Here is a 144,179-nt window from a genome sequence, read left to right as displayed (position 1 = left end):
AGTCAAATAGAACATTTATCGTGAGTGATCGAGAGGTGAGTAAGTACACAAAATTCCGCAACGGTAACACTTCGGCAGTTATGGATGGTTATAAAGGCAGCATGGCTCAGTCTTCGTGCAGAGGACTGCAATCGAATAGAGTTTCTGCACAACGCCAGGTAAAAGGAGGTCCGACACGGTATTACGAAGCGCCCTGTAACTTTTGCCACCTCTGTTTAGGGCCAATAAACCGTTCAAAATCCAAATACACGCTATAACTCAATGCCCTCGTAACACAAAACACACAAGCTATACAGAAAACAAATAATATCGTCTCCAAAAGTTCAATAACGGTCTGCAGCTGAGCCGTTATTCACGTATAGCAAACTTATGTACTGATATTAATCGTATATGATAGTTATGTGCCAGCAACTGAAAGATGTTATGTTATGTTAACCGGGAACCTAGAAACGATGGAGAGGCTCCGTCCCCGCCGCAGCCGCAGAGTCCACAACCCCACGACGACTACCGCAGTCCGCTTCACCACTCCGCCGCCCCACACCGAACCCAGGGTTACTGTGCGGTTCGGCCAGCGGTGGACCCCAGAGGGAACGTCTCACACCAGACGAGTGTAACCCCTACGTTTACGTGGTAGAGTAATGGTGGTGTACGCGTACGTGTAGAACTTGTGTGCGCAGCAATCACCGACATAGTGTAGCTGAGCCGGAATAAGGAGAACCAGCCCGCATTCGCCGAGGCAGATGGAAAACCGCCTAAAAACCATCCACAGACTGGCCGGCTCACCGGACCTCGCCACAAATCCGCCGGGCGGATTCGTGCCGGGGACCAGGCGCTCCTTACCGCCCGGAAAGCCGTGCGTTAGACAGCACGGCCAACCAACTGAAAGATGCTTTAAGTCAGTTTATTTAGTGATAATTGAGATATCTAAAGTGAATTTGTATGTTTAAATTGGGAAAATGTTAATTGATGTACCCTCTGTTGTTCCGGCCCACTCGTATAATATGGAGTGCCAAAGAAACCTGCTTTCTCTGATCGCAGTTCAAGCAAATCGTATTAATGACATTTTTTTTTTACAGTAAGACAAACTTTGGGGATGTACAATGGTGTGTCGCAAGGAATTGGAGACAGTCAAATAGTAAGTCTCTTCAGGAAATGGAACAATACAGTTCATAAGCCACTGCTGTCGCGTTCGTAGAACGGCTAGTCTTTAACTGGGCTTCGGCCAGGAGGGGCTGTGCTAATGTTCTCTTTGCCTAGAGGCCAGTGCTCCCTCGGTGTCGTCATAGAGCGGGTTCGATCAGCGTACTACTGCCTGACGTCATGTCACAGCCCTCTCTCCTCGAACGTTCTTGACCGACGTGCCGGCGCTTGGGATTACGATGGAACATTCCTCCCCCTCCCCTCCCCCCCCCCCCCGAAAGCGACGGGCCGTCGTCATATAAGGAGCTCGGCAACGGCGGGGGAGGCAGGCGTGTGGATGCTGCGCTGGACCGGAAGCTGCTACTGCAGGGGACGTGCGGACGTCACGGTTCCGGTCGTACTCCGCCACACGGCCTCCACTCTGGCGGAAACGTCCCCCGGAAAACGACCAGAAGGGTACGTGTCCACCTCCTGAGGTCCATAGCACGATGTCGAAGACGTCGGCTGCTGCGGCGTGGGCGGATCGAGCTCCATCAGTAGGAAGAGAGGAGGCGAGGGCTCCATCTCCACGGGGTCGTCCTGCGGTGTCGTGATGACACCCTCGGCCGGCCGCTGTGCCACGCTCTCCTCGGAATCCCTGAATCTGGGGAAAGAGACACAAAAGGATCGGCGTGCAAATGACGGTGGCGGATTTGATTGTGATGTCGGCGCTGCAATCCGTGTGCGCCTGAAGTGAGATACACGATGCGCCAAGTCGACGAAGGATTTCCTTTCCCGCCCTCTGTCTGCTGCCGCTAAAAACCCTGTAAAATACAATATCATGCGGCGCGACGCGATACTTGCGGCCTACTTTCGGCGCCGGATGCTGCGGGGGATGGAGCAGGTGGAGCAGTGTCCGATGGCGGCGGCAGTGAAGAAATTCCGCCGGCGATGGTCCATCTCGTGGGTGCGAGCGATACGAGGCGAGAAACAGTTGCAATGCTTGATCCCTTGTGTGTGTTGAGCGAAGTTTGGCTATCTGCTGCTTGACGGTGTAAGTAGGCTGTTTAGGTTTTTATGTTGGTAACGCCGCGTAGCACTCTGTATGAAAATCGCTGACTGTGCTGTGTGCAATCTGTGGCTGGTTGGCATTCTTGGAATATTCGCTATTGTAGTGTTAGGCAGTTGGATGTGAACAACACGTAGCGTTGCGCAGTTGGAGTTGAGCCGCCAGCAGTGGTGGATGTGGGGAGAGAGATGGTGGAGTTTTGAGAGCGGACGATCTGGAAGTGTGTCCGTCAGAAAAAGGAAATTTGTAAGACTGGATATCATGAACTGATATATATGTTATGACTTTTGAACACTATTAAGGTTAATAAATCGTTTGTTCTCTATCAAAATCTTTCATTTGCTAACTATTCCTATCAGTAGTTAGTACCTTCCGTAGTTAGACCCTTTTATTTACCTGGCAGTATTGGCGCACGCTGTATTGCAGTAGTTCGAATAACGAAGATTTTTGTGAGGTAAGTGATTCATGAAAGGTATAGGTTATTGTTAGTCAGGGCCATTATTTTGTAGGGATTATTGAAAGTCAGATTTTCCAGCACTGTCATTTATAATTTTTCTAAGGGGATGTTTCAAAAGTTCTGACAAAACTTTCCGCTTCGCCATTTAAATGTGGATGCAACGGGGCACTAGTTAGATGCTGTATGCCATTGCGTTCACAGAATGTTTTCAATTCATATGACGTGAACTGAGGGCCGTCGTCCGACACTATGACTTTAGGCAAACCTTCGAGGCAAAAAATAGACAACACCAGAATAGTTGTTCGTGACTTAGTCCACTTAATTGGCACAGCGAAAGGAATCTTGCTATACGAATCAACCACCATCAACCAACGAGTGTTCCAAAAAGGTACTGCAAAGTCTATGTGCACACGTTGCCATGGCGATGGCGACGTAGGCCAAGTAGAGAATTTTTGTGGCGGAGCGGGCTGATTTTCCGCACATACGTGACACTATGACGTCATCTGTTCTATTTGGGTGTCCATAAACCGCCAAGTACATTGTCGACGCACGAACTCTTTCGTACGAACAATCCCTCACTGTCCTTGCTGAAATAACTGCAACTCTTCTTTTAGCAAAGCTTTAGGGATCAACACACGTGACTGTCCACTGCCACTTTGAACGAGAATCACACCTTTGTGTATACCGTGGCTATGTCGACGTGAAAAGTATCTTCGCACTTTAGAGTTCTTTCTGCTATGCAAGGAACGAGGCCAAGATGTGCGAATGTATTTTAAGATAATGTTCAGATTTCAATCAGCTTCCGAGCCTGTGCATTTTTTCTATAGTTTAGCAGAAACGATTCAAGCAGTTCAGAATCCTGAGCATCGAAGTGATAATACGATTATAATTTTTGGGTAGTTCGCGCAGGAACCGGCTTCGTTGGATGAATAAAGGACTGCAATGACCTGTGATGCTTTACTAAGTAGAATTTTCTGGCGTACTAATAGTGGTGGAACTTGGTGACACTATACACAATAGCCAGTGCCTCTTTATTTGTGAATAGTGACACTGAGCATTGAACAACGCTTTCGATGCGAAAGTAATAGGCCTTCTCTTTCACCAAATCTGTGCGAAAGCACTGCACCGATTCCGTAAGAACAAGCGTCAACATGGAACACAACCGGTTTGTCAGGATCAAAGTGTACCAAACATAGATCACTAAATAATGCATCCTGAAGTTTTTGAGAAACTTGTTGGCAGTCATATATCCAAACAAAGGGGACATTATTGTGGCGCAAGCGATGCAATGGAGCTGCGATTTCTGCAGCATTCGATACGAACCGAATTTAATAGTTCATTTTCCCTAAAACTGACTGCAATTCTGTGACACTGCGAAGAACTGGCAAATCTCGTATGGCTCACAGATGCCTCTGATGAGGATGTACACCTTGACTGTTCATGACATGGCCAAGATCATGTTACTCAGGTTTAAAAGATCACGCTTGTCCGGTCTACACTTCAGTCCTGCATCAGTTAACACGCAAAACAGAGCACGAAATTTTGCAATGTGTTTTTCAGTTTTACGACCTGCTAACACAATATCGCCGAAATAGTCTGAACAGTTTCGTAGTTGAGCAGTCAGTTGTTCCACATACCGTTGGAAAATGGCGGGTAAAGAAGCACTACCAAAAAGCAAAGGTAAGTATATAAACGAGCCTAAATGAGTGTTCACAACACATACTTTACCAGATTCTTCATCTAGTTGTATTTGAAGATATGGCTCGCCCAAATCAATTTTGAAAAGTAGTGATCAGCGCCTAATCCGTCCATAAGATCCACTGGGCTTAGCAATGGATATGTATCAATCACAGTTTGTGGGTTGATGGTAGACTTAGTCAACACAGAGGCAAATGCGACCTGATGGTTTGTGGACCAAAACCAGTGGACTTGCGAACTGACTAGCTTCTATGGCGCAATAGCTCTTCTATCTTGCATTTCCTTAAGCTCTGCAACGACTTTGTCCCATAATGCAAAGGGAACAGATCTGGCTCAATAAAATTTCAGGTAAGCATCGTCTTTCAGAGTAATATGCGCAGCAAAATTGTTAGCATTGCCTAAACCCTTAGAAAACAGTTCCAGGAATTCTTTCGGCAAGCTAGCTACACTTTTGAATTGAATGCAGAAACTGACAACACATTGTCCTGAATTTGAAAATCAAACATATCAAATGAATCAAGGCCAAATATGTTCTCACAAACGCGTGATTTTAAAACAGTGTAAGTTACTGGTTCAAATGGCTCTGAGCACTATAGGACTTAACATCTGAGGTCATCAGTCCCCTAGAACTTAGAACTACTTAAACCTAACTAACCTAAGGACATCACACACATCCATGCCCAAGACAGGATTCGAACCTGCGGCCGTAGCGGTCGCGCGGTTCCAGACTGAACCGCCTAAAACCGCATGGCCACACCGGCCGGCTGTAAGTTAGTGTTCGTGCATACGAATGATAGATGGCAGGCAAAGTACATTTTATGAGAACGGGAATGTCTTGTCCATTATAACCTGTCACATACGTGCTACTTTAAGACAGGCCTGGGAAGCCTAACAGTTCATATGTGGTACGATTCAGCAATGTAACAGAGGCACCAGTGTACTACTGAAATTTCTCATGTTTTCCGCAAAGAAGTAAATGTGTGTAAATTTTGTTGGACTGCCATAGCAGTGAAGAAACTGTTCGCTTGCTAGCTCTGCTAATGCCTGTAGCAGGCCTGGAATACATGGCACTGTTTACATGGTCATCATGACTAGATGTTTGTGAGTAGGCAAAATTCTTATGTTTGTTCCATTGCAAACACACGGATTGTACATGACCTTTCTTACCACAAGCGTCACACCGTGCTTGTCTGGACGGGCAGTCTTGGCGTTTGTGTCGTGAATAGCACCGAGGACAGACTTAATTCTGTTTGCCCCTGCAGCCGCCTGCGTAGAGAACTGTTGACGCGGCTTGTTGCGAGGAAGCTGTTTACACAGTATGGCGCACCCAAGCTGCTGTTGTCTAACGGGGTGGTTGCAAGCAAGAGGCGACTCGACCCAGCAAATTGCTCCCTGTTAAGCTTATCGGCTGACAAGGCAACTGATTCTTACTGATGTAGTATTTGAAATATGTGCTGAAATGACGGATCAGACTGTTTCAAAATCTTTTCTCTAAGTTTGACATCAGTTATATTGTATACGATCGCATCACACAACATGACATCTGAATATAAAACACCACAAGCACATTTGAATTTGCATTTCGTCGTCATACTCTGCAAATCTTTTACCCACTCATGATAAGTTTATAGTGACCGTTTTTCTTGCAACCAAAGAACTGATACCTAGCTGCCACCGTATTCACTTGTTGGTCATAATAGTTAGTTAGCGAATCTACAACCTGATCATAGCAAAGTTCACTCAGAGTCGCGTTAGGAATTAACTTCTGAATGAGTCGAAAGAATGAAATTCCTACAGTTGAGAGAAAGTAACAGCTTTTCACAGTACCTGGTATGTTGTGAGTTACATTGCCATTTTTACTTTATATATATATATATATATATATATATATATATATATATACTCCTGGAAATTGAAATAAGAACACCGTGAATTCATTGTCCCAGGAAGGGGAAACTTTATTGACACATTCCTGGGGTCAGATACATCACATGATCACACTGACAAAACCACAGGCACATAGACACAGGCAACAGAGCATGCACAATGTCGGCACTAGTACAGTGTATATCCACCTTTCGCAGCAATGCAGGCTGCTATTCTCCCATGGAGACGATCGTAGAGATGCTGGATGTAGTCCTGTGGAACGGCTTGCCATGCCATTTCCACCTGGCGCCTCAGTTGGACCAGCGTTCGTGCTGGACGTGCAGACCGCGTGAGACGACGCTTCATCCAGTCCCAAACATGCTCAATGGGGGACAGATCCGGAGATCTTGCTGGCCAGGGTAGTTGACTTACACCTTCTAGAGCACGTTGGGTGGCACGGGATACATGCGGACGTGCATTGTCCTGTTGGAACAGCAAGTTCCCTTGCCGGTCTAGGAATGGTAGAACGATGGGTTCGATGACGGTTTGGATGTACCGTGCACTATTCAGTGTCCCCTCGACGATCACCAGTGGTGTACGGCCAGTGTAGGAGATTGCTCCCCACACCATGATGCCGGGTGTTGGCCCTGTGTGCCTCGGTCGTATGCAGTCCTGATTGTGGCGCTCACCTGCACGGCGCCAAACACGCATACGACCATCATTGGCACCAAGGCAGAAGCGACTCTCATCGCTGAAGACGACACGTCTCCATTCGTCCCTCCATTCACGCCTGTCGCGACACCACTGGAGGCGGGCTGCACGATGTTGGGGCGCGAGCGGAAGACGGCCTAACGGTGTGCGGGACCGTAGCCCAGCTTCATGGAGACGGTTGCGAATGGTCCTCGCCGATACCCCAGGAGTAACAGTGTCCCTAATTTGCTGGGAAGTGGCCGTGCGGTCCCCTACGGCACTGCGTAGGATCCTACGGTCTTGGCGTGCATCCGTGCGTCGCTGCGGTCCGGTCCCAGGTCGACGGGCACGTGCACCTTCCGCCGACCACTGGCGACAACATCGATGTACTGTGGAGACCTCACGCCCCACGTGTTGAGCAATTCGGCGGTACGTCCACCCGGCCTCCCGCATGCCCACTATACGCCCTCGCTCAAAGTCCGTCAACTGCACATACGGTTCACGTCCACGCTGTTGCGGCATGCTACCAGTGTTAAAGACTGCGATGGAGCTCCGTATGCCACGGCAAACTGGCTGACACTGACGGCGGCGGTGCACAAATGCTGCGCAGCTAGCGCCATTCGACGGCCAACACCGCGGTTCCTGGTGTGTCCGCTGTGCCGTGCGTGTGATCATTGCTTGTACAGCCCTCTCGCAGTGTCCGGAGCAAGTATGGTGAGTCTGACACATCGGTGACAATGTGTTCTTTTTTCCATTTCCAGGAGTATATATATATATATATATATATATATATATATATATATATATATATATATATATCATGTGAATTTTTCTTTTGTTAGAGCATGATTCTCTCTCTCAGGGATATTATCTTTTCTTATCACTTTTACTTACGTGCATGAGTAAATATGAAACGGGTTCTTGAAGGGCCGCTGTTTTCATGTACCAACTTTAGATTTTGAACGTGACGACTAAAATATATTTGCCGTTAACTGAATCGAGTGTAATTTTCTTAATTTCTATTTATTGATTGCAAAGCAAGGCTCGAGAGAATTTCGATTGTTGCCGTGGAGCGGCCAAGATAAAACTTACTGCAGTCATGGAATCTGTATGATTTAAAAAATGAACTTTAACGTAAATTAATTATCTGTTGCAATTTAAAAATGTTCTTACAACGAAATCCCTCGCATTTACAGTTACTGTTTACACTTTAAAAAATAAATTAATACTTCGGCGCGTAATGGCCGACCAGAGGCTGCATCGGAAGATGAGCTTCCCGCAGCGCAAATTACCGAAAAAAGAATGCTTATTAAAAATAATTAGCAGCTGCGACCATTTGAGGTGACAACTGATACAAAGAAATTCATTTTGTGATAACAATAATTAGTTTATTTTATCATAATAGCGAATAACTTACATAAAATATGTATAGCCGCTCAATGTCTGCCTTCCATATCGCGAAACAAAACAGTGTGTGCACCATGAAGTACGTCCTTCCTCTCGCGTCTCTTTTCGATCCTTTTTTATTTTCATACACATGTTTTAAATAAAGATGCTACTTTTAAATTATCGCTGCATATCAGTTGTTTCAAGAACATTAACTGTATATTTTGTACTAATTATATTCATAAAATACGTCAACTACGGTTTATAACCGATAAAAGAGTCAACATTTATGTGACACACCGTCACAAATTACATGGGCTTCACACTGTTGCAAACACATGAGCCATTCCTCTTCTTGTTCATAAAACTGGCGAAAAGGCTGTATAGCACTTGGAGCTGCTGTAGGCACCTGCTACTGCACTGTCTTCGTTTGATTCGACGGCAGCTGCTGTACTGTATTTAGTAGAGACACGATTTGTCAACTCAGAAACTGAAACATCTGCATTAGCTGCGTTGCATCCATCGCTTGCAGATGCCATGCCTGTGCAGGGATTGCGTAAGGTATGTTGCTCATACCTGGAGAGAGTGATGCAATGAACAGACGAGGTAAGCAAGAAAAGTAAGTACAGAAGCAATGAAAATTTCGGCAACGCCGACCTGAAAACACTGATTAGCAGGAATACAGAAGAGACTGTTAAAGTAAGGAAATGTACCCCTGAAAATAAAAGCAAAGTAGATTTAAGGCGCCAGCAAAACCAGAAGACCCCACGAATTGAAAACAGAGAGACTTGGGTGGCTGTCGCTATCGAATCCGTTGATCTCATAATCGCCAATGTTGTGTACTGCCCAGTCGTCTAATATGGGGTGCCTGGGAAACCTGCGCAATCCGGTTTCGCAGGACAGAGCGGATCAGGTTGTGGAAAAGGGTCAAGTTCAATTACTCTTAGTTATATAAGAAAACATACAACTTAATTCCTCAAACCAATGCACAGTTTTGTCTTTAAAACAATAAAGATCAATTCACGGCTGAGGGCCTAAGTAACTTCTCCAGAATAAATTTAAATGATTGCTATAAAAACTCCAGGATTTAGAGTAACAGCTGAAGGCCTTACTTAAGTAAAATTGCAATTTATAATATTTCATGTCAAGTAAGAAAATGCTTTAAAAGCCAAGCACTTACAAATTCCAGCTAAAGGCCATATTAAGAAAAATTCAAGTTAATTCTTCGGCTGAAAAAACAATAAAAAATTTCTTTACGTAATGGTTCAAATGGATCTGAGCACTTTGGGACTTAACACCTGTGGTTATCAATCCCCTTGAACTTACAACTACTTAAACCTAACTAACCTAAGGACAGCACACACATCCATGGCCGAGGTAGGATTCGAACCTGCGACCGTAGCGGTCACGCGGTTCCAGACTGAAGCGCCTAGAACCGCCTGGCCACACCGGCCAGCCTCTTTACATAATAAACGAGAGGCTTAAAAATAAGCTTTTACACAGTACAACAAAGAAACATCTTAAGAAACTTGAAGTATCTTGTCGGCTGAAGGCCCAAACAATTACTCAAGAATAATCAGAGGCAACCTTAAAGTAAAAATTTACAGAACACGGCAGAAGGCAGTTTCAAAAATTCAAGATAATTAACGAGAAACCTTACATAGAAGGATTTACATGTTAAGGCCACAGATTCCGAAACAAACACGGCGGAATGTCTAAATGTAGAGCAACAGCCGGCCGGAGTGGCCGTGCGGTTCTAGGCGCTACAGTCTGGAGCCGAGCGACCGCTCCGGTCGCAGGTTCGAATCCTGTCTCGGGAATGGATGTGTGTGATGTCCTTAGGTTAGTTAGGTTTAATTTGTTCTAAGTTACCTTAAAAGTGAAGTCGCATAGTTCTCAGAGTTTTTTTTTTTTCAGAGCAACAAGAATTTTAAATGAAACACAGCTGAGGGCCTAATGTTAAAGTTCTTACGAAGTTCGTCTGAAGGCATTGTACTATACATAAAACAGATGATATTAATACACGGCTGAAGAGCAGGCACAGTACCTGCGACCAAATAAAATGCTAATCACAAACAACAGACAGTGCCACTCAGAAGTGTTCCAAGGGTCGGCCTGGAGAGGAATCTCTAACCACAGTTTAGGTGAGAGAGGCAGCCAAGCGTCACACTAAGCAATCGGGTTGCAACAAGACCTAGGGACTGCTGAAGAACCAACCAACGACCTCATACATTCCCTCTGTCGCAACCGACAAAGTGCCTGTTCCAGTTCGGAGACGGCATTCACCTGGTCAGTGGAAATCACAGAAGCTACACACAGTTCCACGTAAACACTCTTACACAAGAACTCGAACAATCGTAAAAGCAATCGGTGTGGAACAACAAGGGCGCTTCAATTCGACACACAGGGAGTTTCCACAAGCGGTCGGCGACCAAATTCACGTCATTCGATGAGACGAGCGACGGAACGGCCAATCCGGGTCTTTCATACTCAAGTTACGTGTGTCGGCAGCGGTCGGGCGAGTCTTGGCCGTCCGACGCTGACTGCAGCTACAACTCGACTCCGCTCCATGTCCGTTCGGAACTCGTAGACACGGCGACGCTGGCACACTGGCTAGGACCCAACCATGTGCCCATTGGCCACGACAGCTCAGCACAAGGAAGGGACCGACCCACGTCCGGCAACATGACCAAGTGACGAGGCCCAGAAACGGCCTAAAGACCAAATACAAGTGGCCCGATGAGACGACCAACCGAACGACCAACCAACGGTCGTCCCGCTCCAATCTCCTTCCGTCGGACAGATCACGTTTGTCGCCAGTGGTCGGCGAGCACTGGCTGTCCGCACCCTCACTGGGGCTCCGTCTCCGACTCTCCATCTTCCCCGACCGCTGCTCCGTGCCCGACTGAGCTCCCAACTGTACTCCAGACAGACGACGATCCTGAAATACTTGAGGTCCCTCAGAGATAGTACGAGAGTGCCCATATCGATAAGCGCTGCGCCGGCCGTGGTTGCCGTGCGGTTCTAGGCGCTGCAGTCCGGAACCGCGGGACTGCTGCGGTCGCAGGTTCGAATCCTGCCTCGGGCATGGATGTGTGTGTTGTCCTTAGGTTAGTTAGCTTTACGTAGTTCTAAGTTCTAGGGGACTTATGACCTCAGCAGTCGAGTCCCATAGTGCTCAGAGCCATTTTTTTGCCTCTGGCATGGCTGTGTGTGATGTCCTTAGGTTAGTTAGGTTTAAGTAGTTCTAAGTTCTAGGGGACTGATGACCTCAGCAGTCGAGTCCCATAGTGCTCAGAGCCATTTGAACCAATTTTGATAAGCGCTGCTGCTACCACTGACGGGAAAGCGAACAAGCAACTTAGTGACGCCAGCAAATCGAATTAAAGAAAAAACGAGGCGACAGAACCACAAAAACAAGGTGACGAACAATAATCACAATGAGCGTGATCCGCGCATTGCTCAACCTGCTTTCTCCGATCGCTAGGCAACAATTCAACCAAATTGTAATAATGACATTTTTTACAGTAAGATAATTTCCAATACTTAACTTTTGAGGATATACAATGACGCGTCGCAAGCAACTGGAGACACTCAAATAAGAAGTGTCTTCAGTGTATACAAGTCCTGATACGAGTGAAACAATACAAATGATAAGTCGTTGCTGTAGCGTTCATATAATTTCTAAACTGGGCTGCGGCAAGGTGGATCGGCGCTTATGTTCTCTTCCCCTAGAGGCCGGTGCTGTCTCGGTGTCGTCTTAGAGAGGGGTCGGTCAGCGTATTACCGGCTGACGTCATCTCACAGCCCTGTCTGCTCTAACGTTCTTGACCGACGTGCCGGCGCTGGAACACCCTCGGCCTCCGCAATTGATAAGAAACTTCACAATATTTCTTTCTTAGTAAATGTATAAATAGATATTCGACTCTCATACCTAAGATTCATTTGAAAAGTATTTAGCACAGACGGACAGAAGAAGATTTACGCTCTCGTTTAATAGTTTTAGTAATAGTTACATTTGGTTTTTCTCATGTCCTGGTAATACGATGTAGAAACGAAGTGCTGTCTAATTTCAAGTGAAATAGTGCGAAATAATGAAAAAAAACTTCTGAATCAATACCATTTTCTCGTTTACGATACCATGGATCCCATGTCGTGTAATCCTGGAAGATTATTATTACTTAATTTCGTATGGAGAATTTAGATGGAGGAGACGAACTTCAAGACGGCGCTGCTTAACAATAGAGGTACGTGACTCTGTTCTCTTCCCTTCCTGGTCGCCAACGCCAATTTCTATATTTAGCTTATATTTTCCTCCACATGCAGAACCTGCATGTCGCGCAAGTCAGATTATTTTCTTTCTCAGATAAATAAATGCATTTGACCTTAATTCCTTTAGCCAGGTCACGGGGAATGATAGTACATAGAACGTACGTACTTCTAGCGATCGTACGTTCGCATGTAACTGTGTACCGACGTAACTATACTTATGACCCATTTCCCTTACACTATTAATTATTAGTTTGAACCTCTTGCTCACGAATGTTCTTACCCTCTTACTTTGTGTAGTCAGTCGGGTGTATTCCTTAAAAACGTAACTATTAAAGTTCAGTGGCTTAGTTTCCACAATTGACCTTTGCCACTGTCGTAACAGCGCATCACGTGAAATACACTACTTGCCATTAAAATTGCTACACCACGAAGATGACGTGCTACAGACGCGAAATTTAACCGACAGCAAGAAGATGCTGTGATATGAAAATGATTAGCTTTTCAGAGCATTCACACAAGGTGGCCGCCGGTGGCTACACCTACAACGTGCTGACATGAGGAAAGTTTCCAACCGATTTCTCATGCACAAACAGCAGTTGACCGGCGTTGCCTGGTGAAACGTTGTTGTGATGCCTCGTGTAAGGAGGAGAAATGCGTACCATCACGTTTCCGACTTTGATAAAAGTCAGATTGTAGCCTATCCCGATTGCGGTATATCGTATCGCGACATTGCTGCTCGCGTTGGTCGAGATCCAATGACTGTTAGCAGAATATGGAATCGGTGGGTTCAGGAGGGTAATACGCAACGCCGTCTCGATCCCAACGGCCTCGTATCACTAGCAGTCGAGATGACAGGCATCTTATCTGCATGGCTGTAACGGATCGTGCAGCCACGTCTCGATCCCTGAGTCAACAGATGGGACGTTTGCAAGACAACAACCATCTGCCCGAACAGTTCGACGACGTTTGCAGCAGCATGGACTATCAGCTCGGAGACCATGGCTGCAGTTACCCTGGACGCTGCATCACAGATAGGAGTGCCTGCGATGGTGGACTCAACGGCGAACCTGGGTGCATGAATGGTAAAACGTCATTTTTTCGGATGAATCCAGGTTCTGTTTACAGCATCATGACGGTCACATCCGTGTTTGGCGACATCGCGGTGAACGCACATTGGAAGCGTGTATTCGTCATCGCCGTACTGGCGCATCACCCGGCTTGATGGTATGGGGTGTCATTGGTTACACGTCTCGGTCACCTCTTGTTCGCATTGACGGCACTTTGAACAGTGGAGGTTACATTTCAGATGTGTTACGGCCCGTGGCTCTACGCTTAATTTAATACCTGCGAAGCCCTACATTTCAGCAGGATAATGCACGACCGCATGTTACAGGTCCTGTACGGGCCTTTCTGGATACAGAAAATGTTCTACTGCTACCCTGGCCATCACATTCTCCAGATCTCTCACCAATTGAAAACGTCTGGTCAATGGTTGCCGAGCAACTGGCTCGTCACAATACGCCAGTCACTACTCTTGATGAACTGTGGTATCGTGTTGAAGCTGCATGGGCAGCTGTACCTGTATACGCCATCCAAGCTATGTTTGACTCAATGCCCAGGCGTATCAAGGCCGTTACTGCTTTCAGAGTTGGTTGCTCTGAGTATTTATTTCTCAGGATGTATGCACCCAAAATGCGTGAAAATGTAATCACCTGTCAGTTCTACTATAATATTTTTGTCCAATGAATACCCGTTCAGCATCTGCATTTGTTATTGGTGAAGCAATTTTAAAGGGCAGTAGTGTATTTCTTACATTCATACTAACTCTCATTTGAAAATTAAGACAACGGCTGATAAGTTTTCAACAAATAAACAGTGCGGTTACAAAATATACTCGTAAATACACCTTGATCAGAGTGGTCAAGTTGCCGTTTTTAAGATTTATAGGTGAGTTTGAAATATGAATCTCTAGGTGTATGTATTAAACTAACGCTGTATATCTGAAGTAATGTAATAACTGTGCTCAAAAATAGTGTTCAAGGAATTTGGTATTTACGATGTTAAAGAAGGATCTCTCAGTTTATTCAAAGTAAATGGTTTAGCAATAATTGACAATAGTAAGCGAATGTAGAAAATAGTTATTCCATCTAAGTCGAACACTTACTGCCGTACGTCAGTGTATAAAAATAGAAACCCCTGCAGAAAGATATGCGTTTGCATCCATGGCCGGAGATGAAAGCTTGGTGAGAGTCAAACTGCAAGCAAGTCTTCGAAGTTAAGACTTAAATTAGTGACCATCATTAAAAATAACTCCAATGTTCCTACAGTTTGCCTCGCGGTTACGGCAGTTCTCACCATACTCGTATATGGGAAGTTGCGGTTGAAGTCGGTGCAGAACCAGTCACTGGCTCTTTACCATAAACTCCCGTGTAAGTTTAGCTTCTCCAGATGTGAGCTCTCGCTTCTGAAACGAAGTCTGCTCAAGGTGGCACCTTGCTGCAATATCTGGTATAGGAGGTGCCCCGCTGAAGAGTAAATTTCTGCAGACTGCTTGCGGCCAGAACTACTGGTTAACGAGTTACGAAAATCGTTGTACTTGGCGCTCCAAAACTCTATCCTCAGTCGCTCTCTGTGTAAGCTTTCGAACGACTAACAGAAGTGGTGAAGACTGTCAGTCTTTTCTGCGACATGAAAGCAGAGTTCACCATTTCCAGCACAGTCGACAGGACCGATTGCTGACCTCTGGTAAAGAGCCGTCTTGGGGGGGGGGGGGGGGGGGGGGTCTCAATCAGAGGCTCAGATGGTTCTGCGAACGTGTAGGCTACAGTTTCCACAACTTGCGTCATAGGGTGGCTCGGTTTCGGCTTCCGCTGAATAGCTTAGGAGTCCAATACACGCAGGAGGCGGCTACACGGGTAGCACGGACTGTGTGGTGTGCACTGGGCGGTTTTTTAGGTCAGAGGGCCTCGGGAAAACACAAAAGGGGCTCCAGTCACAATGGGTACAGACCGAACACAGGAAGAACGTACTTACAGGAACAATCGTTATAACAATGTAAATTGTCATAGCTGTGTTGGGAAAGTACCAGAGCTCTAAGCGCTAATAGAAAGCCCTGGTGCTCAAATCGTTATAGGCACTGAAATCTGGCAAAAACCGGAGATAAGTTCAGCCGACATTTTTGCGAAGAACCTAAGGGTGTTCCGAAAGGATGGGCCAAACACAGTTGGCGGTGTCGTGTTTGCCGCTTGAGCGAAATTGAAGTAGACGGTTACTGTGAGTCAGTATGGGCAGAGGACATTGTTGGCAACCGGAATAATATAATAACTGAATTCTTTTGCCGAACTTTCAATTCTGCCGATACAGTTCAAAGAAAACTTGAGTTTGATTTCAAATACGTACCCGACTCATACAATTATAGCTGATGGTGACTTTAATTTACCCTCAATATGTTGGCGAAAATACATGTTTAACTTCGGAGGTACGCCTAAAACATGATCCTAAATTGTGCTAGACGCATTCTCCGAAAATTATTTCGAGCAGTTAGTTCATGAGTCCAAGCGAACAGTAAACGGTTGTGAAAACACACTTGAACTTTTCGCAAGAAATAATCCCAAGTTAATAACGAGCATCAAAACGGACACAGGGATTCGTGAACACAGAGTTATCGTACCGAGACTGAATACTGTAACCCCCATATGCCTCAAAAACAAACGAAAAGTATACCTATTTAAAAAAGCAGATAAAAATTCACTTAATTCGCTCCTGAGAGACAACCACCACTTCCCCCACTTTTTTCAAAGAAACATTATCGGCAGCTCTTGAGAGATTTATACCAAATAAATTAACAAACGACGGAGCTGATCCTCCTTGGTACACAAAACGAGTCAAAACACTATTTCAGAAACAATGAAAAAAAAACATGCCAAATTTAAACAGACGCAAAATCTCCAAGATTGGCGAGCTTTTACAGAAGCCCGAAATTTAGCGCGGACTTTAATGCGAAATGATCATAGTAGTTTCCACTACGAAACTTTGTCTCGAAACCTGGCACAAAATCCAAAGAGGTTCTGGTCGTATGCGAAGTATGCTAGCGGCAAAACACAGTCAATGCCTTCTCTGCGCGATAGCAATGGAGATACTATCGACGACAGTGCTGCCAAAGCAGAGTTAGTAAACATAGCCTTCCGAAATGCCTTCACAAAAGAAGACGAAGTGAATATTCAAAAATTCTAATCAAGAACCGCTTCCAACATGAGTAACGTAGAAGCAAATATCCTCTGAATAGGGAAGCAACTAAAATCATTTAATAAAAGCAAATCTTCTGGTCCAGACTGTATACCAGTTACGTTCCTTTCAGAGTATGCAGATGCTATAGCTTCATATTTAACAATAATATACAACCTTTCGCTCGATGAAAGATACGTACCCAAAGACTGGAAAGTTGCACAGGCCACACCAATATTCGAGAAAGGTAGTAGCAGTAATCCACTAAATACAGGCCCATATCATTAGCGTCGATATGCAGCAAGGTTTTGGAACATATATTCTGTTCTAATATTGTGAATTACGTCGATGAGAACGGTCTATTGACACACAGTGAACACGGATTTAGAAAACATCGTTCTTATGAAACACAACTAGCTCTTCACTCGGACGTTGTGTTGAGTGCTATCGACAAGCGATTTCAAATTGATTCAGTACTTCCGAATTTCCGCAAGACTTTTGGCACTGTACCACACAAACGTCTTGTAGTGAATTTGTGTGCCTATGGATTATCGTCTCAGCTGTGTTACTGGATTCGTGATTTCCTGTCAGAGAGGTCACGGTTCGTAGTAGCTGACGGAAAGTCATTGAGTGAAACAGAAGTGATTTCTGGCATTCCCCAAAGTACTGTTATAGGTCCTTTGCTTTTCCTTATCTATATAAACGATTTGAAATACAACCTCAGCAACCGTCTTAGGTGGTTTGCAGATGAGGCTGTCGTTTATCGACTAATAACTTCAGCAGAAGATCAAAACAAATTACAAAACTATTTACAAAAGATATCTGAATGGTGCGAAAATTGGCGATTGACTTTCAATAACAAAAAGTCTGAGGTCATCCACGCGAGTGCAAAAAGGAATCTGTTAAACTTCGATTACACCATACATCAGTGAAATCTAAATGCCGTAAATTCAACTAAATACCTAGGCATTACAATTACGATCAAACCTAAATTGAAAAGAACGCACAGAAAATTTTGTGGGGAAGGCTAACAAAAAACTGCGTTTTATTTTCAGGTCAGTGAGGAAATGTATCAGACCTACTAAGGAGACTGCCTACACTACCCATGTCCTTTTAGAATACAGCCGTGCGATGTGGCATTCTTAACAGACAGGATTGACAGAGTACATCGAAAAAGTTCAAACAAGGACAGCACATTTTCTGTTATCGCGAAATAGGGGAGACAGTGTCACTGAACTGATACAGGGTATGGAACGGACATCATTGAAACGAAGGTGTTCTTCGTTGCGGAGGAATCTTCTCACGAATTTCCAATCACCAACTTTCTCCTCCTAATTCGAAAATATTTTGTTGACACCGACCTACATAGAGAGAAAATATCATCGTGAGTAAATATGGGAGTCAGAGCTCGTACGGGAAGATATAGGTGTTCGTTCTTTCCGCCAACTATACGACATTAGAATAATAGGGAATTATGAAGATGGTTCGATGAATCCTCTGCCAGGCACTTGAATGTGATTTGCAGAGTATCAATGTAGATGTAGATACTGGCCAGTAAGGGCGAACCTCCATAAACAAAGTCACGTTTCTTGCTCCTACTTGTAAATTGTTTAGGTTAGCCGACGATAGCTGACATTTTTTTCCCACTAAATAGGGGCCCGAACACAATCCTGCAATCTGCCTTTGTTGTTCCCATTCCACTTTCCCAGACGTAGCCTGTGTATCTCGACAGATTCTACCTGCTGTTTTGTCCACTTTAACTGTTCTTTCGGGCCCAAGCCAAAAGTGCACTCATCGCCAGACCACACAGCTCGCTAAAAGTAGTCTCCGTTGCGCCTGCACAGTTTGTACATACAATCTGGAGTGTGATTATTATTGCGTACGGCATCAAATCGGCGTACTTCATAACGTTGCCTAATCTAACCACTTGGGGAGGACCCCCTCACCTGGCCTTCCGTGAATTCTGTCAGAGCTTTTTCCCTGGCCAGCCCTATTGCCTGCAGCCAGTTCCAAGATTCTTTCAAGGACGCTTCTCATATGGGTGTACGTGTATTCAATATAGGAATTTATAATGTACATATTTAAACACTGACAGTCACTGGTACTGATTCACACTTCATTTATTGGTCGAGATTATTTTATTCCAATTCGACTTGTCAACGGTCGTGTAAAATTTATCTGTGGCGAATGTTCGATTTAACTCTGCCTGGCTAGCAGCAGGCTACAGCCGCACCTTAGTGCCGCACGGGGCAAATGCATGGGCCTACACTGTGCAGAACCTAGACTGCTGCGGCACTCCGCTTGTGGTGGAGGTCGCAAACGCACGCACGCCTGTGGGGCGACGCCCAACTCGAACGCCCACCTTCCGCTATAGGTAGTACGCTGACGACCTGCTAGTGCTGGTTCGTTCCGCCGTTGAAGTCCGAAGCGTACCAAACTGGATCGATCAGTACGGACAGGATCCGGACATTCTTCTGAACATTAACAAGTCAGCGGCGCTGGATATCGGGTTCGCCCCCCTCCCGCCAGTTATTGAACTGGGATATTTGCGAGTCGCGTTTACGAACAGTGTGCTGGGAACGGCCGCAGTATACTATCGACGGTTACTACAGACTGTGGGCGTGATGGTGCGCCAGGACCTGTTCCGGGATTTGAACCAGCTACAACGGGTGGATACCTGAATCGCCACGTGACATCAAAACGCAATCATGTGGTACAGGTCATGCACTTACCAACGGCGATAGGTCACACACTTCAGGCAACCCCGGTTAATTCCTATCCACAGAACACATATTTAAAGTAACAAGTTACGAAAATCGTTGTACTTGGCGCTCCAAAACTATATCCTCTGTTCCGCTCTCTGTGTACGCTTTCGAATGACTAACAGAAGTGGTAAAGGCTGTCAGTCTTTTTTGTGAGATGGCATCAGAGCTCACCATTTCCAGCAAAATCGACAGGACCGATTGCTGACGTATGGTAGGGAGCCGTGTGTGTGTGTGTGTGGGGGGGGGGGGGGGGGTCTCAATCAGTGGCTCAGATGGTTATGCGAACGTGTAGGCTACAGTTTCCACGACTTGCGCCGTAGGGTGGTTCGGTTTCGGGTTCCGCTGAATAGCTTAGGAGTCCACTACGCGCAGCACGCGGCTACACGGGTAGCAAGGACAGTGAGGCGTGAACTGGGCGGTATTTTTGGTTAAAGGGTCTCGGGAAAACACAAAAAAGGCTCCAGTCACAATGGGCACAGACCGAACACCGGAAGAACGTACTTACAGGAACAATCGTTATAACAATGTGAATTGTCGTAGTTGTGTTGGGAAGGTACCAGAGCTCTAAGTGCTAATAGAAAGCCCTGATGCTCAAATCGTTATACGCACTGAAAGCTGGCAAAATCCGGAGATAAGTTCAGCCGATATTTTTGCGAAGAACGTAACGGTGTTCCGAAAGGATGGGCCAAACACAGTTGGCGGTGTCGTGTTAGCTGCTTGTCGCGAAATTGAAGTAGATAGTTATTGTGAGTTAGTATGGCAAGAGGACATTGTTAGCAACCGGAATAATATAATAATTCGATTCTTTTACCGAAATTTCAATTCTGACGATGTAATTGCTGAAAAGTACAAACAATACTTGAGTTTGATTTCAAATACGTACCCGACTCATGCAATTATAGTTGGTGGTGACTTCAATTTACCCTCAATATGTTGGCGAAAATATATGTTTTATTTCGGAGGTACGCATAAAACATGATCCGAAATTGTGCTAGATGCATTCTCTGAAAATTATTTCGAGCAGTTACTTCATGAGTCCAAGCGAACAGTAAACGGTTGTGAAAACACGCTTGACCTTTTAGCAAGAAATAATCCTAAGTTAACAACGAGCATCAACACGGATACAGGGATTCGTGAACACAGAGTTGTCATAGTGAGACTGAATACTATAACCCACATATCCCCCAAAAGTAAACGAAACATATAGCTATTCCAAAAAGCCGATAAAAATTCAATTAATGCCCTCCTGAGAGACAGTCACCACTTCTCCTACTGTCTCCAAAGAAACAGAATCGGCAACAATTGATTTATACCAAATAAAATAACAAACGACGGAGCTGATCTTCTTTGGTACAAAAAACGAGTCAGAACACCATTGTAGAAACAACGAAGGAACACACCAATTTTAAATAGACGCAAATTCTCCAAGATTGGCGACCTTTTACAGAAGCCCGAAATTAGCGCGGACTTTAATGCGAGATGATCATAGTAGTTTCAACTACGAAGCTTTGTCTCGAAACCTGGCACATAGGGATACTATCGACGACACTGCTGCCAAAGCGGAGTTAGTAAACACAGCCTTCCGAAATGTCTTCACAAAAGAAGACGAAGTAAATATTCAAAAGTTCGAATCAAGAACAGCTGCCAACATGAGTAAGGTAGAAGTAAATATCCTCAGAATAGTGAAGCAACTTAAATCATTTAATAAAAGCAAATCTTCTGGTCCAGACTTTATACCAGTTAGGTTCCTTTCAGAGTATGCAGATGTTATAGCTCCATACTTAACAATAACATACAACCTTTCTCTCAACGGAAGATCCGTACCCAAAGACTGTAAAATTGCACAGGTCACACCAATATTAAAGAAAGGTAGTAGGAACAAAAAGGAAATGTGCGTTTGGCGTCTTTGGCCGGGAAGCCCCTTGTGGGGTCAGTCTGGCCGCTTTGGTGCAGATTTTATAACATTCGACGTTACATTGGGCGACCTACGCGCCGGATGAGGATGAAATAATGATGAAGACAGCACAACACCCAGCGGAGAAAATCCCCTACCCAGTCGTGGATCGAACCTTCCCAATGCGTAATGGAGGGCTAGGACATTAATGCCCGAGCACGGGTAGCTGCCCTTTATATGAGCAATATGTGGAAACGACGGACTAGTCTACACGCCTCCCTGACGGGTCACCTACTTGAAGTCCTGATGTTGGCCAGTGTCGGTGGCGCACGTCGTGTCAGATGTGTCGACTTGTATCGACACTGATTCTGTAACACAGCTATGTGGCCTCCGATCTCCCAACAACGCGCCCGCCAATGGCGAAAGATTTGTACACCACCCTTCCACTGGCAGTTGCGTGTAACGTGACAGAAAGCAACCAGCCAACTATCAACTAACCAGGAGTGTGGAAAACGATACGCCACCACCTTCTGCCAACCACCGTGCGTGTGAAGTGGCATCAAGTCACGAACAAAATGTATGCGACGAGACCCCGGTTCACGCCACATGATTAACTGACTCTGCACTTTGCCCGACTGTCGCCTCCTGTACACTGATGAACAACACTTAATGTGTGCGTCGTCGCCACGTCGTAGGGCGACTTACACAGAATATATTAGCTGGTTACCTAAGTGTCTCACCTGACGTGACTGAGCCTCGGTCCCTTCTGTTTAAGAATGACTGTAACTTAACCCTCGCCAAATATGATCCGCTTACGTGGTTCAGGGGACTGACAATCGTTTACACCTTCTGCGAAGGGGAGAATGTGGAACTTCATTACTGGTTGCACGTGCAAAACGCTCACATAGCTCTTCAACGCACACCTATGTACCGTATGCTCTTCGTAAATGATTTACGTAGCATTTCCATAACCCCCACCCCTCCACCTCCGATAGTGGGGAGTGCCATGCACATTGTAATGTACGGCGCAACATTACCGAAGACGGAGTGACCAGTGTTGAAGACAGTGACAAAGGAAAGCGATTAGTTGATTCCCGGAACACTGCATTCATTGACGCCTTAGCAACGCAGCATGAGTTTGTTGTAGGTATTTTACGCTGTATTGGTCCGCATAGGAAACGCTAGTGGCAGTGCATATTCCAGTGGCACAATTTCTTCAATACAGATTCTACTCGCTTAAGTAGAGCAAGCAGTATACAAATCTATTACACTTTATACTTTGAATCAATTTTTATTTTAAGATTTTGTTTCATAGTATTTTCATTTGAAGCTGTCCGCCCCCGGTAGCTGAGTGGTCAACGCGACGGACGATCAATCCTAAATGGCCTGGTTCGCTTCCCGGCTGCGTCGGAGATTTTCTCCGTTCAGGGACTATGTGTTGTGTTGTCCTGATCATCATCATGTCATCCCCATCGACGCGCAAGTCGCCGAAGTGGCGTCAAATCGAGAGACTTGCACCCGGCGAACAGTCTACCCAACGGGAGGCCCTCGTTAGACGCCATTAAATTTGTAGCTGATACTAATTATAATGATGTAATTACAAAAATAAACAAATAAGGAAAGCAAATTGTAGACCCGTGCAACCTACCCGTTCGGATAATTTTTGGGAATAGTTAGAGGCAACGCCTGAAGAGCCATAGTTCATTTCTTTTTTTGTGGTATAGGTAGAGTGTCGGTGCCAAGTAGGGTCACATTTGGTAGCTGTTTCTTTTGTTTTTGGATATTAAAATTTGTTAGATGAGAAGACAGATGCACAGGAAAAAAGGAGGAAAACAAACGTCAGCCGGTTCGAAACCTGGCGGAGGGTGGAATTTTCATTGCCAATATTTGACCTGACAGGGCAGGAGAGGAGGTGGTTTAAACTTTACGACCACCAGTCTTTGCACCAAGGTTCTGGATTAAAATTGAAACCTCTCCGCAGTGTCTTTTAATGTGAGGGCACATGACGCTGTTGGTAGCGATGCGTCCGTCTGGTGGGGACGTTTTGATCGGAGGCCACCTTGCTGCTATTCGAGAGACGTCAGCTACGTACCGGCACAGGGTTTCACGCTCTCCCACCTGTCATCATCTCCAACACTAACACGGCACTGCACTAAACGCACATGATCACAGTCACCTACACTTACCAGCTACACAGCTCGCATACTTCGCGAAGGAAAGTTATCTGCGCCCGTGGAGATAGGTATAACGTTTCCAGTTAGGTGGCCGAACCTGCCCTTTCGGGTGTCCTAGTTATCCTTGCCATACGACTTCGGCTTTTTTAACTGCTGTAGTGAAAGTCACAATTAATTAATTCAGACGGTTCACAAGTTTTTCCGTTTCATCCAGAGTTATTCCAAAAAGACTAAAACAAAACCAAAGTATCTACATAACACGATTTTTTATGCATTTGACAATGATGTTTTTGAAAAACTCGACTATCAAAACGGAAAAAATAGGGAGACTGGATCAAATTTATCCATTCAGTAATAATTTATGTGAGCAATTAAGAGGGAATAATGTGTTACGTTTTTGTGCCCAGCTCGTTACAACTCCCAGCTAGTCATTTGCTAAAGCATTTCAGAGGTACTTATGAACAGCGCTCTAGATTTAACGATGTGACTCTGTTACATATTCTAGAGTTATGTTAAATTACTCTTTGCGAAATATTACCCTTGCTCCACAGCTTGGTTTTATGCTCAGTGTGAGAAACGAAATACCCCTCTTAGTGGTAGAGTGGAGGCGACCACCACACTCAGCGACACTGAAAGTTGGAACCATGTGTGTTTTGATCCACTCCACTAATTTTGGAGCTATATGTGTTTTGCTCCACTGACATAATGTTTAAATTGACGAGAATCTCGCTCGGTAGGTGTCACCTGCCTTCGGAATGGCGCACGGCGAATTCTGTTGGCGAATGAGCAGCAGGTGCGTTTTACTGCGTGTGAAAAGACCGCCCTCGCTGTTGGAACGGAAGCAAGAAGTCGTAAACGGGGTCGTCAGGCGGGCTGTACCTGGCTGTAGCCGGGATCGACGGGAAACACACGTGTTGGTACAGGCATGCTAGTCTAGGTGGGTAACTGGGCGGCACGCTTCTGACGCGTAGAACAAACAGTGTGCACCCCAGAAAGTCTGTCTGCATTGCACCGCGCAAAGCCAACCCACGGTCAGGCAGATTGTTTCCCTGGCGTCCCCTCCCTCGGTGTAGCGCGACGCCATTCTGCCCGACAGGTGCAGACGTGCAGCACAGTGTCTGTTAGTCGCCTCTCGTCCAAGTAGACTAGAACAGGAAGGTGGTACTCTGCAGCAACACCAGTGTTTAGAGGCCATGTGGAAGCGGATTCACAATTCCCCTAACAAAGATATAAAAAATTCCAAGGGAACCAAAATGAAAGATCTGAGGTGAGACAAGGTCGGCCGGCCGGAGTGGCCGTGCGGTTCTAGGCGCTACGGTCTGGAACCGCGTGACCGCTACGGTCGCAGGTTCGAATCCTGCCTCGGGCATGGATGTGTGTGATGTCCTTAGGTTAGTTAGGTTTAAGTAGTTCTAAGTTCTAGGGGACTGATGACCTCAGAAGTTAAGTCCCATAGTGCTCACAGCCATTTGAACCATTTTTTTTTTGTGATCACTGAAAGGAAGAAACGCTTTATAATTTCTCGGAGTGAAACACTTTAGGAAGACCACAGTCAGTATTTAGTCCTTGTTGTCACATGTTTCTGTATTCGCATACATATTGAGCGACAAGTATTGCACCCTACAGCCATTTGAACCTTTTTCCTGTATTCACTCCTTAGTTTCTCCAGTTTTTCCCTTCACATCTCGAAATCACCTAGGCAGTCGCTCGATATGTATGCGAATACAGAAACATGTGACAACAAGGACAAAATACTGAATGTGGTCTTCCTAAAGTGTTTCACTCCGAGAAATTATAAAGCGTTTCTTCCTTTCAGTGATCACAAAAAAATGGTTCAAATGGCTCTGAGCACTATGGGACTTAACTTCTGAGGTCATCAGTCCCCTAGAACTTAGAACTACTTAAACCTAACTAACCTAAGGACATCACACACATCCATGCCCGAGACAGGATTCGAACCAGTGACAGTAGCGGTCGCGCGGTTCCAGACTGTACCGCGTAGAACCGCTCGGCCACCCCGGCCGGCAGTGATCACATTATCGTTGGAATGGCAGATATTAAGATAATTAATCGCACAACAAAATTCACCAGGAAACGCTCAAAAGTGGAATGGCATCGTAATCGAATGAGATATCCGTCAGACTCTATGAAGGTCAAGCAAAAGAACTTGCTTCATTTCTGTCAGCAGTTTATCGTGATAATTTCAGCAATGTAGGGTACCTCTTGAGAGAGAAGTAGTGCATGCCATTCCCTTGTAAATAAATCTCATTTGAAAAGAGCACTTTATCATAAGTCTGTATCACTGACGTCGAATTTTCGTAGGATTATAGAACGTGTTTAATGCTCACGCAATACGATCTTTTAAATTAGCGTGGAATCCGTAATCAGAGATACTGAAAAACACAACTCAGTCTGGCCATCCGTGAGATCCCGTGCGGCGTGAACCGCATGTCAAGTCTGGTGGCGTACTGCTGGACTTTCGGAGGCTTTCCATACTGTTCCATCCTGGCGTTTATTGATCAACGCATGAGCTTATGGGTTATTTGTCCGTATTTGTGATCCGAGGCAGGACTTATTCGCAGATACAACTAAACACGTCTATCTTAAAGGAGCAAAACTGAAATACTTAACGACAGGTTTCTTAATACGCTAAGGAAATATTATACGGACGTTACTCTTTACAATATATATGAATGATGTTTCATGAGTGTGTTCACAGACTTTGCTGTTATACGTAAGAACCAGTAAACTCTCATTTCTTTAGGATTCCTTAATGGATCGAACTCAGATGTATAAAACACCTTCAAACGGTTGATTATTTAACGAATGAGTTGTCATGTTATGCCTTTAAGCAAGTAAGCGAGAACAGGTGTCGTAAAGGTTTGTAATTATGCTTCAATTTTGTTGGAAGTCGCTATGAAGCACTGGTGCAATGTAAACCGGGTTCTCCGCCCTCCACCTTAGGCAAAAGCTAGTACGTTTTCACGCATCTCATTGTTTACGACGTCAAATCTGATTAACTGTGTAATTTTGCATGTACTGCAGTGATATTTGTGTAAATATTGGATGCAATTTGTGTTGTAAATAGTATTAATGGTTAAAGAATAGTAAATTAAAAGGTCATTCCAGATGCTGAAGTTTCACTGCAAGAACAATGGAAATATAGTGACCGATAAACCTTTCTCTGTCGATAATGCTGTAGGGGGTATCAGCGAGAACTGTTGCGAAAAGGATTAAAATTATGTGCGTAGGTTATTGAAAGTCGCTCTGTCGTGTCATTCTCAAATAATGGACGAACGAAGTACAATATGGCATTTTTTCTTTTTCTTTTTATTTATTTATTTTTCTTTTGCCGTTACGGTGCAACTAGTACCCTGCTCCTGGTTGCTGTTTTGATTGGGGGGGGGGGCGTTGGGGGGGAAAGGATCAACGATTGGTGCAGGTATTTTTAGTTGAACGTGAATGTAAAAAAGTGTAACATACCCCCATTCCTTGAGTATGTAGGAGAAGATATCATTAACTGTTGAATTTTTGTATTGACGGAAAGTCACGGAAACGCTGACAGTAAAATTCCTATCGGAGCGATTCAGTGAACAATGACCACGTTTCGCGAAGCATCAGGAGACGTATCAGTTGCTCCCACACACGTGTTGCACCATGGCAAGGTACCCGAGGAAATTAGAGCCTAAATAAAGGATTATTGACAGTCCTTCTTTCCGATCACCGTTCGTGAACAAAATAGGCATCAGGAGTCCGTAGATGTACACTGCGCTCTCTCAGTACCTAACACCGACGTCATATTTCTACGTCATGTTATTAGCGTTTATCAGTTTATTTTGCCCTCGAACGTTTTTCCGCTTTTCTAATTTCGCTCTGACCTTCGACCTTTCGCATCGAACATTGCAAATTCCACAGGATTCCACGTTGCTCTAGCTTCGGTGGCCGAAAAAATGACGTCTCATTCACTATCTCAAATGAAGCTCTACACTTCTATCACGGATACTTTCCACTTCTTACAGATTTCTTATTCCGTATCTAGCACAAAGTGTACCTTTTCGGCTTCATTACATGAAAATCAGCATCAGTTTCTGACAAACACTATTCATTTTCTGTATGCCATGCACAGTTACTGCAGAATTCTTTCCAAAGGACTTATACGTATTTGGAGCAATTGAGGACTCAGTGATTCCTGTAAACAAAAATAACAAGAAAAGTTAACGCACAAAGTATTCTGAAAAGATTCCTCAGCTCTTACGAAACATAGTAGCAGAGATAACAGACTTATTCAATAACCATATCGTTTACATTAACCTAAAGAGTATAATTATTTCTTATAGTTTAAATTTAGGATATTTTCCTAATTAAATTTTTATTTCTCTAAATTGGGTTCATACTACAATAAAATTTAGATTCTCTAGATAGATACAGACTGTATCAAGTTAAAGAAAAGAATTGCGGCAATGCTTTATAACTTAAGGAGATAAATGTACCAACATTCAGAGAAATGCTTTTAGAGCGAAATTGCGAATGAAGGTATTACATAGTAAAAAGTGTCTCAGAACATTTGTGAAGAATAGATGGCATTATGCTGCTTTTCTTCGTCCTCAAGCTACCCCTTGGCATTTTCTGTAGCACTTCTTCTTTCTTTGATGACTGAGAGAGGTAATCTCTCAACTTCTTGCACCCATAGTCTACCAAGGGCAGGCAGTTGGACATTCACGTTAGAGCCACGTCTAATGCCCAATGTTATCAACTTCTCAGTCTGGCTCTCACTGGTTAGGGAAAGAGGAATGTGCCTATAAATGTATAGCGAAGGTTTTCTTTCATTAGACATCAGTTTTCTGACTGGTTTCGTGCAAAACGCTACGAATTCCTCTCCTGCGCCCATCTCTTCATCTTGAGTAGCACTTGCTACTCACGTCTTGAATTTCTGCTGGGTGTATATCAGTCTCACCATTCTGCTGCAGTTTTTGCCCTCTACAGCACCCTCTGCTACCAGGAGGGTTATACTTTGATGTCTTAACGCGTGTTATCATCTTGTCCCTTCCTCTGGTCGGTGTTTTCCACACCTTCCTTTCTTCACCGATTTTTCGAAATACTTTCTCAAACTTTATCTTACCAATCCATTTAATTTTGAACATTCTTCTGTAGCACTACTTCTTAAATGCTACGATTCCCTTCTGTTCCTGTTTTCCTACTGTCCATGTTTCACTAATACCCAATTCTGTGGTCCAAACGTACAGTCTCAGAAATTTCTTCATCAAATTATATCTTACGATTGGTAGTAGCAGAATTCTCTTGGTCAGGAATGCCCTCTTCGCCTGTGCTAGCCTACTTTTTATGTCCTGCCTGGTTCGTCCGTCAGGTTTATTTTGATTCCTTCGCTTCGTCTGCTTCGTAATCACCAATTTTGGTGATAAGTTTTTGGCTATTATTATTTCTGCTGATTCTCATGACTTTGGTCTTTTCCCTGTTTACTCTTAATCCATATTCTGTACTTCTTAGGCTGTTTATTAGATTCAGTAGGTCCTGTAATTGTTCTTCACTTTCATTGACGATAGCAACGTCACCATCGAACCTTAACCTTGATATCCGTTCTCCCTGGATTTTAATCCCACTCATCAACCTTTTTTTTTCATTTCCGCCATTGCTTCTTCGGTGTATAGATTAAACAGAATGGTCGAAAGACTGCGTCCCTGTCTTGTACCGGTTTTAAACCGAGCGCTTGGTTCTCGGTCTTCCAGTCTTAGTGTTCCTTCTTGGCTCTTACACGTACTGGATATTATCTATCTTTCCCTATAGCTTACCTCTGTTCTTCTCACTATTTCGAAACTTTTGTTCCGTTTTACATGATGTAACGCTTTCTCTAGGTCTACAAAGCCTGTGGTTGATTTTTCTTCAGATTCGCTTCCATTATCAACCGCAACGTCGGATTTGCCTCTCTGGTGCCTTTACATTTTCTTAAGCCAAACTTATCGTTATCTAGAAAATCCACAGTTTTCTTTTCCTTTCTTCTGCACTTATTCTTGTCAGTAATTGCGCGATAATTCTTGCACTTGTCTGCTCTTGTAGTGTTCGGAATAGTTTAAATGATTCCAGAATGAGATTTTCACTCTGCAGCGGAGTGTGCGCTGATATGAAACTTCCTGGCAGATTAAAACTGTGTGCCCGACCGAGACTCGAACTCGGGACGTTTGCCTTTCGCGGGCAAGTGCTCTATCATCTGAGCTACCGAAGCACGACTCACGCCCGGTACTCACAGCTTTACTTCTGCCAGTACCTCGTCTCCTACCTTCTCTAGTTCGAGTCTCGGTCGGGCACACAGTTTTAATCTGCCAGGAAGTTTCAGTTTAAATGATGTTTTCCTTAAAGTCTGGTTGTACATCGCCACTTTCATAATTCCATACACCAGCTTGAATAATAGTTTTGTTGTCAAGTCTCACAATATTGTAATTTGGTCTGTTCCTGCTGCCTTATTTTATCTCAATTCTTTCTGAATGTTTGTAAATTATGACAATTCTGGATCACTTACATTCTCCCTGTTCTTCTTCTATCACGTCGTCAGACAAGCCTCTTCCTTCCTCCCCCCCCCCCCCCAAAAATCACCTTACTCTCTTTCAATGTACTCTTTTCACCTATTCGCTCTCTCTTCGGCAGTAGATAACGGAATTCCCATTGCAGTCTAAATGTTACCGCCGTTGCTTTTAATATCACCGAAGGTTGTTCTGAACTTTGTGTGTGATGAAAACAATCTTCCGCCGATCATTTCATTTTCACTGTCTTCACAATTTTGCTGCAACCATTTAGCCGTGACTTCCTGGCATTTTCTACTTCCTTCCCTTAAGTAATTTATATTTTGTGTTCCTGTCTTTCTCTGAGCACTTTTGTACATACTTCATTCGTGGATCAATCGAATTTTTTTTTTGTTACCCAAGGTTTCTTCACAGTTACGTTCCTTGTAATTATGTGTACCTATGTTTGTCTGAGCAGCATCTGTGATTGCCCTTTTTATAGATCTCCACTCATCCTCAACTGAACTACCTACTCTGGCTTTCCTCATCACAATATCAACATCCTTAACCAACTTAAAGAGCATCTGATCATTCCTCGGTACTTCCGTATCGCATTTCTATCTACACTGTTTCTTCTGAACTGTTCTGTTGAACTTCAGTCTGCTATTAATCGTTCTTAAATTATAATCTGAGGCTGTATCTGTTCATGGAAGCAACGCTGTCCAAAATCTGATTTCGAAAAGTCTGAGTGACAGGCAGATGTAATCCAGCTGGAATGTCCCCGTGATTCCAGATCATTCCGAAGTATACCTCGTCATCTTGTGATCCTTGAACAGAGCATTAGCTAATACCATACAGTGGCTATAGAAGGGAAATTAATTTCAAATAGTTAAATAAAAAAGCTAAAGGAGGTAAATAGTGATGACATGGTTGATACGATACTGTGAGGAGAAGTTGACAGAGCGCCGTAAGACCTAAGTGCAACACGTTCTCTAACATAATCCACAGATCATGAGGTTTATCTATATACGTATGAAAGCCAACAAAGACAGAGCCATTCATCTGGTATGTGAGATGTAGGAGACAGGTGAAATATTCTCATACACGGACAAAAATCTAATAATTCGTATTCAGAGAAGGTAGATGTTTTCATGTGTGAAAATTACTGTCCTCTTAGTTTAATGAGTCGTGGTTGCAAAGTGCGGTCGTTAATTGTTACACACGAATGAAAAATGAGATTGGGGCCGAATTTGGGAGGGATCGTTTTGAGTTCTTGACAAAGACAGGAACACTCGTCGGATTATTGCCTCCGGATAGGCTACCACGTTGCATTTGTAGATTTAGAGAAATATGTTCACAATGTGAATTCGACGAACCACATTGAAAATCGTAAGACACAAGGAATGAGTTACACGTTTCGGATGATCATTCTTAACTCGTACAGAAACCAGAATGCATTTATAAGAGTCGAAGGAGACAGAAGGTGAGCAGTAGTTCAGAAATGAGACAAACAGGGTCGTAGCTTATCCTCGATTTAGTTCAACCTCTGTAGTGAACTAGCTGTTAAGGAAAGCACGGAAAAATTTGTAAACTGAAGTAAAATGAAACGAGGGGAAACAAAAATTTAGGAATTTGATGACGATGCAACAATTCTATCAGAGGCGGAAATATGCTTGCAGGAGTAATGGAATGGAAAAAATAGTGGCTTGAAAAGAGGTTATAAGGTGAACAACAACGATAGTAAAACATTGGTTATGAAATTTAGTCCAAATAAATCACTTGATTCCACGGGTATTACATTAGAGAATGAGGCTCTATACGTAGTACATGCGTTTTGGTGTTTGGCAGCAAACCGACGTGATGGCCAAGGTAGAGGGAAGTGGAATACGAACTGACAACAGCAAGAAAATATCTCTCAAAAGGATAAATTTGTTGACTTCGAATACAAATTTAATCCTAGAACGTATTTTCTGTAGGCGTTTGGAGTGTTGTTTCCTATGAAGTGAATAAACAGTCCAGAAAAGACGAGGGTATGTCCTATTATATTTTAGTGATGCAGAAGACTGCTTAAGATTAAGTAACTGGATCAAATAAGATATGAGGATGTTGTGTTGTATGCGCTGTTAGTCGTCACGTCGCCAGTAAGCAGAACACCGGAGGCAGAGGCCTGGCTGGGCCACTGTGAAAGGCAAAAGCCCACAGGAGAGGGAGCCCCAGGGCAGTTGTGTGCCAGGAGAGTAAAAATTCTTCACGCCCGGCAAGCGATCTCCCTGCCGTTGAAAGGTGTTGAGGGAATACGGAGTCCGATTGACAAACTAGAGAAAAGCAGCGGCAGGGTCAGAAGTGAGAAAGTGGACGCCTCCACAATATGTTGGTTGTCAATGCGAAACTGAGTACATGCATTTTCGCAGGCGATGGAATGCTGGTGAAAAATAGCTGTTTGACGTCTTTCTGTGGCCTTCTGCAGGGAAAATTTTGGGAGCGATTATGAAACCACCACACTGATAAGATGGAGTGAAGTGAGAAATTTGCAAGTGGCGTTGTGGAGGTGACGGATGAGTCAACAGGACACAGGCTATCCACTCTTAACTTACACCCTACAGTTTCACTGGTCAGAAAAAACCAAGTAGCAATGGCCTGCTTGGTGTCTTCTTTTCCCACGTTGAGAGTTCTTCATAGTGAAAAATACTTAATAAAGATGAACAACAATTTGATTGGCAAGGAGAGAAACGTAAGGCAGCGAATCAGGTGTGTGGCCACGCCTTGGGAGAATGCAGAGGGTTGACCCGGCAAACTTGTCGTCGGGTTGGGAGAGCAGAGAGAATTGCTGTCCATACGGCAAAAGGATTAATTCCTGGTTAGTGCTGAAGTGTCAGCTTCCCAGACGCCGCTGGAATATTCCTCGTCAACAGCTACCAAAAACACATGCATAACCCAGCACACCCGCATCCTCGGATCACGAGAGAAGAAGCTGGCTGACCCAGAACATCTGCCCGTTGCCTTCACCTTGCCACGAGATGTCGCCAGCAGAATCCACCTACTACTTGCCTTTGTCGCATAGCAAACCACGATCTAAAACTATGATTGTGACCATGGGAACCCCATTTTTTTTAATAATTAGCATGTTCCCAGAATGAGATTTTCACTTTGCAGCTGAGTGTGCGCTGATGTGGAACTTCCTAGCAGATTGAAACTGTGTGCCGCGCCGAGACTCCAATTACGGACCCTTTCTATGGTGAGTGCTCTACCATCTGAGCTACCCAAGCACGACTCACGCCCCCTCCTCACAGCTTCACTTCTGCCAGTACCTCGTCTCCTACCTTCCAAACTCCACAGAAGCTCTCCTGCAAGAGTTCTGGTTCTGCAAGGTTCGCAGGAGAGCTTCTGTGAAGCCAGGAACTTTCAGTTAGCATATTACTACTACCATTTTCATTGAAAATAGTGAAGTGGTCCGATAGCCCAGTTGTTTACAAAAATAAAAAAATGGCTCTGAGCACTATGGGACTTAACATCCTTGGTCATCAGTCCCCTAGAACTTAGAACTACTTAAACCTAACTAACCTAAGGACGTCACACAACACCCAGTCATCACGAGGCAGAGAAAATCCCTGGCCCCGCCGGGAATCGAACCCGGGAACCCGGGCGTGGAAAGCGAGAACGCTACCGCACGACCACGAGCTGCGGACTACAAAAATAAAGATTCGTGACTATTCTTCCTATAATCTTTTGACCAGTGCTCCTAATCTATGCATATTATAAAATTAGATGTATGTATTCGAGTGTGTTCCACATCTCCTCCTAAAACGCTGGACCTATTTCAACCAGTCTTGGTACACATATCGCTTATTGTGAGGCAACTATCGTTGTGGGAGTAAGAGCCACCGAATTAGCATAGTTCAGGTAATATGACTCTTTGAACACCGAGATGAGTGATAAACTGCCACTTTGTGCATGACGTTTAAAATTTTTACTTCTTTGCTACTCAATCTATTCGCAACGTATTTTTCAGGCACTATCCACATATGTCGCTGAATATACCTACAAAATTATATCATTGTATAACACCATAGTACTGGAGATGCGACGTTGTAAACGCTGAGACGCGTTACAAACTTCCGCATCAACAATCCACGTTGCAACCGACACGTCTTCTAAATCGTCTTGTTGACAGGCAAATCAGCTGCGCCAAGCGAAACCTCATTCCGCCAGAACTATGCAGTGGCATAGGACGTATGCTGGGAAAATATGGTTCATGTGCTTGAGGCTACGATCTTCACAGGAAAGCGAAAGAATGAAATTTTGTACATCTCACGGTTACCCCTGACTCCGATAGATCTCCCCTTTCACTTCAAGAGACTGCAGTTTTCACTGAGACTTGCAGTTGACATTACAAGTAACAAATCAGAGCGGAAATATATTGAATACTGCGACGTGGATTTGAGATCCATGTTTTTTCTTATGGACAATATTACGTCACTTGCTCAAGAGCGGGTTTAAACAAAAATTTTTTCATCGCAACTCCTGGATATGTAACTAGAAAGATGATTTCTAACCAAGTTCTGAACTAAATAAACGTTACAGAGAATTTTTATTTTGGATTCTACGTTTCTTAATTTGGACACTGTACTTATACATGTGTACATGCACATTTCTTTCTAAGACTGTTGCGTATTGTCAAAGGTAGTTTCACCAATACATGGAAATGAAATTTTTCCGATATTTTCCCACAAACACAGCTCACTTTTTGTTTTCGGTTCTAATAGAAAATTAACAAAATGAATACCTCGGCAATGCCGGGATTGTCTGCTAGCCTCTGTGTATGGTTTTCAGACGCCGCACTCAAGTGAAACATAAGATATTGTGATTCCTTTACAATAATAAGCCACTGCTGCAACCATATACCATTTAATATACTGAAATTATCAAACGCTTAAAGAGGTGTCTATCACAAAAAGGTACTAAAACCTAAATAGGGAAAAAAGGACTTTCGTTGCCAGAAGGTACTGTTATGACACATAGTGAACTATGAAGGAATCGCCAGTTTGATAATGGAGAGATGTGTTAGTGGTAAAAATCCCAAAGGGAGACCCAGGTTAGATTACAGGAGAAAAGAAAATAGGTATGCAGGTTGCAGTTGTTGTGCAGAGATGGAGAGATCTGAGCAGGATAGGCTAGCGTAATGAGTTGCATCAAACGAGTCACTGTGAAGATCACAAGAACAAGAACAATAACAGCAACAACAACAACAGCAACAACAACAACCTGGTGTCTGCGGAAACTACTACCAGCAGGTCGTGAGCGGCTCGTCTGCGATGTTCTCTCAGATGGATCTGCAAATCGAGCCTTGGAGGCATCCATTAGTGATATTTTTGACTACTTTCTCGTTTCCCAACTGCCACTCTGCGACTCTGCTTGTGCAACAATCGAAAGTGTTAGAGACGGATGCGGGTTCGCAGAGGTCACCGAGGATTATCGGAGGCGCCAGCAATGACCATTAAGTCAGCGATAGCATTCTTGAGTTGGTAGCTGTAAGTTCATAAGAACGATGATTCGTTCCCCTCCTCTGACCAGTGTATTTGTTGCGATGGTTGTTAAGTGGGAGGTTAAAACTATGTGCTGAACCATCTTTTGCATTCGGATCCCTGTCTTAGTTAGACAATGTTCTACTATGAATTAAGCTTTTCGAACATGGTTCCTGGATGAATTGAAACTTACCGGTTCTTCCGCTTCCCATCCCATCCCTCATACAGGGGCTAGCATCTCTGACGGAAATCTAGCATGTGGTGAATGAAGTTTATTAGTCATGAAAAGCAGAGATCTGAATTGTAAACTGTGTAAAGTAACAGAATAAATCCTCAACGCCAAACTCCATGCTATTTTCCTTCGTTCTTAGGTGTCAGTATGACGTTTTTCTAAATTTGGGGTGAACGAATAGAAGTCCATAACAAGTTGAAGCTTTGAGTCGCTGAATCAGGCAAGATAGAATTGGAAGCAGGAAAAAGCAGAGATATCAGTTGCAATCACGGTCCGGTAAAGAAGTACTACCTGACACATACAATTCTCTGAAACATTCATTGAGTCATAAACCCATCGAAACAAATAATTAAGTTGATTGGCGACTCCATAGTGTCCTGTGCACTACGAGCAGATAATGTGTATACTTGAAAGGAGAGACAGCACTGGTCGTATATTTTTGTTTATTATCGCAAAATCGATTTTCTGTCACTTAGTGACCATCTTCAGTGCTGTAATATATAACTTAAATTAGTAAGCACTGGTGTCAATAAGCTTACGGCGATCACATAGACTCAGTGACTTTCTAATGGGGCTCCGCTAAGGTGGTCACCCGCAGAGGATGGCCCTGCAGCTCCGAATAGGTGCGCTGGCAGGCGCGACAGCGGCACCTCCCATCCGTCGTCAACTGCAAGTTGTGAAGAGTCTTGACGTCTCCCATGTTGCGGCGAATTATCATCTGTGTTGCGTTGGCTATCAACGGGCTATTGCAGACCACGGGTAGCATTTTCATATCCCTGTCGTGTGAATCCCAAAGCGGGACGGAGATTGTACGCCATCCTGCAAGGTCCAAAAGATAGTATAGCCTAGACAACCATTGTGCACGGTAATGTAAACAAAGCTCATACAAACAATTACAATGCCAATTCTGTTTCTGATCCTTCAACTTGTGCACAAGCCTATATTTATGCCTACCCTGAGAAGGAGACCTCACTGGACGTGAGGCCATTTTCTAGGATGGACTACGGCTGTGTGTCTGAGAAGGACTGTATGAATACTATTGAGATTCTAATATGTGTACCACGTGAAACCATGAACGCCATGGCCAGTTGCACTAGGTTTGTCGGTTGAGATTCACGGCACGAAAACCCCCATAAATGTGGTCTCACGGTTTCTCGATTGCGTTTAAATCCTGAAAATTCGGTGGCCGGGATAGTACTGTAAACTTCTCTTCGTATCACGAACGTACACAGGGAGCAGTGCGACACGTTGTATTGTCCTGCTCGTAGATGCCATCTTGTGCTGGTCGTAGATGGCATCGTGCCGAGAAAAGACACAGGATATTCGGATTTAGGTTATGACATGTTCGAAGTGCCTGCCGTCATTGGCGATGATGTGGTGCAGACGAATAGCGAAAATCTGCAAGATCTGCTGAAGTGTCGGAACATTGATCCTATGACCTGCTGAATGGCTGTTTTCAGCTCAGTAATAGTTTTGGGGGTTATTGCTAGACATCTTTTCTTTAATATAACGCCATAAAAAGGAGTCAAATGTTTTCAGATCTGGAGAATATGGCGGCCAATCGAGGAACATACCACTGGCCTCTGGGTAGCCCAGAGCCAGAATTTGGTCCCCAAAATGCTCCTCCAGGACATCAAACGCTTTCCTGATCCGACGGAGTCGAGCTCCGTCTGATATGAACCACACCTTTTGGATATCAGGGTCACTTTGGGTAATTGGGATGAAATCATCTTCCAAAATCTTCAAGTACCGTTCGGTAGTCCCCGTGCCAGCATGGAATTTCGCACCGATTCGTTGCCTGGACATCGTTCACCATGACACAGTGGCCCGTTGAGGGCGAAGAGACCTCTCAATCCCGAAATGCGCCAAATTTTCGTGATAATGACCGCATCCAAATGAATGTGGGCTTCGTCGCTAAGCCGAACCATAGATACGCATACTATTTCCCATCATGCTCCGCGGCCAACCGTTCAGTTTGAGCATCATAACGCAAACCGTTCAGAAGTTATGACGATTTAATCGCATATATTTCAATTATTGACCTCCTGTAAGTGACTGAATCGGTTTCTACTTCCCGTTATTTTTGCGACAGTGGTAGTTTAAATAAGCGATCTGAGTCGAAATTATGTTTTGAGAACGTTTTTCGGCAGGGAGCAGCTACATATACAAATTTATAAAATTCGCATTAGAGTCCCACCATCGAACTGCGTAATTGATTGATCTCAAAATACAAGTGATCATTACTTGCAGTGGTAAAAACGGACTTGCTCTCTATTGGGAAGTACGGAAATGTTTTGCAGGCAAGCTGAACCACACGTCCTGTGAACCGAACGATGAACGGCCAGATGGCACATTGCCATTCTTCTGAGCAGGGATCGCCGCACGGGATTAGCCGAGCGGCCCAGGGCGCTGCAGTCATGGATTGTGCGGCTGGTCCCGGCGGAGGTTCGAGGCCTCCCTGGGGCATGGGTGTGTGTGTTTGTCCTTAGGATAATTTAGGTTAAGAAGTGTGTAAGCTTGGGGACTGTTGGCCTTAGCAGTTAAGTCCCACAAGATTTCACACACATATTTTTGAGCAGGGATCGCGAGGAGTGGCGCCCACACAATGGTCGAGGGCCGGCAGAGCTTTCTGTGAAAACCTGCGGTGCCGCGGTACAAATTCCACAATAGCTACAGCTTCTTGTTGCGACCATTTGTGAGGACGTTTCATGATATGGCTGAGGAGAAAGTATCAGAATGCTCTGTTGCCTCCTGACGGTACCCATGAAATTTGGAACAGACGCCGGAGGTCACTATCAAGAAGGTGAAACAAAAGATCCTGTCTGTGAAAACCGTGGGTTGCCGTGAATGCACGGCTCATACACAAAAACTTTGTTTAAGAACACAAAGAGATGGATGTTGGTAGAACTGGAAATTTTGCAGAGTGCCTGAGAGCACGGCAATGCCGAAAGTAAACTACACTGAATATCCAAAGAAACTGGTGCACCTGCGGAATATCGCGTAGGGCCCTCACAACACTATGCGGCACGGACTCGACTAAAGTCTGAAGTAGCGCTGGAGGGAACTGATCCCCTGAATCCTGCAGGGCTGTCCATAAATCTGTAGGAGTACGAGTGGACGGAGATCGCTTCTGAAGAGCACGTTGCAAGGCATCTCAGATGTGCTTAACAGTGTTCATGTCTGGGGAGTTCGGTGGCCAGCGGAAGTGTTGAAAATCAGAAGAGTGTTCCTGGAGCCACTCTCTAGCAATTATGGATCTGTGGGGTCCTGTTGCAATAGCACAAGTCCGTCGGAATGCACAACATAAATGAATGGATGTAGGTGATCTGACAGGTTGCTGACGTGCGTGTCACCTGTCAGAGTCGCATCTGGACGTATCAGGGGTCCCATATCATTCCAACTGCACACGCCACACCCTATTACAGAGCCTCCACCAGCTTGAACAGTCAAAAAAAAAAATGGTTCAAATGGCTCTGAGCACTATGCGACTTAACTTCTGAGGTCATCAGTCGCCTAGAACTTAGAACTAATTAAGCCTAACTAACCTAAGGACATCACACACATCCATGCCCGAGGCAGGATTCGAACCTGCGACCGTAGCGGTCGCTCGGCTCCAGACTGTAGCGCCTACAACCGCACGGCCACTCCGGCCGGCCTTGAACAGTCGCCTGTTGAAATAGTGCCCACGGATTCACGAGGTTGCCTCCATTCCTGTGCGCGTCCATTCGCTCGATAGAATTTGAAAAGAGACTCGTCCGACCAGGTAAGAAGTTTCCAGTCATGAACAGTTAAATGTCGGTGGTGACGGGCCAACGCGAGGCGTAAAGCTTTGCCTCGTGCGTCATCAATCATTTTATGCCCAACTTTAGTTCAGTGTTTTCGTCTGTAACAGCTCAGTACTGAATCAAGTGATGACTTTAACTGTCACTGCTATTACTATGGATGGGGTAAAATCTTGCTTTCTGTAATTACTAGTTTGTGCATTAATGGTAACTACTGTTACACACAACTTAGATCTCCCTATAATCGCGTGTATCCAATGTGCTGTTCAAAGGGAATCTTAAGTGAAAGTCACTATGACTACTAATATTCAATTTTCTTAAACGTAATGTTGCAAATTAACGTGCCTAAGTAGGCTGGCGCCCGTTGATTGTTTCATTTTCATGAACTTCTCTACTTTCATTAATCCCAGAGCAAAGCGTGTTTATTTTTCTATTAATGAAATATATATATAAATTTATTGTCTGATAACTTTTATCCTTTAGACAAACACACGGTCAGAACTCAAAGTCCCCCAGAGGGTATCACTAGTTTGTGTTAGTGTTATAACGTAAACGGTTGAAATCCAAACGAACAGGGCATTATTGTGATGAGGAACCTTGGGAAATGATGGAGAAAGTGTAGAGTACCAGTGTCACGCAAGACAGGGAAAGTAATTCAATACATTTGGGCACTGTCGCAGTGGGAGAGCCCATTGTGCGGGAGTTAGACTGCAGCACAGAATGTGATATACTAGTATTATATTTGTAAGGCTAAGGAATACTACGAGTGGGCTGCGATGATGTCTCCTTGAATGGCTCCCGCGCTGATACTTGTTGATGGCCCATCGGTGAAATCTGTAGCAATTTGCAGAAGGGTTGTCGGATGTTTGATGTTTTGTCGGATTCCTGACATTCACGGAACACTCGTGAAATGGTCGTACTGGAAAATCTTCACTTCATCACTACCTCGGAGATGCAGTGTCCCATAGCTCCTAAGCCGACTGTAAGAACACGTTCGGCCTCACTTAATTCTTCATAACCTGCCACAGTAGCAGCAGTAACAGGTGTAACAACTGCACCAGACACTTGTTGTCTCATATAGTCGTTGCTCACCGCAGCGACGTATTTTGTCTGTTTGCATATCTCTGTAGTTGAACACGCATACCTATACCAGTTTCTTTGGCACTTCAGTGAATTTTACTGGCTGAAGAAAGAGACAGGAGGATAGAGGGACAACCCTTTTCCGAAGAAAGAGTTAGAAAAGATTTTCCTGGTTAACCAAGTTAAACATAGCCCGAGAAGGGAACCTGCAATCTCAGAAACGCAATTTTAGCGGTTGGAGATCAGAAGAAATAGATTCCACACAATCAGGTCTAACTCGTAACGGAAACAGCGGTAAAGGGAGGTTCCCTCGAAGGACGCCGCGTTATACACTCCTGGAAATCGAAAAAAGAACACATTGACACCGGTGTGTCAGACCCACCATACTTGCTCCGGACACTGCGAGAGGGCTGTACAAGCAATGATCACACGCACGGCTCAGCGGACACACCAGTAACCGCGGTGTTGGCCGTCGAATGGCGCTAGCTGCGCAGCATTTGTGCACCGCCGCCGTCAGTGTCAGCCAGTTTGCCGTGGAATACGGAGCTCCATCGCAGTCTTTAACACTGGTAGCATGCCGCGACAGCGTGGACGTGAACCGTATGTGCAGTTGACGGACATTGAGTGAGGGCGTATAGTGGGCATGCGGGAGGCCGGGTGGACGTACCGCCGAATTGCTCAACACGTGGGGCGTGAGGTCTCCACAGTACATCGATGTTGTCGCCAGTGGTCGGCGGAAGGTGCACGTGCCCGTCGACCTGGGACCGGACCGCAGCGACGCACGGATGCACGCCAAGACCGTAGGATGTACGCAGTGCCGTAGGGGACCGCACCGCCACTTCCCAGCAAATTAGGGACACTGTTGCTCCTGGGGTATCGGCGAGGACTATTCGCAACCGTCTCTATGAAGCTGGGCTACGGTCCCGCACACCGTTAGGCCGTCTTCCGCTCACGCCCCAACATCGTGCAGCCCGCCTCCAGAGGTGTCGCGACAGGCGTGAATGGAGGGACGAATCGAGACGTGTCGTCTTCAGCGATGAGAGTCGCTCCTGCCTTGGTGCCAATGATGGTCGTATGCGTGTTTGGCGCCGTGCAGGTGAGCGCCACAATCAGGACTGCATACGACCGAAGCACACAGGGCCAACACCCGGCATCATGGTGTGGGGAGCGATCTCCTACACTGGCCGTACACCACTGGTGATCGTCGAGGGGACACTGAATAGTGCACGGTACATCCAAACCGTCATCGAACCCATCGTTCTACCATTCCTAGACCGGCAAGGGAACTTGCTGTTCCAACAGGACAATGCACGTCCGCATGTATCCCGTGCCACCCAACGTGCTCTAGAAGGTGTAAGTCAACTACCCTGGCCAGCAAGATCTCCGGATCTGTCCCCCATTGAGCATGTTTGGGACTGGATGAAGCGTCGTCTCACGCGGTCTGCACGTCCAGCACGAACGCTGGTCCAACTGAGGCGCCAGGTGGAAATGGCATGGCAAGCCGTTCCACAGGACTACATCCATTATCTCTACGATCGTCTCCATGTGAGAATAGCAGCCTGCATTGCTGCGAAAGGTGGATATACACTGTACTAGTGCCGACATTGTGCATGCTCTGTTGCCTGTGTCTATGTGCCTGTGGTTCTGTCAGTGTGATCATGTGATGTATGTGACCCCAGGAATGTGTCAATAAAGTTTCCCCTTTCGTGGGACAATGAATTCACGGTGTTCTTATTTCAATTTCCAGGAGTGTAGAATATAAATACAATTCGTCTTACTCTTCTCTCCTTATGTTCGCCCCACAGAGCTGCTCCACAAATATTCTACTTAGCTGTCCACTACAGACGTTCAACCTGTGACGCCAGCTTATAAGAAAGGAAACACGCAGCACCGCAGATTGAGTTAGCAGTATATCTGCCACCATATGGTGATATCAAGCCGATTCTGCGGGAGATGTAGGGAAGTCAACTCAGTTTACAGTTTTAACTTTTTAGAGCTTCTCACTAACGATTAATAGTGCAAGTCGTGAAGCATTGCTTCCAAGTTCCACAACAGTAGTGATACACTCCCTTCCATAATTCTGCGTGTTGCCCTCTAGAGTTCTGTCCCTTAATTACTCATTTCCCGACGGTCACTCAGCACTACCACGATTTATTTTCAGTTCCCGCCTCCCTTCAACACCTCCCCCCCCCCCCCGGACACCGTGTCAGATAAACAGATTACAGATTATCGTTTCATTCTAATCGTCATTTTTAATAAAAGAAAGCAATTACAATAAAAAAATGCATTTTTATGCTGATGCGGGTAATTTTATTGTAGTTAACTATACAAGTCTATAGCTACTTCTGACGCAAAATGCCCCCTGTTTACATTTGAATTACTGATCTTTAAGTCAAGGAAGTTAGTGGACCCAACATTTTCCCCCTCATATGTGAAATTTAATTTTGTCTGCAACTCGTTAAATTTATTCAACTTCTCCATAATTTCATCATCATTGTCGTTTATTACTGATACTGTCATCTACGAACATAAAATAATACACAATTTCCTTAGTTAAATTGGGGCTCTCTTGGAAGAATCTATTTTCAAAGTGTTTAATGAAACAAAATTGTTGAGGCTTTCGTGGCCACTTGTTGACAAACTGCCTATTGGCTTCTGTCTCGGGTTCTTCGGCCGACGTTCATCTAATGATTTTTCTGACGTTTCGCCAGCACGAGTGGCTGGCATTGTCAAAGCTTCACCCTCCATTGCCGGTGGTGAACTGGAGCCGAGCTCGCGGGCGCAGACTATATGTACCTGGCGCGCCAACGTCCGAGGGCTTCTCCGCGGTCATTTCCGGTGCGGTTCTCCTCTTGCTACCTGCGACGGATCACCGACATATAAGCTGGCAAAACACTTGGCCTCTCTGCTCCAACCACACGTGGGGAAGACCGACACATACATTAAGGACTCAGGACATTTCATTGAGAAGCTGAAGAAACTGAAACTTGCACCAAACGACATCCTGGTCAGCTTTGATGTTGTTTCGTTATTTACGAAAGTGCCACTCAGTGACGCTCTGGAGCACATCGGTTCCATTTTCCCGCTAGACATCAGAAAGCTCTTCCATGCATGTCTCACCACGAGCTATTTCACGTGGAATGGCGACTTCTACGAACAGCTGGAAGGCGTCGCCATGGGTAGTCCTCTCAGTCCAGTGGTGGCCAACTTCTTCATGGAACAATTCGAAGCACAGGCACTGGACTCGGCGACTTGCAAACCTAAGGTGTGGTACAGGTACGTCGATGATACTTTCGTGGTGTGGAGCCATGGTGAAGAACAGCTCGGTGACTTCCTAAGACACTTGAACAGCCTCCATGCCAACATAACATTTACCATGGAAGTAGAAAAGGACAAGAAACTGCCATTTTTAGATGTGCCGGTCACAAGGGACGGCGAAAACCTGGGACACAGCGTGTATCGAAAACCGACTCACACGGACCGATACCTGCACAAACTGTCAAACCACCACCCGAGCCAGAAAAGGGGCATGATTAGTACGCTCGTAACGAGAGCAGGACGAATATGTGAGCCGCAACACCTCAAACAAGAAATGCAACACCTGGAAACAGTCCTGAGGAGCAATGGGTACTCCACAAATTATATTAGAAGTGTAACTGAGCCAAACACTCGGCGAAGTAAGGAACCAGAAAAAGAAATGTCGGGTACGGCCTTTCTGCCATACATTCCCAGAGTGACGGACAGAATCGGCCGTATATTGCGCAAACATGGCGTAAAGACGATCTTCAAACCGACAAGGAAGATCAAAGAGTGTCTTAGATCGGCGAAGGAGAAAAGAGACCCACTTGCAATGTCGGGAATATACCGCATACCATGCACATGCGGAAAAGTTTATGTCGGGATGACTGGACGATCCATTAACACCAGGATCAAGGAGCATAAGCGACATTGCAGGTTGGGGCAGGTGGAGAAATCGGCCGTGGCAGAACACGCACTGAATGAGACCGACCACGTAATAAAATTCGCCGACACGGAAGTTCTGGCTGTAGAGAACCACTATCACACGCGCTTGTTCAGAGAAGCTGTAGAAATACAAAAACACGCGAACAGTTTGAACAAGAAAGAGGAAAGCCTTAAGGTCAACGGATCCTGGCTTCCCGTACTGCAGCGAACGACCGTCGCAGGTAGCAAGAGGAGAACCGCACCGGAAATGACCGCGGAGAAGCCCTCGGACGTTGGCGCGCCAGGTACATATAGTCTGCGCCCGCGAGCTCGGCTCCAGTTCACCACCGGCAATGGAGGGTGAAGCTTTGACAATGCCAGCCACTCGTGCTGGCGAAACGTCAGAAAAATCATTAGATGAACGTCGGCCGAAGAACCCGAGACAGAAGCCAATAGGCAGTTTGTTTAATGAAAATTGCAGCCAAGAAACGACTCCTAGGCTATGTTTATGCCACTTTTATAAGATTCACTTCCCTGTAAGGTTTTACTACAAATAACTATTTTTAAAATAAAATAAAATAAAAGAAGAAAATAAGTTATCGCTGTATACTTGAGAGCACCACAGACCTTTGATGATGTGTTTTCAAGTCGCTGGCGATTATAGGATCAAAGGCTTCAGTTCTCTGTCAGTCACATTCATGCCCATGTTACTTATCAGTATTTATACTTTGACACAATGGGACGTATATCCCCTCTTGGTAACTGGTATGTTATTGGTATGTACGTACTTATGGATTCCTGTACCTACGGTATTTGATATGTTTTGTATCTTTAGCAATGATGGTGACTATGTAACAATCAGAATCTAGATCTGTTCCTTTTCCTTGTCCTAATGGATTCTAATTTAGTTACTCACAAATGCAATAATATAAAGTCGACAATAATTCAAGTATGTTACAGAAAATATGTTTGTCTGCTATTATCTCGAAATTTTTCGTATTTATGTGATACTCTCTCATGTCAAAATTGTTCTAGGCAATAGCTTTCCACTTGTACTAAAAATTGTTCTCTATTCCTATCAACTCATTGCATGGAATTTCAGAGAAAATCTACTTTCACGCACAGGACGACACCTTTGCTTTACTTTTGTTTGCCTGGGAAAGCAGAAACTTCTATTTTTTGGAATTTATCACTACGACACACATAAAGAAATTCATTGAAACCATACGCTTTGCGGGTGTTTTATTGTCAGGGAAATATCAATTTAGTGTACTCTCGATGATAAGTAAGGGCGTAGCAGGCGGCGAAAAATATCCCAGGGAGTCGGACGTAACGACTCCGTGGTTAGACCGACGAACAGGTTCTGTCCCTCAGCCAGATGCAGCAAATCTAGCAGCCTTCAAGATCCGGGCAGTCACAGAGGGTGGGATTATTGATAATTGGGAGCTCCAATGTTAGACGCGGTATTGGCCGCTTAGGGACGGGGCTGCCAAGAAGGGGAGGAAAGTCAATGTGCACTTCGTGTGTATACCGGGTGAAGCCATTCCAGACGTGGAACGGGTCCTTCTGCATGCCTTGAAGAGCACAGGGTGCAACCAACTGGAGGTGGTGGCTCACACCATTACCAATGATGAGTGTCGCTTTGAATCAGAAGAGATTCTCTGTGGTTTCGAGGGGCTAACAGAAGTGGTATAGGCCGCCAGTCTTGCTTGCGAGATGAAAGCAGAGCTCACAGTTTGCAGCATAGTCGACAGGACTGATTGCGGACCTCTGGTACAGAGGCGAGTGGAGGATCTGAATCAGAGACTCAGACGGTTCTGCGACAGTGCAGGCTGCAGATTCCTCGACTTGCGCCATAGGGTGGTGGGGTTTCGGGTTCTACTGAATAGGCGAGGAGTCCACCCACTACACGCAGGAGGAGGTTACACGGGTAGCAGGTGCTGGGTGGCGTGGACGGGGTAATTTTTTCTAGGTTACAGGGTATCGTCAAAACACAAAAAGGGCTTTAGTCACAAAGGGTGCAAGCCTAACACAGGAAGAACGTAGATAAAGGGACCATAGGTGCAAAACTTGTAAATTGGGAAGGTACCGGAGCTCCAAGCGCTAATAGAAAGCACTGAAGATCAAATCTCTATTGGCACTGAAAACTGGTTAAATTCAGAGATTCAAAGAGAATCTGAGAGCAATTTCAAAAACATACCCGACTCATACACTTATACCTGGTGGTGACTTCAAATGGGTCAAATGGCTCTGAGCACTTCTGTGGTCATCGGTCCCCTAGAACTTAGAACTACTTCAACCTAACTAACCTAAGGACATCCCACATATCCATGCCCGAGGCAGGATTCGAACCTGCTACCGTAGCGGTCACGCGGTTCCAGACTGAAGCGCCTAGGACCGCACGGCCACACCGGCCGGCGTGGTGACTTCAATTTTCCCTCAATACATTGGCGAGAATACATGTTTCAAACCAGAGGTATGCATAAAACATCATCCGAAATTGTGGTAAATCCATTATCTGAAAATTATTTCGAGTAGTTTGTTCATGAGCACACGCCAGCAGTAAACGTTTGTGAAAATACACTTCACCTCTTAGCAACAAATAGTCCTGAGCGAGTAACAAGTATCGAAACGGATGCAGAGATTAGTGAACACAGGGTTGTCGTTGCGAGACTCAATATTGTAAATAAAAATTAAATGAGTATTGTAACCCCACAATTCTCCAAAAATAATCTAAAAATATACCTATTCAAAAAAGCAGATAAAAATTCATTTGACGCCTTCCTGACAGTCTCCACTCTTTCCAAATTAACAATATCAGTGTAGGCCAGATGTTGCTTGAATTCAAAGAGAACATATCGGCATCAATTGAGACATTTATGCCAAATAGATTAAAAATGATGCAGCTAATTCTCCTTGGCACAAAAAAAGGTCAGAACACTGCTGCAAAAACAACAATAAAACGTACCAAATTTAGACGGACGCAAAATCACCAAGATTGCTGATCTTTTACAGAAGCTCGAAATTTAGCACGGACTTTAATGCGAGATGCTTATAATAGTTTCACTACTGTCTTCAAACGTGGCAGAAAATCCAGTGAGATTCTGGTCGTATGTGAAGTACGCTACCACGAAGACACAATCGATTCCTTCTCTGCGTGATACCAATCGAAATACAATCGACGACACTGCTACCAAAGCAGATTTACTGAACACGGTCTTCCGAAATTTGTCCATCAAAAAAGACGAAGTAAATATTCCAGAACTGTAATCAAGAACAGCTACCCACACGAGTAACTTAAAAGTAAATATCCTCGGGGCAGCGAAGCAACTTAAATCACTTTAGAAAAGCAAGTCTTCTGGTCCTGACTGTATACCAATTTGGTACCTTTCAGAGTATGCTGATACAGTAGAACCCTACTTAACAATCATGTACAACAGTTCGCTCGACGAAAGATCCGTACCCAAAGACTGGATAGTTGCACAGATCACACCTATATTCAAGAAAAGTAGCAGGAGTAATGCTCTAAATTACATGCCAATATCATTAAAGTCGAAATGCAGCAGGCTTTTGGAACATATATTGTGTTCGAACATTATGAATTACCCCGAAGAGAACGGTCTATTGACACACAGACGACACGGATTTAGGAAAGTATCGTTCTTGTGAAACAAAACTAGCTCTTTACACACAAGAAGTGTTGAGTGCTATTGACGAGGAATTTCAAATTGATTCCGTATTTCTAAATTTCCGGGAAGCTTTTGACACTGTACCACACAAGTGGCTTGTAGGGAAATTGCCTGCTTATGGATTGTCGTCTCAGTTATGTGACAGGATTCGTGATTTCATGTCAGAGAGGTCACAGTTCGTAGTAATTGATGGAAAGCCATCCAATGAAACAGGAGTGATTTGTGGCGTTCCCTAAGGTTGTATTATAGGTCCTGTGCAGTTCTACGAGAACGATTTAAGAGACAATCTGAGCAGCCGTCTTAGGTTGTTTGAAGATGATTCTGTCGTTTTTCGACTAGTTAAGTCATCAGAAGATCAAAACGAATTGGAAATTTGTTTGGAAGAGATATCTGTACGGTGAAAAACTCGGCAATTGATCCTAAATAACGAAAAGTGTGAGGTCATCCACATGAGTGCTAAAACGACTCCGTTAAACTTCGGTTACACGATAAATCAGTAAGAAATTTAAAGGCCGTAAATTCAACTAAATAACTAGGAATTACAACTACGAACAACTTAAATTGGAGGGAACATGAAGCAAATGTTGTGGGAAAGGCAAATCGAAGACTGCATTTTATTGACAGGACACTTAGAAAATGTAACAGATCTGCTAAAGAGACTGCCTACAATACGCTTGTCCGTCCTCTTTTAGAATACTGCTGCGGGGTGTAGGATGCTTACCAGATAAGATTGACGGATTACACCGCCAAAGTTCAAAGAAGAGCAGTACGTTTAGTAGAAACCCGAAGTAGGACAGACATTGTCACTGAAATGATAAAGGATTTGGGGAGGATATCATTAAGACAGAGGCGGTTTTCCTTGCTGCGGGATCTTCTCACGAAGTTTCAATCATCAATTTTCTCCTCCGAATGAGAAAATATTTTGTTGATGCTGCCCTACATAGGGAGAAAAGATCATCACAATAAAATAAGGGAAATCAGAGGTTGCATGGAGAAATAAAGGTATTCGTTTTTTCCTCATGCTGTACAAGACTGGAATAACAATTGGTGGAGGTTGTTCGAGGAAACTTCTACCAGGAACGTGGATGTGACTTGCAGACCATCCATGTAGATGTAGATGTATACTGTTGAGTTCATGGACCTACTTGAGCTACCACTAAGCAACAACTATTTCACATTTAATAATCAAATTTTCGTGCAACATATGTGTAGTGGACTGTTAAGGCAGCCAGTCCACAGTGACGGGTAGCCGAAAGGGCACACGTACACACACGTCGACTGGCGTTAAGTCTGGAACAGGATTCGTAATGAATGTGATAAAGAAAAGAACGTAGCTACTAGAACACTTAACTTTTATATCGTCCTTTGGTATACAGCATTCTTGATGATACAAGTGAGACTATCTTGAGATACATGCAATGGTACAAATGGCGCCTTGCTAGGTCGTAGCCATTAACTTAGCTGAAGGCTATTCTAACTGTCTCTCGGCAATTGAGAGAAAGGCTTCGTACGTGTAGTCGCTAGCAATGTCGTCCGTACAACTGGGGCGAGTGCTAGTACGTCTCTCGAGACCTGCCTTGTGGTGGCGCTCGGTCTGCGATCCTGACAGTGGCGACACGCGGGTCCGACATGTACTAATGGACCGCGGCCGATTTAAGCTACCACCTAGCAAGTGTGGTGTCTGGCGGTGACACCACAATATGGGTCTCACAATGTGTTCAAGTACATCATGTTAAATTTCCTTACATTAACCACCTGGAGCCAAACACCGTGGCAACGGATAAAATAACTATAAACAATACGCTGATGACAGACTGTTCTTGGTAGATGGTTATACGAATGATATTTTACCAATGAGCTTTATACACAGGACAGAGTGATACAACTTGATGCAGAATATGAAAACAGTTGCGACACCAACTGTTTAAACCTCAGAAACGGTTTATGTAACAACAGGTACACCTTGAAAGTCCTCACAAAAACAACCGACACTACCACACCCAGTTCATCTTGCCACCCTAAAATACACAAATATGCTTCAAACAGAGCAGCAGTTAACAGAACCATTGATACAGCACTGAGTAAATACGTAAAGAATGACAAACACAGCTGTATTAAACAAACAGCTGTAGAACACTGAGTGAAAGACTGATTGACAACCTCATGCAGAAAATAAAATACAATAATAAGCCAAATGCTACATAGGAAATAGAAAATGTCCCATTATGTGCTTACCATTCATGACAAAAATATCTTAAGAATAAGAAATATTTGCAGACAAGAACATTAATATGTCTTACACAATACGTACAAAACTGAACACACTCAAGTACAACATAAACACAATAATCGCGCTTTTACAAAACAGTGTATAGCGAATTCAATGCTCTGTACCTAAGCCAAACAGAGTAAGACTTCCAGAAATCATACAACACAAACAATTGTGCTAAATCAGCAATAGTTACCAACATTAAGGTCAGAGGTCAACAATTCCAGAACATCGTGAGTGATCTTTACATCTTACATAGGGACTTCAGAAAGCAAGTCCCACGTTAAGACATATCAGAACTACTGTGACACATCCTCAGCACAAAGTACACGTGCTGGTTTACGTGTACACATTTCTGCTACAGTGCAGATAAACTGTGCCTCTCACTGTGGGAATGAAGTGGTGCGGATATATGCGTTATATTTTTAATTACTATCGGAACTAAAATGTGTGAGAAAACTGTAAAGGCAACCCTAGAATTAATTTTTCTCTTTGTACTCAAAGTAAATATTTGTTACAGAAGCCAATCTTCTGTAAATTTGTAGAATAATTACTCTAAACGGTTTATAACAAATGAATGTGCAAGTTAATACTTTTCAGTCACCTGCGTTCTGACTGGTTTGATGAGGCCCGCCATGGATTTCTCTCCTGCTGCAATCTTTTCATCTGGGAGTATCAGTCGCAACCTACGCCTTCAGTTATTTGCTGAATGTATTCCACTCTGTCTTCTCCAGTCTGTAACTCCGCATTCCCCTCTAGTAGCATGTAAGTTATTCTTTCATATCTTAACAAATGTCCTATCATAGTGTTCCCTCTTCTTGTTAGGGTTTCCTTAGATTACTTCCCTCAACTGTTCTGCGGAGAGCCTCCTCATTTCTTAACTTGTCAGTCCACCTTAGTTTCAACAATCTTCTGTAGCACCATACCTCAAATGCTTAAATTTTCTACTGTTCTCTTTTCCCAGAGTCCATTTTCACAACCACCATACAATGCTGTGCCCCAAACGTACAATCAAGAAATCTCTCCCTAAAAGTAAGACCTATGTTAGAAAGTAGTGGACTATCTTTGCCAGGAGTGCCCTGTTTGTTAGTGTTGGTATGTCTTTTATTTCCTACTTGCTCCATCCATCATGGGTTATTTTGCTGCCTTGGTAGCAGAATTCCTTTGTGATCTCCAATTCTGATGTTAAGTTTCCTGGTGTTCCCATTTCTCGTATTTTTGATTACTTTCGTCATTCTTCGATTTACTCTAAATTTGAATTCCTTACTCATTGCTCTGTATATTCAATGCAACAGATCGTGTAATTCTTCTTGACTTCCACAGAGAGTAGTAATGTGTTCAGTGAATCATATCAGTCATATCCCTTCATCCTGACCTTCAAACCGACTCTTGATCCTTTGTGTTGTTATCAACACTGGTTCTTCGGTGCAGAGATTGAATAGCAGGGGAGGGTTGGTGGGCTGGGGACCGGGGGGGGGGGGTGGGGGGGAAGCATTACATCATTACCTTACTTTTTTTTAAATCGGATAACTTCGTTCTTAGTGTTCCACTGTTACTGTTCTCACTTGGTTCTCGTACTTATTATGTATTACCCGTCTTTTCATACAGTTTAAACCTACTTATGCCAGAATATCGAACATTTTGCACGATTTTATATTGTCGGGCTTTTTCCGGGACGACTTGATGTCGTTTCAGCCTTGCTTCCATTATCAACCACGTCAGAAATGCCTCTCTGATGCCTTAACTTTTCCTTAAGCCAAACTAATCGTCATCTAACGCACTCTCAATTTTCTTTTCCATTCTTCTGTGTATTATCCTTGAGAACAATTCGGATGCATGATTTATTAAGCTCATTTTTCAATGCTTGTCACAATTGTCGGCTCTTGCTATCTTCGGAATTCTGGAGATGAATTTTTTTTCTGAAAGTCACATCGCTTATCGCCAGTTTCATACATTCTACACACCAACCACTTTGTTGCCACTACCTCGTATGATTTTAGAAACTATGGCCGAATATTATCTATCCTTCCTGCCTTAATTGACCATTACACGCCCAAAGATGTTTTGAATCCTCATTCTAATACCGCATCCCCTGTCTCTTTTATACTGACTGCTGTTTTCCTTTTGTCACGTCATCAGACAAGTTTTCCACCTCATAGATGCCTTCAGTGTACTCTTTCCAACTATCCACTCTCCCCACTGCATTATACAGTGAAATTCCCACTGCGCTTGTGGTGTCACCGCCAGGCACCACACTTGCTAGGTGGTAACTTTAAATCGGCCGCGGTCCATTAGTACATGTCGGACCCGCGTGTCGCCACTGGCAGTGATCGCAGACCGAGCGCCACCACACGGCAGGTCTCGAGAGACGGACTAGCACTCGCCCCAGTTGTACGACGACTTTGATAGCGACTACACTGACGAAGCCTTTCTCTCATTTGCCGAGAGACAGTTAGAATAGCCTTCAGCTAAGTCCATGTCTACGACCTAGCAAGGCGCCATTAGCCTTAGATAGCTTGTATCTAAAGAGTCTCACTTGTATCGCCACAATCTCCTGATGTCTCATCAAGAACGATGTATACAAAGGATGGATTAAAGTTAAGTATTCAAGAAGCTACGTACTTTTCTTTATAGCATTCATTACGTATCCTGTTTCAGACCTCACTCCATCCTTCGTGAGTTAGCGCGTGCATCTTGGCCGCCTCTTTCAATTAGTGTGCGTAGTGTTGGCAAGTCTGCCGACAGTACAGCGCTCTATATGTTACCACTCTTGCTTTTAATTTCACCGAAGGTTGTTTCGAGTTCTCTGCTTGCTGAGTCACTTCTTGCAACAATCGTTTCTTTCCAGATTTGCTCACATTTTTCACGCAGCCATTTTACGTTAGATTTGATGCTCTTCATATTTATTTTAATCCTATGTGCACCGGCGGTTGTGGCCGAGGGGTTCTAGCTGCTTCAGTCCGAAACCACCCTGCTGCTACGGTCGCAGGTTCCAGTCCTGCCTCGAGCATGGATGTGTGTGATGTCCTTAGGTTAATTAGGTTTACGTAGTTCTAAGTGTAGGGGACTGATGACCTCAGATGTTGAGTCTCATAGTGCTCAGAGCCATTTGAACCATTTTTTTCCTAAGTGGCTTGTATTACTGAATTTCCCTGAACAGTTTTGCACTTCTTCTTGTTCATACCCATGTTTTATTCGCAGGTAGCTTCATTGTAGCTATGTTTTTCATTCCAACCTCTGTGACTACCATTTTCAGACATGTCCATTCGTTTTCAACTGAACTATTCTTCAGCTGAGCTATTCAATGTCGTACTATATATAGCCTCAGAGAACATCAAATTCATTTCTTCCTTCCTTAGTACTTTAATACTTCCATATCCCATTTTCATCCTCGTTGATTCTTCCCGACTAGTCTCCTGAATTCAGCCTACTCTTCATCAATACTAAATTGTGATCTGAGTTTATATCTACTCTTCCGTTACAGTCCAGTATCTTAGGTAGCACTTCGAGTAGCCTGACTCTTCCCCAGAAGGATGCACACATTACTTCTAATACCCAGTACATCTCAGTGCTGAGCCACACAATACGCAGTCGCTGTTATGGTTGTTGTTGTTGTGGTCTTCAGTCCCGAGACTGGTTTGATGCAGCTCTCCATGCTACTCTATCCTGTGCAAGCTTCTTCATCTCCCAGTACCTACTGCAACCTAAATCCTTCTGAATCTGTTTAGCGTATTCATCTCTCGGTCTCCCTCTACAATTTTTACCCTCCACGCTGCCTTCCAATACTAAATTGGTGATCCCTTGAAGCCTCAGTACATGTCCTACCAACTGGTCCCTTCTTCTTGTCAAGTAGTGCCACAAACTCCTCTTCTCCCCAATTCTATTCAATACCTCCTCATTAGTTATATGATCTAATCACCTAATCTTCAGCATTCTTCTGTAGCACCACATTTCGAAAGCTTCTATTCTCTTCTTGTCCAAACTAGTTATCGTCCATATTTCACTTCCATACATGCCTACACGCCATGCAAATACTTTCAGAAACGACTTCCTGACACTTAAATCAATACTCGATGTTACCAAATTTCTCTTCTTCAGAAACGATTTCCTTGCCATTGCCAGTCTACATTTTATATCCTCTCCACTTCGACCATCATCAGTTATTTTGCTCCCCAAATAGCAAAACTCCTTTACTACTTTAATTGTCTCGTTTCCTAATCTAATTCCCTCAGCATCACCCGACTTAATTCGACTACATTCCATTATGCTTGTTTTGCTTTCGTTGTAGTTCATCTTATACCCTCCTTTCATGACACTGTCCATTCCGTTCAACTGCTCTTCCAAGTCCTTTGCTGTTTCTGACAGAATTACAATGTCAGCGCCGAACCTCAAAGTTTTTATTTCTTCTCCTAGCATTTTAATACCTACTCCGAATTTTTCTTTTGTTTCCTTCACTGCTTGCTCAATATACAGATTGAATAACATCGGGGATAGGCTACAACCCAGTCTCACTCCACTCTCAACCACTGCTTCCCTTTCGTGCCCCTCGACTCTTATAACTGCCATCTGGTTTCTGTATAAATTGTAAATAGTCTTTCGCTCCCTGTATTTTACCCCTGCCACCTTCAGAATTTGAAAGAGAGTATTCGAGTCAACATCGTCAAAAGCTTTCTCTAAGTCTACAAATGCTAGAAACGTAGGTTTGCCTTTCCTTAATCAAGCTTCTAAGATAGTCGTAGGGTCCGTAATGCCTCACGTGTTCCAATATTTCTACAGAATCCAAACTGATCTTCCCCGAGGTCAGCTTCTACCAGTTTTCCCATTAATCTGTAGAGAATACCCGTTAGTATTTGCATTCGTGACTTATTAAACTGATAGTTCGGTAATTTTCACATCTGTCAACACCTGCTTTCTTTGGGATTGGAATTATAATATTCTTCTTGAAGTCTGTGGGTATTTCGCCTGTCTCATACTTCTTGCTCACCAGATGGTAGAGTTTTGTCATGACTGGCTCTCCCGAGGCCATCAGTAATTCTAATGGAATGTTGTCTACTCCCGCGGCCTTGTTTCGACTCAGGTCTTTCAGTGCTCTGTCAAACTCTTCACGCAGTATCATATCTCCCATTTCATTTTCATCTACATCCTCTTCCATTTCCATAATATTGTCCTCAAGTGCATTGCCCTTGTATAGGCCCTCTATATACTCCCTCCATCTTTCTGCCTTCCCTTCTTTGCTTAGAACTGGGTTTCCTTCTCAGCTCTTGATATTCATACAAGTGGTTCTCTTTTCTCCAAAGGTCTCTTTAATTTTCCTGTAGGCAGTATCTATCTTACCCCTAGTGAGACAAGCCTCTATATCCTTACATTTGTCCTCTAACCATCCCTGCTTAGCCATTTTGCACTTCCTGTCGATCTCGTTTTTGAGACGTTTGTATTCCTTTTTGCCTGCTTCATTTACTGCATTTTTATATTTTCTCCTTCCATCAGTTAAATTCAGTATTTCTTCTGTTACCCAAGGATTTCTACTAGCCCTCGTCTTTTTACCTAGTAGCTCCTCTGCTGCCTTCACTACTTCATTTCTCAAACCTACCCATTCTTCTTCTACTGCATTTCTTTCCCCCATTCCTGTCAAATGTTCCCTTATGCTCTTCCTGAAACTCTGTACAGCCTCTGGTTCTTTCAGTTTATCCAGGTCCCATCTCCTTAAATTCCCACCTTTTGCAGTTTCTTCACTTTTAATCTACAGTTCATAACCAATAGGTTGTGATCAGAGTCCACATCTGCCCCTGGAAATGTCTTACAATTTAAAACCTGATTCCTAAATCTCTGTCTTACTATTATGTAATCTATCTGAAACCTGTCAGTATCTCCAGGCTTCTTCCAAGTATGCAACCTTCTTTTATGATTCTTGAACCAAGTGTTAGCTATGATTAAGTTATGCTCTGTGCTAAATTCTATCAGGCGGCTTCCTCTTTCATTTCTTAGCCCCAATCCATATTCACCTACTATGTTTCCTTCTCTCCCTTTCCCTACTACCGAATTCCAGTCACCCATGACTATTAAATTGTCGTCTCCCTTCACTATCTGAATAATTTCTTTTATTTCAACATACATTTCTTCAATTTTTTCGTCATCTGCAGAGCTAGTTGGCATATAAACTTGTACTACTGTAGTAGGCGTAAGCTTCGTGTCTATCTTGGCCATAATAATGCGTTCACTATGCTGTTTGTAGTAGCTTACCCGCACGCCTATTTTTTTATTCATTATTAAACCTACTCCTGCATTACCCCTATTTGATTTTGTATTTATAACCCTGTATTCACCTGACCAGAAGTCTTGTTCCTCCTGCCACCGAACTTCACTAATTCCCACTACATCGAAATTTAACCTATCCTTTTCCCTTTTTAAATTTTCTAACCTACCTGCCCGATTAAGGGATCTGACATTCCACGCTCCGATCCGTAGAACGCCAGTTTTCTTTCTCCTGATAACTACGTACTCTTGAGTAGTCCCCGCCCGGAGATCCGAATGGGGGACTATTTTACCTCCGGAATATTTTACCCAAGAGGACGCCATCATCATTTAATCATACAGTAAAGCTGCATGTCCTCGGGAAAAATTACGGCCGTAGTTTCCCCTTGCTTTCAGCCATTCGCAGTACCAGCACAGCAAGGCTGTTTTGGTTAGTGTTACAAGGCCAGATCAGTCAATCATCCAGACTGTTGTCCCTGCAACTACTGAAAAGCTGCTGCCACTCTTCAGGAACCACATGTTTGTCTGGCCTCTCAACAGATATCCCTCCGTTGTGGTTGCACCTACGTTACGGCTATCTGTATCGCTGAGGCACGCAAGCCTCCCCACCAACGGCAAGGTCCATGGTTCTTGGGGGGTTTTTGCTACCACATCAGTTCGATAGCCTAACCCACAATAAGTCTGTGTGAAATAATCAGGTTCACCACCTGTTGCTGCTCCATCTGTCTGCCGTGTCGGTAGTATTGCGTCCTTGGCCTCGCGGTTTGGCAACTGTCTTGGCGCCTCGTTTACAGTACTCACTGTATCGACAGACGTTACAGGCGGAACTTTGCTGACGCAACGCGCTTGACCTACCTCTCTAACTTCTTGCAGAAGCTAAGGGACTAACTCTAATTTCCAATAAAACAGTACCAATCGCCGTTATTTAGATTTTATTTTTAGGCTACCAATTTCGACGATTCATGCCTGTTATAATAGTTACGAGACCAGTTAAAAGTGCTGCTGTATTTTGTGGTACGAAGGTTACTCTATTGAAGCAGACCTGAAGATGACTTGGCGTATCGTTGAAACTGTTAGAATAAAAGTAAAACCTAAATATCGGCTATTGGTTTTGTTTTATTGGATACTGACCCGCCGTAGACCCATAGTCCAGACAGAAGAGGGAGTTACATTCATCCTAACCCTAATTTTTCCTCAGGCGCGGTACAGCAGGACTGTCTTGCCGTGGCTGAAACACATGCAGTGTCGGTGCACGACTGTCGATTGGGGATTGGTATGTATTGTTCCATACGAGCTTTATCGGTGACCAATCAACGAAATGGATAGGTTGGTCAAGTATCCGTACATTCCTCAAGGCATATTAGTGTCTGCCGATAGGAGAGGTTTTATATTTTCAGCTTCGATACGTCGTTTGTTACCGTGCTGGTCAAATATATGAGAACAATGCTTAATATTCCTGCTCCATACTTACGATCTCTGAACTTCTGTTCAGTAAATACCAACTCACTCCTGTTGTCATATCCAATGGCTCCACACCAAGACAGAAGGAACAGCAGATGTATGGATGTAGTAACCTTTTACCACATCACGTATAAGGACGTTGGCTTTGGTCAGACCGTCTCATAAGAAAGCGAGACTCTTTGCTGAACACAGCAGAATGCCACTCACTGTCCAGTAACACTTTAGCTCTAGGCCACGTGTTACTGTGATGTCTGTTGTAAGGAGTCAACGTTAAACACCGCATAGAAATTTCATGTCTCGCTGCAGTTTGCAGTAATATGATCTTGACGGTTTGTGGTGACACTTTGCCTGTTACCTCCCCACAAATTTCAGCTGCTGTCATCAATGTATTCTTGCAAGTCAGACAGACATTTCTACTATCATCTCTTCTGCAAGCACCCGTACCTACTATGCTTGTCACACAGTTCTGAGTCTACATCACTATCATTCGTTCTGCAGCTATTACAATACATCCAACTGTCCGTGCGATCTGTAGGCATGAGGCTCAGGTGCCTCTTACGTGGTCACGCCCTCTGAGCAAGCTGTATTATGATATCCAGTAAGGTTAGACACACCTCATAGCCACAATGAACTCACACTATTCCCCGTCTGCAGGAGCAGCAGTTTTCTATGTTGAATGTAATCTAGCATGTCCCAAAGGCACGCAAGTACTGGAGTATCAACACTGTAGCGATCGGTCGGTATCCACCAGTTGACTTATGTATGTGGAACTATCCTACACTGTACTACTTTTGAAATTTGATTTCTTATAGCCTAGAAAGTAGGTTACAAACTTATTTAAACAGTACCATTCACAAATGCAGGATGCTGTTGTTGGTTCCTGATAGAGGGACTGGATATTCTGCGAAAAATAAACGCACTGCATTGAACTATCTAAACATCTGCAAATTCTACGAATTAGGAACCTGGTTTCCTTATTGGTACCAGAGGGTTCATAAAGTGGACATCCCGTGTAAATCGAGTCCCTGAGGGTAAAGTTATTTACTTATCTAAGTTTAAGGAAGTTTTAGTTTTCACATCACTATTTGCAGACTTAGCGATATTACATTTTCCCTCCTTTCCCCACCCTTACACACTTTGTCTGAATCCAAATTCTCCTTTCCATGTACTTGATCACTTCTTCCATTCGGTTGCCCTCGCACATCTCGCTATTCCGTTTCAATTTCTGTGGTGGCTTCCCCGCAGAAACACCAAAACACTTCGCTTTGACATTTGGTGCTGAATATCTAATTTCGTTCGCTTAGCTTTTCCTTTTCAGGGACTTCTAGTCGTCTCGTATGCTCCTTGGTTAGTCCTTGGAAGTTATGCTTGAACACTGCGCAAGTAAACTGAATGTTGACGTATTCGAAACCATATATCTGTCTCTCACTGTGATAAAAAAAGTTTGAAATTTGGCTGTCAGGTGCCGACATTCCCCTGTAATGGTGCACAAGTCTGGCGCCCTACGATTGCACCGTCGTGCTCGGGTAAGCTTCAAACAGCAAGGTGTCGACACATGCGGAAAAATGGGCACAGCTCCAAAGTTCATGTGAGATGTAACCTGTGTCAATGATGTCACATTGTCACCAAATTTAGCCACAGTTTTGCCCACGCCATCGTGGACGTGTAAAACGGTGGGGAACGGTCACAGCCCTGCTACCCACTTTTCAACCCTCCTTCTGACGCCTGTGTGGTGGAAATCAGAACCACGGTACATGGCATCGAACGTCGAAATCACGCGGATGTCCTATTGCTCGTCGAGGAAAACATTTCGAAAGCACCACAGCTCAGAATCAACTCGGGAAGTTAACAGCAAGTAGCATAAAGGGCGTCAATGGAAGGTCCGCTTCGGTAGGGGCACTGATTACCACATGTTTCGCGGTCGTTGGCGACCGTTTGCAGTGCGACGAGCAGCAGGACGACGTTCTTGAGAACGCTTGATACACCGGGGCCCCCCCTCCCCCCCTCCCTTCCCCTCCGGCCCTGTATGGTTCAGTCCTACTCTAAAGGCGTCATGTGCTGAAACTGCTTTGAAAGTAATCTGACGCCTTTGGAGTGTTGCAGGATCGCAGTTTTTGCTGTGGTGCATAGGGTCTAACCACAAAGGACCGGTCAGACCAATTCGACAAAATATGAATGTGATCTGAAGAGAGAAAGGTATTTTATGTTTTTTAGCTCTCATGTTTCACGCCGTTCTGTGTTGTGCAACCTGGCGTGCAGGGAGGGGGGAGGGAGAGGGGAGTGGGGAAGGGGGGATGAGGAGGAGTGACATGCGCATCAATAAAAGGAGAAAGGGCGCTGTAAGATCCACACACCACTGCTGAGCACTTTAAAAATACATCTGTACAGGGATCTGGACAACCATTCAGATGAGTGGGGCACCACGCGTGGTGTAGCGCCTATATGTAGGCAATCTGACGCGGATAGGGCGGAAGTGTTGCCTACTCTCCAACGCAAGAGCAGCAGCGAGGACAACTTAGACACTAAATTTTCTTAGGTGGGACGAAGGGTGTTGCTGAACTGGGGCTTCTTATGGGACCCCTGTGGCCTCTCGTCCACCCCCACATCCTAAACCCGTAATCGCTGTTGCTCTTGCGCTGGAGGCAACCCTTCCGACCCCCTCCGCGTCAGGTTCCCTACACATAGGCTCTACACCACGCGTGGAGCCCCACTCATCTGAATGGCTGTCCAAATCCCTGTACATATCTATTTTTAAAGTGCTCAACAGGAGGTCTCAAAAAGAATAACAACCCTTTGCTGATATGGATCACATTCAAGTTTCGTCGAATGGTCTAGAACTGCCCCTAGTGGTTCCATTCTGTGTACCAGAGTAAAAGTTGTTGTCACGCTACGCCCCACAGAAGAGACATCACGTTCAGCTCTTTGCAGTTCAACGCTGGCCTTATACTAGGGTTGAATCGTCCGGTGGTGACAACAATATCGAACGCTGTCAAGAACGCCGTCCTGTTGCTGATCTTACGGCGAACTGTCGTTTTAACCTAGCAATGTGTGAGAACCCACGCCCCAAGGCAATGGGTGGTTCTATTGATGGCCTTCATGCTAGCTCGTGAGGGCTTTTCGTCTGTATTCTCAGCGCTGGTGTGTCTAAAATGCTTAACGATGGTACCAACAAGAAAACGGCTTTATTTCACCACTGTTTGTCGCAGATATGACCTCTGTCACAGAGGCATGTTTAATTTTTGTAATGTTCTGAATATTTGTGGCAATGGTCACTGCGTCAATGGTATTGTTTTGTTTGGTCTTAGTAAGTTAACTATTTCACATGATGTACTTCGAACCTTGCCAAGCATAACACAGGAAAAAAAAAATTAACAGATCGGTGTAGCGTAGGGATTAGGTACTCCCCCTTGTGGCACCAATTAAAAAATGTCCTGGACTGTCGTTCTATCGGAAAAACAGCCCTGAGTCTATTTTCTTCGAAGATACCCGAGAGTGATGAAACGGAACTTGCTGTACCGTTTCATATTTTTCTTACAAAATTTTCGGTACAAGAGAATTAATAGCGAGAGTTTTTTTTTCTTTTTTTTACTCTGCGTAAATAAATCAGTTGTTAACATACATGAGAAAATCGCCCAAACGGTGTTTACTTATTTATTAATTTTATTTCGTATGTGGCACGTTTCACTGCGTCGCTTCCCTTGTGCGACCTGGGATGTATGAATGAGAAATCATTTGAAATAGCGAAAGCTTTAGTTGGATGTTGTAGCAGTGCATGAGTAGAGTGGTTCTGTGGTAAGATAGTACCAACCCATAACCGCGAACAGGTTTGGCAAAGAAGGTGTGCTAGTCAGGTCAGAGAGGTCGCGAAGGCTCGAGTGTTGCCTCTGTCAGCCCTGCTTTTGAACGTGAAACGGTTAGGCGATGTGGCGCGCTGGTCACTGGTTCCTGGGTAGCTGCGCTGTGCAGACGCTGAAGACGTAGCTCTCGATTCATGGTAATACTATCAAAAGTACTAGAATGTTTCAAATCTGTTCGTTATTAAGATCTAGATGTTAAAATCAAGTGTGAGATTACCAGGAAACCTTCGAAAGGGAGATTATGTTCGTAATTTGATTAAATTTCTGTAAGAACTTTGCATTTGTGCCTTGGACACGCAGGCACCATGGGCCTTATGCTAACGGTCGTATCATTGCTATGTGCGTAACAGAAGTTACCTCATTTGATGTATGTTAATGTGATGTTTTTATCACAGTGATGTTGTGGAGGATTCTTTTTATTTCTGATATGTTTTTTATGTGTACTTGGCTTCCCGTCACGTGGTCGGTTGGAGCAACCGCCACATTAGTAAAGTTTCATTCCAAATTATGTATAGTAGCTTCACTACAGGTTCGTATAGCTCTATTCCGAAGTAGTAAATTTGTGCGGAAAGTAAGAACTCTGAATAATGAAATGTGGCCATATTCACTTTGTCGCGAAACTGTGTCAACGGTCGTTAATAGAAAGGTGCGCCACACCAATAGACACAAGGTACGAGTGAATAACTACGGTAGTGCGCGAGTGTAAGACAGGGAAGAAATAAACTTGTGTGGTAGATTTTTTGTATTTCTGGTGGCTACCCCAACTTGGCCACGTGTGTGGACTAGTATCAAGGTGATAATTAGTAAATGTTTCTTGTGCTCCCCATAAGTATTTGATTTGCTTATCATGAAGTTTGTTACATAACATACAGGTTAATCTCTTGTAACGAGGAAAAGTTCAGATTTTAATGCCATTGATGGCATGTGGACTTGCAAAAGTTCCCCCCCCCCCCCCAATATGATAGTAAATGTTCTAGCACCCCCAGCTCAGTACCGTTGTGTTGTTTCGGAACGCAGGATTAAACCGAAATTGGGAATCATAGTCAAGTGGAGCACTTGCTATTCCTCATCGCCACACATTTTAATCAAAACTGAAATATTTAGGCAGATGCTCTTCCGCCCTGACCGAGTTCGCTTGTAGAGAGTTTTTCTGAACTTTTTCTGCGTGTCCTATAGTAATTAAATGTAATATCATTAGAAGGCTTGGGTTTAGGTATAATTTTGTGCCTGCATAAAATTCAGCAGAAGCCAGGTCTGCGCTCCCCTCTCCCTTTCCATAATTCCGTGGCGAAAGTAAATCCTGTTGACTAGAGAGACCATTGTCATGATGTATAATATGAGAGCCTCTGCTGTTTCATAGGAATGTGCAGTAACTATTCCTATAGATACACGGCTAATTGTTCAAATGCTATAAGTAGTCAATAAATATCAGTTAATCTGTATTCTCTACTGACTGTTTCCTCCCTTTATCATAAAGAACATAAAGAATAGGTGAAACCTAAAGTTAGTCAATAGCTCAGTCGCACACTGTATCGACAAATGAAAATAAAATAAAAGCTCTAGGCTCCCTATTAGGCCCTACATAAGGGACTTTTGTGGTGGTTCTAAAAACTGCGTTACCCGTTGCCTTCAAATTTTTACTGGTATGCTAAACCCACCCCCTAGAAATTATTAAATTTGTTAAACCAGTAGTACAGAGGGTGACTTGCAGAAGCTGTAGGTGACGATAAGTGACAGCGGACATCCTACCCTTTTGAGTTTTACCAGTACCACCTGTAGGATGGTTGCGTTGCAATGTAAAGAAGATCTTAAATATGGGTGAAAAGGAGATCCAGACCAACCATCGTGTGACACGTCAGCTGTGGCCTTGGGCAGAATTGTGGTGAAATTTGGTGGCAATGCGACATCATGAGCCCACCTTACAACTCACATGAAACCTCTGAGCTGTAGCCCTTTTATTGCATCTGACGACTCCTTGCTGTTTGAAGCGGCGTGGAACCCGAGGTTTACACCACAGGGCGCCACGCTTTTGCGCCGTTACATACAGACGCTGTCGGCGACTTTGAACCAAATTCCAAACCTACCGTCGTAACTGGCGACAAATACGGGGTGTCTAAAAGTGACCTTTCAATTGTTTTGCTCCGCACACCTTTTATCGTTTCCCTCCAACTCAGCGGTATTCGTTGGGTATATAGTTTCAGCCCAAGTTTCGAGCGCCATAGCTCCTTCGACATTGAAGTTGTGGGAAAATCCGTTACCTTTTGCCATGTTGAACGCAAGTTATCTTACATACGACAACCTGAAGCCAAAGTTCATCTCTTCAACTATAAGAAAATGCTCGTGCAGCTCATAATCAACTTCGGAAAACATGTTACTGCGGCTCAAAATTTGAATATTTTGGTGTGATATTCTGCTACTATTGGAGCAAAGGGGTATGACGCCACTCTCCATTGTTGCCAGATGTATCCAAATGGCGGCGATGATGTCATCCAAGATGGTGGCGTGGGGACGTGGCAAAAGCGCATGGCATCATCCAAGATGGTGGCCATGACGTCATTTAATATGGCGGATTTCGGCGGGAAGTTTGAATTTCGGCGGGAAAGTGCCACACCTCCCTCCTCTAGAAAAATGGCGGGAAGTTCAAATTCCAAACGTATAATGCATCACACCTCTGCTGTCTCTACTAAAATAAGAAAATCGCAGAAAGATAAGTCACTTGGCTTACCTCCACTAACCTAACTCAACCGACTGCCACTTCTTCCTATGAACTGGCGCCAAGTTTGAATTTTTGCGGTAAGCAAAGGTCAATTTGTGTATCGCTACTAAGCTAAGGAAATGGTATGAAAGAAAGGACACTTGGACTAACCTCAGTCACCCAATCGCCAACTCCTCCCAGGAACTGGCGCCAAGATCGAGTTTTGGCAGTAAAGATAGGTTACTTGGGGTTTCGCTACAAACGTAAGAAAATTGTGGGAAACATAGCTCACCTCCACTAACCTAAGTCACTGATCACCACCTCTTTCTTGGGGTCAGTGGGAAGAAGACTCAGTCTACACTAGTTTCATGGAGAGAGGAAGGAGTGTACTTCATTTTTTGGGAGCAATTTATTTAGGGATGGAGTATATTTATCAGAGTGATACAGAACACACGCTCTGGCATGCCCCACAGCATTGAGACCTGCAAACTACTCCTACATAACTCATGTATAATGCTCTACACACATGCTTGCTAGTTGTAAACTGTCAAAAATAACCAATTGCATAGCCTACAGACATGCAACCCACTCTTAAATAATGCAATACACATACGTCCAGAGAGCCAAACAACTCCTAAATTTGTCAGAATAATAATCCATGTGAAATACTCTGCAAAAATGCTTGCTAATCGTCAACTGTCAAAGTCATTCACCAGTCTTTATTTAAACAATTAGATGCAGCACCACCACCCACTGTGTTCACCACAAGGTCTGCACTCCGACTGACCTAGTACACAGCGCCACAACCAGAGGGTGCTGTCACCCAAGATGGTGGCCATGATTTCAGGTGATGTCGCAAGTACAGTTATCGAAGATGACTTCAAACAGTGTGTTTACCACAAAGACTGGACATAGTACTCAGTACCACCACCAGAGAGCGCTGTCGTCTGTTTCGTGATGTAACAAACGATGGTGGGGGTAAATGGTGGGAAAACGGCTCTGCCTGTGCTAAACATGAGTCATTATTTTGCAGGGAGTCTCTCCACCACGAGATCTAGAGTTCAACTGACCTAGTACACAAGACTGCAAGCAAACAGTTCTGTCATCCCTTCTGTGACATAATCGAAGATGGTGCTCTGAAGGAGAAAAATGGCACGAAAATGAGTCAGCCAGCACTGGGCTACTGGGGAGAGAATGAAGGAGTGTATTGATTTTCGAACATTTCATTCAGTGTTCAGTTATATTTATCACACTGATACAAAACAGACGCTGTGAAATGCATGGGGTCACGCCACACAACCCACAGATCTGTAAACTACTTCTAAATAACACTCTGCAGACATGCAAACAACTGCTAGTTTACCGAAATAATTGTAGTACAAACATGCACACTCCTCCTGAGTAATGTAGCACAGTGATGTGCAGACATGCTCAGTACCTGTAAACTGTCCAAATAATGCACAGCACAGCTTACAGACCTGCTCACAAAGTACTGCAACAGACACGGAATGAATGCGCACAGACACTGTCAGCCACTCCCTGTCCAGTAGAGCGCACACGAGGTTGGCTGCAACCCCCGCCAAGTGATGCAACCGTCAGATGCCAAACTACACACAGGTGCCCTCAGGCAGGAGGCGGTGACATCCCTTTCATACTTGACACCAGAGAAATTCCTATTCAAATACATGTTCACCTAGATACAGGTGCTGACGTGGTCGGGCTGGAGCGCAACCACGAGCCACCGCCAGATGCAAGTGAAAGTTGCCTCTATTTCCGAGTATACAGTCACGGTTACACCGACCTCACAGAACACCAAGCCGCAGGTCCCACATGCGAGACACTTTTCTTTACCGTTGATGACAGAGTAGCTACAAATCTTTGCATACACATCTATCAATGTTCTCAATCTTATACTCATGCCACGTGACTATGTAAAAAATAATAACTCAGTCGACCTCGCTGAAATTATATCATGTTCCAGAAATAGATAACGCTCGCTTTCTTGATGTCTCAGCTTGTATCCACTGAAATTCTTGCCCTAACAGAACCTGTTTACAAAAACAGCGCAGAATAACATCGAATGCACTCTTCCCAGCGCTCCTAATGGGATAGCCTTCCTGTTCTCAACATACGCAAATTCTCTCACCTCTGTGTAGAGGTTCCTATACCCCAGCACATAGGATGTGAATGAATCGAGCATTATGATTGGCTCTTACCGAATTTACGCGCCGAATTACTGATGCCGCCGGTATTGAAGCACTGTCCACCTCCTCTTCCTTCTGCAGCTGATACTTTCAGCGGTTATTTTACACTGATAACCATATTGCACCGACAACTAAACCTCACAAAGTGCCATACATACCGTCAAATACGGAAAGACGCTTACTCAGTTACACTGCTCTCACACTGAGGACAGAAGCATGATTATTGAACTACACTGCTGGCCACTGTAAATGCAACACCAAGAAAGACAAGAGGTAGCACAACAAAATTTATTTTGTAGATAACATGTTGACCAAGTATCAAATGATTACGTTTACAGACGTCTGTGACATGTGGTTCCTGCCAGAATCAGTAGCCAGAGTAGCCACCATTGTTGGAGATCACCGCTGCCACACGTCTCGGCATTGAGTCAAAGAGACGTTGGATGTGTTCCTGGGGTACAACAGCCCAAGCAGCTTCCACACGTTGCCAAAGATCATCTGGTGTGGCAGCTGGGGATGTAATCTGGGTCACTCGTTGAGCAACCATGGACCACATGTTTTCTATCGGCGAAAGATCCGGAGAGCGAGCCGGCCAGGGAAGCACTTCAATCTGGTTATTGACGAAGAACCTTTGGACAATGCGTGCCACGTGTGGTTGCGCATTATCCTGTTGAAATATGGCTGTGGCCGAGCCCTCAAGGTAAGGAAGGACAACTGACTCCAGCACCTCGGATATGTAGCGCCGGCTATTTAAAGTACCGGCAATTCGTACTAGAGGCGTGCGAGAGTAATATCCAATACCGCCCCATACCATAATACCCGGTGCAAGACCAGTGTGGCGGTGCATAATGCAGCTGTCCAGCATCCTCTCTCCACGGTGTCTCCACACTCGAATCCGACCATCGTGGTGCTGCAGACAGAAGCGTGCCTCGTCAGTAAAGACGTCATTCCATTCTGCCGTCCACATCCGTCTGTCATCACACCATTGGCGACGGAGACGTCTGTGGTTCTGCGTCAATGGTAGACGAAGCAATGGACGTCTTGGGGACAGACCACTCTGCTGTAAACGGCGTCGAATGGTACGCGCAGACACTGGATAATGCGTTACAGACGCCATGTGCTGTGCTATGGTTCGGGATGTCACTGAGCGATCCGTCACTGCCATCCGCACAATTTGCCTATCAGCACGTGCAGTGGTGCACCGAGGTGAATGTGATCGACCACGTCGGTCCGTCGTACCCTCCTGCATCCAACGGTCACATATCCGCAATACAGTTGTTTGGTTTCGTCCAACACGACTAGCGATTTCTCTGTATGATAATCCACAATCTCGGTAAGCCACTATCCATCCTCTGACGAACTCGGATACTTGATCAAACGATGTTCGCTGTTGTCTACGAGGCATAACTGATCGTCTTGTGAAACAACCACAAGGTAAACACACTCGTCGAAATCGCCAAGCCTTAAATGGCGCTATGAGGTGGCGCCACAGGCGCGCGTGATTTGCGCCTGCGCTGAAATTCTAATCAGTTGCATATCTCATCGCTGCAAACCCATGGTGTAAATTTCACTTGATTCGGATGCTTCCTTCAGGGTGTTGCATTTACGGTGGCCAGCAGTGTACAACGACTACATAATAGAATGAACTTCAAGTGGTATATTTAAAGGGAAGAGTGTCACATACATTAATGTACATAAACGTGCACTAACGTGTACTAACGTGCAATCGTTTCCCCTCGGCACATAGACGTTACTCTTTCTGCTCCAAAGCTGCTTCCTTGCTTGCTCGCTTTTCTACGCACATCTCCAGACTCGGGGGTTACAAGAACACACGTATTTTTGCATGGTTCGCCATAATATTATACCATTTCCCCATACTTCTCGATATGAAGCCCTAGGCTTCATCCTACCGATGGCTAGCGCAACATAATTCCCAACATATAAACTGGAAATTATTTCTCTACAAAACCCAAACTTTAATAAGGTGCAGCACGCTGTAAACCACTGAGTAACTAGAAACAAATAGAGGAAACTCATATTTCCTCACTCGAATACCAATGTCGGTGATGCTACAGATTCCAAATCATGTCTATAATTTACATGCCAGCTAAGGTCTTTCCCCTGTCTAGAGAACAGGCAAACGTGTCTTCCACATGCTAGATGCACACACCATAATCGATCTTTTCTTAACGAAATAAAGGTGTGAAATGTGCAGAAGCAGTCAACTGAATAATTTACGTGTGCAGGTATAACGGCCAAGCGCAAACGCACCTCCATACACAATCTTCTCAAATTTCCACTTGATCACGAAAGCCACCCAACACATACTATGTACTAGTTCGCTATTCGGTCGTCTAGAGGACGCTAAAGCTAACTCGGATACATTCCTACACTCTAACAGGCTTCTTTACTGTATGATTAAATGATGATGGCGTCCTCTTGGGTAAAATATTCCGGAGGTAAAATACTCCCCCATTCAGATCTCCGGACGGGAACTACTCAAGAGGACGTCGTTATCAGGAGAAAGGAAACTGGCATTCTACGGATCGGAGCGTGGAATGTCAGATCCCTTAATCGGGCAGGTAGGTGAGAAAATTTAAAAAGGGAAATGGATAGGTTAAAATCAGATATAGTGGGAATTAGTGAAGTTCGGTGGCAGGAGGAACAAGACTTTTGGTCAGGTGATTACAGGGTTATAAATACAAAATCAAATAGGGGTAATGCAGGAGTAGGTTTAATAATGAATAAACAAATAGGAGTGCGGGTTAGCTACTACAAACAGCATAGTGAACGCATTATTGTGGCCAAGATAGACACAAAGCCCATGCCTACTACAGTAGTACAAGTTTATATGCCAACTAGCTCTGCAGATGATGAAGAAATTGATGAAATGTATGACGAGATAAAAGAAATTATTCAGGTAGTGAAGGGAGACGAAAATTTAATAGTCATGGGTGACTGGAATTCGTCAGTAGGAAAAGGGAGAGAAGGAAACATAGTAGGTGAATATGGTTTGGGGGGAAGAAATGAAAGAGCGCAGCCGCCTTGTAGAATTTTGCACAGAGCATAACTTAATCATAGCTAACACTTGGTTCAAGAATCATAAACGAAGCTTGTATACCTGGAAGAATCCTGGAGATACTAAACGGTATCAGATAGATTATATAATGGTAAGACAGAGATTTAGGAACCAGGTTTTAAATTGCAAGACATTTCCAGGGGCAGATGTGGATTCTGATCACTATCTATTGGTTATGAACTGCAGATTGAAACTGAAGAAACTGCAAAAAGGTGGGAATTTAAGGAGATGGGACCTGGATAAACTGAAAGAACCAGAGGTTGTAGAGAGTTTCAGGAAGAGCATAAGGGAACAATTGACAGGAATGGGGGAGAGAAATACAGTAGAAGAAGAATGGGTAGCTTTAGGGGATGAAGTAGTGAAGGCAGCAGAGGATCAAGTAGGTAAAAAGACGAGGGCTAATAGAAATCCTTGGGTAACAGAAGAAATATTGAATTTCATTGTTGAAAGGAGAAAATATAAAAGTGCAGTAAATGAAGCAGGTAGAAAGGAATACAAACGTCTCAAAAATGAGATCGACAGGAAGTGCAAAATAGCTAAGCAGGGATGGCTAGAGGACAAATGTAAGGATGTAGAGGCTTGTCTCACTAGGGGTAAGATAGATACTGCCTACAGGAAAATTAAAGAGACCTTTGGAGAGAAGAGAACCACTTGTATGAATATCAAGAGCTCAGATGGCAACCTAGTTCTAAGCAAAGAAGGGAAGGCAGAAAGGTGGAAGGAGTATATAGAGGGTTTATACAAGGGCGATGTACTTGAGGACAATATTATGGAAATGGAAGAGGATGTAAATGAAGATGAAATGGGAGATACAATACTGCGCGAAGAGTTTGACAGAGCACTGAAAGACCTGAGTCGAAACAAAGCCCTGGGCGTAGACAACATTCCATTAGAACTACTGATGGCCTTGGGAGAGCCAGTCATGACAAAACTCTACCATCTGGTGAGCAAGATGTATGAGACAGGGGAAATACCCACAGACTTCAAGAAGAATATAATAATTCCAATCCCAAAGAAAGCAGGTGTTGACAGATGTGAAAATTACCGAACTATCGGTTTAATAAGTCACAGCTGCAAAATACTAACGCGAATTCTTTACAGACGAATGGAAAACTGGTAGAAGCGGACCTCGGGGAAGATCAGTTTGGATTCCGTAGAAATGTTGGAACACGTGAGGCAATACTAACCTTACGACTTATCTTAGAACAAAGATTAAGAAAAGGCAAACCTACGTTTCTAGCATTTGTAGACTTAGAGAAATCTTTTGACAACGTTAACTGGAATACTCTCTTTCAAATTCTGAAGGTGGCAGGGGTAAAATACAGGGAGCGAAAGGCTATTTACAATTTGTACAGAAACTAGATGGCAGTTATAAGAGTCGAGGGGCATGAAAGGGAAGCAGTGGTTGGGAAAGGAGTGAGACAGGGTTGTAGCCTCTCTCCGATGTTATTTAATCTGTATATTGAGCAAGCAGTAAAGGAAACAAAAGAAAAATTCGGAGTAGGTATTAAAATTTATGGAGAAGAAGTAAAAACTTTGAGGTTCGCCGATGACATTGTAATTCTGTCAGAGACAGCAAAGGACTTGGAAGAGCAGTTGAACGGAATGGACAGTGTCTTGAAAGGAGGATATAAGATGAACATCAACAAAAGCAAAACGAGGATAATGGAATGTAGTCAAATTAAATCGGGTGATGCTGAGGGGATTAGATTAGGAAATGAGACACTTAAAGTAGTAAAGGTGTTTTGCTATTTGGGGAGCAAAATAACTGATGATGGTCGAAGTAGAGAGGATATAAAATGTAGACTGGCAATGGCAAGATAATCGTTTCTGAAGAAGAGAAATTTGTTAACATCGAGTATAGATTTAAGTGTCAGGAAGTCGTTTCTGAAAGTATTTGTATGGAGTGTAGCCATATATGGATGTGAAACATGGACGATAACCAGTTTGGACAAGAAGAGAATAGAAGCTTTCGAAATGTGGTGCTACAGAAGAATGCTGAAGATAAGGTGGGTAGATCACGTAACTAAAGAGGAGGTATTGAATAGGATTGGGGAGAAGAGAAGTTTGTGGCCCAACGTGAAGAAGGGATCGGTTGGTAGGACATGTTTTTAGGCATCAAGGGATCACTAATATATCATTGGAGGGCAGCGTGGAGGGTAAAAATCGTAGAGGGAGACCAAGAGATCAATACACTAAGCAGATTGAGAAGGATGTAGGTAGCAGTAGGTACTGGGAGATGAAGAATCTTGCACAGTATAGAGTAGCATGAAGAGCTGTATCAAACCAGTCTCAGGACTGAAGACCGCAACAACAACAACAACAACAACAGGCTTCTGCCTTCGGACAGATGCTGACGTTAAAAAGAAGTGTAAATCATTCCCACCGCAGACCAAGCAAACACGGAATCATCCCAGGAAACCGGACACATATGTGTTTTATGATTAGACTTACAACTAAATGTTACGATCGCGGTCTCAATTGAATGGCATTCGACAATGAGCGCAGTATCAGAAATACTCCCTGCTGAAGGCTGCCGCTCTGGAAATGGAAATGTCTGTACCTTCCTTACGACTGGACGTAGTAATCTCCTTTGCACAAATACATACCTTATAAGCCTGATGCTCAAATGCGAACATATCTTGCACCCCCAACTACTACTAAGTGTAATACTTCTTCAACAACTGATTGCCTACGATACGAAATAATACTGATCGAAAATCAACGATGGGTGAACCTCTCTTATGTTTTTCTTGCCAGTGCTACCACTGTGTCTTAGAAAGAGAGGTAATCGGCCAGATGTTAAAAAAACCCAGTCGCAACAACTACTGCATGTTACTGTCACAAGCGATCTTCGTTCTACAGGTGCACACAAGTATCCATGTTAAAAGCTACACCCCCTTTACGAATCGTCGTATGACATTACCTCTGAATGAGGTGGTTTTTTTCTGGACAAATACTGTGAAGGTGATAGTAGGAACGTGTATTATCAGCCCACAATGTTACCTCGTGATAAAATTACCGTATTCTGAAAGTGATTCGGCTAATAAACGTGGTATGTAAGCGGTATTTGCGACTCCCTCACACCGCCCAAGCTAGATAATTTTATAGTGTTTGTAGCCCATTCTGTCTTGAGAAATATCAGAGGTTCCGCAATATATCTACTGAGTTACAGGCGATGACTGATTGGGAAGGAGCACAAACAGTAGTAGTAGTAGATGATGCGCCGATTGAGGTCGTAAGAAAATGTACACTAGCTTCCCAGATCTCTACTGTTACGCTATCCCCTAGAAATGATTATTTGGAATCGGGTCTTTCCATTAAAGCACATACTTGCGTTGATAATCATATTTCTGGCACTCTCATATCTCGAAACGAGTCAGCTTTCCCGAACCTAGCTGCTACAGTAAAATTCCAAGCTGGTTTTAGACACCCCCTACGCATCTTCCAACTGCTGGCTGGTTTGAGGCCGCCCACTGCCAATTCTCTCCGGTGCCAACCTCTTCGTTTCAGAGTAGCTCTGGCAACATACGCCCTCAATTATTTGCTGGATGTATTCCAATCTCTGCGTTCCTCTACAGTTTCTGCCCTCTACAGTTCCCTCTAGTACCATGGAAGTTATTCCCTGGTGTCTTAACAGATGTTTCTATCATCCTGTCCCTTCTCCCTATCAGTGTTTTCCACATAGTCCTTTCCTCTCCAATTCTGCGCAGAACTTCCATATTTCTTACTTTATCAGTCCACATAATTTTCAAGATTCGTCTGTAGCACCACATCTCAAATGCTTCGATTCTCCTATGTTCCGGCCGGCCGGTGTGGCCGTGCGGTTCTAAGCGCTTCAGTTTGGAACCACGTGACCGCTACGGTCGCAGGTTCGAATCCTGCCTCGGGCATGGATGTGTGTGATGTCCTTAGGTTAGTTAGGTTTAAGTAGTTCTAAGTTCTAGGGGACTGATGACCTCAGAAGTTAAGTCCCATAGTCCTCAGAGCCATTTGAACCATTCTTATGTTCCGGGTTTCACACAGTCTATGTTTCACTATCGCACAATGCTGTACTCCACACGCATATTCTCTAAAATTTCTTACTCAAATTAAGGCCTATGTTTGATATCAGTAGACTTCTCTTGGCCAGGAATGCAATGTTCGCCATTACTAGTTCGCTTTTGATGTCCTCATTGCTCCGTCGGTCATTGGTTATTTTACTGACTAGGTAGCAGAATTCCTTAACTTCATCTACTTCGTTACCATCAATCCTGATGGTAAGTTTCTCACTTTTCTAATTTCTGCTAATTCTCATTACTTTCTTATTTCTTCGATTTACTCTCCATCCGTATTCTGTATTCATTCCACTGTTCATTCCATTCAGCAGATCATGTAATTCTTCTTCACTTTCAGTTGGGATAGCAATGTCAACAGCGAATCGTATTAAGGGTATCCCTTCAAATTTTAATTCCACTCCTGAACCATTCTTTTATTTTCATTACTGCTTCTTCGATGAACCGATTGAACAGTAGGGGCGAAAAACTACGTCCCTGTCTTACACCCTTTCTAATCCGAGCGCTTCGTTCCTGGTCGTCCACTCTTATTACTCCCTCCTGGTTCTTGTACGTACTGTTTGTTACCCGTCGCTCCCTATAGCTTACCGGTATTTTGTTCAGAATGTCGAACATCATGCACCATTTTACAATGTCGAACGCTTTTTGTAGGTCGACAAATACCATGAACGTTTCTTGATCTTTCTTCGGAATTGTGTGGATAAAATTTTTCTGAAAGTCAGATGGAATGTCGCCACACTCATCCATTCTACAGACCAATGTGAATAGTCGTCTTGTTGCCACCTCCTCCAATGAATTTAAAATTCTGATGGAATATTATCGATCCCTTCTGCCTTATTTGATCCGAAGTCCTCCAAAGCACTCTTAAATTCTTATTGTAATACTGGATCCCTTACCTCTTCTAAATCGACTCCTATCTATCATATCAGACAAATCTTTCTCCTCGTAGAGGCTTTCAATGCATTCTTTACGTCTATCCGCTCTCTCCTCTGCATTTAACAGTGGAATTCCCGTTGTCCTTTTAAATTACCTCCTTTGCTTTTAGTGTCACCGAAGGTAGTTTTGACTTTCATGTACACTGAGTATGTCCTTCAGATAATCATTTCTTTACATTTTTCTTGCATCCATGTCATCTTAGCTTCCCTGCACTTCCTATTTATTTCATTCCTCAGGGACTTGTATTTTTGTGTTCCTGAGTTTCTGGAACATTTTTTTACTTCTCGCTTCATCAATCAATTTATGTATTTCTTCTGTTACCCACGGTTTCTTCGGATTTACCTTTTTTGTACCTATGTCTTCCTTTCCAAATCTGTGGCGGCCACTTTTAGAGATGTTCATTCCTTTTGTCGGCCGCGGTGGTCTAGCGGTTCTAGGCGCTCAGTCCGGAACCGCGCGACTGCTACGTCGCAGGTTCGAATCCTGCCTCGGGCATGAATGTGTGTGCTGTCCTTAGGTTAGTTAGGTTTAAGGAGTTCTCAGCTCTAGGGGACTGATGACCACAGATGCTAAGTCCCATAGTGCTCAGAGCCATTTGAACCATTTTTCATTCCTTTTCATCTGTACCGCCTAATGAACTATTCCGTATTACAGAACTTCAAGCGTATTTCGTCACTCCTTAGAACTTCCATACGTACTTATTCTTCCTGAGTAATAAACTTCAGCCTACTCTTCATCACTACTGTATTGTGATCTGAGCCTATATCTGCTCCAGGGTACGCCTTACAGACCAGTATTGTCGGACCATGATGTAATCTAACTGAAATCTTCCCGTATCAGCCGGCCTTTTGCAAGTATTCCTCCTCGTCTAGTGATTCTTGAACAGAATATTCGATATTACTACCTGAAATTTATTACAGAACTCGATCAGTCTTCCTCCTCTCTTATTCCTTGTTCCAAGCCCATATACTCCTGTAACCTTTTCTTCTCCTCCTTCCGCTACAACTGCATTCCTGTCCTCCATGCCTATTAGATTTTCATCTCCATTTCCATATTGTATTACACTTTCAATATCCTCATATACTTTCTCTATCTCTTCAGCTTGCGACGTCGGCATGTACACCTGAACCATCGTTATTTGTCTTGGTTTGCTGTCGATTCTAATAAGAAAAACCCTATCACTCAGCTGTTCACAGTAACTCATTCTCTAACTTACCTTTATATTCATAACGTATCCTACTGTCCGCTCTTCCGCCCTGTTTGACACGTCAGGTGGTAGAATGAGGGTGAATTCCTATACCGGAAGTCGCCGGCCAACAATGCAAATTATTAATCAAAATTTAAGCAGTGGCGGGTTTCGAACCCGGGACCGAGAACGTTTCGATTACTAGAAAGGCGCTACCCCTTTTTCTTAAGAATTAAAAACCTGGCATTTTTTACGTCAGTTCGTTTTGTTCGATATTGTTCGTTGCGTTTGGTCTACGCGGACGTCACATTACGTCATTTCGAGCTACTCGTTTGCTTTTTATTACACAAGGCAACCATCCCTCTGAACGAACACGCTGAGCTACCGTGCCGGCTGCCGCAAGACCACGGAGAAAACTCCGAAGCTTATAGCGGTACATTATAGACAACGTCATCAAGCTGTTTTGTTTATTTTCTGAAAACAAACCATTAGTTATACAGATTCATAGCTGTCGGAATACTAAAATTATTTCATGCCTATTCACCCATAAACGAACATTATGTTTTCTACACTAATTCTCATTGCCGTGTGTACGAAACGTTACATGCAAACGACAGCAAAATCAATAGTGTCTTCAGATAAATTTGTTCCTAAATAGACAGATCTCATAGGTGAGAAAATTGGTCAAAGTACAATATCAATTCGGTAACTAAAGCAGGGTTATCTTTGCAACTGCGTGTCGCTCGTTGTAGGAAACGGACTTCTTCCATAGATACGCATCTATCTGTAGTAAGGCCGGTTAGCTCACATGATAAGACATATGAAGAATGACGTCATTGATCACAAAGTATTCAAAGCATGCATGTTCCGATATCTAAATGCTAAGGTAGCACAAGATTACATGCACTCCTGTCCTTGGCTACTTTTGAATTTGGATATCCGAACAAACATACCTTGCATGCTTTGAGGTCAGTAAAGTCTTTCTTCATGTACTGTACGACGCCGTGTTACGTGCACAACGCTCTTGTCCTTGTGCTTCCTTTGCACTTGGTTTTCTGAAGGTGTAAACAATGCCAAAACCTGTCATGCATATTTTGTGACCAATAAAGTAAATCTTCACCTACTGCATAACTTTGTATACGACGTCTCAGCTACAGATGTACATGTGCTTATCAGAATGGTCGCTAGCTTTAAAAGTAAATTAAGTCACTCCGTTATTTCTTCAATAAATCCTGGGAATTCTGTTCCGAGTTTTCCGCCTCGCCTCGGCTAACAGTCTTACCCCCAGGGCTCCGCTGTGCACGCCCACCGTGGCGACAACATCCAGGCTCTGGTGGCTGTGCGCCGGTCGTCACGTGGCGAAACCAGCTGCTGCTCCCAGCACGTGCCAGAAACCAATTTCCGGCTCGGCAGCCATCTCGTACGCGGAGGGCGGAGTGGAGTGGAGTAAATAGTGCCAACATCTGAGCTGCGGAACCTACTCCTTCCTACCTTCCCACCTGTTCCCGCCCCCGCAGCCGCTGCGAAACGATAGCGGCAGGCGTTCATCTTCCGGCTGCAGCGACACACGCTGGATGCCAAAAACGGCATTCAGTATTCTGCGACTCGGTTGTTCAATAAGCACTGGGAGGGGCATTGAAGCAGTGACGACAAATAAACCTCAGTGACATATTTTTCTGACATAAGCGATAAAAAAACTTAAGAGAAAGAAGTAGGTTAATATCTTCGTACAGCGACTACCTCCTTCTCGTAATATATGAAGTAACAGGCATTATAATATTGCACAAGAAGTGATTAGAATTTGAGGAAAGAAAGCCAATCTTCTAAGAGCACAATACAACTTACGTGTTAGCACGGCTTCGATGTTTCGATCCTTCACCAATTATACATGGAGAGATAGGCCTTAATAATTGTCGAAACTGTTTAGTTCAGTCACCACCTAATTACGATTCCGTCCCAGAATTTATTTATCGAAGTCACAGGCACCTCGCAGATCTCTACCAGTCAGGCGTTTCGTTACTCTGTGACTAGTCTTATCGTGACTTACTAACACTGCGAGCTGTGGCACTCACTAAAACATTCATGTACATCCACATCATACGTGGCAGGCCATCTAAGTATGAATGGTGGAGGATACTTCGAGTACCACTAACTGGTTCCCCCTTCCAAGCTCCACATGCGAATGGCGTTCGGGAACAATGATTGCCGGTTATCCTCTGTGTTTGTTCTAATTTCTTAAATTCTCATGATGTAGTCATCTCTCCAGGTGTATGTGGGCATCTTCCTGCAAGATGTTTGAGCACTGTTACGGCTCGCGTTGGTGTCTTTGGTAGGATGCCATCGTGTAACAGGGATAGTGGCGTCTCGCTTTATTCTCGTGTCTACTGGCGCTACTACGTTTGCTAGCGTTTCTGTCCGTAAGTGGCAGCAGAAGCGGTTATCGATATCTTCTACCCTAGTACTATCTTTGGAAGGGCGTCACGTGTTTTCCAGATTGGAGTGGTCTGGTAGTTCGGTTGGGACAGAGCAGCGGTGAGGTCCGGCAGCGAGAGTACATGCCGGGACCTCTGGCGCCACGCAGGCACTGCCCGGATCGAGGGGCTGTAGTTATGAGGGCCGCAACCTCGTGGTTCGACGGACCCAGGACGTTAGAGTGGAGTGAACATTCAATCAGTAGTGAAACCTCTACTATTTTGAAATCACGCCGTTTCTCCGTGCGTTGTTGTTGCAGGGTCGCTGAGACGAAGAGCAACGAGTGGAGTTTTTGGAGTTGGTTCAAATGTGTGTGATATCTTGTATGAATTAACTGCTAAGGTCATCAGTCCCTAAGCTTACACACTACTTAACCTAAATTATCCTAAGTACAAACACACACACCCATGCCCGAGGGAGGACTCGAACCTCCGCCGGAATCAGCCGCACAATCCATGACTGCAGCGCCTGAGACAGCTCGGTTGGAGCTGACGAAATTAGTTAGGCGTCCTCCGCTTCTTATTATTAATCATTAAATTCCTTGTGTTTATTGGTGAAGTTCAAGCAGCGGTATTTTTCTACCTAGCGGCCGCTAACGCCCCAGTCACCTGCCCTGGAGGTTAGCGTATTTTCGCGGCAGTGTACCTTTCCTCGCCTTGCCGCTGATGTCCGATAAGGCGTGTAGTTAGACAGCCGCCTTGATTGTGGTGCGGATATGTTGTTTCTGTTGGACTCCTTTGATCGTAGTGGTTGCTTCTGCTTCTGGATGTTCTAAACGCCGGACTCTGAAGACGCAGTACTATCCGCCGGTTCCGCCTTGCCTGGGTTATTCCATCGTTGTACTGGTTATCAGACGTTAGGTAGATTTTGGAAGAGTGTTGGTCTGCCTTTAAACTGTCACCAATTTGAGTTGCCACAGGGTTAAGTGAATACAACTCTTGGCTGCCTGTCTCATCGGTTACGAAGTTGAGTGACTTTCCCAAGGCGATCCTTAAAGCATTGTCTAATGCCCGCTTCTCTCTTTGTCGATCAGATTATGATGATTCTTTTTTTTAAAAAAAAGTATTTTAATGTTGAGTTATTACTATTGGAGCCTTCAGCCGATAAGTAATTAGATTTTCTGGTCAATAAGACCTTCAGTCGTGAATGAAATTTGTCTTAAGAATTTTTAATTAGATATTGTCTCTTAATAGTGAAATTTAGATGTTTATCTTTTTTTAAAAAATACTTTGGTATCTCTTGGAGAAGTTTAACTTTTCTTAAGAATTGCTATCCAGGCCTTCAGCCGTCAAATTGTTTTCTGAATTATTACTATTGGGGACTTCAGCCGACAAATAATTTGAATTTCTGGTCAATAAGGCACTCAGCCGTTGAGTGCAACTTGCATAAGAAATTTTTTATTTAGACATTGTGTCTTAACAGTCAAATTTGAAAATTGTTCCATATTGGCAACCTTATTTGCAATTGGTTCCAAATAAAGTGTATGTGATTTAAAAAAAAAAAACGGAGCAACCAACGGTAACTGTGTAAGGCCCCATCCACACCGAATCCTGCCTTCCCTAAGTACGACGTCTCAATGTTCTCCCTAAATTTCAGTGGTAAACATCTCCGTGATGCACAACGCCTCTCTTGAAACGTTTGCCGCTGGAGTCTGTTAAGCATTCTGTAACGCTCTTTCGCTGACCAAACGATCCCAGGACAAAAAATACCGTTCTTCGTTGTGTCTTCTTTCTCTCTTCTATCAGTCCCACCTGGTAAGAATCCCTTCTATCAGTATTACCATGAAAGGATCCCTTCTATCAGTCCTACCTGGCATGAAGAACAGTACTTAAGAATCTGTCGAACAAGCGTCTTATAGGCCATATTTTTTGCGGATAGTTACATTTCATTAAGATTGTTCCTATGAATCTCAGACTGGCATCTACTTTTGCTGCTGTTTGTTTTAAGTAATCATTGCACTTGTGGTCGCCCTGGACATTTATTCTTTGATATTTTACGGTAGACAGTGTTTCCAGCAGTTTGTCATCAAAAGTGTAGTTGTTCAATAGTGGACTTCTTTTCCTAAATGTGCGCAATATGTTACATTTATTCACGTTCAGGGTAAACATTCAAAGCCGGCACCGTTCATTAATCTTCTGCCGCTCATCCTGCAAATCGATACTGCCTTCTGGGGTGTCTACAGCGCTGTGGAACTCATGGAAGAACGGGCTTTTACTTCGTGCTCGAATGAAATTACGGATAATCCCAGTGTTACTCTCCTATCTACAGAGTGTACCTTTGGCGGAGATTGTGGCTTCTGTGAAGGTTCGATCCACACCCTGATTCGCCACCAGCTGAAAAATTTCATTTCCGGGAGCTCCAGACCAGAGGGGTGGCGTCATATGTTAACAAAACTCGAGCGCAATATTTGCCGTTATCGTTTGCTGCAGGCCGTTAATGCTATCGGCCAGCGCTAGAAGTCTGGCACACATCGTCCTCAGAAACAGAATTTCGATGCCACTGTTCCACAGCCCCCTGATTTCTATCGAAATAATTGGTGTTTTTAATGACTTCTATTCCTATACCTTTATACAGCCCATCACAGCATCTTTTCGTGGCGGCTGGGACGTGAGTCGTGTCGAATGGAATCTAGCGTGTCCCTTCTTTTTCGCAGCAAAGCGCTTTTCGCAACAGTGGATTTATCGGTTTCCCCCTTCTACAGTTGCCGATACGCTTTAGTCTTCTTCCATCACTTTTTAGCAGCACGTACGTACACGTCTTCACAACTGCATGGTAGCCCACAATTTCTTGCTTTTCCCAGGTTTTCCCCAGTATCCTTAGCCGACCCCAGGTCGTTCCCGTATCTTTTATACGCTTTATAGACTAGTCTATTTCCCGGTGTTTCAGCAGCGGTTCTGTGTGTTGGTTAACGTCATTAAACAGCGGTAGGAACAATGAATTCGCTGACAGCTGTACATCCCTGTTCTCATAAAAGAACGCCTAGACAACCCGGAAGAACGGGTCCTGTTAGTGTCAAGAGAACCAGCCAGTAAATTAAGTCGGTAGTGGAATTTATGAAAATCAGCTTTGAAGTCAATAACTTATTTTTGCTTAATATCCTCCTTGACTACATAAATGTCCACCCCCGGTAGCTGAGTGGTCAGCGCGACAGAATCTCGGACCTAAGGGTCCGGCTTCGGTTCTCGGCTGGGTGGGAGATTTTCTCCGCTCAGGAACTGGCTGTTGTGTTGTCCCAATCACCATCATTTCATCCCCGTCGATGTGCAAGTCGCCGAAGTGGGGTCAAATCGAAAGACTTGCAGCCGGCGAACGATCTACCCGACGGGAGGGCATAGTCACACGACATTGACATTTACTACATACATGCAACGAGGTATGGGTTCACCGTGACAGATGATATCGTGTGAGTCAGCCACGATCTCCAGGCGTCCATTCGAGCGATGTAGATGCATTACAAACGAGGAAATACAATTAAAAAAAAATCAGGAAGGAATTATCAGAATGGAATGGAATTCTGGAGATGTGATATATATGTGCAGACAAGTAAATGATTACAATTTCAAATAAACTGAATGATTCATTCAGCAATAGGAGTTCCACACAAGTCAGTAATGATTTGGCCCACCTTTGACCCTTATATAACTAGTTATTCGGCTTATGATTGATTGATAGAGTTTTTGAATGGCCTCCTGAGAAATATCGTGCCAAATTCCATCCAACTGGGTCCTTAGGTCGTCAAAATCTCGAGGTGGTTGGAGGACCTTGCCCACAATGCACGAACCGTTCTTAGTTGGGGATATATCCTGCAACCTTGCTGGCCAAAGCAGTGTTTGGCAAGGACGAAGACAAGCGGTAGAAACACCCCCCCCCCCCCCGCCACGTGTGCGGGCGGGCATTATGTTGCTGAAATATAAGTTAAGGATAGCGTTCCAAGAGGGGCAGCGAATCGGGGCGTAGAATATAGTCGACGTACCGCTGTGCGGCAAGTGTGCAGTGTGTGCCAATCAAATGAGTCCTGCTATGAAAACAAATGTATCCGCAGGCCACCGCACCTAGCTGTCGGGCCATATGGCGGGCGAGAGTCAAGTTGGTCTACAACCGCTATTTGGAGCATCTCCAGACACGTCTTCGCTGGTCGCCGCATTTCAGTTTGAAGCAGAGCACATCACAGAAGAACACTCTACTGTAGTCAGTGATATTCCCGGTCGAATACGCGTCTGTATATGCCACGGACAGTCCGTGGAACCATTACCGCACAGCGGTACGTCGACGATATTCCATGCCGTGTTTTGTTGCTATTCATGACAGGCCACCCTCGGCTTACGTTTCAGTAAGATAACGCCTGACGATGCAAGGAGGACATCCAACAACTGAGTCAATTATTGCCAAGCCGGATTATGTACAGTACTTTTTGAGATACACAAAGTTACATAAAACACATAATTTAGAACTTACATTAATAAGTAACTTTGACAAAATCATAAATAATAGCTAAAAGTCAGTGAAGAAATTTGGTGATTTGTCTATCCGTTCAATAACAGTACCAAACACATTTGAGAAACACAGTTTATTTCATTTTTTCTCACACTGATATAGTCGTTACATAATGTTGATTTCAGTTGTTCTATTCCTTCAGTGGATAAGAGACTAAATGCGGCATATATGTTACATTTGGGTCTTTTTAATTGTAAGTAACAGAGTGTAGCTTGGTATTCAGGATATACGTTGCTTGTGTGAATCATATACATCTGGTCAGTTGTAAACAGCAAATAAGACAGAATGAAACTTTCACTCTGTACCCGAGTGTGCGCTGGTATGAAACTTCATAGCGGATTGAAATTTATTTGCCGGGCCGAGACTGAATAGTTCAAATGGCTCTGAGCACTAATGGACTTAACTTCTGAGGTCATCAGTCCTCTAGAACTTGGAACTACTTAAACCTAACTAACCTAAGGACATCACACACATCCATGCCCGAGGAAGGATTCGAACCTGCGACCGTAGCGGTGGCGCAGTTCCAGAGTGCAGCGCCGAAAACGCCGAGACTGAAACTCGGGACCTTTGCCTTTCGCGGGCAAGTGCTCTACCAATTGGGCTACCCAAGCACGACTCGCGATCCCTCCTCACAGCTTTAATACTGTCAACACCTCGTCCCCTATCTTCCATACTTCACAGAAGGTCTGCTGCGGATCTTCCAGAACTAGCTCTCCTGGAAGAATGGATATTGAGGAGGCATGGGTTGGCCACAGCTTTTGGGGATGTTCTGCAAGGTTCGCAGAAGAGCTTCTGTGAAGTTTGGAAGGTAGGAGACTAGGTACTTGCAGAATGGAACCTGTGAGGTCGGGTCGCAAGTCGTGCTTGGGTAGCTAAGTCAGTACTGGACTTTTGGAACTACCTACAAGACCGTCATTGCAAGATTGTGCGGGACTCAAAATATGGACAATATTTTTCTAATTATTTAGAGAATGCCCTACGCGACCCTCTGCATAGATGGATAATCAACAGGTAGGAGAAGATATCCATTGACTAAGCTGAAAAAACATGTCCGGTTATCGGTGGAATAACATACGACATGCGTGAAGACGTGCCAGGATGATGAAGTGCAAGGACAGTAGCGACACACTCTTCCGTATCGTGTAGGAAGCACATTTTTCGTTTCCCCGTATAGACTACCAAGAAGGAAACGCATGAAGTCAATTAATTTAATACCACAGGTTAGGTACATGACAAGTAACAAATGATTACCTTTTCACATCTATACATGTCCTTTGAGCCCTACTATTCAGTATGTCATGTGACAACAATGCGCTGCAATTAGAGCTGCTATACGCCGTGGCATTGAATCAATAAGGTTCTGAATACATTCCTGAGGTATTTCCCTCCACGCAGTTTGTATCCGAGCCCAAAAATCCGGGACACCAGTTACTGGAGGACCGTGACGCATCAGGTACCGAACAAGCATAACCTAGACATGTGGGATGGGTGACATGTCTGACGAACGTGAGGGCCAGGGAAGCAATGGTTGCCGTCGCTCTTCGAAGAAAGCCTGTATATTCCACGCAATATGTGGCTGGGAGCTGTCCTATGGATATGTGGCCTGTGGAGATGCCTGAAGCAGGGGCAATACCTCAGTCTTCACAACCTCCGTTAGATAACCGCTGCTGTTCAGAGGGCCCACAATACGTACAAGGCGAGGTCGGTTGTTGTAAACAATGGCGCCCCAATCTATCACACCTGCTGTTTGTCCGCTATGCCACTCCACGACGCAGCCTTCCAGGTTGCGCTCCCCACGGTACCGCCGGACACGTATGTGGCCATCACTGTAGAACACGTTGAAGCGGGGCTCATCCGAAAACGTTACATGTTGCCACTAAGCACCTCAGTGACGGTGTTCACGTGTCCACTGCAGTTGGAGGAGCTTTTGGTTTCTGGACAATGGAAACTGACGTAATGATATGCGTGCAAGCAGTCCAACCTGCAGACAAGTTCAGACCTGTTGCAGTGCCCTAGCGACGAACGACTCACTGTGGATGACACTGTACTGTCAATAGTGGCCGTGCGGACAAGATGACGGTCATCCCGTGCTGTGGTCACGTTCCGTGGTCCAGTTCCCGCTCGTCGCTGCGTGCGACCACCCTCTATCCACTGCTTCCACACATGCATCACTGTCGTTGCTGCATGCCCTGTGCGAGTACAAATGTCACGGTATGACAGCCTCGTTTCACAGAGACCGATGATTCTGCCCCGTTAGAACTTCCTCACATGCCGATATGGCTCCATTAGACGTCGACGAGGCATACTGGCACTCATTGTATTGTTTCCACCTTGTGTGACAGCTCTGCACAGACAACACTACGTGCAACACCGACCCTGTCGGATCCACACGAGAGGGGTCTGCTCGGCCTACGTGTACCCCATCTTGCTGCAAAACGTATCACGTATTGCTAGCACACCCGTCGCCACTTCCACCAAGTGTGGCTCTATTCGGGTAATTAATTCTCGGCGTTGCACTTTTCACAAACGGCATTGTATATTACCTCGGTGTAGGAAAGTACCGAGGTATTTGTTTTGTTTATTCAGAGCACGATGCGGTGCTAAGTACATTTTTTTCCGGTGTGGCATACAGGAAATACAAATTAGAAATATACTAAGAGTAAACATATAAATGAAAACAAGAATGTTCCCACAGTTGATTTCCCCTCACCATCCCTTATACCTTGACGGCGAAGGGGACACTGTGGCCAGGCCTTGGGTTACGACCCCTCCCCCCTCTGCCATCCCCGCCTCCGTTCAATGCCACTCCTCCGTGGAAAAAAGAAAAGTTGGTAGAGCATTTGCCGTGAAAGGCAAAGGTCCTGAGTTCGAGTCTCGGTCCGGCACACAGTTTTGGGCTGACATACTTCACTTGTTCAGAAATTTAAAGGGCGGTTTAATTTGCTTTATGATATATATTATTTAGTTCTTTATGCGTCTAAAAGCAACTGTACTTCCGTTTGTTGAAAACATAATTTACGAATTTAATCGAATGTAGTTTCGGAATGGAATTCGTTCAAGGCAGGAATGTACCGAGTTGTACCGATCAAAAACAGAACCAAAATATTTCATGCTCTCTGTGCATACGGTCGAGATATGCAGTGTGAGGGGGAGTGTCTGCCAGCCGCTGTGGCCGAGCGGTTCTAGGCGCTTTAGTCCGGAACCGTGCTGTTGCTAAGGTCGCAGGTTCGAATTCTACCTTGGGCATGGATGTGTGTGATGTCCTTAGGTTAGTTTGGTTTAAGTAGTTCTAAGTTCTAGGGGACTGATGACCTCAGATGTTAAGTCCCATAGTGCTCAGAGCCATTTGAACCATTTGAACCATTTTGAGGAGGGTCTACACTTTCTACTTCTGGCGATCGGTCGTGTGGTGCTGAGTTCTACAAAAAAACATATTAATAACATAGTAATCGTGAGATTTAGTAGACTGGTAACCAACGTAACATATTTAACAATGAACATAAATGAAGATCACACGAATTTCGGATATTTTTCTGTGCAAACCGCGACTACATTTCAATAAACAAAAATTCGACGTGGCATGCTCTGCAGTCCCCATCGAGAGCTTTTTAAGTCAAAAATTATCCTTTGAGAAACACTGTACGACGATGTGAACCACAGAAGCCAGTGCATGTTTTCCCCATTAGCTCAGTGTGAAGAGCTTAACACGGCAGATAACGAGCTACTACGTTGTAATTGCGAATGAATTAGTTCAGAATTTGTTTGGTTTCACGCTTTGTGTTGGCAACTACAAACCATAAAAGGCGATAAAAAAGTTTCTGTTCGAAGGCGTTGGTGCCACCTATACGCAACGTAGTGCAAGTCCGTTGCGGGTATACAGGGTGGTCAGAAACAGTCTGAACAGCCTGTAAAGGTGTTGAAGGGGTAGTTGTGGTGAGAAATAACTGTTGAGAAAAATGTTCGGTACGTAGCACCGTTTCCGAGTTATTTAGGATTGAAATTAGCCAATCAGTTTGTTGTGACCGCTAATTCAACCACTTGCACGCGCTAATGTGCAGCGGTGCACAGAAATCTTGGCTCCGTGAGTTAACACTTGTTCAAATGCTCATTACCAGTTAAGATGTTCCCGCTCGGAAATTACAGATTTAAGGTAGGTGAGCGAGAGCTGCGTTTGTTCGGTTTCAGGAAACCAAACGAAGACAACGTTTGGCGACACTGTTTGGCAGGATGCTCGAATGTGTGCGCGCTACGACGTGATTGGTTAACTTCAATACTAAATAATTCGGAAACCTCGCAACATGTCAAATTACGAGGGGCGTTCAGAAAGTAAGCTCCGATCGGTCGCGAAATGGCAACGACTATGAAAATCCGATAAAGCTTTGCACAGATGTGTTGGGTAGTGTCTCTAGTATAACCCCAGTTAGCATCACGTCGCTCTTCTCATTTCTGAGCTCGCAGTGAGTGCGTAAAGATGTCTAGAAAATAGTGTCTGCCGCCAAGTACGAGGGCCTGGTGAGAAATTTCGCCTGAAGCTATGCAGCTAACATTACATAACTGTCGTGCTGTTTCGTCTTCAAGAGAATTCTCAGCCGCATTCTGCAGGGGCAATGAAGATGTTCCTGCATCGTTTTCAAATGGAAATGTTAGATTACCCACAATACAGTCCGAAATTGTCTCCCCCTGAGTTTCATCTCTGGTCACATGAACCGCTGTCTTTGAAGACAACATTTTGACACAGACAACGAGGTTTAGGCCAGCGTGGAGAATTGGCGGAAAGCACTGGCGGCTGCCTTCTATGATGAGGCTATTGAAAATTTGGTACAACGCTATGACAAAAGTCAGAACGGCGACTACGTAGAGAAGTAGCTGAAAGGTGTAGCTAATTGTTACAAGTAAAACATATCTGATGTTCACTGTGGTTTCAATTTGGCAATCAATCCGAGCTTACTTTCTGAACAGGCCTCGTATTTAACTCTATCAGATATTTCTCAGAACAACCTCCCCTGCAACGCCCGTACAACCTTCCAAGATTGTTTCTGACCGCCCTGTATAAGCACCGGCATGTAGGCAACGGATTAGTGTAGCATTCTTGTCTTCCCGACATGCGTCAACTAAGACAACGTTAGTATCAAATGCGTACCAACACGACTAACGTGCTGTTGTTATTTTTTTGGCTGCCGAAGGACAGTCACCGATAACCCATCGGAGACTGAAGAACTTGTCGGAAACCACCGCTCTGTAATGCTGAGCGATAAGGAGCGCTGCTGATTCCCGATAGCGCAAGTGTTACGCCAACTGAAGCGTGAGACATGTGAGACATTCGAGCACGCGCCCTGTAGTTCTCATTTCTCCCCGTACAATTACCACGTCTTCGATCCCACAGCGACGACCTTGGAGGGTAGAAGATTCCTTTCTGATGCCGATGGGCAGCAGGTAGCTGTGAACTTCTTCACGCAGCAGGACACGATGTATTAACAAACGGGTATCTTCAGCCTGATGCGACGGTGAGGTGATTTCCTCAATGCTTATGGCATTTGTGCCTCACTGGCATACCTATTCCGCACTACATGGAATTCGAGCGGAAACGTTTTTCATCGGCTTTGGTACCGTGACTCGGCGACTTACATTCGTTCTTAAAAGTGAGATATATCCAAGTTCACAGTCAATGGGTTTCGCTCTTTTGCTAGTTTCATTAAACCTGAAACTTGTTTTGTATTGCAGCTTGTCGACAAGTTGGTGCGGCAAATTTTTTACGACCTGTATCTTAGCCGTGAAACACATAAGTCTCGCCAGGGCACTCGTGTTGCTGCAGCACAAATTCACTGAGGGTGCGGTAATATTTAATGTAGCACAGCAAACGGGTGCAGCCCAGAATCCTCCAGAAACCAGGTAGCTAAGCCGGTAACAGGACTGAATCATCCCAAACTGGCACATTGCGACTGAGCATGTAACGCCGGAAATGCATATCCTCGTATTTCCATCTATTGTACTATAATTTTTTTTCCTTATTTTGTTACCTGAATATATGACGTTTCTGTGTCTTTGTATATTGTAATTGTTTTACTATTTGTATATATATGCATTTATGTCGATGTATAATTGCTTTGTTGTGTAAAGATTATTTGTATTTTTACGCTGGGTCTGGCCTATGGAAACTATGCTGTCGAACAAATACATCGATAGGTCGTGTGGACAACCAAAGTGTTTAGGATCTTTGGTAGTGTTAAATCTGCCGCGTGGAGCGCGGGCAGAGCAGAGCAGAGAGAGAGTCTGGCTGGAGTAGCGAGTGGAGCAGGTGTGTTGTGTGACGCTCCCGCGAGTTGTCGCGCTTTCGGGGTTTGGCAGCATGTAATTGCGCTCGACTTGTGATGATAGTTTCTGACATGGTGTCGCGGACGGGAAGCATTAGCTGGCGCGCATCAAGAGCCCGTTTCGTCTGGTGACCGTGTCGAGAAGAAGGCGCGCCAACATCCAGCTTCTGCAACAGCGACGGCCGACAATGAGTGAATGTCGCCACATCCTCGATCGACGGCTTCAAACCTTCAATCAACCAACAAGGAAGACTGGAAGCACGTAAAGTTTTAGAACTGTATGGCAGACCTCAGCTTTTCAAACTTTTAAAATTGTTGCATCACAAAATTACAGTAACTTAGCATGAATCTTTGTTGCTCATTGTCCCAATTGCATTGCCAAGCAGGGTCCCTTCCTTTTCCGAAATGAGCCCGAGTGTCGTTGAAATTCAAACGCCAGCATCATTAGATTTCACTGCTTTAATTTCAAAGTTCAGTTAAGGTATTCGTAGCTGGCTACAATATTTAGATTACGCAAGCACAAATTAAGATTGCGAGTTTTGTTACCGTATTTTAGCTTACCTGTGACTGCAGCTCAGCTTGGTACGTACTAAATTTTACTATTGCTAATTGTTCAGAATCATTTAATTCAAGTTCGAAGTTAAATCTCTTATTTCTAAATTGCGTAGATTCAAGTAGCTTTTGAAATGATTGTTGAGGTAGCACAGGACTAACTGTATTTTACTGAATTTCGATATGCTTCAGAAACAAAGTTCACTATTAATTTCAGTCACTAAATTAACTTTCAGTTTTCCAGTTTTATTAATTCTTTTGCTAAATTACGTCAGGGTGTAGCGAAATTTATTACTTCAGACAAACATCCAGTTTTCACACAACACGTGTCAACCTTCAGTTGCCACGCTTTTAGTGCTAATTATATGTGCAATAACCTTTCTTTTTCACTTATTATAGTAATTGTCCACAGGACTGGTGACCGTAATTTTCCCCAAATCTCAAATATCTAATTACCGCTAGTTAATTGTTAACGTAACGGCCGCACAATTACTTTCTTTATTAACTTTACCCCTTTTCAAAATTAATTTCCACCAGTTTCATTTGCATTTTCCTTTTCATTTAGATGTAACCCTTTCCTCCCTCTTTACCGACAGATTAACTTCGGTGACGATTGCTTTTCCCAAATTTCCATTAGGTACACGCGGTTTAATTTGTCACTGTCATTAAGGTCGATAAGTAAGGGGGAGGTTACAAGCATTGTGTGAGCTAATGACCACAGCTGCCTGCGTCCACTTCGCAGTTCGCGGCAGATCGTTGTAGAGTGGACATGTCAGACGAGCTTACAGTTTTAGTAAGTAGAAAGTGAAGGTAAATGTCGGTTTTGAAAGGTAACGCCTTCGGTTTTCAAAAACTGCTGAGTTTTCAAAAACTGCTGAGAGGTGGTCCAGCGCGATGGAGTGCAACATTAACGGCTACAGGAGTTTTGTTAAAACTATTTCTGTTGAGGAGCTGGATGTCGTGCAGAGTCAATGAAGAAATGCCTCATAACAAAATTCAGAAGCAAAAAACCATTTCTGACCTAAAGAGAAAAGCCACAGAAGACATTTGTGAGAGACCGTCAAAAATAATTTACCAGAAGTTAAAAGAAGATACGCAAGATATAACTAGGAGATATGTCAATTTTCGTAAATCTATTTACAATGCTAGGCGCAAAATTCTGCCAAAACTGCCCACGAATGCTGCACATGTCGATGATGTTATCAACACGCTGAATGTGGAAACCACAGACGGGACACAGTGTTTATTAGAAAATAAGACGGAGAAAAAGTGATCAAATTTTCCGACTCTGCAAGCTTTACAACATTAACGCAGTGTGAATCTATATATGTTGATGGTACGTTCAAGGGCTGTCCAAAGTTTTTTGTTTTCTGACTTTGAAGAGGGCATAATGAAAGCTGGAAGTGAAGTCTGGCTTGATACTCGAATTCAGGGATGCAGCATAAAGTTCACGAGAAAACTTTTTACGTCTTCTACTGTAACTTCATATGCTTTCCTTTGCCTGTTTACAGAATTCATAACGTTTAGAACTGCTACCTGCTTCAAACGGGAGGATTCGGTTCCATTGTTTTTCAGACATTTGCGGCCTCGGGAGGATTCGGTACCATTTGTCTGACCGCTGGAGTATTCGGGGCTGCGCCCCAAGAAACGGTGACAGCGAGGTGTTATATGGAACGTTTTAGTAGGATTTTTCTGTACTCCAAGGCATAGAGTATTTGCTGTTCGTCCTGAAAAAGTAGGGGAGAATCGGGCGCTTTTGATCAGAGCACTTTTCTCTGGAACCATTCTTGCTGAAGTGCTACTGACAATGGAAACCTTGTACTGCCTTCTACTGGGGGCCCGCTCAGCCTTCACCGCACCAGCTGAGTGAACGCCTTAGCCTGAAGTTCATTTTTGTGGTTTCGAGCAAGATGAGCAAATTTTGTTACTCAAATATCGGAGCTCCTAGAAACATAATATAACCTTCTGTTATACATCATTACAAAGAGTATTTAAAAAGGTTTTTTTTTCACTCAAAAACAAGTTCAGAGATGTTCAATATGGCCCCCTCCAGACACTCGAGCAATATCAACCCGATACTCCAACTCGTTCCACACTCTCTGTAGCATATCAGGCGTAACAGTTTGGATAGCTGCTGTTATTTCTCGTTTCAAATCATCAATGGTGGCTGGGAGAGGTGGCCGAAACACCATATCCTTAACATACCCCCATAAGAAAAAATCGCAGGGGGTAAGATCAGGGCTTCTTGGAGGCCAGTGATGAAGTGCTCTGTCACGGGCTGCCTGGCGGCCGATCCATCGCCCCGGGTAGTTGACGTTCAGGTTTATACCAACGTTTAATACACCACCTATCAGGAGGTTTAACACCATACTTCGTTCGAAATGCACGCTGAACAACTGTCGTCGATTCACTTCTGCCGTACTCAATAACACAAAAAGCTTTCTGTTGAGCGGTCGCCATCTTAGCATCAATTGACGCTGACGCCTAGTCAACAGCACCTCAAGCGAACAAATGTACAACTAAATGAAACTTTATAGCTCCCTTAATTCGCCGACAGATAGTGCTTAGCTCTGCCTTTTGTCGTTGCAGAGTTTTAAATTCCTAAAGTTGTGGTATTCTATATGAATCACCCTGTATTTTGAAAGGGCACGTTTACGCACTATATTACAGTGCCATTCGAACTGATGCCCCTGTGAAGGAAACTTTAAGATAAGAGCAGTTGGAAACGCAATAAAAAAACGGATAAGAGAATAATAGGCAGAAACTGCTAAAAGAGCCATTTGAACTTAATGTCTCTGAAGCAGGAAGAATAAATTGTATGAGAGCAAGGACTGAGAAGAGCAAGAAACTGCTCAAAACAAGAACAAGAACAAGGAAAATGTGGGTAGGATGTTACCATTAGTGTTCACCCCGGTGGCAAGTCTTCACTTGGTACCTTTCCGGGCTCTCCCTGTCAGTTCTGAGTAATTTCCACTTCCGTTTATGTCATCTCGCGTCTGGTATCTCCTTCTCGTCTCCATTTCCTCTTACAGCCTAGTCCTTCCAAAGCACCTATTTCCAAGTACTCTCACCTCAACGAACGTCGCATCCAGCTCCTCTTCCTTCCTCTTATAACCTGCAGCAGTCCCACGAAGAGGATCAACCTAGCCTTCTTATTAAATGCCTGAAACGATACAAACACTAAAATAGGAATAGGGAACGGGACCAGTGGCCTAGATGTAAAGTACGGGCGCACGATGACGGTGACGCAGGAAACATACGCTGAGTGCACAGTCGCAACTCGGACAAGAGTTATGAATGGGTCCTTAATTAAAGTTCAATCTCCTATGTAGGCCACATTATGCTAACTCGCAGTTCACCAAAGTATTTGTTTACATCAAGCAAAATCGTGTTATTTTAGTGAGTCAATTGAGGTAAGTAAGTCTGTAAATGTGCCAATGAAATATATTTTGATAATTTTGGCAGTGTGGTTTATTTACTCATCACAGTGTTCTATGAAAGTTTGAAACGTGCCCCCGTAGGTGAGTAAACTAGCCCCAACCGTGGAACTGGCTTGGGCAGTTGACTCGAGCCTGTATGAAATTATTTTGAACTCTTAAATGTCATATTGAGTTGGAAGTAGATACAGGGTTATTACAAATGATTGAAGCGATTTCACAGCTCTACAATAACTTTATTGTTTGAGATATTTTCACAATGCTTTGCACACACACACAGAAACTCAAAAAGTTTTTTTAGGCATTCACAAATGTTCGATATGTGCCCCTTTAGTGATTCGGCAGACATAAAGCCGATAATCAAGTTCTTCGGCGCAGCATGTCCCCATCAATGAGTTCGAAAGCATCGTTGATGCGAGCTCGCAGTTCTGGCACGTTTCTTGGTAGAGGAGGTTTAAACACTGAATCTTTCACATAAGCCCACAGAAAGAAATCGCATGGGGTTAAGTCAGGAGAGCGTGGAGGCCATGACATGAATTGCTGATCATGATCTCCACCACGACCGATCCATCGGTTTTCCAATCTCCTGTTTAAGAAATGCCGAACATCATGATGGAAGTGCGGTGGAGCACCATCCTGTTGAAAGATGAAGTCGGTGCTGTCGGTATCCAGTTGTGGCATGAGCCAATTTCCAGCATGTCCAGATACACGTGTCCTGTAACGTTTCTTTCGCAGAAGAAAAAGGGGCCGTAAAGTTTAAACCGTGAGATTGCACAAAGCACGTTAACTTTTGGTGAATTGCGAATTTGCTGCACGAATGCGTGAGGATTCTCTACCGCCCAGATTCGCACATTGTGTTTGTTCACTTCACCATTAAGAAAAAATGTTGCTTTATCACCGGAAACAAGTCTCGCACTGAACGCATCCACTTCCATGAGCTGTTGCACTGCGTCGAAAATTCAAAGCGTTTGACTTTGTCATCGGGTGTCAGGGCTTGTAGCAATTGTAAACGGTAAGGCTTCTGCTTTAGCCTTTTCCGTAAGATTTTCCAAACCGTCGACTGTGGTACGTTTAGCTCCCTGCTTGCTTTATTCGTCGACTTCCGCGGGCTACGCGTGAGACTTGCCCGCACGCGTTCAACCGTTTCTTCGCTCACTGCAGGCCGACCCGTTGATTTCCCCTTACAGAGGCATCCAGAAGCTTTAAACTGCGTATACCATCGTCGAATGGAGTTAGCAGTTGGTGGATCTTTGTTGAACTTCGTCCTGAAGCGTCGTTGCACTGTTATGACTGACTGATGTGAGTGCATTTCAAGCACGACATACGCTTTCTCGGCTCCTGTCGCGATTTTGTCTCACTCCGCTCTCGAACGCTCTGGCGGCAGAAACCTGAAGTGCGGCTTCAGCCGAACAAAACTTTATGAGTTTTTCTACGTATCTGTAGTGCGTCGTGACCATATGTCAATGAATGGAGCTACAGTGAATTTATGAAATCGCTTCAATCATTTGTAATAGCCCTGTATAACAATTTTAAAGACGAAAAGTCTAACCAAAAAAATTTAAAAATTCCGAAAAGAAATCCGCGTAAATGTGCCCCAGTGTTTCCTACACAAACATTTCGTCATTTTGTAATACACACTATCAGCCAAGAACATTATCACGATCTATCTAATAGCCGGTATGTTCACCTTTGGAACGGATAACAGCTACGACGCGTCGTGACACGGAAGCAATGCCGCTGGAGGGAGTTGGCACCACACCTGCACCCACAGCTCACCTTACCCCTGTAAATGCCGGGGAGGGGGGCGATGAGCTCGCATGACACGTCTATTCTCATCCCACATGATCTATCATGGTCAGATTTGGCAAGTTGGGGGAGCAGCACATCAACTGGATTCGCCACTGCGTTCCTCGAACCACTCCATCACACTCTTGGTCTTGAGATATGCGCATTATTTTGTTGAAAAGTGCCACTGCCGACGTGAAACTTGATCGTCATAAAATGGTACTGCAACCAGGGTACGATACACCTAGGCCATTATGGTGCCTTGCACCATCTACACTGGACCCAAGGATGCCCACGTGACAGTTATCTAGATCATAATGGAGGCGCCGTCATCTAATCTCCGTCCTGCAGTACAGTTGTCAAGCAGCTGTTGCTCTGGTAGACAACGGATTCGTGCTGTCCCATCGGCATGATAAAGTATCGGGAATCATCAGAGTATGCACTGCTCTGCCACTGCACCAAAGTCCAGTCTCGATTCTCACGTGACCATTTCAGTTGTTGTTGCCGATGTCCTGGTGTCAACATTGACACATTCATTATTTGCCTGCTGCGTAGGCCCATCGTTAGGAGTGTTCTGAGCACTGTGTGTTCAGACACATTTGTACACTACCTGGCATTATGCTCTGACGTCAGTTCCGCCACAACTCGCCATTTGTCCTGTTTTGCCAGTCTTCCCAGCCTACCAAGTCCTACATCTGCAATGATGGGTGCCCACGCAACCCCAGACGGTCTGGACGTGCTTTCACCTTGCTTTCGCCACGTGTTGGAGACACTCGCCACAGCACACATCGAACACCCGACAAGTCACACAATTTATGAAGTTGCTGATGCCGACCCCCTGAGCCATCACAGTCTGCCCACGGACAAACTCAGACAGATAGCGCGCCTTCGCCGGTGTGCTCACGGACAGCACGTTCACATTAACTACACTACTGGTCATTAAAATTGCTACACCACGAAGATGTGCTACCGACGCGAAAGTTAACCGACAGGAAGAAGATGCTGTGATATGCAGATGATTAGCTTTTCAGAGCATTCACACAAGGTTGGCGCCGGTTTCCAACCGATTTCTCATACACAAACAGCTTTTGACCGGTGTTGCCTGGTGAAACGTTGTTGTGATGCCTCGTGTAAGGAGGAGAAATCCGTACCATCACGTTTCCGACTTTGATAAAGGTCGGATTTTAGCCTATCGCGATTGCGGTTTATTGCATCGCGACGTTGCTGCTCGCGTTGGTCTAGATCCAATGATTGTTACCAGAATATGGAATCGGTGGGTTCAGGAGAGTAATACCGAATGCCGAGCCGGATCGCAACGGTCTCGTATCACTAGGAGTCGAGATGACAGGCATCTTATCCGCGTGGCTGTAACGGATCGTGCAGCCACGTCTCGATCTCTGAGTCAACAGGTGGGGACGTTTGCAAGACAACAACCATCTGCTCGAACAGTTTGACGACGTTTGCAGCAGCATGGACTATCAGCTCGGAGGCCATGGCTGCAGTTACCCTTGACGCTGCATCAGAGACAGAAGCGCCTGCGATGGTCTACTCAACGACGAACCTGGGTGCACGAATGGCAAAACGTCATTTTTTCGGATAAATCCATGTTCTGTTTGCAGCATCATTGGAAGCGTGTATTCGTCATCGCCATACTGGCGTATCACCTGGCGTGATGGTATGGGGTGCATTGGTTACACGTCTCGGTCACCTCTTGTTCGCATTGACGGCACATTGGACGTTACATATCAGATGTGTTACGACCCGTGGCTTTACCCGTCATTCGATCCCTGCGAAACCCTACATTTCAGCAGGATAATGCCCCACCAATATTTCCCGTCCTATACGGGACTTTCTGGACACAGAAAATGTTCGACTGCTGCCCTGGCCAGCACATTCTCCAGATCCCTCACCAATTGAAAACGTCTAGTCAATGGTGGCCGAGCAACTGGCTCGTCACAATACGCCAGTCACTACTCTTAATGAACTGTAGTACCGTGTTGAAGCTGCATGGGCAGCTGTACGTATACACGCCATACAAGCTCTGTTTGAGTCAATGCACAGGCGTATCAAGGCTATTATTACGGCCATGGGTGGTTGTTGTTGTTACTAATTTCTCAGGATCCATGCACCCAAATTGCGTGAAAATGTAATCACATGTCAGTTCTAGTATAATGTATTCGTCCAATGAATACCCGTTTATCATCTGCATTTCTTCTTGGTGTAGCAATTTTAATGGCCAGTAGTGCACATGCACTGTGAGTGTGTCTGACGAGCAATAATTCTTCACCAGGTGACGCTGCTACCGCCTGGACGCGTTTATATCGATAGCAGGTCGTTGGTCATAACGCTATGGCTGATCGCAGCACGTTCGGTCTGTTATAATACGTGACACCATTCAGTACTGGAACAGAGTTAAATGTCACAGCAGCAGGCACCGCCGTATTGTGGGTGGGGCGTATCGAGCCCAGGCGGCCGGCAGGTGGGCGCCGGTGCCACAGCAACAGAGGAATTCCTCCGCGGTGGTGGGCTCGCTGTATGTGAGACATTCTGGGCGCTTCAGCGTGCCGTGATTGCGTCCCTCTTTGAGCACGCCACGTGCCTATCCCGCCTGCCTCCCCATGGCAACGCCGACTCTCTCCGCTGAGCACCGTGTACTAAGACCCCGCAATGTGGCTACTGCCGGCAGAGCTCCTGTCTGCACAGGAACGCGCAGTACACACGTACACATCTTCTTTGAAACGGCTCACAGCCTCTACATCAAATTCCTTAACGTATATTATCACGGGTTCATTAGGTCGCTTTGTTGGCTGTTTCGCTGTTCGTGGTGATACGTTGTTGTTATGGACTTCAGTCTAGAGACGGGTTTTATGCAGCTCTCCATGCTACTCTATCCTGCGCAAGCTTCTTCATCTCCCAGTACCTACTGCAACCTAAATCCTTCTGGTTACCGTATTCATCTCTTTGTCTCCCTCTACGATGTTTACCCACCAAACAGCCCTCCAATACTAAATTGGTGATCCCTTGATGCCTCAGAAAATGCCCTACCAACCGATCACTCCTTCTAGTCAAGTTGTGCCACAAACTCCTCTTCAATTCTGTTCAATACCTCCTCATTAGTTATGTGATCTACCCATCTAATCTTCAGCATTCTTCTGTAGCAAAACATTTCGAAAGGTTCTATTCTCTTCTTGTCTAAACTATTTATCGTCCACGTTTCACTTCCATACATGGCTACACTCCATACAAACACTTTCAGAAACGACTTCCTGACACTCAAATATGTACTCGATGTTAACTAATTTTTCTTCTTCAGAAATGCTTTCATTGCCATTGCCAGTCTACATTTTATATCCTTTCTTCAGTTTCTTTGTTATCTGCAGAGCTAGTTGGCATACAAACTTGTGCTACTGTGTAGGTCTGGGATTCGTATCTATCTTGGCCATAATAATGCGTTCAATATGCTTTTTTGTAGTAGCTTACCCGCATTCCCGTTTTCCTATTCATTATTAAACCCACTCCTGCATTACGCCTATTTGATTTTGTAATTATAACCCTGTATTCACCTGACCAGAAGTCTTGTTCCTCCTGCCACCGAACTTCACAAATTCCCACTATATCTAACGTTAACCTATCCACTTCCATTTTTAAATTTTCTAACCTACCTGCCCGATTAAGGGGTCTGACATTCCACGCTCCGATCCGTAGAACGCCAGTTTTCTTTCTGCTAATAACGACGTCCTCCTGAGTAGTCCCCGCCCGGAGATCCGAATGGGGGACTATTTTACCTCCATAATATTTTACCCAAGAGGACGCCATCATCATTTAACCATACAGTAAAGCTGAGGTCATCGGTTCCTAGGCTTACCCACTACTTAATCTAACTTAAACTTACGCCGAGGACAACACACACACACCAATGCCCGACTCATTCCTCTGTCCATTTTCTCTTCCTCCTCCCATCTCTCTCTGTCCATCTCCTCTTCCTTTCAATGCACATTTCCTCCTCCCCATGTCTTAGTGCAACTCTTCCTCCCCCACTCTCAGTTCATTTCCTTCCCCAATCTCTGCCCTTCCTCTTGGCTTCTATTCTCCTGTCCATGTCCTCCTCCCCTTCCTCTCTATCTCCCCCTCTCCCCTTTCTCTATCCATTTCCTCCTTGTCCTCTATATCACCATCTCTTCCTCCTCCATATCTGTGTGTATCTTCTCTGTCCCCGCACTCTGGCTGTCCATCTCTTCCTCCCTCACTTCTCACCCGTTGCATGTTTTAACTTCTCCGCAATCGGAGGATGCTGGTTCTTATCCCCACAGTATTTCTTTCCAGACAGTAAATAAAATGTGTACCGAGTTTGACTGAAAATGATTCAGGGGTATAGGAGACGTTTTTATTAGCGGCTTTGCCTGCAATTGCACTTGTTATATCTATTTCACACATATTTCGGCGGTATCTCTACTGAATTTCGTCCTGCAGTTTCGTTTTTACGCGCTCAATCTATATGACGTCATATCTCCAGAACTACATCCAGTAGAATTATATAAATTTGCAATTACGTTGAGGAGCCTACATGAATACTGTCTACTAAGCGTGTTGCGAATACCGTTAGCAGTAAAACAGTAATACGTTTAAACGTAATGCCCGATGCGGCAATTTTATGCATGATTTGTTCAGATCATTCCATCATCGTTTACTTATCTTTTATGCGCCAGCACTGCTATATTCCTTTGCCAGGCAAAGGATCCATGCGTCAGTGGGATAGGAAAGAGCTCCGACATGAGCACTTATATGGGCATTAGTGTGCGGGTCAACATCGACGTTACTACCAGTGCAGGAATCGTACATTGTACCAACGCGTTGCTATTACATGTGTCCTAAGATTCTACATTAGCTGATTCCTCCATCCTCATTGTCCTTTTAGCAAGCCGATGATATCTTAAGGAGAAAAGAATGGGTGGGTCTTCTGGATCCTAACGAACCACATAAATAGAAGTATGGTAGTAGAACCTGTTCTGATGAAGAGGTTTCTAGCTAATTCCAGTCCATCAATTCCACTATTCTCTGGTGTAATTTAAACTGTAAATATATTGACAACAGGACTGTCGAAAGCTTATTCACAGAGAATGAAAATGAACAGCTGCCGGAGAATAGCTGATCAGTGCTATCACTGTATTCCATCATGTGGTTTTGTTGCTCTTTATTGTATGCCATCGGTCAAATGACTGGTTTGATATGGCCTGCCATAAATTCCTCTCCTGTGCGAAACATTAAGGCACAGATTAGCATATGCAACCCACAGCCACAATTATTTGATGGATCTATTCCAATCTCTGCCTTCGTCTACAATTATTACCCTATGTAGATTCCTCTAGTATCATCGTAATTAATCGCTGATGTCTTAAGAGGTATCCTATTATCCTACCCTGCTTCATCCCTCATTCCTTATTCCTTTACCCTATCCATCAATCTAATTTTCAACATTCTTCTGCAGCACTTAATCTCAAAAGTACTGATTCTCTTCTCTTCCGGTTTTCCGACAGTCCATGTCTCACTACCTTATAATGCTTCTCAGAAAGTCCTTCCTCTAACTACATTTATGTTTGTGACTACTAGACCTCTCTTGGCTAGGAGCACCCTCTCAGCGCTAGTCTGCCTCCTATATCCTTCTTTTTCCGGCTATTTTGCTGCATAGGAAACAGAATTCCTTTAATTCATCTACTTTGTGATCACTAATTCTGATATTATGCTTTTCACTGTTCTCATTTCTGCGACATTCCATTGCTTTCGTCTTTCTCCGCTTTACTCTCAGTCCAAATCCTGTACTCATTAGACTGTTCATACCATTCAACAGATCATGTAGTTCTATTTCACATCACTGACGATAGAGATGTCATCAGCGAATCTTATCACTGATATATTTATATATGTTACGTGCTATGTGATCAAAAGTATCCGGACACGACCAAAAACAAACGTTTTTCATATTAGGTGCATTGTGTTGCCACCTACTGCCAGGTACTCCATATCAGCGACCTCAGTAGTCAGTAGACATCGTGAGAGAGCAGAAAAAGGCGCTCCGAGGAACTCATGGATGTCGATGGTGGTCAGGTGATTGGGTGTCACTTGTGCCATAGTCTGCACGCGAGACCTCCACACTCCTAAACATCCATAGGTCCACTTTTTCCGATGCGATAGTGAAGTGGAAACGTGAAGGGACACGTACAGCGCACAGGCCGACCACGTCCATCGACTGACAGAGACCACCGACAGTGGAAAAAGGTCGTAATGTGTAATATGCGGATATCTATCCAGACCGTCACAGAGTATTATAAACTCCATCAGATCCACTGCAAGTACTATGACAGTTTGGTTGGAGGTGAGAAAACTTGGATTTCATCGTCGAGCGGCTGCTCATAAGTCACACATCACGCCGGTAAATACCAAACAACGCCACGCTTGATTTAAGGAGCTTAAACATTGGATGATTGAACAGTGGAGAAACGTTGTGTGGAGTGACGAACGACGGTACACAGTCTGGCGATACGATGGGAGGCTATGGGTATGGCGAATGCACGGTGAACGTCATCTGCCAGCGTGTGTAGTGCCAACAGTAAAATTCGGGGTGGTGGTGTTATGGGCTGGTCGTGTTTACATGGAGGGGCTTGCACCCCTTGTTGTTTTGCGTGGCACTGTCACAGCACAGGCCTATTTTGATGTTTCAAGCACAGCCGGCACGGTAGCTCAGAGTGTTCGGTCAGAGAGCCGGTTGGCCACTGTAATAAAAAACTGAGTGGAAGAATCAACCACCGAACTTCAACAGGATGTCTTGCGACGCCCGTAATGACCAATCACAACGATCGATAACGAACGAAATGAAAAAGAAAACTCATTTATTTCCCGCTGTTGAAGAGCAATTCGGGGATGCCGATTGCATATTTCAAAACGATCGAGCACCTGTTTATAATGCACGGCCTGTGGCGGAGTGGTCACACGACAATAACATCCCTTTAATGGACTGGCCTGGACAGAGTCCTAAACAGAATACTGTAGAGCAGCTTTGGGATGTTTTGGAACGCCGACTTCGTGCCAGGCCTCACGGACCGACATCGATACCTCTCCTCAGTGCAGCACTCTGTGAAGAATGGGCTGCCATTCACGAGGAAACCTTCCAGCACGTGATTGAACGTATGCCTGCGAGAGGGGAAGCTGTCGTCAAGGCTAAGGGTGGGCCAACACCATACAGAATTCCAGCATTAGAGATGAAGGACGCCAGGAGCTTGTCAGTCATTTTCAGCCAGGTGTCCGGATACTTTCGATCACATAGTGTACATTCTACAGACCTACGCGAATAGTCGTTTTTTTTTGCTAACTCCAATAATTTTAGAAATTCTGAAGGAGTGTTATGTTTCCATTCCGAGTTATTTTATCGTAAGTCCTCCAAGGATGTTTTACATTCTGATCCAAACACTGGATCCACTATGTCATTACTATTCTCCAGTTTGTTCTCTTCACCAGACTAGTTGTCACCCTCATAAAACGCCTCCAACTGACTTCCCCCACTTGCCCGCTCTCTCCTCCGCGTTTAACTGTGGAATTCTCAGTACGCCCGTGATGTTACCCCGTTTCATTTTTCGATTTTTTTTACATTTTTCATGCAGCCGTTTCGCCAAAGCTTCCCTACACTTACTATATATTGCATTCAGTATTCCTGAATTTCCATAAACCTATTTATTCTCTCGTCTTTGTTCGAACGGCTGAAGTATATCTTCTATTAAACTTGGTTTACTCACAGTTACCTTCCGTGTACCAATGTTTTTCTTCCCACATTCAGTGACTGCCCTTTTTAGAGATGTCCATTCCTCGTCGACTGATCTGCCTCCTCCTTATCCCAATATCTACAGCCTTAGCATTCTTTAGTATTTTCGTATTAAACACTGAGCGACGTGGAGCAGTGGTTAGGATACTGGAATCGCAGTCGGGAGACCGACTGTTCAAATCTCGGTCCAGCCATCCAGATTGAGGTATTTCGTGGTTTCAGTATATCGCTCCAGGCAAATGCAGCAATGGTTCGTTTAAAAGTGCACGGCAGATTTCCTTCCCCATCCTTGACGCAATCCGAGCTTGTACGGTGTCTCTAATGAGTTCAGTGTCGACGGGATATTAAGCCCAATGTTCCTTCCTTCCTTCTGCGTCCCATTCTTTTTCTCATTCACTGTAGCTACTAACTTAAACGTCAGCCTACTCGTCATCCTTAATGAATGGTGATTTGTGTCTGTATTTGCTCCGAGATATGCCTTAAAAGCCAATATCTGATTTCGGAGTCTCTTCTTGACCATGGTAATCTAGCGTGTTTCAATTATATATCTTCCTCTTGTGGTTTTTGAACATGTTATTCGTTATTACTAGCTGAAGTTTATTGCAGAACTGAGGTATTCTTTCTCCTCTCTTGTTCCTACTACCAAGCTCATATTCTTCCGAAACCCTTTCATATACTCCTACCATTACAACCACATTCCAATCCCCCACGACTTCTACATTTTCACCTAACCCCACATGCTGTATCACCCGTTCAGTATCCTCATATACACTTCTGGAAATGGAAAAAAGAACACATTGACACCGGTGTGTCAGACCCACCATACTTGCTGCGGACACTGCGAGAGGGCTGTACAAGCAATGATCACACGCACGGCACAGCGGACACACCAGGAACCGCGGTGTTGGCCGTCGAATGGCGCTAGCTGCGCAGCATTTGTGCACCGCCGCCGTCAGTTTCAGCCAGTTTGCCGTGGCATACGGAGCTCCATCGCAGTCTTTAACACTGGTAGCATGCCGCGACAGCGTGGACGTGAACCGTATGTGCAGTTGACGGACTTTGAGCGAGGGCGTATAGTGGGCATGCGGGAGGCCGGGTGGACGTACCGCCGAATTGCTCAACACGTGGGGGCGTGAGGTCTCCACAGTACATCGATGTTGTCGCCAGTGGTCGGCGGAAGGTGCACGTGCCCGTCGACCTGGGACCGGACCGCAGCGACGCACGGATGCACGCCAAGACCGTAGGATCCTACGCAGTGCCGTAGGGGACCGCACCGCCACTTCCCTGCAAATTAGGGACACTGTTGCTCCTGGGCTATCGGCGACGACCATTCGCAACCGTCTCCATGAAGCTGGGCTACGGTCCCGCACACCGTTAGGCCGTCTTCCGCTCACGCCCCAACATCGTGCAGCCCGCCTCCAGTGGTGTCGCGACAGGTGTGAATGGAGGGACGAATGGAGACGTGTCGTCTTCAGCGATGAGAGTCGCTTCTGCCTTGGTGCCAATGATGGTCGTATGCGTGTTTGGCGCCGTGCAGGTGAGCGCCACAATCAGGACTGCATACGACCGAGGCACACAGGGCCAACACCCGGCATCATGGTGTGGGGAGCGATCTCCTACACTGGCCGTACACCACTGGTGATCGTCGAGGGGACACTGAATAGTGCACGGTACATCCAAACCGTCATCGAACCCATCGTTCTACCATTCCTAGACCGGCAAGGGAACTTGCTGTTCCAACAGGACAATGCACGTCCGCATGTATCCCGTGCCACCCAACGTGCTCTAGAAGGTGTAAGTCAACTACCCTGGCCAGCAAGATCTCCGGATGTGTCCCCCATTGAGCATGTTTGGGACTGGATGAAGCGTCGTCTCACGCGGTCTGCACGTCCAGCACGAACGCTGGTCCAACTGAGGCGCCAGGTGGAAATGGCATGGCAAGCCGTTCGACAGGACTACATCCAGCATCTCTACGATCGTCTCCATGGGAGAATAGCAGCCTGCATTGCTGCGAAAGGTGGATATACACTGTACTAGTGCCGACATTGTGCATGCTCTGTTGCCTGTGTCTATGTGCCTGTGGTTCTGTCAGTGTGATCATGTGATGTATCTGACCCCAGGAATGTGTCAATAAAGTTTCCCCTTCCTGGGACAATGAATTCACGGTGTTCTTATTTCAATTTCCAGGAGTGTACTTTGCCTATCTCTTCATCTTTTGCTTGCTGCGTCAGCATGTATACCGGAACTATTGTTGTCGGTGTTGGTTTGCTGCCGATTCTGATGACAATAACTCTATCACTAAACTGTTTACAGTAACTCTCTGTCCTATTACCTATTCATAACAACTCCTCCCGTCATTATACGATTTTCTGCTGGTGTTGCTCTTACCCTAAACTCATCCGACCAGAAATCTTCCTCTTCACTCCATTTCGCTTCATTGATCTTCACTATACCCATACTGAGATTTAGCATTTCCTTTTTCAGAGTTTACAGCTTCCCTATCACGTTCAAACTTGTGAAATTTCACGCCACGACCCGTAGAACGTTATCTTTCGTTGGCTATTCGATCATATTCTCATTGTCACCTCCCCCTAGGCAGTCCATTCCTGGAGATTTGACTGGGGTACTAGTGCGTAGTCTTTTACCAGTAGAGAGATCATCATCAGTTTTTTTCAATCACTCGTCCTATGACCTGTCGCAACCCATTATATGTCTATAGTGGATTGGTTTCCATTGTCTTCTGTGGCCTTACGCCGTTGATCATTGCAGATTCTTCCGCCGTTTAGCGGCAGTTTCCCACCCGAAGAGCTGGAGAGTGCTCTGAAACTCCATCCGCTCTTCCGCCCTCTTTGACTAGGTTGTTAGCACAAAGAGGGTGACTTCTTATGGCTCTGAGCACTATGGGACTCAACTGCTGAGGTCATTAGTCCCCTAGAACCTTGACCATGGTAATCTTACATGTTTCAATTATATATCTTCCTCTTGTGGTTTTTGAACATGTTATTCGTTATTACTAGCTGAAGTTTATTGCAGAACTGCGTTAATCTTTCTGCTTTCTTGTTCCTACTACCAAGCTCATATTCTTCCGAAACCCTTTCATGTACTCCTACCATTACAACCACATTCCAATCCCCCACGACTTCTACAATTTCACCTAACTCCACATGCTGTACCACCCGAGGGCTATTCCGAAAGTAAGGTCCGATAGGTAGCGAAATGGAAACCACGGTAAAAATCAAAAATGTTTCATTTGCAACAGTTAGATACACCTTGCAGCTACTTATCTCCATAGTCGCCGACCCGACTTAGACGTGTATCGTAGCGTTGTACCAACTTTCCCATACCCTCGCTATAGAAGGCAGCCGCCAGTGCTCTCCGCCAATTCTCTACGCTGGCCTACGGCTCGTTGTCTTGTGCCGAAATGTTGTCTTCATAACCAGCGGTTCATGTGACCAGAGCTGAAACTCAGAGGGAGACAATTACGGGCTGTATTGTGGGTACTCTCACATTTCCATTTGAAAACGATGCAGGAGCATCTTCATTGCCCCTGCAGAATGCGGCTGAGAATTGTCTTGAAGACGAAACAGCACGACAGTTATGTAATGTTAGCTGCATAGCTTCAGGGGAAATTTCTCACCAGGCCCCCGTACTTGGCGGCAGACACTATTTTCTAGACATCTTTACGCACTCACTGCGAGCTCAGAAATGAGAAGAGCGACGTGATGCTAACGGGGGTTATACTAGAGACACTACCCAACACATCTGTGCAAAGCTTTATCGGATTTTCATAGTCGTTTCCATTTCGTGACCGATCGGACCTTACTTTCGGAATAGCCCTCGTAGTTAAACCTAACTAACCTAAGGACATCACGAACATCCATGCCCGAGGCAGGATTCGAACCTGCGACCGTAGCGGTCTTGCGGTTCCAGACTGCAGCGCCTTTAACCGCACGGCCACTTCTGCCGGCCTGACTTCTTATGCCGAAAGACTATAGCCGCCATTACTGTTAAGTTTTAATCAAAATTTAATCAGTGACTGTGTTCGAACACGAGTCCGAAACATTATGATCATTAGTCAGAGACGCTAGTCCTACACCACGGTTGCACTCTATGAAAACACGTTAAGTTGGAAGCACTGACAGACTGTTTAACAATGCCCCTAGAATAGAACAACTGACATCTTCTGGATAACCAGCAATGACAAAATTATTCAACATACCGACAGGCTAAATATATCGGACCTCAGGAAGAACGTGGAAACTTCAATTCCAAAGAAAGCATTTGGTTGCAGGTGAGCATATTACCGAACTACACGTTTAATGAGTCATGGTTGCAGATTCGTGGCACAAATTATTTACAGAAAAAAGAAAAACTGGTGGAAGCTGACTTCGGGGAAGATCGGTAGGATTTCGGAGACATATAGGAACAGGCTAGGTGATACAGACCCTACAGTTTCTCTTAGAAGGTAGGTTGAGGAAAGATAAACCTACGTTTTCAGCATTTGTAGACTTTGCGAAAAATTTTCACACTGATTGGGATACACTCTGTTAAATTCAGGAGGTAGCTGGGGTAAAAGACATGGAGCGAAAGGCTGTTTACAACTTGCACTGAAACTAAACAGCCGTTATCAGAGTCAATAAGCCAGAAAGGAAAACAGAGATTGAGCGTTGTAGACTATTCCTGATGTTAATCAGTCTGTACATTGTGTAAGCAGCGTTGAAACCAAAGAAAAATTTGGAATAAGAATTAAAGTTCAGGTAGAGGAAATAAATACTTCGAGATTAGCCGATGTTTTAATGCTGTCAGAGACAGCAAAGAACTCGGAGCATTAGTTGAACGCCGGCCGCGGTGGTCTAGCGGTTCTAGGCGCTCAGTCCGGAACCGCGCGACTGCTACGGTCGCAGGTTCGAAACCTGCCTCGGGCACGGATGTGTGTGATGTCCTTAGGTTAGTTAGGTTTAAGTAGTTCTAAGTTCTAGGGGACTGATAACCAGAGATGTTTAGTCCCATAGTGCTCAGAGCCATTTGAACCATTAGTTGAACGGAATCGATTGCGTCTTGAATGGAGAGTATATGACGAGTAGCAACAAAAGTAAAATAAGGATAACGGAATGTAGTCGCATTATATCAGACGATAATGTAGGAATTAGATTAGGAAACGAGAATGTAAAGTAGTATATGAGCTTTGCTTTTTGGGCAGGAAAATCACCGACGATGGCTGAAGTAGGACATAGAAGGCACACTGACAATTGCGTTTGTGAAGACAAGAAATCTGTTACATCGAATATAGGTTTAAGTATGAGAAAAAGTACCCAACATCTGTATCTTGAGAACGTCTTTGTCCTATCATACTATTAGTTTCGGTGGCACATTACCGCCATTCTCAGGCACTGGCGACAACGCGGTCTCGAGCATAGACTCCTGATGAAAGTAGCCCATGTCTACTAGTAACAAGGATCCCACAATAAATGTGCCAAGGAAATCAAATACTCTTTTGACAGTGGGGAGAACTGAGGATGGCAGTAATGTGCCGCCGAAACTAGCTGTGTGACAGAATAGAGACGCTCTCAAGGTACAGCTGTGGTGGTATTTTTTTCTCATATGTATCATCAGCACAAGTCCCTGTACCATGCAATAAGATAGACATCCACAAATAGGTTTAGGTGTTGGGAAGTCTTACATGAAGGCATTTGTCTGAAGTGTGGCGTTCTATGGAAGTAAAACATGGACAATAAACAGTTAAGACAAGAAGAGACTAGAAATTTTCAAAATGCAACGCTACGGACGACTGCTGAAGATTAGATGGATTGATCATGTAACTAATGCAGAGGTATTGAACAGAATTTGAAACAAAAGAAAGTGTGTGGCATGACTACGAGAAGGGATCGGTTGATAGGACACATCATGAGATATCAAGGGGTCACCAATTTAGTACCAGAGGGAAGTGTGGTGGGTAAAAATTTTACAGGGAAACTAAGAGACGAATACAGTAAGAAGGTCCCAAAGCCTGTGAGTTGCAGCAGTTAATCGGAGATGAAGAGACTTGCACGGGATAGAGCAGCAATGACTGAAGACCAGAAAGACAACATGATTAGATTAGAAAGAACAAAATGCTCTTGACATGTGGTAAGGAACTCGTCACCCACAGTTCTCATAAATGATGTACGCAAACAGCAGCAAATAACATTACCTTTCGTTCCATTGGATGGCACGATAAAACGCAGTTGTGCGAAGTAGTAAACCGTGCTTACAGGGAAATGTGACTTTTTTTTTTGTTTCGCCCGCTTGTGCAAGACGAATAGAGGAAGCAATTTCAAAGCAGCCACATCAGAATCCACACTGGAAGTGCGTTATCACGGACTAGACTGTCACGTAGAATTATAACGGCAGGTAGCGCACGAAGGGTGAAGGGGGACCACCAAGTTTACATTTTTTGTGCCGCTACTTTGCTGCGGATTTGCATACGCGATTTGCGGAATGTAATACGGGAGGGGCGAGATTATGCCCGCCTCGGAGTCCTCTTTGTTCATATCAAAGGAACTCCCCGGGATTGCTTTTTGTCTGCTCGAGGCAGTCTCCCGGGCGATTTCGTTAATGGGACTTTTATCGTATTTCGTCAGTCAGTGAGGTTTAATTTTCTCGATGGAAGGGCCGTGCTGGCGCGTTTTCCACCGGAATTATTGCAAATGTCAGATCATGCTCATCGTCGAGCAGCTATTTCTTTTTCTCTCTTCTCTTGTGCCCTGTTCTACAAAATTCCGCCGTCCTTTGCTTCATAAGCAGTCCTTGGGGACTACATTATAGGACTGCGGTGCACCCGCATTGTCCTCATTGGACACACGAGCGACAATTTTAGTGTTTTAACAGCAGTGGCAGGTAATTACTGAAATATATCACGCCAGGGCAGAAGTGTCCAAGATAAGGATCATTTATCCCTTCAGAGTCCCCATGAACGCTATTGCAGACGTGCCACAGTGCAATTACATCATCTAATGTGACATTACGTTGCTTTAAATATGATCTCGTCTTATCTTAGATCGCACCAGTAACTGTTTAATTTACGACTGAATCCTTGAAAACGATGAAGCTATGATCACTAGATTTTGTGTATCTTGTAGATGAGACTGACTTGACCACTACAATAAAGTTTTTAAATGAATTTTATCCATAGTGGATGCTGTCGAACTCCGCGACTGTTCCTTTAGCAGGTGTAGAAAAATATCCGCTCCAGTCACAATAAAAGATTATTTATTTGTCGCATGACCGGTTTCGGGCTTGCGCCCATCCTCAGGTGTTTATACATTCATTTACATGTCTGTACTGTTGGAGATCGCTGTATAAATACAAAAAATTTCTTTTTGTATTTATACACTGAACTCCAACAGTATAAACATATAAATGAATGTATAAACACCTGAGGATGGGCGCAAGCCCGAAACCGGTCGTCTGACAAATAAATAATCTTTTATTGTGACTGGTAGCGGATATTTTTCTACACCCGATAAAGTTTTTAATTCTATCTTTGACAAAACCTTTCATCCGATTCTCTCAGTTATTTTTTAGTCTGCAAAGAAAACCCCAAATTATGTTCCTGGATAGGTGACGTTCCACAGCAGCACTTTTAGGGTAATTGAGTTTTAACATTATTTATAATTAGTGGATGTGAAATGAACATTATTATCCTTCCTTGTGTTACGCTTATGCGTAAGCAAATCTGCATGTCCTAACGAGGATTTGCACTGCATTTGATCTCCTCACTCAGGGATCACTTGAAATTAAGAGGTTACCAGTTAAGTGGGATGTTAGGCTGCTAAATTGTCTAAAAATCTGTGAATGTGAAGTGTGTGTGTGTGTGTGTGTGTGTGTGTGTGTGTGTGTGTGTTGTACGTATTTTACATACATATCGTTTATGTTTATTTATTTTACTTTCTATTTGATGATATGTTGTGGGTCGTTGACAATATGAATCTTTATCAGTGGTCTTATGGGCTCTCTGGACGTAGTATTAAAGCACGAATTATTGGAATTACGGTTAACTTAATTTTTTATTGCCAGTGTTGGATTTCGAGTGCTTTCGCCTTACAGATGCCTGAAGCACTGTTCCCTAGATATTTTACCAGGGTTGCTGTGTCATGTAGCACACTACTATTACTGTATTCGAAGAAGATTGTTTACCGTACTGAGCTGCATTACCTCAATTTTTTCTACATTTTGAGTTCATTGCAATTCTTCACACAAAAGCTTATTCGGATGAAGAACCAGAGTTTTGTTTACGTACCATGAAGTTCAGACTTTTTCGGTAGTGTACGAGTATTAAACTTACACCTCACATCGTAATGTAAAGAGAAAATATATATCAGTGAATACAGCTTCGAAGTGTCATCCATATTTCTCTTTATACACTCCTGGAAATTTAAATAAGAACACCGTGAATTCATTGTCCCAGGAAGGGGAAACTTTATTGACACATTCCTGGGGTCAGATACATCACATGATCACACTGACAGAACCACAGGCACATAGACACAGGCAACAGAGCATGCACAATGTCGGCACTAGTACAGTGTATATCCACCTTTCGCAGCAATGCAGGCTGCTATTCTCCCACGGAGACGATCGTAGAGATGCTGGATGTAGTCCTGTGGAACGGCTTGCCATGCCATTTCCACCTGGCGCCTCAGTTGGACCAGCGTTCGTGCTGGACGTGCAGACCGCGTGAGACGACGCTTCATCCAGTCCCAAACATGCTCAATGGGGGACAGATCCGGAGATCTTGCTGGCCAGGGTAGTTGACTTACACCTTCTAGAGCACGTTGGGTGGCACGGGATACATGCGGACGTGCATTGTCCTGTTGGAACAGCACGTTCCCTTGCCGGTCTAGGAATGGTAGAACGATGGGTTCGATGACGGTTTGGATGTACCGTGCACTATTCAGTGTCCCCTCGACGATCACCAGTGACCAGTGGTGTACGGCCAGTGTAGGAGATCGCTCCCCACACCATGATGCCGGGTGTTGGCCCTGTGTGCCTCGGTCGTATGCAGTCCTGATTGTGGCGCTCACCTGCACGGCGCCAAACACGCATACGACCATCATTGGCACCAAGGCAGAAGCGACTCTCATCGCTGAAGACGACACGTCTCCATTCGTCCCTCCATTCACGCCTGTCGCGACACCACTGGAGGCGGGCTGCACGATGTTGGGGCGTGAGCGGAAGACGGCCTAACGGTGTGCGGGACCGTAGCCCAGCTTCATGGAGACGGTTGCGAATGGTCCTCGCCGATACCCCAGGAGCAACAGTGTCCCTAATTTGCTGGGAAGTGGCGGTGCAGTCCCGTACGGCACTGCGTAGGATCCTACGGTCTTGGCGTGCATCCGTGCGTCGCTGCGGTCCGGTTCCAGGTCGACCGGCACGTGCACCTTCCGCCGACCACTGGCGACAACTTCGATGTACTGTGGAGACCTCACGCCCCACGTGTTGAGCAATTCGGCGGTACGTCCACCCGGCCTCCCGCATGCCCACTATACGCCCTCGCTCAAAGTCCGTCAACTGCACATCGGTTCACGTCCACGCTGTCGCGGCATGCTACCAGTGTTAAAGACTGCGATGGAGCTCCGTATGCCACGGCAAACTGGCTGACACTGACGGCGGCGGTGCACAAATGCTGCGCAGCTAGCGCCATTCGACGGCCAACACCGCGGTTCCTGGTGTGTCCGCTGTGCCGTGCGTGTGATCATTGCTTGTACAGCCCTCTGGCAGTGTCCGGAGCAAGTATGGTGGGTCTGACACACCGGTGTCAATGTGAGGTGTAAGTAGTCCACGTACAAAGATGTGTCAAGTAATTTTTTGTGTCGCATGGCTAAAATAATAGTAAATAACAGTTATCCCAGAACAATATGTAGAGTTTTCAGTGATTAGTTGCACGTTTACGTCACTCATTAAAAGATAACGTCGGCCACAAATGAAGATCCGAACTGAATTTATGCATATGTCCATTATTTAATCAAAATTTTTCTTGTTTATTTCGTCTATACTTTCCAGGTCGCGAGATCCTTCTGCATTCCCTAACATACGGATAACTCGTGAGTCATATTACCCTCATGAATCATTGTCCTCCACGTCTTTTTCAAAATACCATACTGAATAACGAAATGCCATTAGTAATACAGAATCACAGCTGCCTCAAATACAAACGAGACCGAAAAAGATATTCTCTCCCTCTCTCTGCTATGTTGTATTACCATTGTAAATAACTTTCCAGTTTGCAACTATAGTAAGGGCTTACCATTTCTAGAGCTTTCCTGGAACAAGAATATTCTAATATACAAGGACGATGTTTACATTTGTACTCTAGTACTGTAAATTTCCAATTTCACACCGTAACATGAAGCTGATCTTCAGAAACGGTCTGTACTCTCTCGGAGTTGTTTTCACGGTATGTCCATTGTACGTTACCAGTGGTACAAAGCATAATGCCGATGAAGGCCGATATGCCTTTGGTGTACAGGTACGCTGAAAGCGAAGGAAGAGCCTCTCTATGACATTATGCAGAGCTGTCATCGTGACATCGGCGACCATATCACGGTACTTTCGCATCACAGGGTTGTTGCAGTATTCAGTGTTTTGTGTTGTACGTTTCGGTGTTGCATATTTTGGGCGCTTTAGCTGTCGAGATATTTTTCAGAAAGAAGTGTAACAATGGTAGAAAATGGATCAGTGGTAGTCACATAAATATTCTGTAATGAACCATGGACACACAGGTCTGTAGTACCAAAAGTTCGGTTTAACAACCTACGGAAATTTGCCGTGTTGCAAAATGTAATGTGTAACATTTCTGTCTCTTGCAGCCATGATTACTTTATCGTCAATCAAAGCATTCTAAGTACTGAAGCAAGCAACAGACATAACACAGCACTTATTGGTGTATGTGACCTAGGAATGCTACCCCTATCGTTTAGCTCAGGGGTATATTGTTTCCTGGGCCCCTTGATATAGGTGACGTCGCCCCGACGGGGCGATCTCGCGCTATGATTGGTTATTGGGGTGGTGCATCCGCGTCAAAACCTGTAACTTCTGTACTTAATATTTGCTAAATAAGACATCAAATAGGAATTTGGTTAAGTGCAACTGACTACTCCTGAAAAAATTTCGACTACGTCAATTAACCCTTTGAGCCTCAATGGTTTCAGCCTCAAGCCACCACTTCTTTTTAGCACCAGTACCTTTCGGGTGAAACCACCGATGCTACTGTAAGACAGGTTCCAAGCGGTGGAGTAAGGTACGTCTACGAATGTAGTGTCATGGAGCAGCCGCTTACAGCGTTCAAAGTAACAGTAGGTGCAGAGTGTTTGCTACGTGATTGCAGGAGATTGGGTCTGCAAATCTTTGTTAATTTGCTTGATCTATAGTTTTTGTATAGTGATTACACTGAAAAGATCATTAATAGCGAAAGTATGGTTTCAATGCAACGTAATTTTGAGTTTGTGCTAGAGATTTTATGAGTAGTTTCGACGAGGAACCACTGGGGTTGTATGTATTTTTAAACTTAGTTTTGTAAATGGATGTAAATTTACTAAGTTAAAGGCCGTTTTTTCTCGGTTTTTTTTACGACTGTTATTTCTTTTAGATTTTATGTGTTCATCGAAGTTTCGAGACGTCGCCCATGACATAAACGTCCGTCTTTTAGAAGAAGAAATTCCGCATAATATGGACTCCGATACATACGAGGCAAAACGTTACCATGAGGCTGCTTCTGTGTACGACCTCCATCAGGCAAGTACATCAGGAGCTGAAACTCCTTTTCCGTCCGAAAGAGTCTCCACAGCCTCATTTGCCTTTTGTGTCGATCCACTTAACATTCCTCTAAAAAGCCTAGCAATACTATGCTTACGCTATCTCTGATGCAAACCTACCGCTAACCGTTCTAATGTATTTGCCTTGTCCAGCGTTTCGCGATACACCACATAAGTCGTGGCTCTATCTGTAAGGCGTAAGCTGGCTATTCGCGAGTTGTTTCATCTCACCAATCTCATTCCGCTTGCAGCCAATACGCATCCATAATGAATACTGTTGCGTCCTCTGTTGTTTTGGTGGTTAAGAGTGTGATCAGGTTAGTCACACGGTCATGTTGGAAAGTGAAGCCCTGTTACCAGCTACTTAAATTCACTCGAACCTGACTGTGACTCTTGCGCTTCCCGTAAAGGTTCTGATTCTACCATCAATTCATTGCGGCATAACCTCTGTTGAGTATTTTCCTCTAATAACTGTGACACTTGCTCCTTCAGAGCGGCTGTACTCTCACTAGTAGTAACTGATGTTGTGCCCAGCATTAATGTGCAATTTATCACTAATTTATTTACGTGCTTCCAACAGAGTACTATATGTTGTTGTTGTTGTGGTCTGCAGTCCTGAGACTGGTTTGATGCAGCTCTCCAGTACTATATACTGAACGAGAAAAATACAATTTACAAAAAAAATGGTTCAAATGGCTCTGAGCACTATGGGACTTAACTGCTGAGGTCATACGTCCCCTAGAACTACTTAAACCTAACTAACCTAAGGACATCACACATATCCATGCCCGAGGCAGGATTCGAACCTGCGACCTTAGCGATCGCGCGGTTCCAGACTGTAGCGCCCAGAACCGCTCGGCCCCCTCGGCCGGCTACAATTTACAGTGTGCGGAACTAGGCTCGACTAGAACAAGTTACTGGTACAAACTAAGTGCGTGGTTCACTATTATAAGCTAAATTACAAGTAGTATAGGTCACTGGTAGCAAGTATGTCCTCTAAATTCTGATAAATCAGTAGGCTCCTTAGGCTTCATGACAGATCCTTTGGACATAGCACGTCAATCAACACGCCAGAATTCTGCCATATCACAATTTAAAAAAAAAGACAAGTATCTTTTATGCTTACTGCATTGTGATCACTGCTGAGATGTGTGACCCTTTTAGATGCTGTCCACTGCCCCCTAATTCCGAGCGATGGAGTCCAACACTTACCGATGTCAAACACTCCCATGATGACGTGGGAGTGGGGATTCTGACAGCAGTTTACAGATGACAGAGAGTAGATAGGTCTGCGAGAAGTCAGGATAGCGGTTGGGAATCTGTGAAGCGTCTTCGACGCTAGTGAAACATCATTACGGTTCAGTTATTTATTCACAATGCTTACAAGTAGCCGTTATTCCGTACCAGAGGCTTTTGCTCATCCAGTTGTATGTTGGATTCTAGGTGACGCCCATCGAGTGAGCGATTGTATGTCAAAGAGATGTCAGCGATTATATGTAAATTGAAGGTGGAGAGGGGAGAAGAGAAAGGAAAGGGAAGGGATCACTGCTGTCAGCTGCACTGGGACACTGCTCGGAATCGGTGGCGACGAGTGAAAATGTGTACCGAACAGCGATTCAAACCCGGCATCTTCTGCTTACTAGGCAGGTGCGGTAAGCACTGCGCCATCCTCGACACAGTGTTATCGCAGCTCTACGGTCTATCTTGACTCGCCTCAAGGCCGATCCACACTCCCATCGAGCGCCATCTATCCTCAGCCCCTGCCCATTTCTTCCATAGTCACTCTTGTGAGATTCCCACAGGAGGCCAGACGTGTTTGTGCGTCTGCACTGAAGAAGTTGGATTCATTGCCCAGCTAGGCCTATCAAATTCTAAGGAAAGGGTTTACGGATAGGTGGTGGTCGATGGGGGTGTGGATCGGCCGTGAGGCGAGCAGAGGTAGTCCGTGCAGATGCGATACCGCTGTATCCTGTTCGGCGCCGTGGTTACCGCACCTGCCTTGTAGGCAGGTGATCCTAGGTTCGTATTGCGGTTCGGTACACATTTTCACTCGAAGCCTCCGATTCCACGCAATGTCCCAATGTAGCTGACAGTACTGAGCCCTCCACTTTCCTTTCCTTTCTACCCTTCACAACCTTCAATTTAAATACACTCCGGGAAATGGAAAAAAGAACACATTGACACCGGTGTGTCAGACCCACCATACTTGCTCCGGACACTGCGAGAGGGCTGTACAAGCAATGATCACACGCACGGCACAGCGGACACACCAGGAACCGCGGTGTTGGCCGTCGAATGGCGCTAGCTGCGCAGCATTTGTGCACCGCCGCCGTCAGTGTCAGCCAGTTTGCCGTGGCATACGGAGCTCCATCGCAGTCTTTAACACTGGTATCATGCCGCGACAGCGTGGACGTGAACCGTATGTGCAGTTGACGGACTTTGAGCGAGGGCGTATAGTGGGCATGCGGGAGGCCGGGTGGACGTACCGCCGAATTGCTCAACACGTGGGGCGTGAGGTCTCCACAGTACATCGATGTTGTCGCCAGTGGTCGGCGGAAGGTGCACGTGCCCGTCGACCTGGGACCGGACCGCAGCGACGCACGGATGCACGCCAAGACCGTAGGATCCTACGCAGTGCCGTAGGGGACCGCACCGCCACTTCCCAGCAAATTAGGGACACTGTTGCTCCTGGGGTATCGGCGAGGACCATTCGCAACCGTCTCCATGAAGCTGGGCTACGGTCCCGCACACCGTTAGGCCATCTTCCGCTCACGCCCCAACATCGTGCAGACCGCCTCCAGTGGTGTCGCGACAGGCGTGAATGGAGGGACGAATGGAGACGTGTCGTCTTCAGCGATGAGAGTCGCTTCTGCCTTGGTGCCAATGATGGTCGTATGCGTGTTTGGCGCCGTGCAGGTGAGCGCCACAATCAGGACTGCATACGACCGAGGCACACAGGGCCAACACCCGGCATCATGGTGTGGGGAGCGATCTCCTACACTGGCCGTACACCACTGGTGATCGTCGAGGGGACACTGAATAGTGCACGGTACATCCAAATCGTCATCGAACCCATCGTTCTACCATTCCTAGACCGTCAAGGGAACTTGCTGTTTCAACAGGACAATGCACGTCCGCATGTATCCCGTGCCACCCAACGTGCTCTAGAAGGTGTAAGTCAACTACCCTGGCCAGCAAGATCTCCGGATCTGTCCCCCATTGAGCATGTTTGGGACTGGATGAAGCGTCGTCTCACGCGGTCTGCACGTCCAGCACGAACGCTGGTCCAACTGAGGCACCAGGTGGAAATGGCATGGCAAGCCGTTCCACAGGACTACATCCAGCATCTCTACGATCGTCTCCATGGGAGAATAGCAGCCTGCATTGCTGCGAAAGGTGGATATACACTGTACTAGTGCCGACATTGTGCATGCTCTGTTGCCTGTGTCTATGTGCCTGTGGTTCTGTCAGTGTGATCATGTGATGTATCTGACAGGAATGTGTCAATAAAGTTTCCCCTTCCTGGGACAATGAATTCACGGTGTTCTTATTTCAATTTCCAGGAGTGTATAATGTATAACAGCTGCGTATTCTGCATGGTGTCTGTTCTTTCGATCATGTCCAAAAGAGCCGACACCAAATATTGAAACAAGATGTGAGCGAGCCTGACGCCGTGGTGGATTCCTAGCAAGGAGAATCGGCTGTTTCAGACTGACTGCCGTAGTGTACTTGGCTCCTTCGGATTTCCCGATGGTCCTTGATGATCCATCCGCGATGTGCCTGGTGTCGGTAGTCATGTGGTTGGTTGATCTCCTCTCTAACATTGGCAGGTGCCAGCACCGGAAGGTACCGGTACCTGAAGAACGTGGAGCCCGAGTGACCCCGTCGCTGTCTTCCGCGATGGAATCCAGAATTGGAAGCACCTTGCGATTTGGTGCTGGAAGACATTTAGTGGATGGTAGGCGGCAAGCATCATGAAGTTCATCAGGTGTAAGTTATCATCATAAGTACATCTTCGACTACTTCATAGACTTTTCTGTAGCATCTAGGCCATAGATCAACTACACAGTCGTATTAGTGGAATCGAGTGCTAACCCATGATGAGAGGTGGAGTATTTAATGGAAGCTAGCGTGACGTTACGACGCAAGATACCACTCGTAATTACCGTCGAATGTGTCCTCCTTATTCTGATATGTTGACCTTACAGGCTGTTAACTCCTGTGTCGATTCATCGCTGTGTGCTCTTATGAAAGAGACAGTGTCTCTTGTAACATTTTTCACAAGTTAACAAACGTGCTTTCCTCGCTTCCTTTGGTTTTCTATTGCAGTCTACGCTCAGCTGAGCGCGTATCCTTACTCGGTAGACAGTGCCGTCGACCAAACCAACTTGCCACACACTGGTTCCGCCTCTGTATCTGGCATGATCTGGATTGTCGTGTGGCAAGGAAAGTGAGTTTTAATAATTCTTTCGTAATCTTTAACACTTACCATTCTGTGCCATAACCCATCCCTCCTCTTAAAAGAATGGAAAAAATTGTCCCGAATGCACCATTTGTTCCATTTATCACTAAACAGTTCAAATGGGCACTATGGGACTCAACTGCTGAGGACATTAGTCCCCTAGAACTTAGAACTAGTTAAACCTACCTAACCTAAGGACATCACAAACATCCATGCCCGAGGCAGGATTCGAACCTGCGACCGTAGCGGTCTTGCGGTTTCAGACTGCAGCGCCTTTAACCGCACGGCCACTTCGGCCGGCACACTAAACAGTTTATAAGTGGCTTGTGCTTAAGGAAAAGTTTTCTGGATTGCTTCTCAACCTAAGTCTTGAATTATAGTTACGTTAATTACTCTACCGCGTCATTCCGTCCTGAATGAGCACGCTATTTACTCTTCCAGTTACATTACTTGTTACTAGTTCAAATTCAAATGGCTCTGAGCACTATGAGACTTAACTTCTGAGGTCATCAGTCCCCTGGAACTTAGAACTACTTAAACCTAACTAACCTAAGGACATCACACTTATCCATCCGCGAGGCAGGATTCGAACCTGCTACCGTAGCGGTCTCACGGTTCCAGGCTGTAACGCCTAGAACCGTTCGGCCACCCCGGCCGGCATTACTAGTTCGTATCCATTCCACAGGTATCTGATGAATGGCGGCCTCATTTGATTTGATATATTACGCTTTGCAAGAAATTAAGTTGCAGAAATGAACAGAAGAGTCAAGATTGTACTTGTCGTTGACACGTGAAAAAAATTGTATCCCTTACGTTTCTTGCGATATTGTATCACATGTTGCATTCTTTGATTGTCTTAAGCTTCTCCTGCTTATGACGTTTATGTTTCTTCTTGGGATTGTAGATTAGTGGAAGCTACGACATCTTTAGTGAAAGTTAGGTTTTGCTTTAGTAGAAATTGAAATGAGCGTATGGCATCGTTGGCCGGAAGGTCCCATCCGGGGAAGTTCGGCCGCCAAATGCAAGTCTTTCAGTCGGCGCCACATTTGGTGACTTGCGCGACGCTGATGAGGATGTAACGATGATGAGGACAACACGACAACCCGTCCTCGAGCGGAGAAAATCTTTAACCGGGCCGAGAATCGAACTCGGTCCCGCTTGCATGGAAGGCGAGCACGTTACCACCCAAGCTAAAGAGGCGAACTTTGCTTACATAATACACTCCTGGAAATGGAAAAAAGAACACATTGACACCGGTGTGTCAGACCCACCATACTTGCTCTGGACACTGCGAGAGGGCTGTACAAGCAATGACCACACGCACGGCACAGCGGACACACCAGGAACCGCGGTGTTGGCCGTCGAATGGCGCTAGCTGCGCAGCATTTGTGCACCGCCGCCGTCAGTGTCAGCCAGTTTGCCGTGGCATACGGAGCTCCATCGCAGTCTTTAACACTGGTAGCATGCCACGACAGCGTGGACGTGAACCGTATGTGCAGTTGACGGACTTTGAGCGAGGGCGTATAGTGGGCATGCGGGAGGCCGGGTGGACGTACCGCCGAATTGCTCAACACGTGGGGCGTGAGGTCTCCACAGTACATCGATGTTGTCGCCAGTGGTCGGCGGAAGGTGCACGTGCCCGTCGACCTGGGACCGGACCGCAGCGACGCACGGATGCACGCCAAGACCGTAGGATCCTACGCAGTGCCGTAGGGGACCGCACCGCCACTTCCCAGCAAATTAGGGACACTGTTGCTCCTGGGGTATCGGCGAGGACCATTCGCAACCGTCTCCATGAAGCTGGGCTACGGTCCCGCACACCGTTAGGCCGTCTTCCGCTCACGCCCCAACATCGTGCAGCCCGCCTCCAGTGGTGTCGCGACAGGCGTGAATGGAGGGACGAATGGAGACGTGTCGTCTTCAGCGATGAGAGTCGCTTCTGCCTTGGTGCCAATGATGGTCGTATGCGTGTTTGGCGCCGTGCAGGTGAGCGCCACAATCAGGACTGCATACGACCGAGGCACACAGGGCCAACACCCGGCATCATGGTGTGGGGAGCGATCTCCTACACTGGCCGTACACCACTGGTGATCATCGAGGGGACACTGAATAGTGCACGGTACGTCCAAACCGTCCTCGAACCCATCGTTCTACCATTCCTAGACCGGCAAGGGAACTTGCTGTTCTAACAGGACAATGCACGTCCGCATGTATCCCGTGCCACCCAACGTGCTCTAGAAGGTGTAAGTCAACTACCCTGGCCAGCAAGATCTCCGGATCTGTCCCCCATTGAGCATGTTTTGGACTTGATGAAGCGTCGTCTCACGCGGTCTGTACTTCCAGCACGAACGCTGGTCCAACTGAGGCGCCAGGTGGAAATGGCATGGCAAGCCGTTCCACAGGACTACATCCAGCATCTCTACGATCGCGTCCATGGGAGAATAGCAGCCTGCATTGCTGCGAAAGGTGGATATACACTGTACTAGTGGCGACATTGTGCATGCTCTGTTGCCTGTGTCTATGTGCCTGTGGTTCTGTCAGTGTGATCATGTGATGTATCTGACCCCAGGAATGTGTCAATAAAGTTTCCCCTTGCTGGGACAATGAATTCACGGTGTTCTTATTTCAATTTCCAGGAGTGTATGTATAGTTAAACCTCTAGTCAATATAACATCGGTAGGGACACAATCGACAGTTGTGCGCCCGTAACCTCAACTGACTTTATCGCCCATGGTCTAGGGGTACCGCCTTTGATTAGTAATCAAATCGTCCTCGATCCCACGTTCCAATCCCGCCAGTGCTTAAATTTTGATTCGTGATCAGCATTGGCAGCCGACGACCTACGGCATAAGAATTCACCCTCATTCTGCCAACTGACATGTCACAAAGGGCAGAAGTGTGGACACAGGTTCACGCCACTCTCTTTTCCTAGGCGTGGGAAACTGCATCTAAAGATAGAGGAATCGGCATTGATCAACGGCATGAAGATTCAGAAGGCAATGAAAACCACAGCATTAAAGACACCTAACATGTATCCACACTACATATGGCCTATAATTGAAAAAGTGTCGTGATGATCCCTCTACTGGCAAAAGATTCCGGAATACTCCCCCATCAGGTACTCCGGAAGGCGACTGCCAAGGGGGAGGTGACCATGGGAAAAAGATTGAATAATCACGAAAGGATAAGGTTTTTCGAGTCTGGTCGTGGAATATTAGAACCTTGAACGTGGTAAAGAAGCGGAGTAACGCTGAAAAGGGAAATGTGAATGATCATTCTAGATACAGTGGAGGTCGGTGAAGTGAAAAGAAGACAAGGATTTCTGCTCAGATGAGTGTAGGGTAGTATTAACAGCAGTAGAAAATATTTGTTATAAAAATGAAGGTATGGGAGAGAATGTGTTACTGTGAATAGTTCAGTGATACGCTTGTTCTTATCAGAATCGACAGCAAACCAATACCGACAGCATTAATTCAGGTATATATGCCAACGTAGCAAGCTGAAGATGAAGAGATAGAGAAAGTATATGAGGGTATTGAAAGGGTAATACAGTACGTAAAAGGAGACGCAAATCTAATAGTCAAGGGAGACTGGAATGCAGTAGTAGGGGAAGCAGTAGAAGAAAAAGTTACAGGAGAATATGGGTTTAGGACAAAAATGAGAGAGGAGAAGGACTGAGTTCTGTAACAAGTTTCAGCTGGTAATATAGAATACTCTGTTAAAGAATTACAAGCCGACGAGGTATACTTGAGAAAGATCGGGTGATATGGGAAGATTTCAGTTAGATTACATCGTGGAAAGAATGAGATTCCGAAATCAGGAACTGGATTGTAAGGCGTACCCAGGAGCAGATATAGACTCAGATCACAATGTAGTATTGATGAAGAGTAGGCTGAAGCTTAAGACATTAGTCAGGAAGAATCAATACACAGAGAAGTGGGTTACAGAAGTATTAAGGAATGACGAGATACGCTTGAAGTTCTCTAAAGCTTTAGATACAGCAGTATGGAATAACTCAGTAGGCAGTACAGTTGAAGAAGAATGGACATCTCTAAAAAGAGCCTTTACAGAAGTTGGAAGGAAAAGCATAGGTGCAAAGAAGGTAACTCCGAAGAAACCGTGGGTAACAGAAGAAATACTTCATTTGTTCGATGAAAGGAGGAAGTACAAAAATGTTCCGGGGAAACTCATCAATACAGAAATACAAGCCGCTTAAAAATTAAATAAATAGAAAGTGCAGGGAAGCTAAGAAGAAATGGCTGCATGATAAATGTGAAGCAATCGAGGAAGACAGTGACTGTAGGAAGGACAGGCTCAGCATACAGGAAAGTCAAAACTACCTTCCGTGACGTTAAAAGCATAGGTGCCAACGTTAAGATTTCAACGGGTATTCCATTGCTAAACGCAGAGAAGACAGTGGATGGGTGGAAAGAATACATTGGAAGGCTCTATGAGGAGAAAAATTCGTCTGATGTATAGATGAGGAAATAGGAGTCTATTTAGAAGAGATAGGGGATGCAGGATTAGAATCAGATTATAAAATGGCTTTACTCAAGATGAGATAAGGCAGAAGGGATAGATAACTTACCCTCAGAATTTCTAAAATAATTGGGGGAAGTAGCATCAAAATGACAATTCACGTTGGTGTGTAGAATGTATGAGTCTGCTGACATACCATCTGACTTAGGAAATATATCATCCACACAATTCTGAAGATTTCAAGGGCTGACAAGCGCGAGAATTACTCCATTTACGTAAATTATGAACTGCAACTGTAACTCTACGTTGACCGGCGGAGTCATTTTGATAACTTGGTAAGATCCTTGATGTTTTATAAAAAACATATCTTTAGGCGTTTGGGATGTATCGATTAGCTAGTAATATCGAATGTCCTATACTGTTTTGTGGCTGTTTACTCGTCCATCGTCCATTACGTCCTACAGCTTCTGTGTTGGCACGCTTTAGCCTTTACCATATTTCTCTCAGGATCTTGGCAAAATTTTTCATTGCTTCGCTACATGGAACCAGTTTATGTTGAACTGCATCAAAAAGTGATAATATTTTTTCCCATCTACTACCTCGTATGGGGAGAGGCCAGTTCTGGTGTGTGCTTACGATAAAACTTAAATGTATGTCCGAATCTGAATGCAGTGGCTTTATGTGATGGCTTAACGTCTTGAATAAAGTACCTTGAACTCGTTCTGTCTGTCCATCTGTTAGAGGATGGAAGGGGTGGAACGTAACTTCTTAATTTCTAGTAAGCAAACATAACTTTTTCATTAGTTCAGGTAAAAGTTTAATACTCTGTACCGTAAAAATGGTTTCTGGCTTGCCAAATTTCGGTAGCGAGTTGTTAACTACGGCCTGTGTTACTGTACTCGCCTTCTGAGCTGGGATAGCTATCATATTTCAGTATCATGAAAAATGATCAAACATACTAAGGGCATATTTAGTACCCGATTGTGTTCTATCAAAATGGCCTAAAACATCCAATTCTGTAGTAGTATATCACTTGTGAGCTTATAATAGTCTCTGAAACTACTTTTTCAGATGACTCCAATCTGCTCCTTGTTCACATGGGATGCAGTTTCTTAAGCATTGTTCCACATCACTGCGATGCGATTTCTACCACTATCTTTTTATTACGCATGTTTCAGTCGCTTTTTCCCTCCATGTCCTCAAAAAATATGGTTATGTGCTTACCGTAATACTGCCGCTCTCAGCATTGAAGGCACTGCAACATGAGTTTTACCCTTTGTACAACTCCATAGCAAGCCTTCTATCATTTCAAATTGATGTTACATTCTACATAATTTACACTTACTGTCACTGACTGTTCCTTTTCCCTAGCTTCCACCTACAACTTGTAAAACTGGTACCTTCCTATTTACAGTAAACTGGCCTATGAAGCACTTCATAGTTGAACTAAATTTTAATGCCCATCTCCTTAAACGATTTGATGAACCTTTCAAGCATAATAACCATTTTAAAGATGCGTGGCCTGTAATCACTTGGAATTTACGATTATGAAAATAACAATGAACATAATGGATTCTGTAATAATTGCTAACATATCTTTTTCAATTGTCAAACAATTTGTTCCAGCTCAATTAATTTGTCTGGAAGCTTATGCCGTTGGATGTTCTTTCCCATCAACATTATAAATACAACCGAAAGCATACGCAGATATGAATTCCTATTCAAACTCAGGGAACGTAAATATATTATCTGATGCTAATATACCCTTGAGGTTCCTGAATGCGTCTTGACACTGAAAACTAACACACTTTAGCAGCAACTCAATTAACGGTTGGGCAAATTCAGCGAATCCCTTCATAAACTTAAGATAATAATAGCATAATCCAATAAACGACTGTAATTGTTTGGTATTTTGTAGCTTTGGAAACTCACGAGTAGCAGAAGTAAGTCGAGGATCCGTCCTCAATTCGTATAGGATTGATAACATGGCCAAGATAACTTGATTGTTTCTTAACAAAATTACACTTCACACTAAGTGTAAGGTGTGGCGCCCTAAATCTCCTAAATACTTCACCCAGACGTTTAACATAATCTTCTATAATTCTCAAATAGACGAGATGTACCATACAGATTTTTGGTTTTAAACCACAAAATACCACATCCAATAGGCGTTGGAGTGTAGATGAGCATTTATCAATGCACATGGCACTCTTCGGTAATGGTAATGACCTGAAAGCTGTTTTGAGTCAATTTTTCGGAAACGCTTCCCGCTGGTGACAATGATTTCTAAGATAAATTGTTGAAAAGTATTTAAATTTCCCTAAGTTGTTTAATGCATATGTGATGTTCAGAATCAGATATGCATCATCTGTGGTTCGTGCATTCAAGTAACAGTAGTCACAATGAAATCTACTTTAGAACACGTTTTGGGCACAATAACAGTATTTTATGACCATATGCAATCGCTATGATCGATAATACCCTCACGTAGTTGTTGATCTATAAATTCGTCTACTAGTGGCTGCATGCGTTTGCTGTTCTCTGTGGTTTTCCACAGACTGGTGGATTACCGCCTGTATATATCGGATATTGTGTGTCAGGAGATGCTGGTATTGGACGATCTGACCTGAAAAAGTCTGAATATCGTAAAAACAAAATTTCCATGGCTTCCCGTTTACTGTCTTTGAAGTGACGAGCTTCGGCAAGTAATACAGACGCACTGAGAATTTGTCTGTTGCTCATGATACATCGATATCCACATCCTCGAGTGTAAACACGAAATAACTAAACCTTCTGGGGCGATTCACTTCATCTGTCCCAAATTATCAAAGATTTCCTGAATCATCAGTCTCCCATTATCGTTGGTTATGTTCTTCATGTAACACACTGCGTATCGTCTTAAGCTTCAGCTTTCTGTAGTGGCTTAACCACACACAATCTCAGCTGCAGCACTTTGACATTTACAGATACCCAAACCAACTTCCCTGAGCCAACAAAAACTTTGTCATGACTAAATATCTGTGAAGTATGTGTATGCAGTTCAGTTGATTACCCCTTAGGCAATCGCTGTACCGTTTGACACTGCTGGACTCATCGGAAACAAGTTTCCACTAAGTACAACTGTGTGCTGCCAAAGACTAAGTTTTGCGTGAACCCTATCCAGGAAGTGAAGACTGAGAATCGTGGGATACTCTTGGCCTACAGTTGGTAACACTCTGTAATGGGACACCCCCCTCCAACACTACCGTTTTTTAATAGAAGTAACTGATATTCTGTATACTGTCGATTCTTGTATAGGTGATCATTCTGGCCTTTTTCACTGAAAGAATTTCATTTGGTTTTGTATACGATGTATTATATTTCAGGCTAAAATGTATAAAAAGAAATTGATTTGTTACAATCGATATGTATTAACGGTTAAAAATTATTCTTGTTTTAGAAATATTTGAATTTAGGAATTCTAGCATACTTAAAATTCATATTATTAATTGCACAATCCAACGCTAATTATTTAATTTATTCCTGGATTCATTTATAAATTAATGTTGTGGCTTAGTAAAGATTCTTCTTTTGTTAAGAAAGTACGTAAACTCTGTAGCTTTGTAAACACTTAGGAATACAGTGAGTACCGCAGAATAAGTGGAAATTGTAAAAGACGCGTGACATTGAATAATGTGACACAGAATAAAATTCAAGAGTAGTACAGGCAAATCTTCACGTCACAACGTTAAATGAAAATATGAGCGCAAAAATGTACCACTAGATGCAATACTTGGAGCCAACAACAAGAGAATGTAAAGATAAGTAAAAAGTTTTTCTTTTGTATTTCTTATGCCTCTCGAAGCTATTGTAAATTACGAAGGGTCTAACAGAAATTTAATGGTGATGTGTGGGAGGTACAACTTCCATATGTTCACGAGACTCTAAACGTCCACATTTTAGAAGAAGAAATTCTGGGTGACTGAGATTCAGAGAAGTACGAGGCAAAAAGTGACCCTGAGAATACTTCTGTAAATGTTCTCCGTCAGGCATGTACATGAGGAACCTAACCGCCATTTCCAGATCCTGAACTATTCATTGGAAATCAAGTTCGTGACGATGTTGATGACGACAGTGAAGATCATTAAGCCATAATAAACACACAAATAACGTGGCTTACATCGTACAAAGTAGCAGCTTTGCAAGACCTTCCTGAATAGGTGAGACCAAATCTTGATATAAAATCTCCCGTAGAAGTGTTTCTCAGCTTGCTTCCACCGGAAATGATGGCACTTTGATAACTGTCGTATGTCCCAGTGGCCCCAAATAAAACTGCCTCATCGTAAAACAAATTATTTTTTATTGTTCAACAATTTCCTGTTTTATTTCTTGCTTACTATGGCACCAAACGTTAATTTTGTGAAAAATTTTAAATTTGTGTTGTTTTTCATATTGTTCGGACGCAAACGTGTAACAGTCTGCCTGAACCTGAGTATCCTACTCACATAGAGTAGCAATACATCCACCATGGTAGCCGAGAGCGCTAACGCGCTGCTTCCTGGACTCGGGTAGGCGCCCCGGTCCCAGGTCGAATCCGCCCGGCGGATTGACGACGAGAGCCGGTTTGCCGGCCAGCCTGGATGTGGTTTTTAGGCGGTTTTCCACATCCCGCTAGGTGAATACCAGGCTGGTTCCCACGATCCGCCCCAGTTACGCAGCTCGCAGACATCTGAACACATTCACAGTCTTTCATGGATTCCGCTAGACCCAGACAGTTGAGGTACTCTAATTCCGTCCTGAGGGGTACGGGGTGGCGGCAAGAAGGGCATCCGACCACCCCTTAAACTTAACATGCCAAATCCAATTAACCACGGCCGACCCTGCGTAGCCGCGGGACAAGACGCAAGCGATAGCGATAGAATGGAGTAGAAATACATTTCAGGCAGCAGTGTGATGAAGGTCCTTTGGCTGTTACTTGCAATGAAGACGTCAGGACAGCATGTGCCACTCCGTTGCTGAAATTGATGCGAGAGAGCACCTACCGTCCTGACTCTGAAAATCAATTGCTTACAAGTTAATTGGCCAATGAGATGTATTAATTGTAAATTGCGTGAGCAGGTAGTGACCCCACCGAACTCTCCTCCACTTCTACCATTGTCTCATGAAGTGTGGCACTGACAGGGAATATTTCAGTAAAAGGTAATGGTGTAAATAAGGTGGTGAACGTTGCTTTAGAAGTCTCAGGCAGGTTAAAAAATTGACAATTTTGACCACTGACTGGAAGAATACTCTATAGTCCATACAGCCCGGCGTCGATGGACCCCCGAATACCACACACCTCCACTGCCTTTGTCACTACTTGGCCACGTTTTGCCAACTCTAGGGGATGTTCCCAATTTCCTTACGTTAAGGACGAGTCGGGGTCGTTTCCTTCAGAACGTCCCTGATAGTATTGTCACTCGGACTAGTTGTGGGGGCTTCTGCAACGAAAATTGGAACACAGAGTCTGTGAAACAACCTTCACCCCTTGCTCTCTTTCCTTTTTGCACAGTTTCTAGCAGACCTTACTCGAGCTACGCGACCGTCCACGGTCTGTCTCCATCGCCGGTGCGTCGCCATGTGAATGAAGTGAGCCGCGACGTCACTACCGTCCCTTGCGGCACACAGTAGCATTTCTGCTCGAGTTAGGCGCTTCCTGAAGAGATTCCTAGGGAGACTAGCTGCAGTTGGACAATGTGTTGCATCGAATTTTCCTTGTACAACGTTTGTGTCTGTCTGTGTCTTCCTGTGTGTGTGTGTGCGCGCCCTTTTCTACTGTTTCATCCAGTTCAGGGCTCTTTTTCTAAATATATATATACATAGTCCGAACGTACCCACAGAGGGTAAGTTGCACAACTTCAGGTCATTTCTTTAACTGTTCCAGTCGCAAATAGACAGAGTGAGAAAAAGACTATCTTTATCCCTCCATATAAGGCAAAATGTCTCTTAACAAGTCTCCCGGTCCTTACGCGAAATGTACGTCTGCGGCTACAGACGAACGTTGAAAATGAATGAATGAGAAGGTTCTGCGCAGAATCAGAGAGGAAAGGAACTGATAAGGAGAAGGGACAGGATGATAGGACATGTGCTAAGACATGAGGGAATGACTTCCATGGTACTAGAGGGAGCTGTAGAGGGCAAAAACTGTAGAGGAAGACAGAGATTGGAATACGTCAAGCAAATAATTGAGGACGTAGGTTGCAATTGCTACTCTGAGATGACGAGTTTAGCACAGGAGGGGAATTCGTGCGGGCCGCCTCAAACCAGTCAGAAGACTGATGAAAAAAAAAAAGCTTCTGTGTCAATACGGCCGTTTTACAGCCAGCTTCAGTTCCTGTTTCTCTAAATTTCCGTAACAGCGTTCCTCGAAAATAATGTCGGCTTCCCTCTAAGGATTACCGTTTGACTTCCTGAAGCAAAAACGTTTCAATGCGTGTGAAATCTTATGGGACTTAACTGCTAAGGTCATCAGTCCCTAAGCTTACACACTACTTAACCTAAATTATCCTAAGGACAAACACACACACCTATGCCGGATGGAGGACTCGAGCCTCCACCGGGACCAGCCGCACAGTCCATGACTGCACCGCCGGAGACCGCTCGACTAATCCCGCGCGGCCCTGAAGCATTTCCATAATGGTTGCGTGTTGATCGAACCTACCGGTAACATATCTGGCAGGCCGCCTCTGAATGGCTTTGATATCTTCCTTTAATCCGACCGAGTAGGAATCCTAAACACTTTAGCCCTACTTACGAATGGGTCGCACTAGTGTTCTACACTCCTGGAAATGGAAAAAAGAACACATTGACACCGGTGTGTCAGACCCACCATACTTGCTCCGGACACTGCGAGAGGGCTGTACAAGCAATGATCACACGCACGGCACAGCGGACACACCAGGAACCGCGGTGTTGGCCGTCGAATGGCGCTAGCTGCGCAGCATTTGTGCACCGCCGCCGTCAGTGTCAGCCAGTTTGCCGTGGCATACGGAGCTCCATCGCAGTCTTTAACACTGGTAGCATGCCGCGACAGCGTGGACGTGAACCGTATGTGCAGTTGACGCACTTTGAGCGAGGGCGTATAGTGGGCATGCGGGAGGCCGGGTGGACGTACCGCCGAATTGCTCAACACGTGGGGCGTGAGGTCTCCACAGTACATCGATGTTGTCGCCAGTGGTCGGCGGAAGGTGCACGTGCCCGTCGACCTGGGACCGGACCGCAGCGACGCACGGATGCACGCCAAGACCTTAGGATCCTACGCAGTGCCGTAGGGGACCGCACCGCCACTTCCCAGCAAATTAGGGACACTGTTGCTCCTGGGGTATCGGCGAGGACCATTCGCAACCGTCTCCATGAAGCTGGGCTACGGTCCCGCACACCGTTAGGCCGTCTTCCGCTCACGCCCCAACATCGTGCAGCTCGCCTCCAGTGGTGTCGCGACAGGCGTGAATGGAGGGACGAATGGAGACGTGTCGTCTTCAGCGATGAGAGTCGCTTCTGCCTTGGTGCCAATGATGGTCGTATGCGTGTTTGGCGCCGTGCAGGTGAGCGCCACAATCAGGACTGCATACGACCGAGGCACACAGGGCCAACACCCGGCATCATGGTGTGGGGAGCGATCTCCTACACTGGCCGTACACCACTGGTGATCGTCAAGGGGACACTGAATAGTGCACGGTACATCCAAACCGTCATCGAACCCATCGTTCTACCATTCCTAGACCGGCAAGGGACCTTGATGTTCCAACAGGACAATGCACGTCCGCATGTATCCCGTGCCACCCAACGTGCTCTAGAAGGTGTAAGTCAACTACCCTGGCCAGCAAGATCTCCGGATCTGTCCCCCATTGAGCATGTTTGGGACTGGATGAAGCGTCGTCTCACGCGGTCTTCACCTCCAGCACGAACGCTGGTCCAACTGAGGCGCCAGGTGGAAATGGCATGGCAAGCCGTTCCACAGGACTACATCCAGCATCTCTACGATCGTCTCCATGGGAGAATAGCAGCCTGCATTGCTGCGAAAGGTGGATATACACTGTACTAGTGCCGACATTGTGCATGCTCTGTTGCCTGTGTCTATGTGCCTGTGGTTCTGTCAGTGTGACCATGTGATGTATCTGACCCCAGGAATGTGTCAATAAAGTTTCCCCTTCCTGGGACAATGAATTCACGGTGTTCTTATTTCAATTTCCAGGAGTGTATATGCGGTTTCCTTTACAGATGAATCACAGTTTTCTAAAACTATCCCCGTAAAGCGACGTCCACCGTTCGTCTTCCCAGCTACAGTCTTTACGTTTGCATTCCATTTCATATCGGTTTGCAAAGCTACGCCTGCATATTTAATCGACCTGCCTGTCTCAAGTATCGCATTACCAGTTCTGCATTGGAATATTTATTTTTCTGCTAATCTGTATTAACTTACATTTTTCTACATTTAGAGCAAACTCCCATTTACAAATAACTTCCTACAATCAGTCAACCACAACAGTTTCTCGTGCAGCGCAGCATATTGTTGCTCACTGTGTCCGCCAGATCATACAGAACAGGGAATAACAGCGGTCTTTTCACACTTCCCTGGGCACTTCTAATGATACCCCTGTCTTTTATGAACACTCGCTAACGAGGAAAATGGGTCCTGTTACTTCAGAGGCCCTCGGGCTACTCACAAATCTGTGAACTTATTGCATAGTCTCATACATTTGTTAGCACCCTGCAGTGCTCTTCGCACAGATTCGCAGAAGAGCTCCTGTGAAGTTTGGAAGGTAGGAGACGAGCTACTCCCAGAACTGAAGCTGTGAGTACGGGTCGTGAGTCGTGCTTGGGTAGCTCAGTTGGTAGAGCACTTGCCCGCGAAAGGCAAAGGTCTCGAGTTCGAGTCTCGCTCCGGCACACAGTTTTAATCTGTCAGGAAGTTACATATCAGCGCACACTCCGCTGCAGAGTGAAAATCTCATTCCGAAGGAATCTCCCTGTCGTCCTTCATCCAATGTTCGAAATATATGATATGAATAAAGGGCAGTCTGTGTTTCGCAAAGCGGTGGTTTCTAAAACTGAGCTGATTTGTGGGCACAAGCCTACCCTTCTCAAGAAAATATATCCGAACTGAGAATATGTTCAAGGATTCCATAGCAAACCGCTGTTGAATATATTTGTCTGTAATTTTGAGGGTCCATTCGTTTACCCTTCTTACGTACAGGAGTCGCCTGCGTTTCTCCCAGTCGCTTGGTACTTCACGTTGTGTGAGTGATTCGCGATAAATGGAAGCTAAAAAAAGGGGCTATCTCCATAGAGCACTGTCTGTAAAACCAGATTGGAACTCCATCCGAACCAAATAAAGTATTTGATTTTAATTTTTTCAGTACCTTCTCGACTCCAGGTATGCCTTTTTTTATGTCCTTCTTACGGGAATATGAGCGGTGGGCAAACGACGGTAAGTTTGTAGGATCCTCCTGCGTGAACGATTTATTGAACGTAAAATTAAAACTTTTGTTTTCCTTTGCTGTCTTCTGTTGCCGCACGAGACTGGTCAACGCGTGATCGCACAAAAGCCTGCGACATGTTTAGGGATTTTACGTAGGACCAGAATTTTCTCGGGTTCTTGACTAGATCCTTTTACGAGTATGTGGTATGACGGTAATAGATATGGTATGCTTCCCACATCTATCTTTCTACCGACGCACCAATCTCTACTAACTTTTGCCTGTCGTTATTTGCGAGTCCTCTTTCGAACCGAAAGCCTTTGCTTTCTTAGAACTTCCCGAATTTGGTTTTAATCCACGTTGGGTCTTTACCATGCTTCTTTCACTTACTCGGCATATACAGCTCCAGAGCCCGATCCAGGATCCGTTTAACTTTTACCCATAACTTCTCTACTTCCATCATACTGGAACTAAATGATTTACAGTCACTGTCTAATTAGGCTGCTAAGATGCTGCTTATCTCTTCTTTCTGTGATGACATCATGATCAGTGAATTCTGTCGCTGTACTGACATTGCCGGTAAGGCCAGGCCTATTTGTAGCTATAGAGTCTAAAATAGTTTCATTCCCACAGCCAGCTGCGAACGGTAAAAATATTGAGCTTGGTTATGTTAGTCACACGATGTACTCTCTGTTAAACTGCTAAAGCTAAACGTATAATATTCTATGATGTTTCGGAATTGTAACCGGATCATTCTGACTTCTTGCCACAATATTTCGGCTGGCAACCATCCAGCCATCTTCAGGTGTTGATACATGTTTTCCATTCCAAAATTCATTTCAAACTAGCTGAATACCTGGCGTTGCCCAGCGTTCCACTAGCGATTTCCTCTCTACTCATCCTTACCCATCTTCTACACCTTCCTCTTTGTCCGCCTCCTTCCCGTCTCTCCATCCACCTTCACCACCCACCCCCTTGTCTATCTCCTCCTGTCCTTCTCTCCATCCCTCTGTTCCTCCTCCGTCTCTCTGTCAATCTTCTCCTCTACCTCTCTCTGATCATATCCTTCCCTCTCTTTGTCCATCTCCTCCTCCTCCTCCCTCTCTCTCTCTCTCTCTCTCTCTCTCTCTCTCTCTCTCTCTGAAGCACCTATTCTTCCCTTTCTCAGAGTTTATTTGCTCCTCTCAATCTCCCCACCCTTCTCCTCCACCCTCTGAGTCTGTCTTCTACTCCCACCATCTCTGTGCACCTCCTCCTCTTTCCTTCATCTGTCCATCTGCTCCTCTGTCTCCGCTCATCTCCTTCTCCTCGGTTTCTCTGTCCGGTTACCCCTCTCTCTCACAGTGTCCATATCTGCCTCCCTCATACCTTTGTCCATTTCTTCCTCTCTGCTCCGTGTCCGTCAGTGTCTGCCTTGCCCCTTCTCTCTCCACGTCATTACGCCCATCCCAATAGGAGAGTGCTAATTCTTAACCCCCCAGTACATTTTTCCAGATAATAATATGTCCACACATTTGGTAGAAATCGATCCAGAGGTTTAATGGGAGCTATTTAGCTGCGGCTTTGTCGGAGTACACACATGTCACATTTACTTGACATTTGTATAGCACACGTGTCACGTATTTTTACTCATACTTAACCTGCATCTGTAGCGAATTTCAAACGGCAGTTTCAATTTAACGCAGCTCAGTCTCTATGACATCTTACCTCCTGAAAAATGTATCGTGAAAAGATGTAATTTTATAGGTACATTCAGTGGCATATGAGGATACTGTTACGGACAGAAGAAATAGCAGATAAGTAATAATTCTATATGCCATGCACGATGCGGCAGTTAATCACGCATCGCGGTTCTTATGACTTCATATTTCCTGTACTATGGGTTGTACAGTCACATAATTTCTCTGATACATTCAGTGATATATGTGGATACCGATGGCACTCATCATTTTGTTGGTTTTTCAGCGAGAAAGAGTTTCTTAAAGGTTTGATACAGTGAGTAAAGTCCGTTTGCAAGTGTTCTCATTCTCAAATATTGGATCAATAAAGTCTGCAAATTCACACGTCTTGAGAAATAGAACATTTTTACCCCCACTACCACTCCCATCCCTTTTATAGGTAGGTGGTCTCCGTGCCCCCAAAGCGATTCTCTCCAGCCAGTTTGTGAAGTGTGAACCACGTTTGGTTGAAATCATAACATTAGTTCAGGAGGAGATGTGGAACACTGATAAATATGTGCACTACTGGCCATTAAAATTGCCACACCACGAAGATGACGTGCTACAGACGCGAAATTTAACCGACAGGAAGAAGATGCTGTGATACGCAAATTGTTAGCTTTTCAGAGCCTTCACACAAGGTTGGCGCCGATAGCGACACCTACAACGTGCAAACATCAGGAAAGTTTCCAACCGATTTCTCATACACAAACAGCAGTTGCCTGGTGAAACGTTGTTGTGATGCCTCGTGGCAGGAGGAGAAATGCGTTCCATCACGTTTCCGACTTTGATAAAGGTCGGATTGTAGCCTATCGCGATTGCGGTTTATCGTATCGCGACACTGCTGCTCGCGTTGGTCGAGATCCAAAGACTGTTAGCAGGATATGGAATCGGTGGGTTCAGGACGGTAATACGGAACGCCGTGCTGGATCCCAACGGCCTCGTATCACTAGCAGTTGAGATGACAAGCATCTTATCCGCATGGCTGTAACGGATCGTGCAGTCAAGTCTCGATCCCTGAGTCAACAGATGGGGACGTTTGCAAGACAACAACCACCCGCACGAACAATTCGACGACGTTTGCCGCAGCATGGACTGTCAGCTCGGAGACCATGGCTGCGGTTACCCTTGACGCTGCATCACAGACAGGAGCGCCTGCGATGGTGTACTCAAAGACGAACCTGGGTGCACGAATGACAAAGTATCATGTTTTCGGATGAATCCAGGTTCTGTTTACAGGATCATGATGATCGCATCCGTGTTTGGCGACATCGCGGTGAGCGCACATTGGAAGCGTGTATTCGTCATCGCGATACTGGCGTATCACCCGGCGTGATGGTATGGGGTGCCATTGGTTACACGTCTCGGTCACATCTTGTTCACATTGACGGCACTTTGAACAGTGGACGTTACATTTCAAATGTGTTACGACCCGTGGCTTTAACCTTAATTCGGTCCCTGCGAAACCCTACATTTCAGCAGGATAATGCACTACCGCATGTTGCAGGTCCTGTACGGGCCTTTCTGGATACTGAAAATGTTCGACTGCTGCCCTGGCCAGCACATTCTCCAGATCTCTCACCAACTGAAAACGTCCTGTTGAACTGTGGTATCGTTTTGAAAGTGCATGGGCAGCTGCATCTGTACACGCCATCCAAGCTGTGTTTGAGTCAATGCCCAGGCGTATCAAGACCGTTATTACGGCCAGAGGTGGTTGTTCTGGGTACTGATTTCTCTGGATCTATGCACCCAAATTGCGTGAAAACGTAATGACATGTCAGTTCTAGTATACTATATTTGTCCAATCAATACCCGTTTATCATCTGCATTTCTTCTTTGGTGTAGCAGTTTTAATGGCCTGTAGTGTATTTACATTAATATAAAGGGACTTTCATTTTTATAATACATATGGGTTCAGTGAGGGCGGTGGAGTTAAACTGTCCCTATCCTTGTACAGTACGCTCACTATTGGTAAAATTACAGGGCACGATTCTCTCGTGCAGATATGCATAAAAATCAGCACTGCCTGTGGAAGGAATAAATTATTTAATCACATTTGTTGCGTGTCGATTAATTCCACTTGAACAACGTCTTCAGCAGTTGCTGGTGACGTCCAGTCGGTTGCACCACAGCCTCCCATCACCGTGCCTTCCCTCCTTCTCCCACACTACTGCAAGCAGTCTTTACAAAACATTCCGATCTTTCCCGGAGAGTTAAGATCCAACGATGCCCCCACAAGGACTGCAGTTGCGAGCCAGTACCGTTCACGCGGTGATAGTGTCTGTAAGGGAAAGGATAACAGCCTCAAGTTCCTAAAGAACTTCAATGATTTGTTCTGGGGTATCGCACGGTCCACAGCCAAGATATAACCGAGACACAGGCCATACTTGTTACGCTAGGGAGACCGCGGCCAGTTCCGGGCCAGTTCATCGGCAAATTAAGTAGGGCTTGCGGGTCGTCCTCGCTTCCCCTCCCCTGCAGCCTTCCAGCAGTGGAATGTAATTCCGCGCTCCGTTTCATTACCTGGGCGCTGCCCGACTCATTTGTTTGGCGGGCGCGTCTTCCGTTAACATTTCCTGTAATTGCTGCCGCTTAGCGGGCCGCCGCCTCCGTCGTTTCGCCCCACTTCCTTTTTCTTCTTTCCCTCACTCCACTGTCTATGTAGCCGTGATTGAAGCTCACTGTTTAAAACAATATAAATAAGTAACTAAGGGCAGCTGCACTTGAGCATGACGAAGTAAAGGAAATGAAGGGCATACAACAGCCGATTAGCGTATGTGGCCTAGAGCCTTTCATTAAGCTTAAAGCATCATCTTACTTTGTATCATATCATCCAATTAAAGAGATTTCTAACACTATAGAGATCCGAATAAAATGTTTTAGCTTAGTTATTTACTTATTGCACAGGTTATTATAGAATATATGACAATAACGTACAGTTAGTCAATTCACAGTTATTTAACATAAAATTATATTACTGATATTACTACCTTCTTAGAGATGAATTTCGTTTCTACAACTAAATGTGTGCCATGCGCATTTCAATACCTTTTACTTACGAAGCATCATCGGTGACCTATTTCTTCTACGCATTATTCGTTATTCTCTTATTGTTACGTAAGAAATAATTTTTTGGAGGGCAAGTTCTCTAAGGTTTAATTACTGTTTGGTTCGACTTACGATTTTTTGCTGTCATATCATCACTGATCCGGTCCGCAGGTTGCCCCAAAAATTTTATTCCACCTCGTGAACTCATGGTATCGCTACCCACCAGCAGAAGAACGAGTCATGCTCATAGGTTAAAAATATCTATGGAATGAACATTCGGGTGTGCAGAATGAGAATTCGGTCCACAATACATCGGGAAGCTCTAGTCACGTGATTCTCGACGGCGCATTTTACCCCGCATAGCGCTTAGCTTATTCTGAGTGTAATTACTTCGCTGCTACAGGCAGTGAAAGTCTGTATACGCGTCTCACATTCATCTTAACAATCTGATACCAGGAACTGAGCTGGCTTGCATGAGTGGAGAGCAATGGTATCGTGCTTTTTCGCCTTAGTATCATAGCTTATTCCACATTATTTACGATTTTTTGGTAACGGGAGAAGAAGTGACAGTCAACAATATGTTTTTTAAGTTTTCTATTCCGGTTATTCGTATTTTTGAATTTCCGTTCAAATGAATTACACGTTACAATCGCACTATAGACGGCGCCGAAGTGTCACGAAAGAACACAATTGTCACAGTGGGGATGTAGATTTGTCAGTCACAAGTTCAAATCCATCTTTTTCTAAGAAGGTATCTCAGGATGCGCTGGTCTTTATGGGAAACCTTGGAAATCTGACTGAGAAGGAAGGCTGGTCTAATAATGAATTATTGTTGCAAAACTGAGAATAATAGCGGAACGCAAACTTATGTAGGATATACAGAAGCCCTCAAGGGAACCACAACATTTGACGAATTTAGTACGGAGCTCTGTTGGGTTTTCCTTTAAAGCGCATTTTACAGAAATATTTTATGGGTGATTTTTATTTTATATGTGTTTTGGAAATTACTGTCCATAGTGTTGGAACCTGTTGTGCAAAACTGTTCCAAAGCGGCCAGTGTTAGCGTTCAGTGAGGGCCTCGCAACTAGATTCATTGACTGAATGCAGTGATGTAATGATCGAATTTTATGTCCAATTAATTTTGTAATTGTTTTATGTAATAAATTTTTGAACTCAAATTTCGCTTTCTTTGGCTGGTCTCTTTAAGCATCTTAAGCTGCGAAGCCTAGGCGTTTATTCTTTCGCCCTTTTATGATCAATTCTGGGCTTCCACTTACGTGTTTGCTCTTTGCGTTAAGAAATTTTGAGCACTTGTGATTAACTGAAGTGAGTAAGCAATTTCAGTATAGTAATGTAATCAAATCACAAGTAAAATGATTCTAAGGTTTGACCGAGCGAGGTGGCGCAGTGGCTATCACACTGTACTATTTTACCTCCGGAATATTTTACCGAAGAGGACGCCATCATCATTTAACCATACAGTAAAGCAACATGCCCTCGGAATAAACTACGGCCGCAGTTTGCCCCTGCTTTTAGCCGTTCGCAGTACCAGCACAGCAAGGCCGTTTTGGTTAGTGTTACAAGGGCATATCAGTCAATCATCCAGACTGTTGCCCCTGCAACTACAGAAAAGGCTGCTGCCCCTCTTCAGGAACCACACGTTTGTCTAGGCTCTGAACAGATACCCCTTCCTTTTGGTTGCACTTACGGTACGGCCATCTGTATCGCTGAGGCACGCAAGCCTCCCCACCAACTGCAATGTCCGATTTTGCGGTACTGTTACAAAAATTTGTGTTTATAGCTGCAGCATGTGTTACCTCATCTGGAATCTGTATTACGTCACTCTTACTTACGTCTGAAACTTCAGCAACTAGCGTTCCTCGTGGCTAAACTACATCCGCATTGCTCGTATTTGTTACAGTAACCAGGACTTCTGCGACATCCTGTCTCACCATTGTAGCGACACCTACAGTTCAAGCAACATAACAAGGCACTGTATCCAATAACTCACTTTTCTCGGATCGCTCAATTAATAACAAAGTTCCTTCCTTGCATCGAACTTCAACGTAGATTGTCTTTCCTGCTCCCTTGGTAATTTGCAGAGGCTGATCAATTTGAACATCGACTCGGAAGGTTTGAAGTGATGCATCACTTGGGCGGTCCATTCCCACGACGTCAGTATTGCTGCTCTTTTGAGTACGATCTGAAGAATGATTTCCTAGGTTGTAGTTACTACGGCCTTGTCTGATATTTCTTTCTGCGACAAATATCTCTGCCTCGTTAGCGGACAAGAAATCAAATCCAAGTACACCATCGTAACGCGTTTCGTTATTTGAAACTACTTGCACCATTGTTGTGTATTTATCTTTATCTTTATTTCCACCTTCATCTTGGCCTTGGCCAAGAATTAATTCTACGTGAACTTCTCCATAGTTACACAGCTTTCTTCCGTTTAACCCTCGCACTTTTAATAGCGCCGGTTTCGATTTATCCCGTTTAATTATTCCACACCACATTAATGAGGTCTGTGCTCCTGTGTCAATAAGTAGTTAGATGTTCCTCCCACGATATAAAGCACTTATCATGAAGTCCTTTTCGGACTTATTTTCGCTGGAGCTAACAGGAATCACTGTCTCTATAAAAATGGTTCAAATGGCTCTGAGCACTACGGGACTTAACATCTGAGGTCATCAGTCCCCTAGAACTTAGAACTACTTAAACCTAACTAACCTATGAACATCACACACATCCATGCCCGAGGAAGGATTCGAACCTACGATCGTAGCAGTAGCGCTTCTCTAGACTGAAACGCCTAGAACCGCTCTGCCACACCGGCCTCCCTCACTGTCTCTGGCAAGGGGCGGATGGAGTGGTGGCCCGTACGTCCCCGTACTCGTTTAAAGATCTGTCATATTGTCTGTTGTTCGCATTATCTTTCTTCTTCTTGCGACAATCTCTCGAAACATGACCCTGCATCCCACAATAATAGCAGATTCTATTCTCTTTACCATCCTTACGCTTGTGACTCCCCTTATGGCATCTGTAGCGTTGTAGTGTTGTGTTGGAAACGTTGCGTTCTTGTTTCAGCATCTCATTTGGTCGTCTTAGTGCTTCAACGAAACCAGCAACTGATTCTACTGCTTCCTGAAACGTTTTACATTGCGCCAATCGAAGAGCTTTGCTTACTTCCTCTCCATGCAACCCATGAATGAATATGTCCAAGACTCTCTGGTAAGCTTCGAACAACTGAATGCGATTTTCATTTTCATCTCCTGCTAACTCCTACGTCTGAGCTTTGATGTTTCGAATTCTGTCGGCAAACTGCTTGATAGGTTCGTCTCGTTGCGTTCTCAAACTGTGAAGCAGCTCTCTGTAGAATCTGATCGCGGTTTTACGTTTAAATATCTGAACAACAATTGTTCTAAACTCATTGTAATCTGCTGTTTTCACGCAAGTAGGCTCTGTGATAATGAAATATTGTGCTGCTCCCTGAATTCTTAATTTGGCAACCACTAGCTTATCGTAACCTGTCCATGATCCTAACACGGCGGCACCTTCAAGTTTACGAAAACACACTTTCACATCATCTTCGGGTTTCCCGCTAAACACTGGTACTGATGGCAATAATGAAAAATTCCTAATCGTAGTTGTACCTGTACTGCATGAACCATCATTTGACAAGTCTTTCGGAATGTTACGCTCGCTTCTTTCTGCTTTTAACTCCCGAATCTCTTCTTGCAGTTCATTAATAACAGTTTGTAGATCGACAACGTTACTCTGGATGGATTGCGACATTTCGCCTAATTTAATGCCAACGAATCATTCAAATGTGAAACAAAAATCCATCACTGCCTTTCGTATTCTAGCCAAACTGGAGTAGACCAACATGAATTTCATCGTTGGATGTCGCCGCGTAGTCGGAAGATGTTCATTCCGCTGCTGCTCGAAGTTCACGTTGTACTGCTCCTTTTCAGGACTGTAGATTTTCCATAACTATCCCCATGCTAACACCACTTATATAAGGGGGTAGTTGTGTTGTTGCGCCAGATGATAATTAGGCCAAATATTTTGTCAGGATTTGTAAGCGGTGGGTCCTCGAGGTACGGCAATACGCGAACGTGAGAAGTTTAAACAGTTTTATTAACAAAGGCGGATTATGAAACATGCACGCTACGCGTACCCATCATCACCATGTATGATATCCTAACACCGGATAATTACGGTCGTATCGAAAGGCTCCATGGTGAGGTAAGGAAAGAGACATATTCGAGGCCGAGGCAGCGCTAGTTAATACAACCCACTGCGGATGGCAGCTTGTGGTGTGCTCTGCATTGCAGTGCGGCCGGACACGCGTCTGCTGACCAAGCAAACTGTCAGCATTCCAGACAGGTCGGCTGGCGAGCGCGTGTTACGTACCGTACGGCTGTGCGCAATCTGTCATTGCATGAGAGTAAGAATGCAGCAATTATTTTTAGTTGTAAAACACAAGGGAAGATATGTAGAAATGGAGGAAGTAGAGTTACAAAGCTAGTACTGACAAGGGAACCTCCCCATCGCACCCCCCTCAGATTTGGTTATAAGTTGGCACAGTGGATAGGCCTTGAAAACCTGAACACAGATCAATCGAGAAAACAGGAAGATGTTGTGTGGAACTATGAAACAAAAAGTAAAATATACAAACTGAGTAGTCCATGCGTAAGATAGGCAACATCAAGGACAATATGAGTCAAGTTGCGCCGTGGTCCCGTGGTTAGCGTGAGCAGCTGTGGAATGAGACGTCCTTGGTTCAAGTCTTCCCTCGAGTGAAAATCTTACTTTTTTTAGCTTCGCAAAGTTATGATCTGTCCGTCCGTTCATTGACGTCTCTGTTCACTGTAATAAGTTTAGTGTCTGTGTTTTGCGACCTCACCGCAAAACCGTGTGATTGTCATTGAAGTCGCGAGCTATATTTGCTGGATTCAGATTTCCCACGGAATACATCTCACGTATTTAATGCACTCTCGTCCAAAGTCGCGAACAGTCAACTGTCAGCCAGGGAGCCTCGATAGCAGGAATACTCTCTCTTCCGAGGGCTGTAGTCGACTGACGTCGTGTGTTTCGATGTTTGTTTAGGTGTAGCGTCCCCACACTACGGAGCAGTTACCTCGCATCGGGCGGACGGACGGACAGATAATAATCGTCTGAAAATAAAAAAAATTAAACTTTTCACTCGAAGGAAGATTTGAACCAAGAACCTCTCGCTCCGGAGCTGCTCACGCTAACCACGGGACCACGGCGCTCCTATACTAATACTGTGCTTAATGTTCCCTATGTTGCGCATGGACTACTCAGTTTGTATATTTTGCTTATTTTTTTCATAGTTCCACACAACTTCTTCCTGTTTTCTCAATTGATCTGTGTTTAGTTTTTCAAGGCCTATCCACTGTGCCAACTTATAACTAAATCTGAGGTGGGTGCGATGGGGAGGTTCCCTTGTGAGGGGATCATAGTTTGTAAGAATATGGTAATAAAAGAGGGGCAGGATTCATGTGCAGTGAAATTGCTAGTGGGTCAGAAGGGGACTCAAAGGGCTCTAAGCAGTATGGGACTTAACATCTGAGGTCATCAGTCCCCTAGACTTAGAACTACTTAAACCTAACGAACCTAAGGACATCACACATATCCATAGCCAAGGCAGGATTCGAACCTGCGACTGTAGCAGCAGCGCGGTTCAAGACTGAAGCACTTAGAACCGCTCGGCCGCAGCGGTCGGCTGCGTCAGAAGGATATAAGAGAAGACAATAAAGAAGTGATCGGGCTGGAACTGTATTTTCAACTGGTCAAGGCGCATTGGTTGTACTCTACTAGTGACAAGATGGTAGTGGTGGCTAGTTGTTTTGAGCAGGGGAAGTTTACGTCAGCATAAAGGCTAGAATTAAACGAGTAGTTCCTTAAGAAAGGGAATAGCATGCGAGGTACGCGATCTATTTCCTATCTACCTGCCACGAGTCCACGATATCAGGGAAAACTCACCTG

Source organism: Schistocerca nitens, chromosome 9 (assembly GCF_023898315.1).
Source record: "Schistocerca nitens isolate TAMUIC-IGC-003100 chromosome 9, iqSchNite1.1, whole genome shotgun sequence".
Classification (NCBI taxonomy): Eukaryota; Metazoa; Arthropoda; class Insecta; order Orthoptera; family Acrididae; genus Schistocerca; species Schistocerca nitens.
This window is presented reverse-complemented; position numbering follows the sequence as displayed.